Below are 144,179 nucleotides of genomic sequence, written 5' to 3'. Positions count from 1 at the left end.
TTGGAATGAAATCATAAAATACATCAAGAAAAATTACTTCTGATGATTTTTAGTTAATGCGGAGCTTAATATATTTCTGACAATTACCTGTATCAATAATGTGGCAATCCAAAATTTCCTTATACATTTTCAGTTCTTTACTTTTTTATATTCTTATATTCATGCATGATATTAGACTGTTGTGCAATAGAGAAAAGCTATGAGATACTTTACGATGCTAATTGGTTTGCAGTCAGATAAGCTTTAATAATGTGTATGGGCGGTTGTCAGTACGGCTTACGATGAACGTCATACACAGTCGCATGGTTGGTCTCGCGTTAACCGTTCATCATTTTACCGTAAAATATACCGTTCGTACATGCATATAACATGTGTATTATGTATATGTATTTTTATGCAAGAAACTGTAAAATTATCTACAATGGCATATTGAGAAAGAACTATTCAAAAGTAATGCATAATGTCAGAAAGGATATTTCTGATAATTGCTAGATTTCATATATTCAATTATTTGTGAGTTTTGGTCAATATCATATCGATCACTATTTCATATACATATGATGATAATTTATATAACCAATAAATGTACTGTAACACTCTATAGATTGCTTAAAAGAGATATTTAGAACAGTATAATATATTATTTAGAACCTTTAAAGCACGTCATAAGGGCATTTTTTAATAACCAGACCCATAGTTTTTCGTCTCGTCGAGATCTAGGACGTGGTCCTTCAATATTCGACTCGGTCACTAAAAATTAGACCGTCTCTATAATATTAAACTGATGTCACATCATTGAACCCGGTTGCTGAAAATTAGACCGCCGCTACAATATTAGACAGCGGTGACCAAAATTAGACCTGTCACTGAAAATTAGACCGCTAGTACATCATATTAGACCGGGGCCTATTTAGTACCATGGTGTTTATTTTAAGACCATTTTGCTCAGAATTAGACTTATTCTGATATTATGCCCGTTCTGAAAATTAGGGCAATTTAATACTTTATGGTCGTCCAGTGTTGGGAGGTGAGTGTATAGGATGGTTTCATTATGTATTCCAACTGTATGGAGGATATAAAAATGTGACTTCTGTAATTATCTCTTTATTCACTAGGTCATGCAAAGATGCTAATAAATATCTATATCATTTCTGCAATATGTCCTTGAATCATTTATTAATATTTATGCCAATTTCATGGCAATAGGGAAATAGACGGAAACGACATTGTATAATCAGAAATATGAATAACCATTGCTCACATGTGTCACAATTTTACATCTTTATTGTATACTATCCGAGTCAAATTCATTCACCCATTTCCGGTTATACTACACCTACTATTGTGGAAAGGTGGCTCTTTATCTGAAATGCAGATTGTGATTATTAGAAAAATCGGGGACCGATTAAGTAAATAGCTATCGACTACATAACAATTTTGCTGGTTATAGTGCATGGACTTAACAATCACTGGTTGCAGATGCCGTTTCGCAATTGTGTTACACAGTCACAGTTCAAATTTCACAAATCAAGTTGTAAAGAGTCAAGTTGAAAAATGATTAAAAAAACCCGGTAATAAAACACGTGAGAATTGTAAAATGACAGATGTTCAAATAAGATACAGGCGTGATCTTTTGGTGAAGACCGCAAATTATAAAATAAAAAAGTTCAGTGATTCCATGCAAACATTTAATTAACAACACCTGAAACTTGGCAAGATTTACGTTATCTATATCTGAACAAGCGGTACTAAATATATTGTTGAATATCTGTTTATAAGAATGTGTAAATTTTAAATTCCGCTTTAAACCTCTCTGATTTCTTCTCCAAGAAGCCAATATGTCGTCATCGCACCTTTGCCCTGAAACGGATAAAGAATATATTACAGCACACTGACGAAGAACAAGCAGTACTGTATTATATAATTTCTAATTAGAACAGTCATATAATCAATTAAATGCAATTATTGCTAGGCTTGAAATCCCCATTAAAAAATGGGTTAATGATATCAACTTAGCGAAGTGATTCCATTGCTTCTATCAGATCAATTATGCATTATATCAAATTCTTTTATTATGAAAGATTTGCATAATGTAATGAAATGTTCTCATTTGCCAATATTACACAATCCCGTAGTTGTTGTCTGATAAGCCAGCAGCATTACCAGATGCAACTTAAATTTCCAAAGGGTTGCTGTACTGTTGTAATATCTAACCCTCTCTCGCGAAACTGAAGGCCGTGGGCGATAATAAATGAAGCAGGTAGGCTGGTCATTTGATACAAATCGGTAGGCCTGTGATAGGTCGTTTTTTTGACCTACCATCATCAGATGGTGGGCTATTGATATCGCTTTTTTTCCGTGTTCCGTGGTACGTCCGTCTGTTCTTCCTCTTGTTTTCTCATGAAATGTCTTCAGTTTTGCTTTGACAGTGATAGTTATATGTACCCCTGGACTATCGAGGATGTACAAATGTATCGGTTGTTGATTACTATTAAAGTGTATACATTTACCTTAACGGTAATTTCACCTCTTGTTTCTATCAAAAAGTTGCCGAATGCGTCCAACATGCCTTTTGTGTCTTCACTCATGTGGATTTTCATTGCTGAAGCGAAATATAACAAACGTTACTGAACACTTACAAATTTAAGTGGTTATTTTATTTTAGAACTTTTCGTGAGCTAAACTAATATTAATTGTTTTTATGTATAGTGCTTAAAAGCACAGTGACGATTTCGCAAATTTATTTTTGTGCTAACATATTATAGTCATTACTTGAACTAGTGAACGTCTATAATGCTCTACTCGGTTGCTATCCTACCTTCACCGTTGGACTCCATTCTAGACGCGGTGTTGACGGTGTCCCCAAATAAACAGTATCGTGGCATCTTCCTACCCACAACACCAGCGCAAACAGAACCTAAGGTAATGCAAATATGAAATAAAGTCATAAAGTAATTATTTGAAATAGACTTTAGTTATTGCAAATATAAAATAGACATTAGTTAACGCATATAGACTTTAGTTATTGCAAATATAAAATAGACATTAGTTAACGCATATATGAAATAAAGTCATAGGTAATTATTTGAAATAGACTTTAGTTATTGCAAATATAAAATAGATATTAGGTAATGCAAATATGAAATAAAGTCATAAGTAATTATTGGAAATAGACTTTAGTTATTCCAAACATAAAATAGACATAATGGTATGCAAATATGAAAAAGACATAAGGATCAATCAAATTTGATTTGAAATAACAACTGTACTTGGCGAATTATCTGTCATAATATTTCCTAAAAAGGATGATGACGAGCAGGAAAACAAGATTCTTCAATATTTTGTTTCTTGGTGCAAAATACTCAAGTAGTTGTTGATAGTTACTATTTTTTTACCTGAATGAATGCCAATCCTTGCTCTTAGTATGGCGTCCGGCTTGTGACGTATTTTAAACTTGACTACGTTTTCCAGAATACTCAAGGACATCCGGGCAATCTGACGGACGTGTTCGGTGCCATTCCGTACCGGAAGTCCTGATACCACCATGTAAGCATCTCCGATAGTCTCAACCTAATCAAAATTTAAAACTTGGCAAAATGGTTCCAAACGGAATATAATTTACAACTTGTGGACTATTCACCTCCATTCAAAAATTTCGGCTACATATGACATTTGTCAAGAAAACACTCAGCATATTACTCTTCAAATCAAATGATATACCTTTCTCTGGGACTGTTGCCGGTAGATGTCTGATCTATTGAATGATACTGTAAAACTAAGGTTCATCTTCATCAATGGAGCAAAGTATTCGTTTCGATAATATTTTTTTTATTGAAATTAGTATTTTGATGCGAGATATTTAAATTGCGATAAAAAAGCCAACATTTGAATGAACGCATTGAATAAAAACAATAAAATGACGATAAAGCTTGTCTTTCAATCCAAAGTAGAAGATGAAAGAGGAACCGAAAATTTCTGTATTGAGTATATATACACTGTATCTTTATTTAAATCCATATTTTTGTTAATAGCTACAAAATATGAGGAATTGGTTGTTGTGATTACTTACCTTATACACGTCATAGCTTTCCAGTATGCTATCAAAACACGTGTAGAGGTCGTTGAGGAAGTCAACAACCTTAGATATAAAAGGAAAAAAAGATACTTTAAGTACTAAGATTAATAAATTGTACACAGTAAACACAGTTTGTAATTTATATTGTAAACAATATTGCAGTTTACAAGTGTAAACGCAGATAAATTCTCGAGGGTTGTATTTCACATTTTTGCAAGTGTAAATAGTTATTCGGCTCTCCATTATATTGCAGTTGAAAAAAATAAGCCCATGCATTCAATTACATATTGTTGTATACTATTAATAATAAGGCACAGACTTACAGCCAGACGCCGTTTTACATTTACGTGCATCCTCGATACTCCAGGGGTTCCGATCACTTACGATCTCTACACCCCTGGACTATCTCATAGTGGAATTGAAGGCAGCGCAGCGGAAAACATTTGACCAATCACAGGCTAGCAAAGATTTCCTTTGAAGACTGCAGAGAGAGCGACGCCTAACATCAGAGCCACAGTGTACCGTTATACGGCTCTTTTGATGCACATCAAATGACTAAATTACCTGTTCTATGATGTTGCCTCCTGTGTTACTATGAGATAGTGATAGTCCAGGGTGTAGAAATCGTAAGTGATCGGAACCCCTGGAATATCGAGTGTGATTTACGTGTTACTTCCGTTGTACCTGCATCGGAAGACTTGAGGCGGAAAGGTTAGTGAATCCCACGATGTCACTGAAGTAAATAGTCACTGTCTCAAATGCCTCCGGTGCTACATTATGTCCGTTCTTCAACTGGTCCGCGACACTCCTGTTGATAGTAAACAAATCGACTGTCAATATTGTAAACAAATACGAAAATTGTTTAGCATCTATTATGCGACTGTGACAGCAGTATTCTATTCTGGGGCTGAAATTAGAATTTGGAATCTCAATAAAATCTAAAAAAATGGTTGGTATACTTATACACATGGTAACATGATATTTTTTTTTTTTTATTTTAACTAACTTATTAAGTTTTGAACAGTATAAATGTACTGTTTAAAGTTTATATATATACACTCCCTCTAGAGGACTAGTAATTATAACTAAATTATTAAGATGGATGATTTTTAAAAATGGTATATACGTACCTTGGAAGGACTTCATACAGTAGCTCCTCTGACTTTCGCTTTTCGTCCAGGAAAGCACGGGTTCTTTCCTCTACAAGATCCTCCAGGTTGTTCGCATACTGTTCCATCCTCTTGAGTAATGAATCTAGTATATTATGCCCAGCGGATATTCTATTGAAATAAAGAGTGCCCTTAAATACACGACAGAACAAACATTATGTACATCATCAAGTATATTTGTATCTAACGTGGTATATTCATTTCAATCTATGGATTTCTTAGATCATATAAATCCCATATACATTTTATGTAAAATTAACATACATGTGTTTGATGTAAACAGAACAGTTGCTACCTAACACTATTTACGATTAAGGCAAGTATTGAATTTTAATTGCAATGAACATTTACATGACCTCATTCCTTTACCCGGAAAGTTTTCGAATTGTCCTCGTCAGAGATTGAAAACTAGGTCTCAGTTTTGGATCTTCATTCCAGCAATCTTTCATAACTTTTATAAGTTCGTTCTTTTCGGTTGTCTGAGGGATCATGGGACGGAATGGAGGGTTAAGTCCAACTTGTATTTTGCTAAGTACATCTGTAAAGGGAAAAATGCATTTAGATATCGCATATACACATACCAGTCGGACGGGTTATTCACTGTTATAAATTTGTGTTGCGACTTGAAGATAACTATTACATATATGCTCTGATGTTTTCACTATTCCTATTGGTTAATATATGATCATGTGGAGTTATATATATAGTATATACGACTCGCGGTTCTATTTTAGAAACACAGAGTCAATATTCCTTTTGTTATGTCACAACTGCGTGACATTGCGCTTGTGGATTTCTGTATTCAGAGATTGAGTTCTTCAGGGTGTTGTTCTATGGCTATTGTTATTCTAATTAACATACTCATAGTTGATCTTTTAACGTTTGTCAAAGAAACTTCATAAATGGTGTAAAAATCAAGAACATTTGATTCGGTCAATATATCACCATGGTTGAATAAAAGCAAAGATGTATTTTGATAGGACGGCACACACCATATGGACTTCAGAAAGGTTCATAATTGATCGATATTTACCTGATATGTTGGCATGTTCTAATTCGTCTTCGTAAGGCTCATGTCTTGTCAATATTTCAAACAACATTATACCAAAGCTGTAGACATCGCCACTGTGTGACACGGTCTTGTTGGGTAGGTTTCGGACGTGTTCAGGAGCCACCCACAACTGCGCTGAAATAAAATTAACAGAAAATACTGTATGCATCAAACATGATAATCACGTTTAAACACAAGACGAGTGCCGTTATATGAAGTTTAAATATTGTCTTATTTTTATGTCCTCGATATTGTTACACACGCCCGTCCGAATCCCTCCCAGAGTTTATTGTGGTTCCATCATTCAAGGCACCGCAATGAACTGTGGGAGTTGTTGCGTCCGTTTTTCCCCGTCCTGCAATGATATAGGGAAGCGAGAACAAAAATGTCTGAAAGACATTGCTACTTTATTTCTATTTAGTAAACGATTCCTCTATATTACCCACCAGGCTCATCAGTCAGTATTATTAAATAAGTTGACTTATTGCATATTTGTTCTGAATATTTTTTTCCATGATAGCGTTTTATAAGGCTATACCTCTGCTGTTTTGAAAATCGACAGACTTGTGTTCTAGACGTCGTATCCGTGTCAATCCAAAGTCCGTTATCTTCAGAACAAACCGTCCATCTATCACGCAGTTGGAGCTGTTCAGGTTACCATGCACTTCTATGGGAGATCCATGCAGATAGGTCATACCCTTGTTAACACAGTTAAACGTTACGGTGTGACTACATTGTATTGATGTTGGCATTTTTCAGAACAACACCAACTAATGAGACATTATAACTATATCTACTCATCAATGACTAGTTCTTGAAGGTCTAAAAAGCTTTGTTTATTAATGACCACAGTTATCTGCCTTACGGGTAGGTATCCAATGGGACGTAATTACAGTATTTTGTGAGCTGAATTCACGTCATTTATGTATGGGGTAACGTTAGCAAAAAGATGCCTTCACAATCAATACCTACCCGCAAGGGCATATAACTGTAATATACAAATACATAATAACACAATAATTTACGTATGTTCTTTTGATATGAGTACGGGAGTAATTACTGATGTTTGTTTAACGTCATGATATCTGTATTCCTTGTACTTTGATATAAATTTGCGGCACTATTCGGACATATGGTAGCCACTAAAATTTGTGCGGGACTACACTGTAGTCTCTCCACTTGTGATGGAACGTAATTACTCTTTGTAATTTTCCCACTGAAATGATATAAGCGCGAGATGACATTATCATTCTTATCGTCATTACGTCACCAATAGAAACAATAGTCCCGCAGAAACAGTATTAAGATATCACGTGGTACTGGCATTAAAACCATTAGTATCGTTAATTGTCTTCATTGATTTGTAAAACTTACTTGTACGAGGTCGGTGAGGAGTGCGTTCTTAAAATCCATATCAAGTTGTATTGATTCATTCTCTAAAATATCCTAAAAAATCAGAAGAAATAACTTATTTTGACTTCGTAAATATTCAATTAGACACGTGACTTTGTACAATACATAATAAATCAAAACTATTCATTATAATTCTCAAAGTTTTGGTATATTATTGTGTTGAAAAAGAAATTTAAAGTTCATATGGCTATATTAGTATGACCATTTTGACACACCTTACCTGCAGACTACCACGAGGACAGTACTCTGTGACGAGGACAAGATGAGAAGGTTCCACCACTAGGCCCACCAGTCTAGTAAGGTTCGGACAGGCAATATCCCTCATCTGTAATATACGCAGACAACAACAAAACAAGGATATTATTACATACAATTTAGAAATGTTTCTAGTATTTTGTAGAGAGTACCAGGCATTCAATATTGACTGTCAGATAAAACCGTTACACGGCTTAGAACACAACAAAATGAAGATTTATTAAAAAAAAAAAAAAAAAAAAAGCAACAACAAACAAAACAAACAAACAAGCAAGTTTTTAATTTCACAAGATTGATTTTTATGATTTTAAATATGTATGTATACAATGATAAAGATGAAATACTAGTGCTTGCTTGGAGCAGAAAATCGTAATTATAATTGCGGTATATTGTTTTTGCTTTGATTTATATTCATGATTATTACTGAAAACAGTATGAAAATCACTTACCTGTTTCAGTTCCATAAGACTAACTCGATCAGCGTGGAACTGTTTTATCTTTAACTTTTTGGTGGCTACAGTATTACCCTGACATAAAATGAAAAATACTTTTACTTTTACGAACTTATTGGTACGTGATGGTATCGTTTGTGAATCGTCGTATAGCAGGTATCGGATATGATATTTTCGCAATTTCGTGAGACAATGTTGCGATCGCTAACATTTAATCCAACAAATATTAAGTAATGCGTAAATTATAATCAAAATCTCATATATATCTAGAGTTAATATTTTAAAGCGAACTTGATCAATGCTGGTGGACTTAAGATTTACTTTATAAAAGGCTGTCGTCGTAAACATTTGTGCTCCATCGTCTTTCGACTTGCTGTCACCGCCAAGGGACTGCAAAGATAAAATTGAAAATATACTTAAGCATTAAATTATCTTCTTATGGCATCTATGGTTTACAAGTGTATTTTCATAATTCGTTAGCGCGCATTATGAGATGAATGTCTTCAAATCTCTGGCGTCTATATGGATATAGACCATAGATGCCATAGGAAGATAGTTTAACACTTACATTTACATTATTAATTCATTTTTGGGTCTCTGCATTAACATTGTTTAAGCTAGACCAGGAAAAAACCGTTAATCAATGACGATTTAATCCACGAGATGGAACAGCCGTTTTGAGGTGACGTCATAATGGTCACGTTTTGGATGTCAGTTATACCCTCATAAACTTTACTTTGCCTTGAGTAGTTTATATAGTAGAAGTGACAAGTAAATGTAAATATACATTTGTAGTATATAATTCGTTGCATAAACACTGTTACAATGCATAGGTTGATGAGCTCTTTCAATCAGTACAATGTCTGATCAAAGTGGAGCTCGGGTAGTGTAATGATGTACACAAAGAGAGTAAGAATCAAATCCTCAAAAGACAGAAGACTCTATAGAGCGGAAATGTCTCACACAAGATAAAATCTTTATAAACTTGAATTAATACATCAGTCCTGATTTAAGGTGTTATAACTGGTACCCAGGGAGATCTTGGAATTGATGATAGGCGCTATGAATAGGAGCCAGAGAGATTTGGGAATTGATATTGTCACATGGACTGAAACGTGGATTTTTGATAATCAAAATTGCGATATTTGGCTTGAACTGTTAATATAATTCCATTTATTCACAAAAGATATTTTTCTCAATAGATTCTGTCTTTCAGCTTAGCAAATCAGCAATCAGCATCTATCATTAGTTAGCGTAGGATGTAAGCGGAATATTAACAGACAAAAACGACCGGAAGTTGATTGACCAGCTTTGCTGCAAAGGACATTTGTTATGTGTGAAAGACACGCTAGTCGTTAGTGTACCTGAGCAAGCGATAGCCTGCTAATGATTCGACTTCCAGTAGTCGTTGCCAGTAAGTCAGTAGATTTGATCTTCCACCATAAACTGTGCAAGTCAGACTCAAGCTTCATTTTCCTAAAAGTGAATTGTTAACGAGATTCATCATCAAGCATATGTACATAAAATAATCCTCACTTTATTGTTTATTATCGTAGGAAATCATAAACAAAAACTGACGTATTTTCGAATACATGCAGGTTATTTTATTAGATATTCGACCATCTAACTTAAAAACACACCATTTCATATTTTTTCTTGGTTTTTTTTCTTCAAAAGAGCATTTTAAGTTATCTTTTTTTCTGGGTTAAGAGCGAATGCACATCACCTTCCAGAATAAATATGTTTACGGAATATTGTCTGTGAGCATTGTGGGTTTACCTGTACACTAGCGCTGCGATAATAGTAAGGACCACTATAACACAGGCAAAAGCGATCCCCGCTATTGTAACGGCAGGCAGCTCTACAAATCAGACAAGGTAGATATATTGTAATTCTGGCATTTTAATAGGTGGGTTCCGCATAGCAATGTGGCGTGGGAATAGTACGACTAACCGTCGATTGTTCCATCATCCAGTTTCTGTTACGTCCCAAAATCTCGTCGGAAGTTGGATTAATCGACGGTAAATAGTGCTTTTCTCACGTCATTTTGGTATCTCGACATCAACAAAATATTACATTTAATATTTTTACTGCATTGGTATTGCCGAATATTGATAATGTATTTGATTAATAATTCTTTTTGACAATTTCAGCAACGCAGTATTAACGGTTGAAATAACTACACACGTTGAAGCTGTAATAGGGATCGAACCACTGCTAGAAACACCTCATTTACTGAAACGAGCGGGCTGAAGAATCAATAGCATTCGGCTGTTGTATTCGATTTAATTATCCAATGTATAATGATCAAATTATTACTTCTTCCATAAATACTGTGATGTTTTTGAGAAAAAGATGCGTTGCTGGTAGCATATCAATATACACATAAATCAATTTTGAATTGAAAAAGTGTTAATTACATTTGTGTTTCATTCGAGTAAAATAGTTATGTTGTAGTTAATAACCAGAAAGATAACAAATTTTTCAAGTTGTATTGTTCATGTGCGCTACAGTGGAATGATACGTTTCATCCATATAATTAAACTGTTAATTAAGATATTCTGGCGCATCACTTTATACTTTATGCAATGTTATAAAGGAGTGCTTACCAAATGTTTGACATTCTGGTGCATCCCCAGTGAAACCACATCGAGGCTCGTTGACTGGCGGACCTTTTCCCTGGTACCAGTAAATGGAGATTCCATCGACGAACTTAAATTGCTGAAGTTCTCCAAAGTAATTACCTACAACCTGTTTAAATATCACCAGTTATTCTTTTGTACAAAATGAAGCAGCAAGACGTTTAATTACCGCGTTTGAAAGTATGGCATGAGATATTATTCTTCTTTACGATAACAGGAAAGATTAATCTACATTAAAAGGAGGCAATCAAAAGGTAAGCATAATTTCCAAAGTAAACCTCAAATTCGCCAGTAGAGGTATCCATGTCTAGCAGAGAAAAGTCGGTATCTCGGTCTCCATTGGTGTCTATTGCTATAGTTCCACCGATACCTGCAACAATTGAAAAATAATTTTATATAAAATATACATACATATAAGAAGATATATTCCAGCATATAATTCTCTATGGAATATATGGTCTATATATATAATTGTATTTCTGTATATTGTTTATGTTGTGCATTATTCTGCGCGAATTCATCAATACACCAACCTATTCAAAATTAATTTTGCGCTGAAATTTATTTCGCCAAAACAATACGTACACAGTAGCGCGTTTACCTTGAAAGGTTCGCCCCCATATCCGCCTCGTCAGGTTAAATCCGTCTCTGATACTGCCACCGCTGGTAAGAGTTTCGTTAAGGATTTGGGCATAAATCAGGAAGGAATCGTAAAACGCGGTAATGAAGATATTAACCTGTGGTAGAAAAACCGTTCGTGTTAGTTGATTCCGTAATCAAGAAATAAACAATAATTTATGAGGTGATATGAAATGTATTCAAAACAGAAAACGTGAGCCATTCATTAACGAAATGGCAACATTTTTTCTGAGGATGTTTTTGTTTTTTTGGTTAAAATATATTAGAACTAATTGACAGACTGTAGGCTGTTATGTTTGTTTATGCCCATTAGAGAAAATAATCAGCGTCCAATATCAATGTGAGGATAACCTTCTGTCCGAAATATAGAATTGCATTTCAGGGTTGGAACATTCTCTGTGAAATGAAATGACCGTCATATTCCATATAGTGATACAAAAACTTTCAATTTAAAATCTCCGTTGGTATATGAGGTTTCTTGAATACCCAGAATATCATGTCGTAAATTTGAAGAGCTCTAAAAATCATTGCTGGATAAGATAATTGGAGGTTTGACGTTTCTAGCAGTGGAAACCGTGACGTGTTTCCAGGCTATCATTCTGGTAATGTTTTGTTTTAACATATGAATAACGGTTATAATGTAGGATGCCATTAAATAAAATACGGCTACATCATTTGGCAATGATACTCAAACACGGAACCGGAAGTCTATCAAAACAGCAATAGAGGTGTGTCCACTTAAAAGGTTTACGCAAGCTTCGACACAAATATTCGTGTCATCCGAGCATTACGGACAGTGAACTGTATAATGCTTTATCTTGGACAAGGGTCACAGTAACCAGAAATCTAAACCACTTTTATTTATAAATATTTCGCTACAAAGATCATTCGACAGTCTTTTGCCATATACATTAATTAGGTCCGTTGGGCTAGCTTCCTGCTGAATGTTGATTATGAATTAAGGAAAGTAGCTAAATCAGATTAAGATAAATTATATCTTTAGACGAAATGACCACGAGAAGAGCGTCGATGTCAATGACCGAGGAATTTGAACATCAGCCACTTTCCAACAGGAAAACCATAAATGTACTCGGCCGATATGTGACCTAGGAAATCCCTGTCATCATGCTTGGAGAGGAAATATTAGGCCTTGGCGAGATAATTGACGATAAAGCCAAACAGCACGATCCATTGAACTCTTTATTGGTAATTAAGATAAACATATCCATCCATTTAAAACGTTCTAAACCTTACTTCAATATCGCCGTAAACAAAGTTGTAATCTTGTAAGGATCTATTTTTAACATCTTGTTCAAATTGCAGAAACTCGGAACTTTCTGGTCGGCGTGGTTGGACGAGCAGCACACTATCATAGGCAATTCTGGCTTTCTGTAAATGATTAAAGGGAGATAATTTAAAGAGAGACAATCAAAGTTATCGAAACAAAGATGCTTATCAATGATTGATTTGACCTCTTTTTGGTTTTCATCAATTTCGACTGTCCTTTGCTCCTTCCATTTTTTATTTGATATAAATTTGTCAATAATAACAAATTTTACATCAATCTATAATTTATCTACATGTAGGCCATCTGAGGAACTCTTTGTTCTTGTTACGGAGAGCTACATCAACATTTGTACTGCAAGATGTCTATCATTTGCCCGACACGCAGTATGGACACAGACACCAACCATGACTACAAACATCGGGGGTGATCTCAAAAGGCAAATTTCAGCCAACAATATTCATCTTATTCTATGTGTCTCCTATCGGACCCTCAAACGGTCACAGCAACACAACTATCCTCAATATCCAAATATATCCAATCTCGAATACATTCTGTACAATCTGTTTGAAGATCAACATTTATTTCTTTTTGCTTTATGATTGATAAAGAGATATGATCAGGAAAATCATCATACACCATATGAATAAATTCTAAAGGTTCCTTGTCCCAGAATGTTTTACGGAGCAAATACTGGAGTCGAATCCTTACTAAAACTGCGTATTTAAACATTTGAGTTCATGGAAACATAAGATAATATTTTGCTAGGTTCTGTACTAAAATTAGTTATTTCTATACGACTATACTTACTGCATCTTTTGCATCATTTCTCATCCAAGACATGTTACCAACATCATCGCCCACAAACAGACGGATGAAGATGACAGCGTAATCACCAAAGGCCATGCCAAGGTCATAGAAGGTCAACATAATGTCACGGAACGTATCGCCATGGCAACTGATGACGAATACTGTAACATATTTATGGAGTTAACATTTAAAGATGCTCCACCGCCGACAGAGCATAAATGATATTCTTCATTCGAACAATAATTTGTGTTTAAACGTGTATATATATGCCTAATTAACACAAAAAATAATATAAAATAATTTATTTCGCCTTTGGTGCATGTTCAATCAGTACTTCATTTCATATAGAATATAGTGCCACGGAATTTTTTCGGGATGCAATTAATTGTTTTTCTTATTTTTAACTTGAAGTAAAATTAGAAGCTCAAACTTTTCAATGGTGGTAATCGTGTAAAGCAAGTAAATTTTGTAACAGAAGAAAAATACTAAATCGACTGCTCCTGTTTTTGATAGTGAAAAAATACCATTTGTCAGCGGTGGAGCATCTTTAAAGTTATTATCACATGAGTGCTTCGGGATTATGTACATGTAAGACCTATTTTAAAATATGAATTAACGGAAAATAGCTTAATCAAATTAAAGGCACTATCAAGTGATAACGTGAGCAGATGTTTTCATGAGAATAAATAATAGCCTTGATTCAAAGTAGTCGATGTGATAAACGAAAATGCACGATCAATTTATTTTTGAACATAATGTGGTGTTTGTTTTTTTGTTTTTTTTTTTATTATTTTTTTTTATTTTGTTGTTGTTGCTGTTGTGCTTTTCTTGAACATTTACTAGTCATCTGTTTGATTATTTTTACAAAATTACAGAGTTGTATTTTCTTGATTTTAAGCTGTTTTTTCCGGGTACTCCGACATTTCCCCTCCCCTCCTGACCTTCACCTTTGATTAATCTCACTACTGCTGGGACGTTAGACCAACAAAACCAAACTTATTGCAGTTTTCCCACTAAGCGGATATGATACAAGTTATAGTGTAATTGTACAATTATATAAAAACTCCTGGTAGCCAGTCCTATGATATAATTATGTACTCACCTCGTGATCGCGCGCTGGCTGTCAACAACATTGCTCTGTGGTCGTATACACCGTTGGTATCAAACTCGATCATCTTACTGGATATCCCAGCCGAAGGGAACACGGCACCAAGACTAGTGCCAACTATTCGGTAAAACACGTGTACGCTGTCATACATGATGGTGATATCAGTCCAGTTGAACTGACGGAAAACCTCAAGGTAGAATTTCGCAAATTTGTTCATATTGTAGGCTAGTCTTGTTAGGGTGGGGAAATTTGACTTGTCTCCAAGGATACCACTTGTTCCAACTGGTGTTATTATAGGGATATTCCACGACGACGCCATCCGTCCGATCACGTTCACTGCCAGACTGCATGCTAAAAATAATTAACTTACATTATATATGATAATAATAATAAAAGTACTGCCAGAGGTTTCCTCATAATTCCAATTGTTCTGAAATCAGAACGATTTTTTAAGTGTTCCAGCAAAATTAATGTAGTGTAACTTTCTTACTTTTGGAGAAAATCGACTTTTTGTGTCCGTATTTCCCTGATGCAGATATTCACTTTTGCCATACTTGGAAGGTCTTTATCACTACGGTGCTTCTTCCCGTTGAAAACAAGCGTTTTGACGCCCTTCGCGGGTTAAGTTCATTTTACGAATTTAAAGTCAACAAAAGAAGCGGAACAATATCAAGAAACAATGCATTTTCAGCACTAATATCGACATTAGTCGGGCACAGAACTCGATACCAGATTTTAAGAATTTCCTGTAATAGTTGCAATAGAAAAATATTACGATGTCAGTAAAAAAATGTTTAATTTCTTTCGTTTGATTCAATTTCTAAATTTGATGACTTGATCCCGAACATTCCAGTGACGAGTGAATGAAACGGCAGTCAGTCCCGCCAAACAGTGACGTCACAATCACCGGAATGACGTCAAAAGTCAAAAGGAGTACACACTCATTCGGTTTAGTGAATGAATCTTTTCTTGATCATCAAAGAAGCGTTTCGCTTTGAGCGAAATCGTGTTAATAACAGGCAATTTGCTTTCGTTTTGAATACCATCTTCTGTATATATAATGAAAAATTTACAGGATAAACAGAATACACAGTCAATATCTTACAATACAAGTTTTATTTTGGTGTCGACAGGGAAAACCGAGATTCTCCTCGCATAAACGATAGCAGCATCGATATTAATTATAGCAAAACAAAAATGTCCAACGTTGGAAATATTGCAAGAACATTCATTATTTACATAAACCAGTAATTAGAATAAACATTTATTTCATCTAGACTAAATAATTTGCAAATCCCATACACTACCTGCAAGGAGGTGTCCTTGGCCTATCGCTACCCACGATGCTCTCGATCGTGGTTTTATATTATGTAACTTTTAATGGGATATCAAATCTAGATATATCTGTTTTCAACAGTTAAATTTCTATGAACACGTGTAAAACAAGCAGTCTGAACTGCTATTCCGAGACCGTAAAATGCAATCTTGGTCACCTCAGCCAAAACACAGGGGCACGCAAATTATAAAACTCTTTTAGCTTTTTAATTGTCATTATTGTTATATACACTGTATGTTATATTTAAACGAAAACATATTTTTACCTAAGAAGCCATGTTATATGCGTAGATCGTAAGAAAAAGGGCTTGGATACAATGAAATTCTCTTTGTAATTGATTTAGTCAGTTTTAAATATTGTCAAAATGCAATCCAATTATCAAGATTTCAAGACAAAAGATACACGTACATTATTAGAAAATGTATGTTGCACGAACATTGAAAGAAGATATGTATGATACAAAATGTATCTTTAACTAGATAAGCTTATATTTGTTGAAAAGGTTGGCAATCAGTCCCTCCCTCGGTGTGGTAAGCCTTTTAGTGGTTTAGATTAGAAATCGTAAAGGTATGATATAAAACACCGATGTCTATAACACATTTACATAGTCTAACATTTTATGACTTCTTTCATTCCTACTTCCATTTAGCATACTACGCAAGTAAGATGCTACCATATAGGTTGAATATCAACATTATCTACAAGTATTCATTACAAGAAGTTCACAGCGGACATTTAATGATTCTTAGAAATGGTGTTACTATTGGATTTCACTACCTTCAATGCATTCATTTTTGGATTATGTTCTTATTTCTTAACTCATGTTAAAGATACATACATAGTTCATTATCACGTTTAATGTTTCATTATCCAAATCTAGATATATCTGTTTTCAACAGTTAAATTTCTATGAACACGTGTAAAACAAGTAGTCTGAACTGCTATTCCGAGACCGTAAAATGCAATCTTGGTCACCTCAGCCAAAACACAGGGGCACGCAAATTATAAAATTAGGTTAGCTTTTTAATTGTCATTATTGTTATATACACTGTATGTTATATTTAAACGAAAACATATATTTTACCTAAGAAGCCAATGACATATATAATGTAAGTATCGGTTAGCTTGTAAAATGATAATAATAATAATAATCTGCATTTACATATTAAGAGGTTGTCTGTCTTTACGGGTTAAGGTATTGATTGTGACGTCATGTGTGTGCGAGCGTAACGTCATACATTTCACAGACAACAACGTCAATTTCGCTCACAAAATAATGACGTCACAATGAATACCTACCCGAAAGAGCACGGGAGGTAATTCTGTAATATGCAAAAACGAAATATGTGCGCAGGGAGAAGGAATGAAATAATAGAGACTGCAATAGAATAGTTATATCTGGTAAAATGGAGTCATTACTGATGTTAGCTTGCGCGTAGATCAGGATACGGAAAAGGGCTTGAATACAATGAAATTCTCTTTGTCATTGATTTAGTCAATTTTAAATATTTCAAAATGCAATCCAATTATCAAGATTTCAAGACAAAAGATATACGTACATTATTAGAAAATGTATGTTGCACGAACATTGAAAGAAGATATGTATGATACAAAATGTATCTTTAACTAGATAAGCTTATATTTGTTGAAAAGGTTGGCAATAAGTCCCTCCCTCGGTGTGGTAAGCCTTTTAGTGGTTTAGATTAGAAATCGTGAAGGTATGATATACAACACCAATGTCTATAACACATTTACATAGTCTAACATTTTATGACTTCTTTTATTCCTACTTCCATTTAGCATACTACGCAAGTAAGATGCTACCATATAGGTTGAATATCAACATTATCTACAAGTATTCATTACAAGAAGTTCACAGCGGACATGTAATGATTCTTAGAAATGGTGTTACTATTGGATTTCACTACCTTCAATGCATTCATTTTTGGATTATGTTCTTATTTCTTAACACATGTTAAAGATACAATGCATAGTTCATTATCACGTTTGAATGGTGGTACTGTCGCCTTCTAGCTTAGTGCTATTGGAATTTCACTTTAGTTCAGTTAGTATAGCCAGTTTCAGAGTTAGTCTGAGGTTCAATTCTAGCTTACAACATAGTGCTCTTTCTTTCCCGTTTCTTCTACTGCTGTTGTCTATTCCAAGTACAAGTAATACGGGGCTTCATATATATATAATAGAACACGTGACTCTGTCTTCGAGGAGTAACGCATGTGAAGGAATTAATCTGTAACGTACACGTTTGATGCTGTTAGATTCTGCGTTTTGTTGCCAGACTCTTTTGTTGTCCAGACATCGGTAAGCTGACTCTCTATACATACAGTCTATCAAATGATTGACAATCAAGTATGATCTAATCAATAAGGTTCATCAGAGACAATTCAACTTGATTGTTTGACGATTTACGTTATATAAAAGGACATCAATGGCTTTTCGGTTTGATTTTGAAAACTGTTTCATTGCGTGACGCCTTTTAGGCAAACATTTCCAGTATGTTATCTATTAGTAAGTATAAATCATACATTTGCATGTACATGTATTGATCACAGGACCAGCAATTGGAACATATTGAATGTTTTCCTTTTTGTATTCTCCATACATCCGTAGTTAAATTTATTAAATAACAACAATTAGTAAGCACAATAAAAACAAGCCTTGACATGCACAATGAATCATTTAAACTTAAAAATACAAAATACAATACTACTAGAAAAGTATTGAGTGTCTCGTAAGGTCTCCCATTTCCCCAGCTTAGTTCCCAACGATTCTCCTTTCAACCCGTTTAACCATTACATCTAGTATATTGGTTGACAGGTTGTTTTGTAAAGGTCATCATATATGTCAAAGAATGTTCCTGTGTTCTATACTACGTCGCGATTAAAATATGTTTATGAGCAATATATGTGTGTGTATATGTACACAGAATGAATACAAATGTTGGTTGGGCGATGTACAAGTGACACAATTATACACTTTTTATCATTTGAAAATTATTCTTCTACATTACTTCTAAGCGTTTTCAATCCCTCCTGTATTCCAATATATTAAGTCATGCAAAACAAATTACAAACGAACGTCTGGTTCAGAGAATTTGAACAAGATCTATCTATCATGACTTTAAATTATGCAATTCAATCTAGGTTTTTTTTTCTTACGTCTGAAGGTATGATATTTTATTCTTTGGGTTGAGTTGTTTTGCAATTCATAGTCATCTCAGTATTCGATGTACTGGGAATTTTTACCCATGTTTAATGCTTAAGCGAAACATACTTTATTATACTGGTTTCGATGTGATGAATGTAAGTAGTTGCCGTAAATACGATATTTTGGCAACAAAGATCTGTAGAAGATGTTTACAATTAAAGAAAAAATCCTATATATTCGTTGAAATGAAACTTTCTGATACTCTGATAAGGCTGATACTGTTTATATCCGTACTAACGATCCTACAGCAGATCAACATTGATATTCCGTATCTGTTGACAAGAAGCGCATTGTTCCAAGAACATTCATATTATTTTCTAGAGGTCTAGAACCCCCACTTAGTTATGCCAGTAATTAATGTTTAAATTACATATGAAGACATTTTTTTATTAGTTACAGTTCATTTGTAAAACACGTAAAATGATTACGAAAGCACAATATCATCATATTGTTGTGAAGAAATAAGATTAGTGCATTGCTTTAATATTAGATGTAATGTTATTTCTGTCCGAAAAAAACCCAGATAATAAAGACCTACTCTATTTTATTTACTTATTTTGAGCTGAAACAAGAAACACATCTATACACTTATTTGCCATTAGAAAATATAAGAACCTTATATATAAACTTATATTATTCTCTCTTTGTTCATTTATTACGTGCTCCTCACAAATGAATGCCAAATAGTTAACAATCATTTCAAATCAATTTCAAATTTCAAGGAAGTAGCATTGATATCACTAAGTTTATCAACAGGTTATGGTCATAAGAATTGATTTATACCAGCATGACCGACTTTAAATCCGCTTGATTACTTCATCTTTTCATTGAAGGAAATGCCTTGAACTGACATTGGACCTTGGTAACTTTATAGCACAAGAAAGACAATAGTCATAACGTCTACCTTACAGTATAAGTATAGTTTAAAGCAAATTACATTGAAATTATCTATCAACTTAGCGTACATTAGTTATATTAAAGCACACGCCGACAATAACCCCGAGCTATTGTGGCCAAATGGTTAGCATGTCCCGATATGTTACGATATACCATGAACCTTTCCACCTCTGGAGGGCGAGATCTAAATCAATGTGGGGTAGTTGTCAGTTATATATAGACTACTGGTTTTGTTCCGAGTATTCCGGCCTTCCTTCACGTCCTAAACATGGCAAGTCCTTAAATGACCCGGCTGTTTATAACACATTAAACCTAATAAGCCATATAATTGCATTAAGACATATCAAACAAATCATAAGTAATTGCATGATTTTGATATTCACTCATTTTCCCTATTATTAAAAATGCGAAATGCAATTTAATGAAATGAAGAATAATGGGTGCATTTCATAGCCATACTAGCCTTGGGAAAACGTTATTTTACTTTCTCGCATGTAAACGTTTATGTTTGGTATATTAGGTGATTTGTTCTGTTTGTTGTATTTCATTATTTCTTTACACGTTGTTTTCCTCCGTTATTCAACATTTATTGAACTATATATTTCATTATACTCTTAATGTTATTGATAGAAAAAGACTATACAGAACATAAAAGTATGGTAATATCTGAAACATAAAACCATTAAAAACTAAACAATGCCCTGTCTATTCGTAATTTGTGACGTGCGAGTGATTGTTTCGAGAATTACATTTAATCCCTAGAAAATTCACCAGACAACACAAGCTTTAATTGGTTCTAACAATTAGACACCTGTACTATGTAATCGATGAAGTTGGTCTAGGTTAACTACAGGTTGTCAAACGTACGCAACACAACGAATCCTTTAAATGAAATTTATTTTGATTTTGTATTATGAGCCATTATAAGGCTGTTGACCTTTTATGTCATTGCATCATCTACAACAGAACTTCAATGGGTCAAATTTCTCGATATGTCGGACAAACCGTTCAGAGCAGAATTTCTCCTCTATACATTATATGTATTATTACAACTAATACAAAATACGTATCTCGGAAACGTCATAGTTTGTGTTCATTTCTGATTCATGGATAAAGACATTCTTATACTTTTTGATAAGCAAAATACGAAAGCAATCATATGTCCTTATTTGAAAAACATTCAGTGGGAAAATAGTACATCTATATCACATGCATGTAATTACTCATAACAACTTTTCTCGGTACTAAGAACAAACCGACTACTACTGTAAACTCTGTCTTTGATGACAACTTGTTTTCATTTTGATTTCTTAAAGTCTTGATATTTGAAAATAAGTATAGCAGTTGATAATATTTCCATCTCTTTTTATTGACAATGAGAAAATTCACAAACTCACCTGGACCGATGAACCCCGTGACGTTGTGTTGGTGGTATAAATCACAAGCGATCGCCCCGACGTCGTTTTCTGAACAGTCTGGGCCAGGATCCCTGTAGAGGTACGTAAAATTCAGAATTCCACTATATCGCGAGTTTATCTCCTGTATTGCGAGGTCAGCAGCTGGGGCCGCCCGTCTGTAGTCATAAGGCAGATTTCCTCCATTTGATATCACAGATGCGACAATAATATCTTCTACAGCCGAAACATAAACTATAATTGAACATAAAGTTACCAATGACAAATTAATCCCGGGAAGCATTTTGACATACTGTCTATCTGAACATCTTTACGTAGTGTTATTGGGATAGTGCTTGTGAAATCAAGACTCCAATTAATTGATCGATATTATTGAATGTGAAGGCGACTGGATGACCAATTACGGTTCGCGACGGAGAGGAGACTCTCTGGATGACATCTTAATTATGATTGAAATATAATAGATAATTAAGTCTTGATGATGGTGTCCCGACATGCATCAAGGAGTGATGATTAACACAGCTCTAATTTTATTGGATGTTATCTGACATTATTATCATATTAATTATGAGAGTCACCAAACATGAAGACCGTTCGCACTTAAACATCCATACTGTTTTCTATACTATGTATTATGCAAGAAATATTATATTTCCAAAATATAGAAGAAACGTGAGAAGCCCCGCCTTTCTACAGTGTCATCTGTAGGTTATGGAGATAATAAACGACTCTAAACATCGTGTTGTTCTTTTAATGTTACATATGTTATAGTTAAAGATATGGTGGATATGATTACTTTTCCCTGAAAATTGCAAAATTGCATGTGTCTTATGTTCATATAATAAGTATTCTTTGTTATCAGAGCAAGTATTGAGAGCTCATTTCCTAGCATCCACCTCAAATGTCGATTAACATGTAAGATTTAGTGACCATAAAAAGTTACAACTTCGCTTCATCATTCAGAGTATTCTCTAGTGGATATTTTACACACTTTGTCATTTTATTCTTGCTTAGATGATGCTGCATGTTTTGATAATTACAAAACCAACCAAACAGGCTTTTCCTTGCTGTTAACAAGTAGTTTCGAAACCAATTTTTGAAAAAATAAAAAATGATTTTGATTTGATTATCGATTTTACACCCTATCCTTAAATTACCTGTTATTGCTATTGTTGATATTCTATTCTTTTATGCAATAAATCAAAAGGAAACATTTAAAAGCTATTGTCGTTAGAATTATGTCTTTTCAGTGAAACACGATGTTACTTTAAGGATTACATTAATTGCATTAAGGTAAGATGGTTATAGGATTGTTTTATGTTAATTGACCTAGGTGATAAGATTGAGATTAAAGGTAAGGCCGACAAAGACCGCGGTACATTAAGTCCTTGTGCTCTAGATAATTTGCGTATAGTCACTCTCTAAAGAAACACTTTAAAACAACACATCTTTGCATTTACTGGATCAAAAAATGAGGCGGTTTTCTTGTTATAGTTCCGTTAGCGATGTATATGGACCATTAGGTAAAACAAATCTGGGTCGTACACGAGTACTAAATGCTCTCCATAGTCCAATCCTACGAACTATATGCATATATAGTATCTTCAAACTTGATTTTGAAGTCATAGGGTGAAATGTCCGAAGTCATATTGACAATGTTGTTCCTCGCTTACATTTGACCTTATAAGGGACCGCGGAATCAAACCAAAAATAGATTCCTGGAAATCCCCTTTTGGGCACAAGATTTCATAGAGAGGTGAATGTTTCGGAGCCTGCTGATTGGGTATCCAGGGTGCATCAGTTTCAAATGTTTAATGTGTGGGTTGGGCAATACATGTAGATGTAAAATATATAAAGAAATTTTAAAATTCTGTCAAGTGTGTGTCTGACAGGGGGAGGTAATCAATATTAGAATTTCATGAATATTTTGGTCAATTTTTGGTGCGGAATTCAACATAAGATGGCACTCCCCACATAAAAGTTTAGCAAGATGGTAGATCTTTATTTCTTTTTATTCACAGGTATGCGAGATGCCATTCTTCAAAATTAGTGACAGGTGACCAGACTTGAAAACTCCATTTAACCTTGACAGCGGCAAACGTTAATATATCGTATATAGCGAAATCATTTGGTTCTGCGGTCTCTATAAGCTTATGATGATTAAATTTAACTGTGATTGATACGGATTAACACAAATAATAGCCTGAATATGCAATGCCAGCACCATAATGTCATTTTTAATAAGATGATTAGCATAGCGAAATTAATTTGCAGGGTTGGAGTAGATTACAATTGAGGTGGTACGGCGTTCCATTTCACCAGTAATTATTTCTATCATCGATGCCTGATATGTATATTAAGTTGTAAATTACAATAAAATAACCGTTCCGGTTGGATGATCACATTGACTTTGTAGCGGTACTAGTTCTATAATGTTTTCATGTAAACAAATCTGATACCAATGTCCCATCTTCTGCTGGCTAATTGGCTAATTCTAGACATGCCTTGCACATATGAGACACAATAGCTTTATAATGAATATATTACGATCATCTGATAATCTCTCTCAGCAATGACACACTGACCTCTTTCAGTGGATAAGGTCAATAGCGATTTACCAAATGACTCGAAAATGGACTAAAAAACTATGTAATTATCTTTAATATAAAACTGTAGGTGCAGCCAGTGCGATGTACTCCCATTTGAAAACGCAAAATGTAAAAATGAATCTACTGATGAATAAACATCCATCGTTTGATTTAATCAATGTCTGAAATAAGTCTCATTTTCACCTATACACAGACCACCAAACATTAAAATTCAAGTTGAAAACACATGCATAACGAGTAAATATCCAATCTAATATTAAATTACTCAAATATCTATATTTGAACAAAGGAAGCTATGGAATGGATGAACATCTATGTAACTATGAAATTAAGATTCCAAATTTAGTCGCCTCTCACGATAATACTAAAATCTTACCTCAGTGAGGGCGTTGCTTGAAATTAAGCTCATAAAACAAGTCTAAATAATTTAAAATCCTACTTTAAACATGGGAAAAAACAGCATATGCTTAGTGGACAGATGATACTATTCATTGAATATGACCTAATTTCTGCACGTGACCTAGCCAATGTGACCCTAGGATGTAATCATTTAAGTAGGTCAGGTCAAGATCCTTATAATATAAACTTTATTTATTTTACATCGATTGAGAAACAAGTTATACAACTTATGTAAATCACTCTCGATGGCCCGGATGTAAGCGCGCGAGGGGTCTTAGTGTGGGAGGAAACCGGAGTGCCCGGAGAAAACCCACGTGATCTGGCAGGTGACCCCTGACCTTTTCACGTCCGTGTCGGGGATCGAACCCCGGCCGGCTAGGTGAAAGGCGAGCGGCTTAACCACTACGCCACCCGATCACCTATACAAGATCCTTATACAGTACTAAACATGAATTGCAGGCTATCAAAAATTTGAATAATCCTAGTTTTCAGCAAAAATATTAAATTTTTTAATGCTAAAATAGAATAAATGCTTAACTAGGTCGCTGTGACCTACTTTTTGAACTTTTCATCAATTTTCTTAACTAAACTTCACAAACCCAATATTAACAGGCAAAATCTGCAAAAAACAATGAAAATTTGAATTTTCACCTTTCGACCTTTGACCTCTGAAATTACCATGAGGGCAGAAAAAATCGGATATTCTCAATAGCATACAATATGCAGCTGACCCTAATGTATCTTCATGCAAAATATTTTGCTTATCACTGAGTGGGCGTAAAACGGCCCAAAGTGATAACCCTATTTGAAGATGACATCATTTTCACCCAATACTTTTTTTTTTCTTTCTTGGTATTTTACTCCAATCAACAGTTACGACCATTCAGATTTCAAGTTTACGAACAGAAGTGAGCCAAATAGTGTCTTCTCATTTAGCCAACATTCTGAATTTTGAGGTACAGTATACAGGTAAGGTATTTTGTTGGCCAAGTGAGACCAGGTGTGAACGATAGAACAATAGGAGATATTTACAGATAAGGCTATAGGCTGTTTCATAAAACTTCTAACTTTTATGGGTATTCCAGTATATTGGTTAAGTGGGAATGAATCTTGTTATTGATATGTATTTGCTAGTTCACCTAGAACCTCAGATCTAGAAATTCATAGGTTTTTGACCACCAAAGCTAGTTGGTGACGTCGATGCAAATAATCCCAGGAATTAGACGTACATCACGTAATAATATATTGTTCATTTTCTAACAATACATATCAGCTTTGGCGTATATTTCAGATTAATTGAATTTATGAAAATATATAATACCTGGTAATACGTTTTTACGTCGTTAGTTACTACACTACACCAATATTTGAGATAATGAAAATGTGCACAATCTATATAAACATTGTCTTTGTACAAAGTTAAATACGTTTCATTTGCCGATCTTAAAATCTCACTAGCTTCTCGGCTAACAATCGAGGTTTACATAGTTGAACAGAGGTGTGATGGAAAGCAAGCTAAAACGTATATCCCTAACATGTATATATTCCGTTTTTGCTTTTCTTGTAAGTATCGATTTCATTTCATTTTAATTTTTTTATTAGTTACAAAGGATGAGACAACATGTTAAGGCAAAGCATATAAAATCTTCTCTCGAAGTATCGATTGTGTCGTCATTTCAGTATGAGTACAAATGGCGTCATTCTATGTCAAATTTATGACGTTGCACTCATAAAAGCATGACGTAACAATCAGAGACACAGACAAATCTATAATATGCAAATACAGAATAAGGCATTTTGAAGGTGCTTTGGAAAATCTCTTAAAGTTATATGTGCCGTAACCTTACGAACATTTTGGCATGTTGATTTGTTTCACTAATCTATTGAAAACCATACCGTTTGATAAACGTTATTTACAAGACAGAAATTATGTATTCAAAAATTATTTTTATACCTAATGTTTGATTAGATGGAAACTTTCCTGCATAAATCACTTTACAGTTACTAATAACTGTGTAAAAATGTGAAATGAAATTGTAGACCACAATTTGGTTTCATGATCTGACCGTACGTACTCATTTCGCTTCATTAAATATGGTACATAAAATTATAATGATTTTTGGCAGTACTGCTAAAAACAATTTTCTACTTTTATTTGTATTGTAAAATTAAAACTAATGCATTGAAAGTACTGTTATTTTCAAAATATTAGTAACTTTTGGTGGTGATTAACATATTAAAAGCTTGTTTTGTTTCGTGAGTACATGTATGTGAAAATACGGCACAAATAACTTTAATATTTTCACATGATTTTTATGTGTCTTTAAAGAAGCTTTTGCTGGCTAAACATATTACAAGGTCCATTACGTGTATGCCACATCTTTGGTACATGTAACCACAGATCTAGTGATATAGACCTATTCCTTTCTGTCATCTCAATGAAAATTAAACTACTTGAATCTTTTCCTATGTCAGTTGCTTTGTAATAAAGGTACGTAAACGTAAAATTCGAAAGATAATGAAATGTGTAAGTTGTTTAACAGTACCAGTTTCTTGATGGTATATTTCCCCATGTATAATCTGCACTGACTAATATTACAAAGCAAAGAACTGAAGAAGGGTTTAATGAGATTACTGCCTTTAGTAATGGACCGTTATAAGCATACATCATATGTACGTTTAAAGATCAATATTGTAAATTTTTATTCGTTGTACAATTGTTAAATTATGTTTGTAGATCAATTTAAACCTTGCTAATTGAACAAACCATTTTTTCATCCACACACAATTATAAATCATTCTCGAACTAAATAATGTATGTATTTATAGATTTAAAGCGTGCAGGACATACGTGTTCAAGATATGACACCCGCACCGGTACGTCCAACTTGTAATATAAGAAACTTAAAACTCTAATTTTATGGAAATTATGAATAGACTAATTGTCTATATCGGGTTTAAATGTACCTTACACATGCACGCAGACAGTAATGAAATGTATGTTTTGTATAATACTTGACGAATCATTCATTGAATGGTATGTGTAAGTTGATAGGGGGCTGAAGAACATCAAAGGTTATATAAACATCTAATATGACATAGCCTCCTGTTGTGTACGGGTGTTATTTATGTTAATGATATAACTATTGTAGACTATTAATGTCTTGTCGCGTAGGAATCCTTATATAGATTGTGTTAGATATTACACGAGTGGATATGTGCAAAATGTTATATGAAATTCATTAAGAGTTCGCTAATTTGTTATGTCATGAAACTTTAGGCGAGTGGCGCATAAAAATGAGCGAGCGTAAGATTCTATTTATCACCTTATACGTATTCATGGAAATATTGACAAAAAATGTGACGGATCTGTCTATATATTGTTTTATATAAAAAGGATCTTACATGAGTGTTCATTGCATATGAGATTTTATGAAACGAGTCTTAGAAATTTTTATTGTTGCGAGCCTTTGCGAGAAAAAATTACAAATTCGAGTTTCATAAAATCTCATATGAAATTAATAAAAATTTAAGATACATTTTTCACATAACTACAAATACCTACATAACAAAAAAATTCGAATTTCTATTTTTACATAACAAAGAATTTAACGTCAACTGACGTCACGTCTTTTTTTCTGGAGTCATTTTAATATTTCTGTCTGACGTCATAATGAATTTCTAGCCAATGAAAATCGCTTCAGGTCATATTACACTAGTAACATATGCAAAAATATTACACGGGCGAAATCACTGGATATCAGGCGGATAATGTGATATGCTGTATGACATGGCCATCTGACATGGCTGAATGGGTCCGTAATGTGATCAATGATAATCCATCTGTGATAATCCTGAAATTACATTTTACCTAAATACCAACCTACATGTATTTATCAACAAATAACATATAATAAAGGAATTCGTCTTTCATAGATTTTTTACTCTTTAAAACTTCCCGTTTTGTAAGCAGTTATAACACAAACATGTCAAAGAGAAATAATATTAATTTGCTATTAGAGCCCTAATGCGGAGAGCACACACTATCAGACGAGCGGAACTTAGCCTTTATCGCACACAAACACAATCCATTGTAATCTCTATGGATTAATGCCTCTGATCAGAAAACTCTTTACTAATAAACCGGCGGTAAATATAACCTATTGTACAACCACTTCTCTCGCATCGATTTCCATAACTTTCTTGAAGAATAAAATGTAGGCCGACAAACCTTTGATATATTCAAATCATCAATAATTTACTTGGTTTAAACAGGTCAGTCATAGAAGCTTTATTCGGGTCTTCATTATGTGTACAGGTTGTTATGGGGTTGTTTAGTATATAAGGTGTTGAAATACCTTCAATCAATTGTATGCGTGGTTTTTATGATAAGCTAGCCTAAGAAATATATATGTCGTGTACAAATCAAATTAACAACAATCTTAATTTAGATTAATACACGGTTAATTACATTTGCAACAAAAGAGCTATCATACGTACAATATGAATCTACTTTATTTCAATTTAATCATTAATAGTGTCATGAAGTCAGTAAAAATCTACTGACAATGACATGATATTCGTATTATGACACTTTTTAAATTAGGCGTTATCGGGATGTATCACACTGTACTTGTGTTAGCACTAAGAAAAAACATGCTGAAAAGAAGAAAAGATACATATTTAAAATAAATAAAAACGAACGAAAAATAGTTGAATTATAAGATAATCGAATCAAACTATATAAAATTATATTTGCTACAGATTACTTATTTACATATGCCCTTGATACTGGACATAAAAACTATATCCTATCATAAAACATAGGTAAAAGCATAATGTTAATATAACATATAATTATGTATTTAATCATTATAACTAAACATCATGACTAGAATAAAACAGAAAACCTACAAATGGCTTCACTGATCTGCTCAATAAATAAACACGTTTAATGAATGTTTTCTGATATCAATTTCAGTAAACAATTAATTAATAATAAAGGATTTCTACTCTCAGAAATAGTCTACCAAAATGATGCATACCAAAAGTATGAACCCAATAGCTGGCTATATAAAGCCTGTCATCATTGAAGAAAATCGTCTAGAATCGTGCATACGTAGATACTTACTCAAATGTTCAACATGTACTTTATTCTTATTTCATTGTTATATATTTAAGGTTCAATTTGGATTTATTATTTTGTTAAAAAAGCTACACCAGAAAAATCAAAGTGTATCATCAGGTTAAACTACTCCACAATTAATTAATGTGTACGTGTTAAACTCTCTAAACTCTACTTATGTACTTATCTTTTAATTCCATCTAATTCATCAGATTTCTAAATTTCTTGGGGTACATTTTTCTCTGTGATATCTCGACAAGTTTACGTTATGAAATAAAATATTTTTAAGTCACTGAAAAAGCTTGTTACACGCGTATTGAATTACATTTTATGTATATTATTATTTTTACAACTATTATAATGCATTAAAAAGAAAAGAAGAGCAGAAAACAGAATAATGGCATATGTTTACACAATTATAAGTTCCTGAAGAATATTTCCCAAATAATAGCATGCATAGCATTTGTAAAAAAATATGATATCTTGATTTTTAACGAAAATAACATCAGTTATCAACATACAGCACCAGAGTCTATAGGGCCAAAAAAGTGTGTATTTAAAAAATCCATCGGTTGCTATGACATTCGATTCGGTAACGCCAGGACATCATAAGTGACATTTACATGCATTTACCCTTAAACTACATATATCGTTTATGATATACCACACTGTATAATACCAAAAATATGTTTCCAATTCATATGTTGATTATTCAATAAAATATTGACATGTAAATCTAGTTTTAGATGTAGAATATTTCATGTTTTTTGTACCAAACATATCTTCGTCTTTTACTGCCGATGTTGAATCCAGTTGTTGAAATATAATAAGCTACAGGTTCTTATTTAATGCCATTAATCTGTTGACCTGTTAACACTGGTCGTTCTTGTGTACTCCTGTATACCGCCATTCCACCACCATTCTTACGATGTCTGATATCCTGCCCAAACAGTATTAAATGTCTACGCTTTATTGTTGATTCTGTTTAGCACGTTGGCATTGACTTTAAAGTTCCTATGTGGTATGTTTTTTTTAATTCAGGTATTGCTTAGATTTGTTCCACAGACACGAGTAAGTAGATTAAACAAAACAGGTTTATAAATAAAACTACCTATATTTTGTCGTTGCTGAATTCTTTATCTGTCGTTGTAATGAGATGCCCTTTGGTAGAAAGGTAAACATAATTTTCCACTGCGACGAGTATTAATTATTGATTTCAAAATGAGATTTATTCCGCTTGTTAAGAATGAATTTCAACAAGCTTATTCGACGGTGAGCTTCCAAATAAAGGTACTGAGATCACAATTCGCTTCCTGGTGCACATGCATCTACGATGAGACACTTTTGCATCATAGAATTGTACAGCAATTTCCATTGTCTTTATAACGATGTGCAGCCGTTTTTAGTCTTTCTAGCCTAGCATTGAAATGACACATGGGTATATAATAGTACTCCTCTATGAATGTCACTGTGAAGTACATTGCACGAGTTACCTTATACTCCACACCACCGATAGTCATTGCCTCCACTACAGGATAATCCATGTGAGCATCTGCCAGGTCAACGTACCTGTTTTCGAACCGACCACATTTGTCATCATTCAATATGATACATTTGTCTAAAAGAATTGCCGGGTAAAATTGCACAGAGATAATAAGAAGATCATCAATTTCATCGTCGGTGAGTAGATGAAAGTTTTCATAATCTCTTAATTTCTTAATGTCCGCAGAATGTTCACTTAAATCCAAAACGTTACTTATGCAATGTAGATAGAACATCAGACTTGCACGTGGATTACGGGTAACCTGCACAACATCGCCCTGAGGACTGGAGCACAGATCCAAGTCTATCAGTTCGGCCATACTGATAAAATGACAGACGAGTCATGAACATGCTAGAGCCGACCTATATGTGCAGATCCATGCATTGTCAGTCTGTCTCTGTTGGCATGTCACGGAGAATGACTATATCTAAATGTATACCCGTATAAATAAATCATATTTCGTAAACGAAGACCGTGAACTTACCGCGTCTGTGAATAGTTTCAATATATTGAACCTTAGACACACATTACTGTGACGTCAATCATTTAATCCATTATAATTCAATCATACCTCGGTTGGTTACCCGCCTCGGAGATAGTTCTACCCCTATCTGTCAAATTTGTAAAACTATATAAATCCAGTGCCTGTCAGTAGACGCACTCGCCGATAGTGTTGAGATGGTAATTATTCAGATGAATTGTTTTCTTTAGTAACAAACTCCTCCCCCGCGGTCCATGTTTTGTATGATCACATCCGATAAGGTTAAACTCTACACGGCCGTAATAATTTAAATGTTTGCAGTTTGTCTTTTTGAAAGAACCCCTAACAGAAGTTTAAATACACATTCTATTTATGTACCTATATATACCTACGGCCCTAGTTACGTTAGAGCAGTGTGTTAAGCACTGGTATAGGTGGAAGTGTACTTCATGGTTAACCAAAAACAAATCACTTAACACCCTCTTTATTATATCATTTTAATAACTAAATACGCCGAAATATCTTAGATACGTTTGTTGTGAAAATTTTGAACAGTTGGGCATTTAAACCAAACAAAATCTTTAATCATTAATTCCAAAACGTTACAACTTCAAATCGATTGATTGATTTTAGAAAGAGGAAGTTTGTTTAATTAAACAAATGTATTTTGCTGAAAAAAATGCTGGTATTTTTTCTGTGAAAACGCTTGTATTTTTGAAAAGTTATTCTTACAAAATGGCCAGAATTTACTCCGAATAAACCACAGTCAAAGCACTAAAACTTATATCCCCTCTGTCCAGATATTAAACAAAACATTATGTTTGTTTGGCCTTTGCCGTAAGTGGCCCGTGTTAAGCTGGTGTCTCGCCTAGCCATACGACAATCTTATAATGTACGGTACAATCTAGCTAATACCTTAATGGTATTATATACAATGGAATTATATGATTGATGTCCTTGAAGACCTATAAAAAATATAGACCTCTGCCATTCATTATACTATTTATGGTATGGTACTTTGGGGTTAGAATATGTAATACTAAAACATGATCATGACCATATACTGTAATTATATATAAAAATAACCCGATATTACGCAATGAACGGTCAAACAACAAAAGAGGAGAAAATTCACCAAGTACGTGTACACGTACACCACTGCTTTCAAAGTATGTTATTCGACATTACACAATGTTCAATTATAGTTTTACTTTTAATAGTTGAATAGTTTTTGTATGACAATAAAGGTGCTGACAGAAAGGACATTTAATTTACAACGAAGAACAGTTTTGAAAACTGAAAGTGGCGATTTGGTAACATGGATTGGAAGCTGTAAAAGATCAAAATTAGTTTATACAATAGGGAGATAAAAACTGCAAATACCTCCGATTACCATAATCATTCATATTTTAATCGCTTTATAAATTAACACGAGTCAGGTTCCTGAAAATTCAGGAACGCTCCAGCAGTATATATATCTAGCTTTTAGGAGTTAAAATTAGTAATATCAACAGGATTTTCTAGATGACACGGGATCCTATCAAACGTAAGTCTGTATGATACGAATTACATCAAAAGGTAAATATGGGATAAAGAAGTAAGTCCAACCGTGTGGACAAAAAAAATTGTAAAATTTTCGAGGCGATCTGCCCCTATATCAAGACACACAAAACGAACACGATTACATAATATGTATCTATCTGTTAGAAATACTTTCGGTATGTAAATAAAAGGAACGAAATGAAACAAAACATTTCAAAAAAATTTAATTGTAAAACTACTGTAACCAGATTCTATATTTATTTTACTTTATTACTTTATGAGCTTTATGAACTTATCCCTAGACGCTGTGTAGTTTAGGGCAGTGTGGATATCACTATTGTGTATTGCTATGGTATTAAATACAATGTCATTGTAGTGTATTTGATTAGTGTCCTTGAGGGACTATACACAAATTAAAGACCCATGCCATTCATTTTAGTATTTATGGTATGGAACTTTTTGGTATTAGTATATGAATTACTAAAACAGTATCTTAATCATATACCTATTTGTAAAAATAGTTCGATATTACGCAATACAACAAAAGATAATAAAATTCATCAAGTACACCACTGCCCTTTAAAGTATTCAACATTTCACAATCTTAAATAGCTTTACTTTAATAATTGATCAGTGTTGGTATGATGATAAAAGGTGCCGACAGAAAGATTGATACAGTAAAGAGGATACTTCCATTGAATTACAGCAAAGTTTTGAAAACTGAAAGTGGCTTTTGGGTGATACGGATTGTAAGGAGTAAAAAATCTAAATTTGAAACAACAGTGAAATGCGCCTGACTGATACCTCCAAAAACCAGACGAATTACTTCAGAAATCTGCATATTTTAATCGCTTATTAAATAAACTTAAGTCAGGTTCTTGTGAATTCATGACCTGACTTTAGTTTACTAGCAGTATCTGATCTAGCTGTTAGAACAATGGTATGTGGATAAAAGGAATGAAATGTAAAACAAAATATCAGAACTTCATTTGTAAATTGTCAATTTCACCTTTTCAATACTTCAATCAAATATACATGTCAATTTCCATCCTTTGGTTTATTCGACCTTTATATACTATCAGACATGCATTTTCTGTAATCACCGAAACACAAAACATTTTTTGTTGAAATCCCATATAAATGTATGCACTTTCATCCTAAACATTCTCAAGATCATGTGTTTTTTTAGTGTAATGAGTCTAGCTACTATCGATACAATGAATTTGGAATGTGTCTGGCCAAAACTTTGTAAAAGATAAACGGAAAACTTAAACGTTGTTAAAATGGCAGGCGACTTTATATCTTTTCAATAAATTGTTAAACGTTTGCCACTGTCAAGCTATTAAAATGTACCCAAACTCCTGTGTGTCATATCATTCATTGCCTTAGGAATGTAAACATATCAAATGAAGACTTGGTAAACTGTCAATAATTCTGGTGCCATTTATGCAGGAGGATAAGACCTGAAGAAAAGATAATTGTTCTTCGCCGCTAATAGCACCACTCTTTGTCGATATTTTTATATAAGGAATGGGTTTAATAGTTCAACATAGATATCAAGTGCAGATGCATGATCACATAAAAATGAAAATCCCTCTGAAGTAGTACGTATACGAAATTATAAAGTGTACTTAAAGCGGGCAATGTTTGCTTCAAATGACATCTAGGCTAATGAGCGACACTTGGCAGTAGTGCATATAGTCGTAAAAGGAAATCTTACACACGGTTGTCAGGTGCGAACAAATCGATCCATGTTCAAAAATTAATAATTCCCTTGTTACATATTCAATTAAAATGTCTAAATCAATCGAATTGCTATTATATTATAAGCATTATTTCTAGGAGATAATTCTGCATTTGGTAAAGAGTACGACGTATTTTTTCAAAATACTTGTCTTGTCCATTATCAACTGTTATTAAGGATACATTTATAACAATGGATTGTTACATTTGTATTCACACAACAAATCGGGCTAACCCGAATCTTTTTTTCGATTCAGTTATGACTCATTTAGTATCCATTACGCTATAAATTGGTTCATTCTATAGTGTTCCGTAATGTTACAGAAAACAAGGTCAACAATTCGTTAATTTAGTGTAAACTTTTATTACAAATCAAACAAACCAGCCATACTAACCTCTCACCGTCAAAATGGGGAGTTGGTTTACAATTTCATTGCATACATATTGTATATATCTTGTAGACTAACATTGGACGTCATTGTATATTGAAAGTATTATAGAAAACAAACATTGTAACTCTGTCTGCCCTACTTTTCATTAGTATTACAATTTGTTTAATCATTATTAATTTAAATTAATTATATACGTATAATTGCACAATTACACAATTCGGTGAAATAAATTTTCATATATTTCCAAGAAGCAGTTTACATATTTTACATAAAAAATATTGTTTTATTGTCCTAATGAAAGCAAACAAATATTAACGATTTCTACTTTGGGCAGGAATGATGCGCTATACCCATATAACAATCGGACTTCGGTATAGTTCGTAGATATACCGAAGTGCTACATCTAAGCTTTTATTTGCCTCTTTTACAAAAGAAAAACTATTTTAACAGATGATTATGCAAATAAAAACAGACTAACTTTATGTTCGATTGGTGTAGTTGTATTTACTTCATCCCGCTAGTGTAAATATATGTAGGTTGGGGTTCGACCCCACCAATGCGTCATGGCGAAGAACCTACTGTAATCTACGCAGAGCACACACTGATCACACCGTGACCACGTGCACTTAAGGAAAGGTAACAGTGATACCAACTACTCCAATTTCCATTAAACTCTGACTAAATTGTCCCTTTAAGGTTCTTCATGGTAACATTATGATAACTAACAAAAAACAGTTTCCTTATTTTCGAAAAAAAAAATCGGATACCTAACAGACATAAACACAAGCATTCTTCAGTATCAATTTAAATCGAAATCACATCATACACAACCAAAACACATTCTCTCATTATAATTAATTATTATCAATTCCGGTAAACATCACGTTAAATTAGTCCATTGCGAAAAATATGTTTCTAGGGTTTATATTTTTTTTTCGGTATCAAGCACAGAAAGAAGAACAACTGCTTATTTGTTTATACAAACTTCTCTATGCTACATTTACAGGGTACACTCGATTTACGAATATCTGAAATGTTAAAGTTACATTGAGAAGAAAACATCCAATTAAACATCTCGATTTTTATTAATCGTTTTGAAGTTTTGAAAAAATTTTATTCTATAAATATAACCCGTAATAATGTGATAAATACAACAAAGATTTTCTTGTTACCAAGCAAATTAATAAAAAATTATTAACAATTAAGTATGAAATCAGTCTCCGTTTATACTACTTTTATATAAAATAATATTAAACACTTACACTTAGCATAGACTAATTTGATACAGCTTAACTTCTGTTATCATTCCGTTTATAACGCTTACAAAACTGGAAGAAAGTTTGCATCAATTTGAATGGCAAGGACAACAGATACAAACGAACATCTCAGACAACTGTAAAATGCTCATCTGGTATGTACCTTTTTGTAAAATAGGTCGGCAGTAAGTACAGCTGTTTACATGCTTCTCCTATTCATACAACATCAAACTTCAATTTTGGAATATTGAAATACACATTCATGGGTACACGTAGAAAAACATATCCATCTACATGTTGTCTTCTACGTTCAAGGTTTTTAATTCTAAGATTTTTACATCCGCCTATTCCTGATTCTTCAGTGGTGTAATTAACATACATGAAAAAATACTTATTACTACCAATTATCACTAGCTTACGATAAAGAAGATATAACACCTGTACATACAATAGGATACTATTGTGTCTACATAGAACCTATGTCGTACAGCTGTAACTAATACATATACATGTTCGTAAAACTTAATCTATATTTAGTGTCATCATAATCAGCACCATAACATTTCACAAACAATTATTATCAACGTGTATCCCCTAAACGTGAATTACTAAAAGCAGCCAAATTTTAGCGCAAATGCAAAAAAAAAGTAAATTATGATTCATTAGCCAGGATATAAATGTCCACAATTCACTGGTTCAATACCGGAAATACTGTCAATACAATTTAACGCTGTACATAAATTAGCTCTTCAAAGACGAAAAACGCTAAAATAAAACTACCCCCGACAAATGTGCGTTTACAGTATAATAAAATATACAGGAGAAATAAAACATTCACATGTCACAGGTGATGTTAAATTAAGGGTAAGCAAAATTCACAATTATGTATTGCTCAGTGTAATGACAAGTTAATTTAATAATAATAATTTTAAAAAAAGATCAAAAGCTACGAGGAAAAAATTGATTATAATTTTTTTTCATCACATCATAATTATAGGAACTCAATCTTTTCCTAACCGCTTTTCCATTAGAAGTTTTATATTTTATGCGAGTTTGTCATTTACTGAATCTTGTAATAAATAAAAGACTGAACACAAAAGTGTTTTTATTAGTATATACATGTACCTACAAATGCATCCTAAAGAAAGGCTTGGCAAGAGACACTAATTTAGAGACTGCAACGTTATTTGAGGTAATGAAACGGAACATTTACCTATTTTAAGCATAGAAGTACCAATTGTCTCAATTGGAGGTACACATACACCCATACCTGTGATCAATATAACATTTTATATTTATACACATCAATCAATAAAACATCAACTGTTTGAGTGTACTGGTATGACGGTAGATGGGGATCATCCAATCTAACGAATGTTCATGTCCAACAAGATATCGCAAGTATATCAAAGTACTGAAAGTACTGGACACATTGCAGGTAATAATACTAAATATTCACATAAAGACTCTCTACAATCACAAGCATGTAGGAACAGGAATTCACATCACATCACCAAGCAACAAAATGGTGAAGTATCTGTAAGTCTTTTATGATCGAATAAGTCATTTATATGAAAGTACTTGTAAAACGTATAATAGCAAGAGATTCCATATGGTGTATAAGAGATATAGATTCTCAAAGCAAAAGTAGTTGTCTCGTATTCCATTGTGTTGTATTCCATGTTATAGGATAAAATGATAATTTTATGGTAGGAATTGTAATGTATTGATTATTTCTAGCAAGAAATTTATCGGAAAGATGACATAATTTGGGTTGAATTAACATTCTCTTCAAGTTGTTACCATTTCCCAAGTACTGCCATGATCACATGGTACAACTTACATAATTAAGCGCAGGCAACTCTTATAATCATATCAACTCACGTGTAAAAATCACATGTTTATTAAAATATTAAATTCCATACTGATATTCTGAAAAACATTCAGAGTAAATGTGTTTATAGATTATGTTTTGATTTGAGATCACACTTGACAAATCACATGAACCAAGGTTTTTTTATATGGGACATGGCACCAAAACCCACGGAAACATAAGGTTAACAATTTCTTTTGGGCTAAATTCCACCAAGCTAGCAAAATCACACTGGCTTGGATAACTCAAACTTGGTGGAATGGTGGGTTTTATATATAAATTGCACAAAAATATTCAGTTAGAATCAGCAGAAAATCTAAGAGTCCACATACATTAGAGCTTGGAGTTCAGAGAACCCTCGAACAAATCTCTCATCTCCAGAAGTGTCTTCCGTAACATGTCAATATAGTTCTTAGAGTTTGTTTCTGGGGTTATGTTGAAGGCAGATACTCCAAAGTGTACCTACAAAATAATAATACTTAGTCCATTAAAAACATCATCAACAAATAAGCTTAACTAACTTCATTGATGAAGTGTAAGAAGACACAATAACAAGAGGCCCAGAGGGCCTGTATCGCTCACCTGGTTTGTAATGCCAAGTGAAGTCCTGAATACAGGTTCATTATTTCTTTTCTGAAGAAATTTTAATATTTACCCCTGATTCCCCTATTGGGCCCCGCCCCTCCTCCCCCAAGCGGGTCAGAGGCAAAATTTATACAAGTTCTGTTCCCCTTATCCGAAGGATGTTTGTGGCCACATTTTGTTACAATCAATGCAAAACTCTAGGACAAGTAGCGATTTATAAGAATTACTTCTGTTTCCCTTATTGGGCCCCGCCACTCTTGTCCCCGGGGGGGTTAGAGCCACAATTTATACAAGTTCTACTCACCTTACCCCAAGGATGTTTTTGACCAAATTTGGTTACTATCCATGCAGAACTCTAGGACAAGTAGCAATTTATAGAATTACCTCTATTTCCCCAATTGGGCCCCGCCCCTCTTGTCCCTGGGGGGTCAGAGCCAAAATTTATACAAGTTCTGTTCACCTTCCCCCAAGGATGTTTTTGACCAAATTTGGTTACAATCCATGCAGAACTCTTTGACAAGTAGCGATTTATAGAATTACCTCTATTTCCCCTATTGGGCCCCGCTCCTCCTGCCCCGGGGGGTCAGAGCCAAAATTTATACAAGTTCTGTTCACCTTCCCCAAGGATATTTTTGGCCAAATTTGGTTACAATCTATGCAGAACTCTAGGACGAGTAGCGATTTATAGGATTTACCTCTATTTCCCCTATTGGGCCCCGCCCCTCCTGCCCATGGAGGGTCAGAGCCAAAATTTATACAAGTTCTGATCCCCTTCCCCCATGGATGTTTGTGGCCAAATTTGGTTACAATCCATGCAGAACTCTAGGACTAGTAGCGATTTATAGGATTTACCTCTATTTCCCCTATTGGGCCCCGCCCCTCCTGCCCCGGAGAGTCAGAGCCAAAATTTATACAAGTTCTGTTCCCCTTCCCCCAAGGATCATTTGTGGCCAAATTTGGTTACAATCCATGCAGAACTCTATGACTAGTAGCGATTTAAAGGAAATGTTGACGGACGGACGACGGACGGACGGACGCCGCGCCATGACATAAGCTCACCGGCCCTTTGGGCCAGGTGAGCTAAAAATTCATTTCTGCCAGGTGAGCTAAAAATTCATTTCTGCCCAAGACATGGGGATGTACAGATACCCTTGGAATATTTGTATAACAACCACAAACGTGACTAGCTAATTATATTTAAAAAGGGGAATTTTGTTCAGGGACTGGATGCTGTATTGCCGTTGATGATCAAGACAGCGCTAAAGATGGTAGTAATCAATACCTGCTTTGGATTGGTTTGATTTAACATCGTTTAACATCATGAAGATGTATGGTAATTTAAAGATGCTCCATCGCCGACAGAGGATAAATGATATTCATTCTTTGAACAATAATTTATGTTTAATCGTGTATATATATGTCTAATCAACACAAAAAATAATATAAAATAGTTTATTTTGCTTTTGGTGCATGCGCAATAAGTACTTCATTCAATATAGGATATAATGCCACCGAATTTTTTCGGGATGCAATTAATTATTTCTCATATTTTTATCCTGAAGTAAAATTAGAAGCTAAAACTTTTCAATTGTGGTAATGGTGTAAAGTAAGTAACTTTTGTAACTGAAGAAAAATACTAAATCGTCTGCTCCTATTTTTGTAAAAATACCATTTGTCAGCAGTGGAGCATGTTTAAGAAGCACTGTGCATGTTTTAAAAGACTATCAGGTATGTTTGATTTGTACTATGTCTCTTTGTGATTGTGGAAACTTCTGTTGTCATTTTATAGTGCTACCTCTATAACTGCTGCCAACTGACCTACTAGCTAGCATACTATACAATACATTGTGTATTAAGAAAGTCTCAAAGGCAATCAATAGCATGTGCTATTAAGATAGGTTGGCTATGTTTTTTTTTATTTTGATGTAAAATCCTCCCTGACATTCTTACCTGTGATTCCTGTGGATTATAACACACACCATAACCATCGGGGACAACAGGCCCAAACACTAGTACAGAGTCCGAGTGGGCTGGTACCTTCAAACAAATAGTTTATTGAACAATCATAGACATATACAGAAAGATACAGTTATAACGAACATCTTGGGAACAACCAAATTGATTTGTTGTAAACATATTCGTTCTAAACTCGCGTTACTGTAAACTACATATCGTAAACACTTGCTATACTTATATTTGACTACAATATATAGTGTATCTAATATATTAAATTAATCACATCAGTAGGTCTGTATGGTGCTTATATATTACCTGTATACTGCTGATTTAACTCATTGTAAAGTTATTTGTTTTCGTATCGCAAGTCTTAACAGTGGAGTTAACAAGAAAGTGAGAAATATCATTCTTTGGGCAATACGTTAAATTGAAGAAAATCATGAAGCATGCAACTATACATTATATTCTAGTATAATAATTCAAACTAATGAATGCTACAAATTATACCACTATTATCGCCCCCAAACATTATGTACCTGGCTGGTAGACATCCTAAAGTGGGTACTGAGGGTATAAGCCATGTCCATATGGAGGTCTGGTACATTCATTCCATTCTTTATTGCTGCCAACTTAAGTCCTAACAGATGACGGTCAATCCCCTTGCCTTGTATGACCTGTAAACAGAATTATAATTCTGAGAGATGCTCATTGTTATCCTAAGTAGTCTTAGATAACATCTGGATGGTTCATTGCTGTATTTCAACGTTTTAAAATATCAACATATTAGTACAATAAAAGTTTACAAGTCAATGTGAAAAAAAAATATTTCTTAAGTAAGGCTTATTTAAAACATTGCTTACAGTTTCAAAAGTATTAGAAATAACAGTTTCAAAAGTGTTAGAAATAAGAATAGTGACTTTATATATGTGCATGGCTATTTGAAAAGATCAAATTTAATCTTATTCTCAATACATGAATCAACATGCAATTTGCTAATTATAAACTAGAACACTGACACGTCAGAAAGGGGCCCCGCTATGTGTCTGACGTGCTTAAGTGGAAAAGTAGTATTTTGACAACGAATTCTTCCGTGTTAGCTATATGTTGCTAATAAATAATTAATGTCAACATTAATTGGGAAACCGATGATGGTACATTATTATAATTCTTTGGAAAAAGTCTTCCAAGTATTTAACTTGAATCCTGATTCCAAGCTAACATTACATTAAGAGCATACAATTAACTCAAATAAATTTGACCTTGACCTTTGACTTAGTAACCTTGGCCCATGACCTTACCTTTGGACAGTCAACTCCTTGTTTAATTCTGAACAACTTTGCATCATAATGTTATAACAAAATGTTTATCAGTTAAGAGCAACAACATTGTGATTTTTTTAAATGTTAAAATCCAAGATGGCCGATTTTTTAATTTAATTTCAGCCTGAAAAATTACCAAGCAGATCTAGGATGGATGGGGAATCATCATGTAAAATATGGGGAAAATACTCCACTCCCTTCCATCATTAATGTGCAAAAGAAAAAAAACGGACAGACGGACGGACGGACAGACAGACGGACAACCTGATTACTATAGGGCACCCGCATCTCGATGCGGGGCCCTAATAACTATAAAATCAGTATGTTCTTGTCAAGTGAAATGTACCTCATTGGTATAGCCTTTGTGTGCCTGCACAGCTTTCCTCAGTAGTTCTACTTTACGCTCCTTGGGAATGTTGCCATCATCAAAAGCTTTACAGAATTCTAAGGAGGCTTCAGAGCATGTACGGATAGTGTCAGTCCTCCCCAGGTGAAACATCCGAAGGGTGCCAGTCTCGTAGTGGGGCGCTGGCTCCTTGTGTATTCTATAGTCAAACATATTTACATTCATCATAATTCACTATTCCAAAAATATTTCTAAATAGTTTGACCATGGTTTGTATTGCTTTACTCATAGCATCAAAAGTTAAGATCATTGAAGGAAAATATCTTACATGTGCTTTATGCAAATACAAAGTGTATTGTCTTGACAGGCAACTGTACATTTGTACGTCATGTATCTAAGGATGGCTGGAGCACATGTCATTTGTACATGTTGTACAATAAATGCCAAGCAAGAGCAGTAAACAACTTTATTTACTCTTATGTGTGCCAAAGCTAGTAGACGAGTAGCTAAGCATAAAATTTTTCAAAGGCTGTAGTTTTGTATGGGATTTCCTTATGTCTTGATGTTTAAGATGTTCAGATGTCTAGGAATCTGATAACTTCTATGATTAAGTGCCAAATGTTAGATATTTACTTACCTGTAATATGCAAGTTGAATGGCATTCTGGAGAAAACTATCAGGGCTCATCTTCTGTGACTTTGGGAAATTTTTACCGTAATCTTGGAATACAAACACGTTGAGATCAACATCGTCCACCAGTCTATATTAAACAAAATTCATGACATGGTTAGGATCAAATCAAATCTCAATATTATGTTTATAATTCAAGTAAAAATGGATAAAGACAATCAATTGTTAAAGTAAATAGTCTTTCCGTAATTAGCGACCCTCCCCCAATACAATTGAGGGGGCCGCGGTGGCCAAGTGGTTAAGATGTCCCGACATATTACCACAAGCCCTCCACCTCTGGGATGCGGGTTTCGAATCTCATGTGGGGCAGTTGCCAGGTACTGACCGCTGGTAGGTGGTTTTTCTCCGGGTACTCTGGCTTTCCTCCACCAACAAACCTGGCACGTCCTTACATGACCCTGGCTGTTAATAGGACGTAAAAATAAATAAACCAAACTAAACCTCCCCCAATATAAGCATCCCTCCCCTTTTCTGGAGAAGGAGTTTAAGTTCTATAAACGCCTTCATCCCATAGATTTAACAATGTTTAACATGTCATGCCACTATTCACAACGGCATCGCATCCCCTATCATATCCCCTGGTCGCTAATTACAGCGAATATGGTACTATGTTTTGATGTAAGAGTGTGGATCATTGGTGACCAGGAAATGTTATGGGTAAAGCATTCAACTACTGTTTGGAGGTCCTTATTTTGGATTCTAGTCTGGCAGCTGCATTTTCTCCAATCCCATTACAGAATTAGCATTCCACTAATACCTAATGTGATAGCATTATGGTAAAAAGTTCTCATGTATCTTTGTTGGCGAAGACATTTTGGAAAGGAGGGGGAAGTTAGAACTGGACTGGGTTGACCTTTGGTAACCATGTAGCTCAAACAATAGAATATCATTTACGCTAGCCATTAAAGGTCCAAGTTCAAATCCTGATCTGGTGCCTACATTTCCTCTACAATATTCTTAGTGTGATATGTATATACCTAAACTTTACTATATTTAACTGTCAAACAAAGTATCAAGGGGAATAACTACAGCTAACACTAAATATTACATACACATCTAGCTGAGTGCCAGCTGTAGCGATCATATCTTGGATGTTTGGACTCAGGTTAAATCGGAGTTTTGTAGGAGATACAGGGGACGGAGAATCGGATCCTGATGACTTGTTTTCAGAACTGAAATGACAAAATGTACAATGTATTTGGTTCATATAAAAAATCTTCCCAATAGGATGGTCATGATAGGCCTTAATTAGAGTAGCTCATTTAGAATGCTTAGTAAACAAAAACAAATTAGGCTGTCTGATAATATGTTGTGAGATTACTTTATTATATTGGTTTTGATTCCCTGCATTACTTTCTCTGAAAATGTTAGCAATTTTCAAAAAAACACTGAAAAATGATTAATTAATGGGTCACTCCATCCCGAAAAAACTTCTGTGTCACTATATCCTCATATGAAATGCAGTACTAATTGCACAATGCACCAAATGGCGGAAATAAATATTTTTATTTATTTTTTGTGTTAAAGGGACATGAACCTCAAAAAATAAGTTGTTCATAATTCTTAGTTATGGTTTACCAGTAACTTTATGAATATTTTATTACAATGATTGGTTATCTAAAACTACAGGAAAAAACGTGGGAATACCTACCCCAAAGAATGATAAAAAATAGACCGTCACATTCTATTTTTGGAACACACAAAACGAAAGCTGGCCGAAAGCAAGGTTAAAAATGAACAACTAACTTGCTGTACATGACAAGGAATAATTGAGTTACGTACATTTATAAGATTAATTTTCTAATTTACGATGGTTGACAAAATGAAGTTTAAGTCCATATTTGTTATAAAAACAAGTTGTATTTAGCGTAAGAATGATGAGCCAAAAGTCAAACGAGCTACTTTTCATTCGACGGGGCACCGCGAATGGAGGTTGTTGACTTAATTGCACATATGTATACATCACGCAAGTATAAAGTTGGGGAGTATGACGTCCCCCAAAGTGGGGAGTGTTTCTCCCGTTCTCTTGCATTTCAATGATCCTTTCTATTGACCTACCTTTCCAATCGCGCACATTACTGACTCTTGACATAGTCTGTTTTTGGGGGTTCTATCAGAATTATATTGTGTTTCACTTCACTCACGTTTTTGACCCGACATGTATTTTGTTTTGTTAACATTCATTTAATTTGTGCAGTGCATTGTGGAGAGGTCAAACGAAGTTCAACACTATATTTTTATTTACACTTAGTCTACAGAATTCGACCGGGCTGGTTCAAAATACCCTAGAAAGATGGAGAAAATTCCATTTATAATTATTTTATTTGCACTCATCTTTTTCGCACAATAAAATTATCATACATTACTTTATAGATGCTCCCACTTTTTTTTTCTTGACAAGTTATTTTTTTTTTTATTGTATTTTTCCTTTTTTTTTTTCTTCCTTTTTCTTTTTTTTTTTTCCTTTTACAACAGGACAAGGAGCATACTTATTCCATGTGGTTTAAAAACAGCAGCAAAAAGAAAATAACAGCATTCAAATTTCCGTGGCACTATATCCTATATGGAATGAAGATAATGAATTGCGCATGCACCTAAGGCAAAATAAACATATTTATATTACTTTAATCTGTTTAATTGAGCCATATATATACACTTTTAAACACCAATTATTGTTCAAGTGATGAATTATCATTTATGCTCTGTCGGCGGTGGTGCATCTTTATAGTAAGGTATCATGACACATCTTAAATATGTATTTTTTACTCAAATGATTTAACATGGTTTTATTATAGTTCATTGACCATTTAGTTAAGACATATAAATACATGATGTAAACACCCAATTATTGTTCAAATGATGAATATAATTTTATGCATCTGTCGGCGGGTGGAGCTCTTTAACAAGAGTGCGGAAGTTATTGATCAACTAATTTACTGATTGTAGTGAAAGTTCAAGGGATGAAAATAACAGGCCAATTTAGCAGGATTTGAGGTCAAAACTCACCAGTATTTTACAACATGGTCAAGTAACATTACAACCGGAGGTCCTTCTGCTGAAGTATGTTCATATGTCAGCCCGCAGATACCATCCCTCCCAACAACGAACTAAAAGGGAAAAAAAATCAAAGTACTGAAAGTACTGTCACTCAAGGGAGGAAAAAAGAATCAAAGTACTGAAAGTACTGTCACTCAAGGGAGGAAAAAAGAATCAAAGTACTGAAAGTAATGCCACTCAAGGAAGAAAAGGAATCAAAGTACTGAAAGTACTGTCATTCAAGGCAGAAAAAAGAATCAAAGTACTGAAAGTACTGTCACTCAAGGGAGAAAAAGAATCAAAGTACTGAGAGCATTGAAATGGACGCATGTTATGGAATTTTAGTGGATAAGTCAATAAGTCAATCTGCTCATAGGATTTATTTTAAGAGTCAAATATGTCTGCATATCCCTTCCACTCCAACACAAACTAAAATGGTAGAAAAATATAATTAATTAAGATGATAAATTCTGTTTTTCATATCAAATGCATCAAGAATGAATTTCTTAAATAATGGCAATAATCATGATTTTTTTATGTTCTGTATCTTACCTGTAATGTCTTATCAAACCACCTGTTGCCCGAGTTTAGTCGAGAACCTCCCCCATGTAACATTTGACGTGCTGCCACACTTCGTTCATCACTCATATCTTGGGGTAATTTGTTATCCAGGCAAATTAAACAGATACTGTGTTTTATCTTGTCTAAGCTGATGCTATTCTCTTTATCTGGCAACAGATGAAAATCACATTGTATAGAAAACGTATTAGTACAATGGAAATTAAAATACCTCTTCATTTCATATATTTAATATTGATATGTTTTAAAGAAAATTACTGTAAGTGATCATCAGCTTATTTTAGCATAAAATCTATGATCAAATGTGATGACAAATAGCAAATTAATTCTTAGGATTTATTTTTTAAGTGATCTGATATCATAAAGATTAATTATCACAAACGATTGTCAGATTTTCTATGAGATGTTAAATCAATGATAACATATACTTTCAGAAAATACATTAATGTTTGTTTATGCTAGGTTTACACTATGTTCCCGGCGGCCACGGCAGCCCCGTTTCAGGCCACCTTGGACAAAACGTGGTGACCACGAGACAACGCAGAAGGACGTGATAGATAAACGTGAGCGATCGTGATTACCGTGGATGCCGTGCCAGATTTTTACCGTGGATGCCGTGCCAGATTTTTAAACTGTCAAAAAATTTGCCACGGCAGTCACGGTACAGATGGTGAACGCCACAGGACGTAATAAAACGGGATTGACGTAACAAAACGTAACAGTGCGTACGAGGCCGTAACAGAACTTCAAGACGGTCCGTGGTGGAACGGGCAGCAAGCACGTTCCCCAGAATCTCACGGTGATTTCAAGTTTTGTGACGTTCTGTAGCGTTTTTTTCCACGTTTGACCACGGTTGCTGCAGATTGGCTGCACATTTCGTGCCGTTTTGTCCAGTTTTGTCAAGGTTTTTTACGGCAAGCCAAAGTGGATGAAAAACCGTTTTGATGCATTCTGACAAGGCTTCTTACGACTTGTTGCGGTTGAAAGTCTGACGTCATACGGCTTGTTACGTCTTATTACGGTCTTACGTTGCAAGCAAAATATGATAAGGTTATCATTGCCTGGCCTGGTACATATTTGCTACTTCATTAAATTATTTGTATTAATAAATAGGAATAGTCATTGTCAAACACATTTAAACCCTCGAATTATACCTAAGCTATTATTGCAAAAGGCAGATTAAATGAGTACAGAAAAAAATATATGCGTAGAAACACTTGGCTATAATAATTATATATTTATACCAAATATGTTTTTAACAAATTTTGAAATTAAAACGTGTTTGAAATGACGTTTTCGGCAATAAATATTGTTTCATTTGCTCCAAAAAGCCCGGCATCAGACTTTCATCCTAGTAAGCCTTGGCGGACCGTGAAAAACGTATTGGAGTCCGATCAAAACGTGTAAAACGTAGCAGACCTCATCAGATCGTAACAGGCCTAGAGAGAACGTAGTGGTATCCTTGATAGACCGTGCTAAAGCCGTAGTGTTCCTTTAACCTCCGGGAACAGCACTTTCCCCTATATCCACGGTCCACCACGTAATCCGTAAAAGACCGTGGCAAAACTTCACAAGACCTAGCTCAACTTGAATACAGTTGCAAAAATAGCCAAAATTCCACGGCGCACCACGTTTCGGACAAACGGGGCTACCGTGGTCGCCGGGAACATAGTGTAAACCTAGCATTAGGTTGTACAGAATATGTACTCAAGTAATTAAATACATTTATATTACCTTTGGCTAGTTCTGTGTAGGCTTTGGCCCATGTGGATCTGTTTTCAGTAGTGAGAATACCAACAGGTGGTGATACTTGCTCTGAATCCTGGACCAGATTTTTAAGTTGACGGTAGATTTGAGCTTCAGACAAAGGCTGGCCATCCGAACCATATACATCAAAGGCAAAAAACTGCAATACAGAGTAAACGATCTTTAACAAATGAATTTGTCTAAATGGATAGATCTACTTACCTATAGTTTTTTCATCATTTTATCAATCCAAATGCATTTTAGAATTATAGGAGATTTTGTGGAAATATTTCCTCATCAAAACAATTTCAAACAATTATTCCTGTTATTGATACTTACAAATTTTCAATTTTTAAAAGATTGCATTGATATTATATTCATCAAATGGATTGGACTTCAGGCTATGTCTATTTAAATCCTCAAATTTAGTTTTTAACATACATGCTTTCTGTATTGGTTAAACTTAAAAAAAAATAAAAAAAAAAACTTTAAACCAAAACAATTCACTTGCAATTTTGACCACAACAGAAAAATACATATTTATACAATACAGCCATACATGAGGATTTTGAAGATTTTGATCAGAAAGGACACTGTAGGGTTGATGTCCATGTTTGGCTCCTAAATCTGTCAAATTCTTAAACCTGCAATTTCATTAAGTTTATATGAAGGTTGCTAGAGCCATATTGTTGAGACAAACTAGATTATATTTTGAGGAGGTAATTTATTTTAATGAAGGTGAATGGAATTTTAACTGATGTCTATGGGCCACTAACGATGTTTTGGAGCAAAAGGCTGATCTGTAAGGTTGCTATTAGAGTCAAATTACAGTAACTTATTGATGAGAGCAATTCAATATTTGTTTTGGGACGTTAGGTTGATCAGGAAAGTGTCTATAGTCATACCTTTTGATGTTTGTGCTACTACGTATCTTTGAAACCGTTACATGTAGGTTGATCAGGGAGTTGTCCATAGTCGTTCCTGGATTTTGGTGGCTACGATAATATATGTTTGCCGCTTATCAGGGAAGCCTGCCTAGTGTCGATAGTTTTACCTGTTTAGGGGCTAACACAATATGTATTGGGAGTCCATGATTACTATGAAAGTGTTTAGCCATAGATTGTTGGAGCTACCAAAATATGTTTTGGCATGCTAGGTTGATCAGGGATTGTCTTTTCTCTTACCTGGTTGTTGTGTGCTACTACAATATGCTTGGGGGCGTTTGGTTCATTAGGAGGGTAACAGGTCCAGCTATCACATTTTTTGCCAGGTGTGCGACAGGCTGACAGGATCTTATAGTACTGTGTCATACATAGGGGATTTTTACCCATGTGATCGACAGGCAGTGTCTGGCTGTAAAACAAATATGATAGACTAATTACTATTACATATAGTCAGATATTATTCATTGAAAATTGCTAGTACCACAGCAAAACGTTCTAGCTTTTACTATTAAACATAAATTCATTTGTGACAAAAAAAATAAACAGTGCCATCAAGTTATATTTTATCAAGTTCCTATGATAACCAATTTTTGTATACCTGGTAACTTATTATTCAGCATGAATTTTGCATAACATTACAAATTTATTACAGCAATAGATACTCTTATTGGTTATTTAGCTGTAATAAGTCTAATATTCTCACAAATGACATCAGTTGAACCTACCCAATCCACCACATTTTGACCAATGTAATCACTAATCTAAAATTAAGTTTATATTACATGAAATGTATCCATCAAAGCAATGATATCTTACTTGTCTGTCATAAGCTTGAAGTCCAGGATACCAGCAATAAGCATAGATGCAAATCTAAAAAATATAACATATTCCAATTATGTTTGACATTGTTTTGCTATTTCCATAATTAAAAAATTATGTACAATTAGCCGCAAAATGAGGCATTATCCCCCGGGCCCTGCAGTTGGTATAAAAACCCATATACATCAAGGTCAAAGTAACAATTATTCAAGTATACCCCTAAATGTATGCGAGTACTGTAAAACTGAGAAAAAAAAATACCAGCAGGTAACAAAACATTTTTGACTAAGTTTCCATGGTAAAGGAAAATATTTAAAAAAAATGGAAGGTCCGCAATAGCAAAAGGCCCAACTAGGGCACTTGTCTGATGTATACAGAAAGTTTCAAGGATCTGCCTTCAATGGTTTTGGAGCTATAGCCCTGAAAAAAATCTCGGATGGACGGGCGGAGCCCATGCAATCTAATAACCCCTGCAAATGCATTTCGGAGGTATATTTGCACATATATGCTTAACATACAGTTGAATATGGCATAAAAAGATTTGATATCAGAAATCTTTACATAACTGATTGCATTATTGTTAGCAAAGGGAAAAGGCATACCATATTTTAAAAGCTTAGTAATACCTGATTTGCCCTTCCTTATCTCTGTAGCTCTGACGTGGGAACACTATTCCTGGACTGACATTCACAGTTACAGGTGAGCGAAACTCAAGGTATGCAATCTTCATCCACCATTCTGACAGCTAAATAAAATTTAAATGAACACTGCTGACAAATTCTAACCTTTGATTCAGTACAATTTGATTATAATTCAGTCTGAAATCAGCTTGATAATACCGATAAAACAATTCAGTAGTTGAATTGTATATATTGTTTCATAAAGAGAAAAAAACCCAGAGTACCATGAGAAAAACCTTTAGCCAGTTTTTGGGTAGCCTAAATTTTGTAACTGCATGGGAGTTGTTGAGATATGTAATAAATTAAAAAGATAAATGAATTCATGTAGTATCTTTTATTATTCAGTAATGTCAGTCCTATTAGATGAAGCAGCTGTAGGTTTTGCTAGTTTTAAAAGTGATAAAACATCACATTTGATAATTGACAAACACTTTATGCTTCAATCAGAATGCAATGATAATTACATATGTATTTCAACATGTACATTATCTTATTTCTCTTTTTAATTGAATGAAATATATAATTATTTTAAAACAAAGCAAGTTTTGAAATTACTCTTACCCAGTTTTCCTCTTGGCTTGCCCTCTGCTCCAAAAGAGTCTGAAGTTTTGGGCCTGGATTTTTACTGAATTCCTGTACTATCTAAAATATGAAAATATAAATATTTGCAGTAGTGCTGAAACAACCAAAGAGAGGTAACTCTAGCAGCTCTTATATTTTACAATGACATCTAATATCAAAATATATATATATAAAGTGCATGTATGTATACATGTATAATGAATCTTCATTTCTGTGTTTTCAAGTTTCTTTTTAATATTTTTACTAGTTACAATATAAAATAGTTTTACATGTCACTATAATGAAGTTTGGATTCTACAAATAAAGAAGAAATCTAAATAGAGTTATTATATCAATTGTTTCAATGCAGATCACTGACAAACTATTTTTTACAAATTTATACATTTAACTGTAGTGCATCTTCAATATTGGGGTAGTATCTTTCTCGTTATATCCATCCCTGAACTATGTCATAGCAAAACTGAAGGCTCTATGTGCAACAACTAATGTGAAAGTTGCAGGTAGTTTGGTCCTTTGATGTACATCCAAAAAGACTTGAATAGTTGTGCACTTTATGGTTTTGAAATTGGGCATTGCTCTTTGTAAATCTTCAAAGGAATTAGTCTTCACCTGAAATGCTTAATTCAGGTTCACTATGACATAAGCCAGGGGTGGATATATACCACATTAACCCATTCACCCCTGTAATTTCATTATGGACTGTTCTAAGTCATTGAAGCAGAAAAGTCCAAATATGTCTTCAGGGGTGATTGAGTAACACCAGGGGTATCAAGGATGACTGCAATGTTAAGAGTACTAACCTGTTTAGTGTTGTTGAATTCCTCATCAGTTAATAGTGGTCGTACAGACTTTAGGTACTTGTCCAGGGTCTGATCTAGGGCTGGGACTGGTAGGCGCGGCAGTAAGGCCTGCCGAGAGAACATCTTCCCCGGAGGTGGGCGTGTCATGGTGGTCGGTGTACACTGGCTCACTCTCACTATACCTCGTGTCTGTTGGTGCATGGAATATAGACAGTGAGACCTTAATATAGAGTATACATACTAAAAATTGTCTTACATGTATTGGTGTAAAGAACATAAAAAATTGAATATAAATACTACAGACACAGGAAAAATTTCTTCACCTGAATTTCATGTGAAATTTGTGTGAATTTCACGTGAACCAGGGCAAAAAAGTGAATTTCACATTAATTTTTTTTTATTTCATGTGAAATTTTTTCACATGAATTTCATGCAAATTTTGTTCATGTGAATTTCATACGAAATTTTTCCATGTGAATTTCACATGACAAATTCATGTGAATTTCATGTGACAAATTCACTCAAAATTCGTGTGAAGAAATATTGCCTGTGTATGTCTGTAAGACGTTTATGCCCCCTAACATATACCTCATCGTACAATTGTATTTATAACCAAGCAGGTCAGGATGAAATTCCAATTTGGGTGATACTTACTATATGCTCCCTCTTGACCCCTACTTCTATTATTGAGACGGTCGATTCAAACGTATTCTTGATCAACAGGTCACAAGTTAAAAGTGTTATATATACATATATATTGTATAAAAAATAAAACTCAATGACCTTCCTCTTGTACATTCACCGTTTCATGATGGCTCTTCAGGAATATATATTCTTGGTTCATATATAGTGTATATAGCTTTAGATAACATTTAATTCAAGTTGGCTATATAAAGCAGTAGACTTGAATTAAAGGTCACATATACTTGTAATAATCACATATGTAGTTAAAACAAACAGTTTCTCGCCTACAAAAATTACACTGATTTGAATTTCAGTGATAATATTGATGACGATATAATCTGAAAAGTCTTAAAAAATTGCACTATTGATGACGATATAATCTGAAAGTCTTAAAACTATGTGTGTCGTAACTGGCCGAAAATTTGGACATGTTAATTTTTCTCCAATTATCTATTTAAAACCATAAGTTTTAATGAATAAAGCTGTGAAAATCATTCAAATGGACAGACACACACATATAATGCCTAATAAATGTTAGTTAGAACACATTGGTTATGCACTGGGAAATTCTTGTTTTTTATGCCTTATACATGTTTAGATGGAAATATACCTTCAGAAATCACTTTACAATTACTAATAATACTGTAAAAAATGTGCAATGAAATTGTGGACAACAAGATGGCTTCATGGTCTGACCGTATGTACTCATTTCATTACACTGAAGATGTTAATATAATGAGTTTTGGCAGTACTGCCAAAAAACATTTTCAGTCCTTTTTGTACTTGTAAAATTAAAACCTATACACTAAAAGTATTGTAATTCTCAAAATGTTGGTAACTTTTAGAGTTGAATAACATATTAAAAGCTCTTCTTGATTCGTGACTATGAAAAATACGGCACATATAACTTTAAGCTAAAATTCACAATGTTGGATGATAATCAATTTAATGAATACCTTATATATTAACACAGCTAGCTTAAAATATAATTTTAAAGATCAGCTTTAACATGTTAAGATTCAAGTTCATGTATTGTATAAAGAGCATTTTGACAAACAGTATAGGATCTTCAGATGGAAAACAATCATTATCAATCTGCACAATGAAGAGCAAATCAACTTTAAAATGTATAGTTCACAATCAAGTACGAACTACAAAGATTACTCAATTTTTAAATGCTCTTTCCAGACTTTTAAATACATGAAATTGCTAAAAGAAAAATAATGAGACGCAATTGATCAAGAATACATAGCAATTGATATATATAATACACATACCTGTATATAAACAATAATTACTGATTGTATTTTAGCAGACTTAGGAATTAGTGAAACTTATACAGCCCACCTCTTCACTAGTGTCACCTATGACTGTCTAATCTATAGACTTTTGACAGACATACCAGACAGATATCATTCGTTCTGTGACTGAGATTTCATTAACTAGAGCGTCCTAGATTTTAACCCCTGAGTGTTATCACATTACACATGACACAGGAATACAAACATATCAAGTATGGATGAATATTTGAATATTACATATGTATACGATAATGATGCCCAATTAATCAATCAAAAGTCAATATCTTACAAAATAGTATGTAAATATTGTCAGTACACATGCAGATATAATGCAGACTGAAGGATGTATGTATGGGGTTTGTTAACATTTAAAATGCAATGTGAATATAAATTGGCTCCAATATCTGATCACCACCTGTCTGGTAATCATGATGCATATATATATATATATATATTAAGACATAAGAGAGTCCATAGGAACGTTTTTTGTATACCAATTAAGGTATTATCAGGTCTCTAGACCTCTTGGGTATTGATAATAAGTCATTCATAACTTTAGACTATTTGACCCTTGCGACCTTGAATGAAGGTCAAGGTCATTCATTTGAAGCCCTTCATCGCAGCATGTCACAAGCCAAAATCAGGTCTATAGGCCTCTTTGGTATATTGAAAAGAAGTTTAGATATTTTGACCTCTTTAAAATCCTTGTAACCTTGAATGAAGTCGAGGTCAAGGTCATTTGAACAAAGGTGGTAGCCTTTCATCCTGACTAGCATGCATGCTATAGGCCCAATATCTGGTCTCTACACTTTTCGATTCTTACCAAAAAGTGGTTTAAAGATTTTAGACTATTTAACCCCTGTGACCTTGAATGAAGATTAAGGTCATAGATTTGAACAAAGAAGTTAACCCTTCATCCCAGAATGCTAAAGCGCCAATATGCTGTCTTTATGCTTTTTGTTAATTGACAAAAAGTTGTTTTAAGATTTTAGTGTATTTGACCTCTGTGTCCTAGAACATTTATTCATTTGAACAAACTTGATAGCCTTTCTATACTATACTATTCTGTTACCTTAAATGAAGGTCAAGGTCTTTCCTTTGAACAAACTTAGTATACAGTATCCAATATCAGATCAAGACCTCTAAAGGCCTTTTAATTAATGACAAGAAGTTGTTCTAGGAATTTTAGTTTATTTGGCCTCTTTGACCTTCATTGAATGCCATAGTCACTCATTTTAACAAACCAAGTATAATGGGTAGGCATTCACCCCAAGCAGGGAATGATATAAACTCTCTAGGTTAATTTGGTATTTTAAAAGAATACTTTGTTGTAAAAGGGCAAAGTTGATGCTGAATGAACGCTGCAAGATGATGTAAGCTCTAATGCTTTTTGAAGTTGACATGTGAGCTAGCTTATAAACATATAATGTATGATCTTGGTTATAAGTCATCTATTTTGGAGCCGGTGGAACTGAGAAATATTTTATAATACAAGAGATTCAAAGGGATCTTGTTGCTCATCTTGATATTTTCTACTCCACTGAAAGATCTTGAATGCATTATTGATATTCCATGATTTTCTATGCTTTACTTTCCCATTAAAACCTTTATACCATGAAGATTTTACACTTAAAATCATACTTAACAAATTTGTGAAAACTTGAAGATGGACATACTACATTGTGTGTATGTGATAATAAAAAATCTCTTTAGCACTTTCTGAGAAGTAACTTGGTTATGGAAACACACTTAAATTGTAAAAAAAATTTATACACAGAGAAATAGTGGCAATTTGACTATCAATATCCAAGATGGCTAATTGTTGGCCATTGTTGACATGCAAATCATTTCCAAAATTTTCAGGGAAAACAAAGGTCACCAGAACGGGACCCCTAATGGTATATGTTGTCAGATCCTGTGCGAGTGATATAGTTGTGATGAGTATGATCTGTGTTTAAATCAGCTTGACAACCCATGAACGAAATATAGGCAAGATGGACTTAAAAATATAGCTATCAAATGTTGGCAGCCATCTTGGAGTTTGGAACAATTACATGTAGATTAAAAACAAATTATGGCTTTACCATCTTCTAATTATAGTCAAATGTATCTTGAAAACATGCCACTTTTGAAAGTAAGCCTTGGATTCCTTCCATTGAAATTATCTTAAACATCTAAAACCTTTATTTATTAAATGCCTAAATACATGCACATGTACAAATAAATGAACATTTGTATTAATTGTCATAAATGATGGATGTACTTTTTAATATATTTTTTTTGTTTTAGTTTTAATATTCAATATAAACATCGATAAAAAGTCCATCTCGTAAGTCAAGATTATCATATCTTATGGGATAAATTACTTTGAAAATAAGACAGGCTTTAAAATAGGCTTGTCCTGAAAATAAGCCTTACATTTCCTTCCAAAAATGAATATAAGCTGCTTATTATCAAGATTTTAAGGTATAATGATAACATACAAAATGTATGTTTGATTTTGCTTGATTTCTTTTGTTTGTCTGCACAAAAACGATATACATTATTAAAATATGTATTTATTAAACATTCAGTAAGTTGGTTTACAACTGAAAATAATTTTCCTATATGATCACTGCATTGAAAATTTAATAGAACAAGAGCTGTTGGAGAACAGCAAAGCTCGCCTATTCAGAAGAAGTTGATGTTCAAGTATTTACTATTTAAACATGGAAATATGACAAATTAACTGACTCAAAAACACCCTAAAGGGCCCCAAATTGGTTGTATTATCAAATTCAGCATCCATACACATTAGGAAAATAAAATCATAAACATTTATGATGACTTAGGCTTAAACAATTGACAAAATAGAAACTTGCTCAAAAACTTTAACATGGAAATATGACAAATTAACATACTCAAAAACCCCCTAAAGAGCCCCAAATTGGTTGTATTATCACGTTCAGCATCCATACACATTAGGAAAATAAAATCATAAACATTTATGATGACTTAAGCTTAAACAATAGACAAAATAGAAACTTGCTCAAAAACTTTAACGTGAAATGGGACGCCAACGCTGACGCTGACACCGACGCCGGGATGACAACATTTAAGCTCCCCCTATTCTTCGAATAGGCGAGCTAAAAATTATTGTGAAGATATATATTAATAATGTCAACTATAGTCGACAACGGGGAAGACGGAGGGTAAAATCCTGTAGACTATAAGATGAATTTATATTATACAATTGGGAAAATTACACACGATCCTCTCAAGTGCTCAACCAGGAATTGAACCCTTGTACCGCGGTCTCCTCTGTGAAAAAATATGCTCTTTTGACTGAATCAAAGAAGCATGCTCTGTCAAGTGAGTGGCACAGACCATACTTAACACTTTCTTATCTGTACAAATTAAAACACTGATCTGTTCCTTTCATAAATTCAAATGTTTATGTTTATACACTATGTAGATGTGCAGGTAATTTATACATACATTAGGCCTACATGTACATGTACATTCTACAATGCATATATATAAATACTCATGTGAAGCCCATGGTGTTTGCATGAAATATTATTTCTATATACTGGCCATGGTTCTTAATTATAATTTAACATTTCATTTTGTACATGGATATGTACATTATCTATAACTTACAAGTTACATATACATGTACACTGTACATGTACAAAATGTATATACATGTATGTGCAATAGAATATAAAATGTCATTAATAATATTTATTTTTATTAGGCCTATTTGCATTGTTTGGCTACCATTTCTGATTAAAATTTTCGAAAATAATCTTTACTTTGAACATATGACTTAAAACACATGTTTACTAATGGCTAAAGGTGAAACAAGTTCCAGTCTAGTGTTGCAATAATAATGATTAATAACAAGTCTAGATAAATCAATCTCATTCTTTTCAAATCATCATGTAAATGTTCCGGAATCGTATGCAAATCATTAAGAAGATAAACATATACTCACTGTCGATCGACTTAGTAAGCGCAACATGACACTGTTTATATGGATGACGATCTAGGTACAAAGTTCACTGCAGGTGTAGATAATGTTGACAATATTTTGCAACTGCTGTACTACGCATGCGTAAATTGGATCTTCCTGTTACTTTCGGTTTGTGACAAATCCTTCCGGATCCCGGATTCGGAGTTGTTGACCACGTGCACAGAGATAGCTACAGCCTATATATAAATAAATATTGGTCTGGTTCCCTGCTGCGAATGATCCGATAGCTCTGCGCTATTCTTAATAATAGCGCAGAGCTATCGGAGCATTCGCTTAAGAATAGCGCAAAGCTATCGGAGCATTCGCAGTAGGGAACGAGACTAAATAAATATATGAATTTGGAACAATCATATTTTCCAAAGTAGACAATTAAAAAATAAGCGTTTTAACGGTCTAATCCAAAATAGGAAAAATCGTATTTTGCATAATATTATAATTACCGATTTTTGATCTAGACTCATAAAACTAAAATGGTCTGGACACATTTGTGGGTCCAAACATAGGTGTTTGAGTCAAAGACTCACTATAGACTAATAGATCTATATTAGTCTATAGGCCTAGTGGGCCTTTGCCTTACCAGCGTGCTAAACACCTATGGTCCAAATTAAACATGTGTAAACTACATGTATAATATTCAGATCACTGACACTAACTACGTACAAAATGCATAGTTTCACATACACTCCAACTATCCAGTTTGTATATCTTTTCAACTACTATGCCTAGTATGCGAAATTTGTCTACATATATTAGGATTTTTTTTCCGTCTGCCAAGCAGCTGTTTTCATCAGATTGGTACAAATTAAAAACCTCAATATAAAACAAAATTGTATACAAAAATGTAATGTAACGTACGTACAATGTACCTCCATGTTTAAATGACTATCCAACCACAGGTGCATATAATTAATGTACATATTTAAATTTTAAAAATATTTACACATGTATATCATCCATTACTACGAATGCGTGTAAAAGAGGGTATTATATGATATGTTCTATCATATCAATATTTATACGGGGAAGACGGAGGGTAAAATCCTGTAGACTATAAGATGAATTTATATTATACAATTGGGAAAATTACACACGATCCTCTCAAGTGCTCAACCAGGAATTGAACCCTTGTACCGCGGTCTCCTCTGTGAAAAAATATGCTCTTTTGACTGAATCAAAGAAGCATGCTCTGTCAAGTGAGTGGCACAGACCATACTTAACACTTTCTTATCTGTACAAATTAAAACACTGATCTGTTCCTTTCATAAATTCAAATGTTTATGTTTATACCCTATGTAGATGTGCAGGTAATTTATACATACATTAGGCCTACATGTACATGTACATTCTACAATGCATATATATAAAATACTCATGTGAAGCCCATGGTGTTTGCATGAAATATTATTTCTATATACTGGCCATGGTTCTTAATTATAATTTAACATTTCATTTTGTACATGGATATGTACATTATCTATAACTTACAAGTTACATATACATGTACACTGTACATGTACAAAATGTATATACATGTATGTGCAATAGAATATAAAATGTCATTAATAATATTTATTTTTATTAGGCCTATTTGCATTGTTTGGCTACCATTTCTGATTAAAATTTTCGAAAATAATCTTTACTTTGAACATATGACTTAAAACACATGTTTACTAATGGCTAAAGGTGAAAAAAGTTCCAGTTAGTGTTTCAATATGATTAATAACAAGTCTAGATAAATCAATCTCATTCTTTTCAAATCATCATGTAAATGTTCCGGAATCGTATGCAAATCATTAAGAAGATAAACATATACTCACTGTCGATCGACTTAGTAAGCGCAACATGACACTGTTTATATGGATGACGATCTAGGTACAAAGTTCACTGCAGGTGTAGATAATGTTGACAATATTTTGCAACTGCTGTACTACGCATGCGTAAATTGGATCTTCCTGTTACTTTCGGTTTGTGACAAATCCTTCCGGATCCCGGATTCGGAGTTGTTGACCACGTGCACAGAGATAGCTACAGCCTATATATAAATAAATATTGGTCTGGTTCCCTGCTGCGAATGATCCGATAGCTCTGCGCTATTCTTAATAATAGCGCAGAGCTATCGGAGCATTCGCTTAAGAATAGCGCAAAGCTATCGGAGCATTCGCAGTAGGGAACGAGACTAAATAAATATATGAATTTGGAACAATCATATTTTCCAAAGTAGACAATTAAAAAATAAGCGTTTTAACGGTCTAATCCAAAATAGGAAAAATCGTATTTTGCATAATATTATAATTACCGATTTTTGATCTAGACTCATAAAACTAAAATGGTCTGGACACATTTGTGGGTCCAAACATAGGTGTTTGAGTCAAAGACTCACTATAGACTAATAGATCTATATTAGTCTATAGGCCTAGTGGGCCTTTGCCTTACCAGCGTGCTAAACACCTATGGTCCAAATTAAACATGTGTAAACTACATGTATAATATTCAGATCACTGACACTAACTACGTACAAAATGCATAAGTTTCACATACACTCCAACTATCCAGTTTGTATATCTTTTCAACTACTATGCCTAGTATGCGAAATTTGTCTACATATATTAGGCTTTTTTTTCCGTCTGCCAAGCAGCTGTTTTCATCAGATTGGTACAAATTAAAAACCTCAATATAAAACAAAATTGTATACAAAAATGTAATGTAACGTACGTACAATGTACCTCCATGTTTAAATGACTATCCAACCACAGGTGCATATAATTAATGTACATATTTAAATTTTAAAAATATTTACACATGTATATCATATTACTACGAATGCGTGTAAAAGAGGGTATTATATGATATGTTCTATCATATCAATATTTATACATGTATTACTAGAGGTAGAACTCATAGCAGCTGGCGTGTGATTCATCTTGGAAACTTTTTTCCCCTCTCTAAAATTTACATGTACTATACAGTAAATTTCATAGTAAGTCCATGATGTACCAACCATATATGTACACGTAGCTACATATACACATATATATATATATACTTGTATGCACATTTCAGAGGCTCAATATTCATGTTACATGTAGCCCGAGATGTACTCTGGCCCTAAACCAGACATCTCTCTGTCAAAATGTCTAAGTCTGGTGTTAGAGCCAGAGTATCCCGGACTATATTCATGTATGCAAACTTTACAGTATTGAATTGTACAAAATTAAGCTACATATATATGCCAGTATTGTGTACGTATAATATATGAAAAAAAAATCCACAATTAAGAATAAAATTACTCAAGCTGCAGGGATCCAAATTCCACGAGGTTCGTTCGGAAAGATTATATCCATGTCGGTGAAAGAATAGATTTTTTATGTTATGGCCCGGAGATATAAAAATCTGAATGTACTCTCATCTATGACTGTCTAATCTATAGACTTTAAACAGACATTCCAGACAAATATCTGTGACTGAGATTTCATTAACTAGATCGTCCTAGATTTTAATCCCTGAGTGTCAACATTACATGACACAGCGGTTTATTTAGAGTACACTCAGATTTTTGTGTTATATCCCATAACATAAAGAAATCTATTCAAGTTAATCCTTAAATATTTATTTACGTAATGTTTTATTGTCTATAGATACTAATTCGTATCCTGTAGAATACATTTTTTTCGCGAGACTTTTTTTTTCTAACCCATCTTTTTGTAGGGGACGGACAATGATTACAGGGATGACCAGTACTGTCCAAAAAGGTATCAGTAATTACTATAGATGGTTTTCCATCAGAATTTAAAGGTCTTTCGGGATTTCTGCGTTCTGGACATTACCAACCACATTCAACATCCCTGTTGTTGTTGGATATGGGGATCTTTAATTTGGTGTACGGGATTGGACTGGTGACCGACGTTGATACGACCGACGACGCATGACGTCGGAAAAAGACTATAACTGCATGGGAAGTGGTGCTGGTCGAAACAGAATCGTGCATCTTGTTGCAATATATTTTAAATAGTCTGTTCATGGTTTCGTTTGAACAAGCCAGGTGAGTGTTTTAAGATAGCACTCAAAGATGAGACATCAGACATGTCAGACGTTTTCAGTGTCAGCATCGTATTTGTCCAAACCCTAAGTACCAATACATTCACTCTCGTCCGTCATTCGCGCCCTTTTTGTATATGATTAAGACTCCTCTCTCGACACTTTCAGATCTAATAAACTATTTAACTCAAACTTTTTATTGGTATCAGCAATTACGTAAATCAAATATTCTTCTTTCACTACAACTTTTTTTTCTTCACTTCAAACCTTTCATCTGCTTTTACGTCATAAAACTATTCTTTTCAATATTCTCTTTTTTTTCCCACTTTCACTCATGTTTTCTTTCTCGCGTTTATATGCAAAGTCCATGCAACGTACGTATAATTGGTAACACATATTCCTCCATACCTGCTCATACATAAACACATATTTCCATACTTAAAACCAACTAAGTTACGCTATACATAAATATGTACCTTACATACAATATTTCGACTATCTATTATCATATTCCAACATTTTTTTCACAATTTTTTTCCCTTTTGTATTGCTAAATGTTTCGATGTGTTGACATTGAAAATTTGCTTTTCTGTCATTAATCTCTTGTCATCATAGTACTTTTATTCGTTCTTTTATTTCATTTCTATGTCACATTTTTTAATGTGGCCAATGATAGATCTTGCCATATTTGGCTAATAAGGTATTAAAGATATGATTACGGTGTTAAGAAAATAATCCAGTAAAAATGATGGGCGCAGTGCAGGAGTGATTGGACGATCCCCTACCGACAGATTGCACTACCCTCAACATTCTACTCATGGCATATTAATTTGTGTTACATATAAATATAACATTACATTGTATGTACATACACAGTATATATCAAGGCCTGATGCAGGTAGAAGTTAGAGGGTCACATATCCCCCATCATAGGTATATATAGTTACAATGTTCTCTAATAAATAAATTTAACAAATCCCTACTCTTAATCTAAAGATAAAATATTTTAGCAGTCCGTTCCGTGCGAATTTTGTAGTATGACTTAAGAATCTAAATTCGTTTTCAAATATTGTTTTTACATTAACATTTTTACGTTTTTGATCACTGGTATGAAATGCCTTATAAATTGAGTATCCATATATTGGTTTCGTATTGTGTTGATTGGTTAATTTTATATCCAGTTATGATGTATTTTAAGTTCTTCAAATTTACTGTGTATCCAAATGAATTAATTGATTCTTCTATATTACTCCATAATTCGTCAAAGTATTTGCATTCAATGAAATAGTGAAGATAGTTTTCCTCGACGTGACATACATTACAAAGATTATTTTCCTCAATTTTCCATTGTTTTAAGTGTGTTTTAGATGGTATTATATTATGATATAGTTTCCATCTAAACGTTTTATGTTGAATATCTTTTAATTGACTGAAAATAAATTTCATAAGATCTAAACATGGTTGTGTATATTCAATATTAAAGTCCCTTTTCCATAATTCATTAGTTATAGGGAGAATTAATTTGTTTGAAATGCCTATTTCATATATTTCTTTATTTTTAGACATGGAATTTCGATGAGGCATTGGTATTTTTTTTTTTTTTTTTTTTTTTTTTTGAAACGGAATATTTTGCTTGATGATTTACCGTTGTTTTTACAGAGTTTTCACTGATTAATTTTCTTTTCCATTCCTTTGGAATTGCTGTTTTTGTTTGGGTTATTTCACTAATCCAGTTTCGTGTATCTAATAATTTAGTGTAAATAATAACTTCATCTATCCTCATTTCTTCATTAATGACATCGTCCACTGTTATAAGTTCACTATCTGCCCAATTTTTGTTAATTAGTACTTTATTATTTAATTTGATATTTTTTGTTTCCCCAGATAATCTCTCTTCGAATAACTGCATAGTTTACGCACTGTTTTTTACTACCTCCTCCTAATTTCAACCACGAATTCAAAGTTGATTGATAGAAGTCAGGAATATTATTTATGTTGCCCATATTCATCTTAAATATGAGTAAGTTTTGTCCGAATGTGTTATAAATTGCTTTGGGAATAAGTTTTCAGTTCTCGTTAGAATCACTTGTTAATCGTTTAACCCGGCAGATGAGTTTTAATTAGTAGCATTGTGTAAGTAATAAGAGTTTCTTACATTTAATCCGTACAACCATTTTAAACGTTAAAAGTCTTTACATTATCATCTACCAGAGTACTGACGGAGTGAAACGAAGGGATTCGAAGTAACTTATCTCTAGATCTGCGTTTCGTGGAATTAAATTTTCTCTTGGTGAAAGTTTGTAAGTGCATTCCAAAAGTTTATTTCTCAGCCATTGCAAGGACGAATTCGATAGATCAAGCATCCAAAGAAAATAATTAATACAATAAAATGTATTCATGAATTCAAGAAGTTCAATGAAACATATATGTCGAACCACAGGCGTTTGACTCTATAATACAAATGTAGACATTTTTTTCTCTCTCTGTACATTTCTATAGAGCCAAACGCCGATAGTCGATCTGCTATTCCAGTGTTAGTGACAAATGTCGCAACTCATGAGGAATTGTGATCCCCATGGGTTCGAAAGCTGCAGGTCTATGAAGACAATGAGAAAGTTTTACTTTCGACAATTGATGAACATTTAAATGTTTAGATATGGCAGTTCCTTTTATATAATCAAGCAAAAATTAATTAATGATATATTTTAAACAATATTGTCTGGAACAGATAAGAACATCTTAAAAGGATTCTTTAGCCATGTCGTGGTCAGAAATTTGGTATTAAGTGTTGTTAATAATTTAAGAAAACCATTTCTGGAAGTTCGCCGCCCAAAAAATCGAAAATGCGAATCTACATGTCATATAATCTGAATAAAACGAGCGCATGCTTACTCTTAATTATATTATATTGTACAACATACATGTATATATAAACCGGTGGTGCAACATCACAGGGGCCAGGCAACATGTGCTTAGTATATTTTGACAGGCCCTTATGTTAATGGGAATATCTATAGGCTTGTTAAATAAAACAACAGTAAAAATCATACAGATTTATTACAAAATAGACATGAAAGAAAAGTAACTTGCAAAGTTCTTCGTACAGGCAATTCATCTTATTCACAAGGGTCCGTGTTATAACACAGATCTATGAGCTCAACGACGTTAAAATAGGGAATACTGGGTCCGTCAAATAGTTTGATTGCCATTTTTTCGGACAATTTTTTTTTTTTTTTTTTTTTTTTTTTTTTTTTAATATTTAGTCTACAAAATGTTATTAAAATTGCAAGAATATCATTTTGAATTGTACATATGTACTAGCTTACTTTAAATAATGAACTAAAACGTGTCATAAAATTGCTATTTCCACTTTTTGTCTCTAAATAACTGCCCGATTTAATCCGTCTAACCCGTCTTAGCTAGCCCTATGAAGATCGGCTACTCCCGGCTAAATTCGTAGAATTTGCATTTACCTACTTTCGGTTTCAGAATTACAGCCTTTTGAGGTCGACAGGCTCGGAAACCCAGCTAAATCACAATGAACAATCACAATCTTTCAAAATCCAGCAATTCTTATTTCACGTGTAGTTTATAATTGGAACACAAATACATGTATATCTAATATATAGTAAACTAAGCTCAAATGATATCCAAACTTATTCTTGCTAGAGTTGATGACGGTAAGAGAAAATAGAATTGACAGGGATTTCTCTGATTGTGGCAGATCTAGCTGGTACTAGACATACAGTAAGTTTGCCCAATGTTTCTACTAGAGTTTGGCGTTATCGGCAGTATGATGCTACATGTATATAATTTTTTATGACAGTATAAACACACGTACTTTGTTTTATAGCATGCATGTGTTGTTTAACCATAATGTAAATGCATGTTCTTGTATAGTAACGAAATTATGCTTATCGAAAACGGCTGTGCTGCACGTACAATGTATACCTTGTTGCAAATCTCGAAAAATAAAATAGTGAAATCGTCCAGTTTTCAAGCTGTAGATTATTTTTTAATTTTTAATTAGTGATATGAAGTCTCAAGTTGAAGTGATGTGTTATAAAGCTTGACTATATATGATCGTAGTAAATACCGAGCAGAACGCATTGTGCACTATCTAACGAATAATCACATATACCCTGCCCCTAATTCGTCCCCGGAAGGGTTAATTCTGATAGTGATGCAAGTCATGATGTGGGCATCAGGCACTTTCAGGCTGAAAAACAAACATTGTGAAACGGAGCGAATGTAAGTATCATTTGAAATTTACCGAAGAATGTTTTCAAGAGTTAAAATTCTGTGACATTATATTTGTGTCGTAGTAAAAATAAATGGTACATTTTGTAAGTCATTCCATATATTATGGTAAAGTTGTCATAGATGCGAGCCATTGAAATTTGCTTACAAACATAATTTACATATGAACATAATCACTTTATGTAATAACTTTTAAGAATCTTAAGTCGTGCGCAATGAGTTGCGATGACTTAGCTCTGAACGCCTGACGTAATATTTCTTACGGTAGAGCTACGCTGCTTCCTATATTACAAAGCATTCACCGGTGAGCGAAATAATACAATTTACGCGTGTCAATATCCAACATTTTTCTCAATATTGCGCACGACTTCAAGATTCCTAAATAAAAATTCAAATTAAGTTTTGATGCGATGTAAAAATATCAACTGACTCATTTGCATATCCCTATAAGGCGAGGCGTTTCTCGGTTGGGATAATGTTACAAAGTCTCATCCTCGATTCTGGAGTTACTATTGCTGACGTTATATTTACCCCTGCACTATCTCAAAGTAAAACTAAAAAGCAACGCAGCAGGAAAAATCTGAACCAACCACAGGCCTGCAAAGATTTCCTTTGAAGCGGCACTTACTTCAAAGCCACATTTTCAACCACAATATACCGTTATACGGCTCTTTTGATGTACATTTGGAATGTGCATCAAAGGACTAAATTCTACCTGTTTTGTTGTCTCCAGTATTGCTATATTGTATGGGATACTTCAGGGGTGGATATAATGTCAGTTATCGAGGATGACAAATCTTAGCACTTGCTGAGATAATCCCATCTCGATCACTTATTAATAGATTTTATTAATCCTTATTTGGCAGTTTCTTGTGGTAATTTACAGCTGATGGCATTTATTATCAGTTTTCTGACATATTAACAGATATGGCATTACATGAAATGAACAGACCAATTGGTTAACAGCCGTTGGCCAAATTGAATATAAAACTGCCCTCATTGTACCAAGCTGCATCACTCCTTACAATTCCTTTTTAGTGTAGATGTTATGAACAGAGTTGACCAGTGTTTTCTATCTTGTTTTCGGGGTGTTGCATTTTAAGACTTGCATAACGAGTCTTTCGGTGATAGAGTAACACTGGTTTGATTTTCATGGTAGACATGTTTTGGTAATGTGTTTACACTCCGATAGATCGAGGTTCTCCCGTTAGAGGAGGGATGACAAACATGACGTATGACTGGCAGACGACAACTGTTTTACATATCCGACACACAATGGCATATCATTTGTAGAAATTTAAGAGATTATTTCGAGCAGAAAAGTGTGAATTAGTTATATATAACAGACAGCGCTATAAGATCAGCTTCGGACAAGGACAAAGGATTTACTTAAATCATATTGATTCAAGAAGTTTTCTCTGAATATTATGGACAGATATCGATATTATTTTCAAATAGTATTTCTTTACAATGGTGGTTGATTTGTGCCATTTTCATTTATTTTTCATTTTTTTGCATTTTCGCTTTTTCCTTTTTTTGTTTTTGTTTTTGGTTTTGTGTTTTGTGTTTGTTTATTTTTTAGGAGTCTTTCGCTTTGCATTTGTTTGGTTTTTTGGTTTTTCGATTTTTGAAAAAGTGCGAAAAAGCTGGATTATAGCTTTTTCGCGAAAATAGTACAAATCAGCCACCATATAAAAACATGTGGAGTTGTATATTTGCTGATACATCCAGTTGAGCTATACAAGTCATAATGTGGTGGTTTATCTTATTTTAACTCCCAATATTTTTTTTCAAACTAAATCTGGCTTTCTTATTGACCAATTATTTTTTGCATAACACTAAAAACAATCGAGACCCGACGTAATCGTGACCTTACAATAGAGACATTGACGATGCGTATTGATTTGAAAAAAGAATCCCTTTAAAAACCAATGGAATTGTACATTAAAGCGTATGCTATTTTTTTCCAAATACACTGTAGCGTAAAATGATAATAAGCATTTTTATGTTAATATTTTTAATATCAACGGGTTATGAAAACAAATTGTTGGCCAACTTTTGTGAAATTCCGCTACGCGGATTCACACAGTTTGCAAATGAAATTGTTTACATACCCCGAAGAAATTAAAAAGAATTTGTGACAACAATGCTTAACTTAACTACTTGGTTCTTTTTTATCGTGTGTGTTGTCTATTTACGATATATCAATACTAAATAAAAAGCAAAACGAGGCCTCTTCTAGATCAATAATTTCCCTTTAAAAATAAGAAAATGGCGCCTGAGTGTTGCAAGTGTTGCAACAATATTCGAGATTGGTCGTATGTAAATACTTATACTGCATATATATATATATGATAATTGTGGTGACATTATGTCAAAGCCCCAGCATAAGTGTTACGGTAACATTATCTAAACCAACAGCAATATACAAATACTTTTATAGGCTATTTCCGGAATATTCGGTAATATATTTTTCTTGGTGGTCACGTGGCATATTTTGACCAATGAGAAGTGATAAAAATCCAAAAAATCTCATGGGATTTATTTTTCTTTTAACGTGCGATTTTTAAATCATGGAAAGGGCAATAATGGATGTGTATATACTTAAAATAAAACCATGTCTTTGCGTTATTGCACATGCATACATTGTATGTATGCAAAACGCATTTTTAAACGTGATTGTTTTGCTAGATTCACCTTTCTCCTGATTCACGTGATCAACATTAAGGTGTTTTAAAATGTCAGCCTTACTTGATAATAGGCCAAGGTCAAATGTTGACGGCAGCCGACTGATAAGGCAGAGATATTTTACTATCTGCCTACGGCAGTGTATTTTTCTTTAATAGGACACAATTTCAAAGGCATCAGAAATGAAAACAGTTGCCGTTATCGGGGCGGGTGCTAGTGGCATTGCAGCCATCAAGTGTTCTTTGGATGAAGGCTTAGAACCTACGTGTTTCGAAAGGACGGACGATATAGGTATGTCAGGGATAGACCATATGTAGCTAGCCACAGAGAAAAGTAAGTTATGACGTAGTACTAAATGTCTGCATAAATTCGTTCGTAAATAAACGTCCTTGGGAGTACTATTTTTTGTCTCATAGCTAATTAATTATGTTGATTACAAGTAGGTAATACCGTGTATAACACACTACAGTTTATGTGTTAGCTGCAATATTGTAGCTCAAAAGACTTTTAGACAGAAAATGATGTCGTCTTTAGATCTACAATTGATGCCTATTATTGCTAATGGAGCAAAGTAATGATTATGCAAACCATTATAAAACGTCTGTTTGCATTATATCGTACTTGTTTGATATCGCTTACCTACTAGGCAATAAAACTGAACCACATAAAATATCAAATTTTCATACATATGAAGGTCTTTCTGAAGGGAATTTATACGCCAAGTCCACAAATTGTGAATTTGACGTCTTGTGAGCGGTACGGTAGATATAAAGAATGGTAGTTATGTTTTGTTTTGGACAAAAATAATACGTAAATGCTTGTATACGCATAAAATAATAGGAAACCTACAAAAAAGTATATACAACTGTGCCTGAATGATTTTCGGAGGCAGTGCTCCACTACGACACATAGGGACCAATTTGTGTTCCCGGCCGAAAGGTATAGTAGGCCGGGTACGTATATTAGTTCTAGTTACCTTATCAACACAACACTTCAAAATTATTTATTATATGACGTCTTATAGTTTTTTTCTTAAATAGGTGCTCACCAAAGAAAAACACCTTATGAATAAACATTAACACGTATACTGTATTTGTTTACCTTAAAAGCCACTTGCATGAATATAACACGCTTACAGACGTGGTTAAAATATTGTAAACAACTGAAATTTGCGTGAATTTAAATTTCACGTATATTGTGGGTAAAGAAAAATTGCGTAAATAATTAACTGCGAAAATCTTTCAAAATCGGGTAAAGTAGAACCAAAAAGGTCTTCATCGCGAAAATAAATCATCGTGAAAAGGTTGTTATCCGGGAAAAAAGCGAAATTAAGCTGTGCGAATATAAGTTGGTTTAAAGTGCATTGTGTTGTTTTTTGCGGAACAGGAGGGCTATGGAATTACACGGAGTCTGTGAGAGCCGGCCAGGCATGCGTGATGAAGTCGACAGTCATCAATACCAGCAAGGAGATGATGTCATACAGCGACTTCCCAATCCCCAACGAGTACCCCATGTTCCTCCATAACACTCACGTTAAACGCTACTTCGATACCTACGTGGATCACTTCAACCTAAAGAAGCGTATAAGGTTCCAAACAGAGGTATGGTTATGATTAAAGAAGGAGACGTTGTGATATAATATTGTTATATGTACATTGTATAATTCAATTTGGGTTGTGACGAGCATTTTCATTAGCTTAAGCATTGCTTTATCATCCCATAAACGGAAACAATTGGCGTAAGCGTTTGTAACGTCGCTTCTGATAAGCTGAGATAACGACGTAATGATTTCATAAAAGAGTCCGATAATGAATTTGGAAGTTTGAAGAGATTATCTTTAGTAAATTAAATCGTAAGAATTAGTTTGTATTTTGCTTTTTATGTTATGAAGATATAACACAAAAAATCTGCACGTACTCTTAGGTTTTTGCGTTATCTCCATAACATAAAATTCAATGGAAAAAATCCTGAAATATTGACAATTTTGTATGTTTTTATGTGATGAGGTACATATAGGTTGGTATTGATCTCGAAATAAGGTACCAGTCTTGTCATATCCTTGTAAGAGTAATTGCTCTGTTTTACTGTTCAGCTATCCAATAAGCGAAATTGCTCATTCATCACGTAACCACTTTTGATATTTGTTAATATTTCCAGGTGTTGAAGATCAAACCCACAGCTGACTTTTATAAGACAGGACAATGGGATATAAAGATAAAAGACAGTAAAACCGGTAAGGAAGAAGATTTCATATTCGACGCGGTTCTTGTCTGTACTGGTCACCATGCCCATGAGAACATGCCGGATTTCCCCGGCCTAAAAGAATTCCAAGGCAAAGTCATTCACTCTCACACCTACAAGAACACCCATGGCTATGAAGGCAAATCCGTGGTAGTCATTGGTATTGGGAACTCTGGAGGCGACGCCGCTGTGGAGCTCAGCCGGGTGGCTTCCCAGGTACACTATATATTGACTAACATTTCATACTCTGATCTTGTATTTGACATTCACACTTTTACATTACATTTATGTATTCACAGACGTCTTCAATAATGAAAATAAATAGCAGTAAAATGTATTGATAATTGAAGGCCACCAAATTTGACGAAGAGCGACATTTCACAATTTCTTTCATCGTCGGAGACCCACGGATGACTGTGCTAATATAAGTGTACCATAGTGTTGTGCGATCACTCGTGGGTCTCCAGCAATGGATTTCTCTTTTCTTTTCTCAATGTTTTCTGATTGATCACAGGTGTACTTGTCGACAAGAAGAGGAAGCTGGGTATTTTCCCGTACGGGCGGATCTGGACTCCCTGTCGATATGATTGTCGTGCGGAGATGGCTCGACTCACTCCTCAACGCACTTCCGGTCAATCTGGTGAACTGGATGGCGAAGAAGTGGTTAAACGGGCGCATTGACCACAAGGCATACGCTCTTGAGCCCGAACACGGCCCGTTACAACAACATCCAACAGCAAATGACGAACTCCCTAACCGGATATCCTGCGGATCCATCGTTATCAAGCCGAATATCAAGCGGTTCACGCGGACTGGCGTCATTTTTGATGACGACAGTAAAATAGAGAACCTTGACCACGTCATACTGGCCACAGGGTATGTGTTTGGTTTTCCTTTCATCGACAAATCTGTGTTGGATGTGAAAGATAATAAGATCGAGATGTACAAGTACATTTTCCCTCCCGAGCAGTCCAGACATACCCTGGCGGTGATTGGCTGCTTCCAACCAATCGGAGCTCTTATGCCAGTCTCAGAGATGCAGTGTCGACTAGCTACACGTGTTTTCAAGGTAGGACATTAACTTTTTCTACCGATATACAATTGTTAATTTGAACTACAATTGGAAAATGAAAAGCATTTTTGTCTGTATCAGACTGTAGTAGCGTTGGAGGGTTGATTCCATTAAACGTTCAACATTCAAAAGATGAATATATAAATTATTGACATGGTTAAGTGGTAACTAAGATAGATGCAATGCCCTGATGAAATTTAGATTAATCTTTATATTATTATAAGATATTTGTACACTAAATAACGGTTTTATGATCTGTTTTCGCTTCATTGACTGTACCTTAAAATTCACACTTTATTAACCTTACTTTCATAACCAAGCTTCATTGACCTTACAAATCAATCAATCAATCAATCAATCAATCAATACAATCAATACATTCATAATCACGCGTTACTAATTTTACCGTAATAACCATGATTCATTGACCTTACCTTAATAACCATGCTTCATGGTCTTTACTTTAATAACCACGAAACATTACCTAACCTTATCTTTATAACCACGCTTCATTGCCTTCACCACGCTTCTTTGACCTTACTTACAGGGTGACGTCACCTTGCCCAGTAAGGAGGATATGTGGGAGGATATCAAAATGAAGCGAGAACAGATGGCAGCCCGCTTCGTTACGTCAAAACGACACACTATCCAGGTAGACTTCATCAACTACATGGACCAATTGGCCACTCTTAACGGCAACAGACCCAACTTCCGTAAGTATAGTCATCTGGTTGGTAAGATGTTCGGATGGTATTATGTATATGGCAAAATTACGATGTAATAACTAGTCTTATGTGCACTCACACAACACTAATGTAAATTGTAAAATATCCGAAAGTTTTTACGCATGTATGTCTATACAAGTAAAAGTGATGTCCAGAAACTGCCGCCAGTGTTACATAAAATATCACATTATACATGTGTAATTCGTAAGAGGCAGCATTGTCATCTTCGTGTAAGTTGTCGAGCAATATGAATCCAGTAAAGCATGGAAGCTAATGCTTATACATTTTGAACTCGTAAGTATTTGATGCACCGACATTTATTTAACTTTAGAGATTTTGATGTTGTAGTGAAGTTGATGGTGACTGATCCCGTCCTGGCGTTCACGTGTTTCTTTGGTCCGTGCTCCCCTTATCAGTTCCGACTTCACGGATCCCAGACCTGGCCCGGCGCTCGCAAGGCAATCATGACGCAGTGGGACAACGCCACATACGCCTTAAGGACACGCGCAACTGGGGGCATGCAAGAAAGTTCTTGGGCCATGATGTATATTTTAATGTTTGTAATGCTGATCGTTGCATATATGTTTCGATCGTGCTGCGTGCACGATTAGTAGCAAATTTGCTTCAGTGTAGCAATTTTTAGCTGACTATATGATTGGTCATGCAATTTGTGTAGTGTTTCTGTAAATAGGAATGTTCTCTTCATATGAGAATTGAAGTCTTTCTTTTGGTACATTTAAACTTTAAATGTGAATGGACTTTCAATATTTTTTACTTATAAGTAGATAATATAATAATGCAGCTTGCAGATTTCTTTTAGTTTTGCTAACCTTGGAGAGCAAAACAAATATATATGTATATATATAAATAAAATAAAATAAACCATTTTTTTTTAGATAGACTTTTCTTAAAACTAGATGACTTACATATACAAGTCTTGTGGCTTTCTATTATTTTTGCTTACCGTGGCGAGCAAAAACAAGATATGATAATAAATGCATGTGCTCGGATTTAGGATGTGCCTTTCTTATGTATCTACACGATTTAACAATAGTCTTACAGATTTCTTTCTTTTGCCAAATTTGCAAATGTAAGAAAACGAATAAGAAAATGAAATGAAATTTGCACGGATTTACAATACGCTTAACGTTATAAGTACATATGAATATTTTTTCTTTGTTTTCATACTAATTCTGGCTTTCAGATTGGCCAATACTTTTTTTGCATACCACTATGAAAAAAAGTCCAAGAATGGCGTGAAAATCCGACGTCATCGTGACGTCACAACAGAAACACTGACGTTGCGTATTGATGCGGAAAAATAATCCCTTGAAAAATTACTAGAATGGGATATTTAGATATTCTTTATTTTATCAAATAGATTATAAAATTAATCATATGCATTAATGTCACTATTTTTTTAATTTCATCGGGTTATGAAAAGAATTCACAGAAATTTAAACAAAATAAGTGACATCAAAGCTTAAATAATAAAATTTGTGGGTTTTTTTCCAGCAGCAATTTCGTTTTATTTTCCATTTCTGAAGTCACACATTAATTTGGAGATTATTCCATTTTACCAGACATAATTATCACAAAAAATTATGACGTACTACTTAAACACAATACTACAGGAAAATAGTTATAAGTCGTCGTTATGAAAACCATACAACATCATTATTTTCTGCTCAACATTCACAAATACCTAAAACATTGTTTGTTTTTTCTTCAAATTATGATCAATGTATTTGAACTATTTTTGTATATATATATTAGGCCTACAAATCGGAATTTGAAATATTCTCTAGTTCGTGCTTTTGTATGATACATGTAAAATATGACTTTTTAAATAAACAGCCAAAGACGATTTGATTTTATTATAATATTTTTAAAACAGAATTCATATAATGTACCTGATCTCATATCATCATTCTTGTATATAAAGAGGTTGTGCAATGCTTCCTATGCTATTACTAGATTCAACACCAGTATTCATGTATGTTTATTTGTTACGCAAACATTAACTTCTCTACATCTTTTCACATACAAAACTCAGCATTAAAATATCGTTCAACAAATACACGATTGGCAATATCCATCATAATTAAAAATCCAATATAAGTTATGCTACATCACTCTGCATTGTCTAGTACAATCATGGAGCTGTGTCACAAAGTTCCTGTGAATTGCCTTGTAATTGTTTATCTAGTAATCATTGTTATATAATCGTGCAACGAAACACCGCCGTCACCAATGCAACCTGTACTTTAAAATATCGATTTTTGTAAAAAAAAAAAAAAAAAAAAAGAAGGAAAACCCAAATAACGAAAATAAAAAACAGTAAAAAGCAAACTAATCTAGTCCTTTTTTACCTTGACATGTATATTGGGATTGTAAATTGTATGACTTTAAACTAGCAAATACAGTAGGAAGGCATTTCAATCATAAAAAATGTTCTTATTATATAACTTTCGAAACGCTGAACATGAAGGTCGAATTATATAACACAAAAGCCTCAGGTATATAATATACCTGCTAGAGACATTAGTCTAGCAATGTAATTTGTTATTTGGTGACAGAAATATGTGTCGAATCATGAAGATTTTTTTAGTATTTTTGTCTGAATTTACTAGACACACAACAGTAATCTCTAAGATTAGCCATTAATCAAACACATAGTTTTGTTCTTAAGAACCTTTGTACAAAAGAGGTGATTGAGTGGCCTGAAACATATCACTAGTATAAATGGATAATAATACCTACACTACAATATAAGTACTGAGCAAACACATTTTAATCTCACCTGTTTACCACGTAAGGCATGCATTACATAACATGGATAGACTGCCATTGATCATCGATATTTTAAAACTTCAATAGATAAGATATGTTTATGTTGATGCTATTTGATTTTTTCCATTTCTGTCCAAAGATAGTTGTTACTGTGGGATGGTTCAGTGTAACGTATTGAATAATAGTCTCGTATGAAAACACGCACCAATGGCTGTACCTGTATCATGGACCGATTTTTGTTCCCTACTGGTAAATGTTTTTTAATTATATTATATTAACTGCATCATATCAAATTTACTCATTATCAACGGAGTACAATTAATGAATTCCGACAGGACAATCAAAGCTAGACATTCTAGATATCACATACTGTATATAATACATTTTGATTTAGTAATTAAATGATATCTCCGCAGCAGAAGTGACAAAAAATGACAATTTTATGACTCGTTCCCTATCCAGGCCTCGAACTCACGATCTACAGGTACTCAATCGCCTATATATATAGCTTGCCAATATATACCAGTGGCTTACATAGCTGATTATACTTATTATTCCGTGAACATAATGCGGTCGTTCTTAAAGTGGTTTATTGAATTTTTTAGTTTTCCTAATCAGCTATTACCTAAAAAACAATTAAGATATAAGTTCGCGTTTATTTATTTCAAATGAGAAAAAGGAGAAAAATACAACATCCTACAAAACATTATAATTATAATATGTGCATTATAAGCATGTATTGTCATATTGTTTTACCAGTGTGGGACCGCAACGGCCGATCGCGCGTGAGTCAGATGGTTACATGTATACACAGGCATAATATTTCAGGTCAGTTCAGGCCAATGCCAGGTGACATTTCTCAGTACAAAGTCCTGTCCTGAAATTTACCTAGAATTGACCTAAATTTTACATGAATTTTTTTAGATCAATTTCATGTGAATTCAAGTCAATTTCAGGTTGAATTGACCTTAATTTCAGGTCCAGTTCATGTCAAGATTTTTTTCACGTCAAAATGACCTGAAGATATATTGTCTGTACAATCCGACCTCCACATCGAACTCCGAATCCTACTGCAATTTGCCAATGCAACTATATGCAATAATTATATATATGTCACGTATTTTACAACAATTGTTCTACATTATATTTGAGTTGCTTCCCTTGGAACATATGACAAGATTTGAAACAGAGAGTGATGACATTCTATGTGTGTAATACATTTATAGTGTTAGAATAATTCAAATGCATTATATTTGTCTAAACCATTATATCAAGGTCCTTGATTTTGTTTGTATACAATTGTTACACTTAATTATCTTTCGTAACAAATATACATGCGGAATACTACACATCACAAGCTTTTTCTATAATCTATTCTGTAGTATCGTAAGGTAACTAACAGCATCACCATCATTATCTTATAAATAATAAGTCTGACATATTTTTTATCTTCTATTTTCCAAACAATGTTTTAACAAAAACTACATTTGCCACATATACATGCACATTACTCTAATTTACTTTCATTCTGGCATTTTCCTCTCATACACTAGAAGAAATAACGAAGCATAATTGTGCCTTGCGGGTTTTGTTTAAGCCAGGTGAATAGAAAAGAATTTAATTGCTATTTTGAAAACGTGGATGAAAAGGAAAGAAAAAGAGACAGAAATGGATGTTAGTTCACAGATCTATACAAATGTATACACAGAAAATAGATATCAGTTCACAGATAGATCAATACAAATGTATACATAGTGCAAGCATGACATGGAAAAACATGTATAAAATAGCTATTTCATTTCAATTTTAAATGTGGACAAACTGTCAGGGGTTTGCAAGTTCCACTAGTTTTAACCATTTTTGCCAATCTTTATTGAATCTATTTTTTTCCTTCTTTACCAAAAGGTATATACTTTGAAACATAGTAATACTCTTCTATAGAGTTTTAAAAAAAGCTGTCACATTTAATGACATATAAAATGTTTGTGTATTCAAATTAACAAAAAACACCATCATAGAATATGACAAAGCATAATTGCATCTTGGCGGGTTTTGGTGAAGCCAGGAGGATAGAATTAAATAGTTATTTTGGAAACATGGAATCACGTATGCGTTTCATTATCTTCATTTTTGACGGAAACGTGAATCAAAGATCTCTAAATCTTTTGTCATGTGGATCAAATTCAAAATATGCTTTAAAAAGAAAATCATAATTCCGACAAAAATCGTTCAGTATATTGAAACAATGCAATGTTAATATGATATCTTATTCATGATATATATTATATGAAAACCTGGTACTCCTGAACTAAAAAAGGTCTATGTCTCTGCTTCACCACTTGCTCGTCATATATAGGAAATGTAGATACTTATTTCTATAAAAGATACACTATGTAACAAGTATATCAAATATTGTGAAAACAATCCAAACAAAACGTACATTTAACCCTAACATGTTTATCATTTGGATAATACCACATTGCAGTAAACATGGAGAAAGACAGTACAATAATAGGTAAAAGCACTGCCTTCCTCCATATTAAATACATTAAATATTTCTTGTCTCCAGATCACCTTTCACATTTTAATCGTTTCACCGTAGGATGTTATTATTGTATGTCGTAAAGTTTATCCTCCTGACCATCCAGTGTTAGTTACTGTGAGTTCTTGCCATTCTACATGTTTAATAAGAGTGAATTTCCCTGCCGAATGCTTATGGCGTGCTTCTACATGGGTCTGTCGTCTATTGCTCAATGACCGTTAAAATTGTAAAATATTTATGGATTGATCTTTATACTGACTGAATATACGGCAGTATAAACGCAGTTAGAAACGAATATATTCTATATAACGCTGTTCATACAACCGTATACGCAGTCATAATGATGATCAATCCATACATTTACATTCTTGCTTTATTTTAGACAGAATAAAACTGTTATTACAGTCACCGTGGTTGCTAGGGACATTATACTGCCTATATGGTAATGTATAGGCAATCAGGCTTTATAAAGCCAAAAAAGAGAAAACTCTTGATAGTCCTTCTTAATTTGTCAATAATAACCGGTTGTCCGCAAATGACCAGTGGATATCAGGTTTGGCTGGAACTGTAAGATTCTCAGAGCCTTTTCCTTTCGTGAATTCCAACATCCTATTTAACGGCGATTTAATCATATTATCACATCCATGAAGGTCTAGGTGGTTGATCGGAGACTGACACAAGAAATTGTCAAAGACTGAATTCTCCCTTTTCATAAATTTTGATATAGATTTCTAAATCATCCAGCGTAATTTAGATAAAGATAGATGAATATTAGGTGACTTGTAACAGTTTGTTTAGAGATAATGCCCATACGATCCCTCTCTCTCTCCATCTCTCTGGATCGGTTGAGAGACGGATAATCTCTCCTTGTCTGCCATGTGTTTCTCCAACTACATGCTTTACGGCGGCTCTGACCCTAATGCCAAAGGAACTACGAAACAATGATGATTGGAATAGACAATGGAGAATTATTTTGCGGGCGCCGAATTAAATATTTATGCTTATCCTCAGCAACACGAATGCAAAGCACGCAGGACAGCGCGTAAAATCATCGTGCCCAACACGCAACAAGTATCGAACAGACCAAGATACCCGGGGGCTGCTGAATGCGATGTTATATACGATGCAAGTTGGTCATATGCACGCAACCCCGGACAGGCAACTATCACATTTATAACATGAAGAAACACACTTGCGGACAGCCAACAGTCAACTGTACATAGTCAAATGCACCGCTAGTCGTCAACAATCGCCCCTTCACACGCAACAGCTAGATGGTGTCTGGGAATTAGGGAGACAACAAGTTATCAAACCACAAAACAATGAGAGAAATATTTGTCATTTGTCTGTTTCCACTGGTTAATATAATTAGTTTTTACACTTCACTGCAGAGAATATAGACAATACCATGACTGCGTTGGTAATATTGACTAAGTCGATGGTATTACCCAATTTTTACCCATCATTCACTGATTTGTCACCGGTGTAAGCCGCGAGAGATTTCTCCATAAACCCCTAGGGTATGACAGATTGCGCGCTTACAATGTACCTGTTTCTGTAAAATAATTATTGGCCTACGTGACGTCATGACTTCATGCGGTGTAACGCATGTTGACGGAACCACATCTATGTCGCGGTGAAAACGTTTGTTTTTTGGCTATCTAATTTTTGTAATGGAAAAAAAATCATTTTCTACCTGTGACAACGAAATCACAAGCATCGCGTTGGACGTTCATGAATTACCCCATTGAGTTGTGATTTCGTTGTCACACCCTCTAGGTAGAAAATCTATTGGGCAATACGCTATGCAGTGTCTATGATTATAAGCCTCCTTCCTATAGAATAACAGAATGGTACACGATTGAAAAACAAACATCTTTTGAACTAAACACACAAACAAAATGTCTAGTGATGAAAGTGAAATGAAAGCAATTAATTCTATTTTAAGCATTACAAAAATTATTTGAATGGATGTAAGAATAAAAATTTGAATCTTTTGTTAAATGACAATCACAAAGAATAAGTTTTCAAAATTACCTTATTGCATATATCTAAAATTACAAGTATTTACAACAATTGTGTCCCATCCACATATAGATAACACCTAGATATTGCCCATTAATTTTCATAATGATTTAGGCAATCAACTCACTCAGTTTCAAGACACACTTTTTCTGTTTTGAAATAAAGGTTGGTGCCTTCAAAATAATAAAATAAAATGATTTCAAGAAACGTTCTGATCTTAAGCTCCCTAGATGGCAGTACATATATGGTATCGATTATAGCAGATTGCATATCATATGTATATTTATTCAAAATGGTTAGTGCAAATATCGACTGCTCAAAACTATATGATCCTTTTGAAGTTTATGCCAGTGTTCATATATGTATATCTTTGTTAGAAAATACTTATTACTGAAATTTCGCTAAAATTAATCGGCGTGAAATTCGGTCACCAACGTTCCGAATAGATCCTTCATATTGAGATATACATTGTGACTAGTTTCATTAAGACAGAGTGAAGAAAAAAATGTAAATATGAAGTTATATTTATTCTATGATAAGAAACGGTTGATTTCTGGATACCAGATGACATCAATACAATATCTGATGACGACACACACACACATCATACTCCACCGGCCATGTTAACGATCCGGGCTATGTCTCCTCGAACCGACCGTGGCCGCCATGACAGATATCCGATTGACGCCAACTGAAGAGAACATTCTGTATTCATCAGACTAATACATTAGTTCATGCAGAAACCAGTCATCCTCAATGAGTACACAAGATTATATTGCCCAATTCAATCCACTTGGAGACCAAAAATATAAAATCCTGACAGCAAACCAAGTGTTAAATTAAATTTCTTTCCGTCTGAGTTGATCGATTCATATTTTGGACAAACACTTTACGAAGGAAATGGACGATGAACATAGGTGGTCGATTGAAGAGTATTCTCCCCTGAAGACTTTCTTGCAAGCTCAATCTACAAGATAAGTAAGATCTTAAATATCACGTGATATCGAAAATAGAAGCGCATTTATTTAGGCATGTTCCTATTGAATGGTGTTTTTTAGTCCTCATTTTAATCATAAACATATACAATATTGAGGGTCAGTCTTTGTGATACAGATTCCATATTTAGCATTAACAAAGTAGCAGTTCAATGTTAAAAAAATATAAAAAAAACACACAAAAATACTATGCAATGTATTTTCCAGTAGTGCCACTTTTGAATGGTTTGTAAACCAATTATCAACTCAACATGCTATTCAATGTACATGCTTCTATTGTTTTATAAATGCTCTATTGAATATCACTGTCAAATGTTTGGATGGCTAGTTTACTAAACGCACATAAATTACGGAATTGTCTATCGAAGCGTATGGATATTTCGGTAACATTTTTCCCTCCGTTACCCATACGACGTCTGTGATCTGGGCTAACGAGACGTGAAATGGGGTTGGTATCCATGACTGAATGTTCCAATATAGCGTCTCTGATTTGGCACCATTGCTGGGACATTGTCTGAGAAAAGTCACTGTTCAATACTAGGGAGATTGGTGTAGGCAGAAGGCAGTGTAGTGGGTGAAGCCGACATCATATTTTTTAACATTGAAAATAGAACTTTCACCTCAAAATAATTCACAATATACGAAATTGGTATATGATATACATGTGTTATTAAAGTAAGAAAGCATTGAACAAGTAAAAATACACATTTTTTTGTGATATGTATTTCATGTTAGTTTTTTTTAATTAAATCATGGTATAATACTGACATCTAGTATTATCTTTGTTTATCTTGAAAGTTTTTTTTTTTTTGTATTTTGTTTTTTATTTTTGAAGAGATTTTACATGGGTACAAAAAACATTTTTATATGATATTCAATATTCATTATTTGAATCTTGATATTCATCTATAAACTTTGAATTTCTCTAATACTGTAAACCACGTTATTTACACGGGTTTATCTTGAAAGTTGCAATTCATTCATAGAGGTTCGACTTACCTCCGGAATTTATCGGGTTCGGTAGTATAATTGTTAATAGCAAATAAAGCCAGCATGCTGTTAAATCGAATGTATAACAGAAGGCATCATTAAGAAATATAATCATAAGAATTAAACAATTGTATGAAGATATACGGCTTCCATTCCATTCGGTTAGATACTTTTTGAAGTTCACTATAAGTTTGATATAAAGACGATCCTAGATTCATTCAAGTTAATGTAGTCTTCCTATAGTCTTTGCATCAATAAAGAAGTGTAGCTTAATTACAAGTTTTCTAACGACGTATTTTATAACTATTATCATTTAATAAAAGCGCAATGGCACGGGCATGTGTGTGTTCATAAAATAAGTTATATATGTATATTTGAAACAACCAGACAATCTACATTTCTCCTGACTGAGAGATTCATGTGTTCAACATTTTTATTTGATATATTTTCACAAAAAGGAAATAGTTTGAACATAATACGTATGAAATTTTATCGTAGCTTCATTACTACACTCATCCTCGATACTCCAGGGGTTCCGATCACTTACGATCTCTACACCCCTGGACTATCTCATAGTGAAATGGAAGGCAGCTCAGCGGAAAACTTTTGACCAATCACAGGCTAGCAAAGATTTTCTTTGAAGACAACAGAGAGAGCGACGCCTAACATCAAAGCCACACAGTCAACCAAAGTGTACCATTATACCGCTCTTTTGATGTACATCAAATTATTAAGTTACATGTTCTATTCTGTTGACTCCAGTTTTACTCTGAGATAGTCTAGGGGTGTAGAGATCGTAACCCCTGGAATATAGAGGATGTACTACACTATTCATAATGCATATCAATTTCTTTCCATATATTTATTTCATTTGATATACATTTGCAATTCATATTTACACATACATATGACCCCCTTATAATATCATTTAGTTCATGATAGGCTCTCCATTGGTTTGGTTTGTTTATATTCTCCATCTGACAAGAATTCATTCGAACGATTTCCATGTAAAAACAACATTGATATTGAAAAATTAGTGCCGCTATCGCATTCACCACGCTATCCATTTATTTACCACGCGTTAAATATAAACGTGGACATTCTAATATAAAATGAACAAAATATCGCTACTTGTTTTACCACAATGTTTACACTATGAGACTTCATTTACAAATGATATTATCAGGCAGAAATATCATTTAAGTACTAGAAGTATTGCCACACAAAAATTGACAAAGCTAAGTTACGAAAAGTAAAAATTAAAAGCGAAAAAAAAGACTAGGTCATATTTCGTATTATTGTGAAACGTTTCTCCTCGAAACTAATTTTAGCTGATAATCTACGCCTCGGTTCACCAAAACTATGGCCCAAATCCTCTTTTGACTCTAGCATTAAAGTATCCGAACTACACATGGCAACTAAGTGAAATGATCAAGCTCAGCTATCGTCATTAAAAAGAAAATTATGTAACAAATTAACCGATAATATAACTGTTCATTTTCTTATACAGTGCTACTGTCTATTCGAAAAACGAGATAAAATGCTAGAATTTCTGGTAAACTACTTGGATGTTTATGAATACGTCAAATTTGACAATAGAAATGTTTCTTTCTACTCGGCAGTAAACAAGACATTTTACTTGACGATGAACGATGGCAAGTTGTAATGATAACTGTCTCAGATTTTATACATAGAATGATTCAAGATATGAAATGTTTAATTAATTTGTAAATAACTTCTGACATGAAATGACCATGTAAATCTCTTTAAGAGGAAATAAAGATTGTCTGTCTGTCTGTCAGATTTAATTTACAAATGATATTATCAGGCAGAAATATCATTTAAGTACTAGAAGTATTGCCACACAAAAATTGACAAAGCTAAGTTACGAAAAGTAAAAATTAAAAGCGAAAAAAAAGACTAGGTCATATTTCGTATTATTGTGAAACGTTTCTCCTCGAAACTAATTTTAGCTTAATCATGTCTTAACAAATTGCAATTCCTCCGTCAATGGATTTTTTTTTTCATTTGGACATCGATATAACATCGTAAAGGATTTATTAGAAAAGTAGCATGCCTTTTACAATCTATATTATTTGATGAAGTCATAATAGTGGTATTTCCCTGTGAGAAAAATATTCCATTATAAACAATAATGTAAGTGATTCACATTGCTTCACTGTTTCCAATTCACTTGAAGTAGAACAGTTTAATTCCATCCTGGATCCTCCAGAACTTACAATTACTGATGTTATATGCACCCTGAAAAACTGAAGGCTCTGTGGGCGACACTAGATGAAACAGGTAGTTTGGTCTTTAGATGTACATCCAAATAACGATACACGGTAGTTGACTGTGTGGCTTTGAAGTTGGGCGTCGCTGTCTCAAATATCTTCAAAGAGAGTCTCTTCAGGTCTGTAATTTGTCAGTTGTTTTCTGCAATTTTTTTTCGGTTTTGTTATGAAATATTCCGAGGGTGGACATAACGACAGTGGTAGCAACTCCTGGAGTATCGAGTATGTTAATTCCTGTAGTTATATTTCTCTGCCTTTCACATTCAAAACCTAAACGTTTTGTGTTATTCGAAATCGGTATCACAACGCCTACCAGTCAAGGTAGATATTTTCCATCGCACTGACGCCTTCGCTTTGCTGGCCAACTGTTGTTAGGTTTTGATGATATTGTAAACGTTATACCAGGCAGGTACAATATATGCATGGCTTTGTAACTTTCCATAGTTGAATTGTTCAGCATACTTAGATATGACCCTATGAAGTAATACCCTAAAGTTGATAATTCCATCCATTTAGGTGAGAACGAACATTCCGTTTGAATTGCTTGTCCGTGTAAGTAAAACGAACGTCCTGTTTAAATTGCTTGCCCGTGAATGTGAAAAAGAATCCCCCCTTTTATTTCGAACCCTCTTTTAATTACTATAATAGTCTGTTTTATGGTGACGTTGCATTGGCACAGATTTGTAAATGTGTATTTATAAATGTATTCAAATGCTATACTCTTTATTTTAGGATTTGTTCCTCTCAGAAATAATAACGCTAATTATATCTTCCAATGACAGGAGATATATACCACAAACAACAGACCTATTGCTCGTGTAAGCTCGTGCATCTTTTTTTCTTACAACTTAACATTGATGGTCATGACATAGTAACCAAGAATAAATGTCATTAGAAGTTACCCGCTCATAGTTTTAAATAACATAAAATGTTACGCTGGTGAAAGATATCTTAACTGTCAGCGCTTAAAACATTTATATATGCTTTGTGAATGATTTATTACATGTCACAATGGTAGCATGAAACATTTTCGTTAAATATGTAAACTCATCCAAAATCTTATGCGCTTGAAAAACGACTGCCTGGCGGGATTTGCAGGAAAACAGATGCATTTATTGTCGACGGTCGTCTGCTCCCGCAATTCTATTTTTCGGCACACTATCATAGGGAAGGGAGAAAACGTGGTGCCTGAGAATGTTTGTATCGATTGAAAGCACGGACGACAGGGGCCACTATCTATCTCGCGCTTTTCAATTGTCACATTCGACAGGACTCATCACCTTATCTGCTATTTCGGTAGACCTGTCCCGAAACTTTTAACACTTTCGCTTGGATTTTCTTACAAAGCAAACCCATTTTATAGACCCTTTATTTTACGACGGTTGGCGACAAATATACCCACGTCTGTACATTGATTTAAGGTTTCAAAGACAATCTGTAGAATGATTGGTCTCTGAAGAATTGATTTCCAAAATAAAATTTATCACTGTACAAGCAAACGCGCCAAAGCTTCATCTTTGAATCAGTTTGCGCATCACGTGACGTAATCAGATGAATATGTTTTTCACGGTCAGCTGACCATAGTACAAGTGTAACGTGTAGTAAAACAAGCGACGCCGTTGAAAGGCTCTTATCATTTACGGAGGTCCCATGGGACAAACATATTTCAATGTTTCAAGTTTAAATGCAAGAGCAAACTAGAGTAGGATTTAATAGTGATGTACATTGAAGTGTATCACAGCGACTTTTAGTGTTTTCATGGAAAACGGATCTATGTCCTTTATTTGTTGAGTAAATATTTTGTTTGAGATGAATCTATGTATCTACTCCATGAAGGAATATGGACTCCATTGGGAAGAGCAGTGATTTCTTTGTTAATGACATGTTAACATACATGTACTTGATGCATGTATTTGAAATTATAGATGTTTGCTGAATAGCTAACACATACTAAAAAATAGAAATATCCTTTTCAATTTAATTACTACATGCAGATAATTTCTCATCAAATTTGCAGAGGTGTTATCCCGAGGAGAAAGACAATCGGCAGCGGCCAATACCTGTCCTTCTAATGTACTTCCGCATGCTGCATACGAGTTGCCTTCAGGAGGACGAACCCGTAAAACTGTAACGGCTTATGAAACAAAACAATAAAACCGTTTTATCGATTTTAATAAATATCGTTAACAGTGTGCAAAATAAATAAACAATTTCGTACACTGTTTGATAAACAAATAAATAATACCGTCTACAGTGTGATAAACAAATAAACAATACCGTCAACAGTGTGATAAATAAGTAAACAATACCGTACACTGTTTGATAAACAAATAAACAATACCGTACACTGTTTGATAAACAAATAAACAATACCGTCTACAGTGTGATAAACAAATAAACAATACCGTACACTGTTTGATAAATAAATAAACAATACCGTACACTGTTTGATAAACAAATAAACAATACCGTACACTGTTTGATAAACAAATAAACAATACCGTCTACAGTGTGATAAACAAATAAACAATACCGTACACTGTTTGATAAATAAATAAACAATACCGTACACTGTTTGATAAACAAATAAACAATACCGTACACTGTTTGATAAACAAATAAACAATACCGTACACTGTTTGATAAATAAATAAACAATACCGTACACAATGTGATAAACAAATAAACAATACCGTACACAGCGTGCTAATCAAATACACAGTACCGTACACTGTTTGATAAACAAATAAACAATACCGTACACAATGTGATAAACAAATAAACAATATCGTCAACAGTGTATTAAATTAATAAACAATACCGTACACTGTTTGATAATCAAATAAACAATACCGTACACAATGTGATAAACAAATAAACAATACCGTCAACAGTGTGATAAACAAATAAACAATACCGTACACAGTGTGATAAACAAATAAACAATACCGTCAACAGTGTGATAAACAAATAAACAATATCGTCAACAGTGTGATAAACAGATAAACAATACCGTACACAGCGTGCTATAATCAAATACACAGTACCGTACACTGTTTGATAAACAAATAAACAATACCGTACACTGTTTGATAAACAAATAAACAATACCGTCAACAGTGTGATAAACAAATAAACAATATCGTCAACAGTGTGATAAACAAATAAACAATATCGTCAACAGTGTGATAAACAAATAAACAATACCGTACACAGCGTGCTATAATCAAATACACAGTACCGTACACTGTTTGATAAACAAATAAACAATACCGTACACAATGTGATAAACAAATAAACAATATCGTCAACAGTATGAACAGTATAAACAGAAAAACAATACCGTACACAGCGTGCTAATCAAATACACAGTACCGTACACAATGTGATAAACAAATACACAATACCGTACACAGCGTGCTAATCAAAAACACAATACCGTACACAGCGTGCTAATCAAATACACAACACCGTACACAGTGTGATAAACAAATACACAATACCGTACACAGCGTGCTAATCAAATACACAATACCGTACACAGTGTGATAAACAAATACACAATACCGTACACAGCGTGCTAATCAAATACACAATACCATACACAGCGTGCTAATCAAATACACATTACCGCACACAGTGTGATAAACAAATAAATAATACCGTGCACAGCGTGCTAATCAAATACACAATACTATATATTGTGTGATAAACAAATACACAGTACCGTACACAGCATGCTAATCAAATAAACAATCCATACACAGCGTGCTAATCAAATACACAATTCCGTACACAGTGTGATAAAGAAATACACAATACCGTACACAGTGTGCTAATCAAATACATAATACCGTACACAGTGTGATAAACAAATACACAATACCGTGGACAGCATGCTAATCAAATACACAATACCATACACAGCGTGCTAATCAAATACACAATACCGTACACAGCTACTTATCAAATACACAATACCGTACACAGTGTGATAAACAAATACACAATTCCGTACACAGTGTGCTAATTAAATACACAATACTGTACACAGCGTGCTAATCAAATACACAATACCGTACACAGCATGCTTATCAAATACACAATACCGTACACAATGTGATAAACAAATAAACAATATCGTCAACAGTGTGATAAACAGAAAAACAATACCGTACACTGTTTGATAAACAAATAAACAATACCGTCTACAGTGTGATAAACAGAAAAACAATATCGTCAACAGTGTGATAAACAGATAAACAATACCGTACACAGCGTGCTATAATCAAATACACAGTACCGTACACTGTTTGATAAACAAATAAACAATACCGTACACTGTTTGATAAAAAAAATAAACAATACCGTCTACAGTGTGATAAACAAATAAACAATATCGTCAACAGTGTGATAAACAGAAAAACAATACCGTACCGGCGTACTAATCAAATACACAATACCGTACACAGCGTGCTATAATCAAATACACAGTACCGTACACTGTTTGATAAACAAATAAACAATACCGTACACAATGTGATAAACAAATAAACAATATCGTCAACAGTATGAACAGTATAAACAGAAAAACAATACCGTACACAGCGTGCTAATCAAATACACAGTACCGTACACAATGTGATAAACAAATACACAATACCGTACACAGCGTGCTAATCAAAAACACAATACCGTACACTGTTTGATAATCAAATACACAACACCGTACACAGTGTGATAAACAAATACACAATACCGTACACAGCGTGCTAATCAAATGCACAATACCGTACACAGCGTGCTAATCAAATACACAATACCGTACACAGCGTGCTAATCAAATACACAATACCATACACAGCGTGCTAATCAAATACACATTACCGCACACAGTGTGATAAACAAATAAATAATACCGTGCACAGCGTGCTAATCAAATACACAATACTATACATTGTGTGATAAACAAATACAAAGTACCGTACACAGCATGCTAATCAAATAAACAATACCATACACAGCGTGCTAATCAAATACACAATTCCGTACACAGTGTGATAAAGAAATACACAATACCGTACACAGTGTGCTAATCAAATACACAATACCGTACACAGTGTGATAAACAAATACACAATACCGTGGACAGCATGCTAATCAAATACACAATACCATACACAGCGTGCTAATCAAATACACAATACCGTACACAGCATGCTTATCAAATACACAATACCGTACACAGTGTGATAAACAAATTCACAATACCGTACACAGTGTGCTAATCAAATACACAATACTGTACACTGTGTGATAAACAAATACACAATACTGTGGACAGCATGCTAATCAAATACAAAATACCATACACAGCGTGCTAATCAAATACACAATACCGTACACAGTGCGATAAACAAATACACAATACCGTACACAGTGTGCTTATCAAATACACAATACCGTACACAGTGTGATAAACAAATACACAATACCGTGGACAGCATGCTAATCAGATACACAGTATCGTACACAGCGTGCTAATCAAATACACAATACCGTTCATAGTGTGCTAATCAAATACCAATACCGTACACAGTGTGATAAACAAATAAGCAATAGCGTACACAGTGTGATAAATTGATAAACAATACAGCACACATTGTAATAAACAAATACACCGTACACTGTATGATACACAAATAAACAATACCGTACACAGTTTGATAAACAAATAAACAATATCGTATACGAGTTGCCTTCAGGAGGACGAACCCGTAAAACTGTAACGGCTTATGCAAACAAAACAATAAAACCGTTTTATCGACATAAAATAAATATCGTTAACAGTGTGCAAAATAAATAAACAATTTCGTACATAGTGTGATAAACAAATAAACAATACCGTCTACAGTGTGATAAACAAATAAACAATACCGTCAACAGTGTGATAAATAAATAAACAATACCGTACACTGTTTGATAAACAAATAAACAATACCGTACACTGTTTGATAAACAAATAAACAATACCGTCTACAGTGTGATAAACAAATAAACAATACCGTACACTGTTTGATAAATAAATAAACAATACCGTACACTGTTTGATAAACAAATAAACAATACCGTACACTGTTTGATAAACAAATAAACAATACCGTACACAGTGTGATAATCAAATACACAATACCGTACACAGTGTGATAAACAAATAAGCAATACCGTACACAGTGTGATAAACAAATAAGCAATACCGTACACAGTGTGATAAACAAATAAGCAATAGCGTACACAGTGTGATAAATTGATAAACAATACAGCACACATTGTAATAAACAAATACACCGTACACTGTATGATACACAAATAAACAATACCGTACACAGTTTGATAAACAAATAAACAATATCGTACACAGTTTGATAAACAAATAAACAAGACTGTACACAGTGTCATAAACAAATACATAATACCGTACACAGTTTGATAAATTGAAAAACAATACCGTTCACAATAATTTATAATTTTGTAAGAACTAAGTGTAATTTAACACGAGTGGTGATAAACCATAACTTTATCATATTTTACAACTAGAAATACTGTGATAGTGCTGTAGCAAATGAATTTGTTCATGTCGTTTTACGGTAACTAAAATAATCGGAGACTTCATGTTGCAACAATACTTTTTGGTCGTAGCTTGACAGGACAGCGTATTTCTTAATCACATTTTCATACATATTTCATAACTTCAATATTGAAGCCTGCTCAAAGCACATGTCTTGTGACGCATACGTCTTGAATGTTACGGACGAAGGCCAGTTTAACACATTCTAAAGGCGGCGATTTCAGTTCATAGTGTCATTTCCCGCCGCTATGATCTTTATCTAGTGGTCTGATGCACACCCATAGCCATTCATATTTAAACACTAATTGTTCTCCGTTAAACCATGCTGATATATATGTACGAGAGAAATGTCAAGAATTCGAATGACCCGTATCAAAACAGGAAATATATGATATTGTGCATACCGTTAGCCAGTTATTTTCGCGGGGATGATATTTTCGCGATTTCTTTGGACAATGATACTTATGTATGATCGTTAAAATTTGATCCCCGAAATATTGAGGAATGGTTGGATGATATCTACCTTTAAAATCCATATCGCGACAATTGAAAATCTCTAACATACGATTTTCTCTTTTTAAGACCAAATCGCGAAAATTTTGGTCTGCAAAAATAACCGTTTACCCAGTACTTTATATTTCGTTATTTTATCTATGAGTTTTGTAAGATGATATTTTATGTTATATGGATCAGCACAATATTTACCTCCACAGAAATTACAAAATCTTAAAGGCCCACTACCTTTCCGAAACGGCTTTAAATTTTTAAGATGGGAATGCAAAACGTGATTGATAATTTTGTAGAGTCTCAAAAATCATTAACTTAAAGTTAATACCACAAGTATCATCACCTTCTGAACAATTTAATTAAAATAAATAAACTGTTATTTTTATAACACGGGTCGTCCTATGTTTCCCGCCGTCGTCCAAATTACCGCGCGGTAGTTGACTATCACTGCGCCAGACGGCAAAACTGCGAAAGGACTCTATACTGTAATCATGAATTACGCAAGAAATCGTTTGTGCATATATTTGATGTTTTAACCTCATCTTAGGCAATCGGTATATATTTTCTGATGTTATTTATGTTTTAAAGGAACCTTTATGGTTTCTTCCGGAAAGGTAGTGGGCATTTAAACAAAGTACACGGTGTGATGATCTTACAACATTACTTTGTTAGTTACTGGTTTACCACCTACACGACTCCGTCTATTACCAGATTATATAGGATTACATAATGTGGTATTTAAGTCAGTGCTCCATCTACAGTAGGATGCAAATGATGCAAATCTCAGTTATAATAATCTTTTATTGTTATCTAAATGATTTCGACCAATTACCATAGAAACGGAAACTTTCGAAAATCATATCATTGTGTCTATCATCCCTAAAAATCCCTACATACAAATTTCAACGAAATCGAACAATATCTAAATTTTGACCAATCAGAAACCAGGGAATGGTGACCATATTGATTGACAGATCTGTGAATTAAGATTTGCGGGCATTTTCTGGACCACCCCACTATATCCACCATTTTGCATACAATGTATTTTTGTTTTTGAACAAAGAGCTAGAAGTTAGTGTTAAAGGGTCTCTAACAATCGTTTTGCATAAACATTTTTATCGCATACACTGTACTTGGCCCGTCCAGCAAAGTCACATCCGGCTATGTCATTAATATCGTAAGACACATGTATAATGGCACTATTGTGACACGGTATATCATAATGAGGCTGTAATCAAAATATGACGTCACACATTTGTTTCGGTAGACAACACACAAAAACTTATCATGATTTCTTTACCCTCATAAAGAAACGAAATTGAAAGTTTTGTCTATAATTCCATATATACTAGTAATGTGATAAATATATTCTTACACTCGTAGATACGTCTTAAGACTATTGGCATATTAAATTATTAGACTGTTATCGTTAATTATATTAATATTATATGCCATTCATCTGAGATCATTTTTCTGCATATCATTGGTATGGATATACACGTCAAAATCGTTCACTATTAGTAATAGATCCTGTGCTAGTATATGCATACATCATCGATTTATTTTCTCATGACCATACTTGTATAATTAATTTTTCTCTGTTTTCATACCAAATCTGGCTTTCTGATTGGCCAATATTTTTTTTGCATACCACTATGAAAAAAAAAATTCAGAATGGCGCGAAACCCGACGTTATCGTGACGTCACAATAGAGACATTGACGTTGCGTATTGATTCGGAAAAAGAGTCCCTTGAAAAACCACTGTAATGTTACATTTAAACATACTTCATTTTATCAAATAAAGTATAAAATTAATTATAAGTATTGATGTCACTATTTTTTAATTTTATCGGGTTATGAAAAGAAAAATTGTTTGCAAACTTTTGTGAGAATCCGCTACGCGGATTCACTCAGTTTGCAAACAATTTTTTTTTCATACCCGAAAAATTAAAAAATAGTGACATCAATGCTTAAATGTGAAAAAACCAAACCACTTAAAGTGAATAGTCGGGCAAAGAAAACCAGTCTAAATGCGTTCATTGGCCTTCCAAAAGTTCTCACATATTAATGCGACGGTCAAGTTCTGCTTAGTTTCCCAGTTCTGACCATTAAAGTAAAGAAAAGTTGAAAGCATTGAAAGCGAGGCTGCGTGGAAATGTAACCACGGACATAGTGAGCCGGGAGGACGTTTTAGAATGTCCATACTTTAAATTAATTTCTTCGTACGCAGACAGATTTTGACGAGAGATTTTATTTTTCCATTTCATAAGAAATTATACTGGATACATTCACACCATTTTTTACCGATTTTAGCCATCCTTGCCCGACTGTTCACTTAATGAATGAATAGTAGTTAACGACTTTGTCTAACATTGTGATTAATGTAACGCTTCAGTTGTTCATTTAAATATAAGTTTTCTATATTGTTGTTGTTGTCGTGAAGTTATCATACAAGGAATGTAGGTATAATATATTTGTATGTTCACTAAGGCAGTTAATATGTACTTGTTATAAGTCATGTACAGAATGTCACTCTGGTTGTCTTGACTAGCAATCACATCTTTATTTCAGGATATCTTAAGGATCTTAATTGAGTGTTCATTTCATATGGGATTTTATAATACCACTAAGAAGTTTTTATTCTCGCGAGCCATTTGGCTATTGATCAAACAAAAAAGTTGTCCTTTCTAGGTTACTCGAACTTGTAAAACTCACCACGCAATTATCTGTGTCTTCTGATGTTATGAGGCACGTCGCATACTACCCCTCAAGGGGAGCATCAGTACAGAATTGTGAAGTTTCATAAAATATCATATGAATTGACATTTCTAAAATACATTTTATATCATTATTTCAACAACGGATTTCAAGGTAATAAAAATCGTCCAATTTATATATTACACTAGTGACATATATATATGCAAAATGATATTTAAAATGGGCGAAGATACTGAATATCAGACGGATTATGTGATAAATATTAATCTCTAAAGAAATCACAACTAATTCTTGTGTGAAAGAAAACGTTGCCCGATTTATATTAGATAGAGATACAATCACATGTTTTTGTAGTGTTGATAACGATGTTTAACGTCTGGTGGAATTCGACTAGACTCCAATAACAGACAGGTGGTTGGTCTACTACGGAGACAAGATTTAATCTATCTCAATTTAATGTTATGTTTAATTACGATTCATAATTAGCCAGACAAGATACCATGTCGATAGCATCACTGGCAGAGTCAAATGTATTTTCATTCATTATTTTGTGATTCTTTTTTGTAAATTTTTGATACATGACTTGATAAAGCTGAATTTGATTATAGATTAATGTCTTTATGAAATCGGATAAATCATTGATTACCTAAGGGTAGTTTTTCTTTCATATTATTTAGCCATACGGAAAGGGGCCTCGGAAAATGTGTAAACATAACCTGAAAACGATTATTTAACGTCATTAACTTCTCTCATGTACGAAACACGGACATACTTTTGTTTTATTTTCATTTTTAATAGTCATCAAAAAATAAATCATATTTTTAAAGGAATTACAAAAAACACCTTTTGGTTTTTCGAATAGTTGTATTGCAGAATATAATTGCCTGTAGATAGTCAATGCAATCTGATATATTATTAGATGAGCAAATAAAAGAAGTGATTTACTTTCATCATATTATCCGCCTGATATTCAGTGACCACGACCATGTTACATATTTGCAAATGTCACAAGTGTAATATAGCCCGAATGAATTTTCATTGACTGGAAACAATGAAGTGATATCAAGATTCGAGATTCGCGGTGCAAGATTGGCGCTTACGAAGGAATTTACAGCACATTTTGACATTGAAATTCGACGAAATGTAGGTTATTAGTTATGTGATGATAAAAGTATATTAAATTTGTGAGATTTTATGAAATTCGTTTTGAAGTTATTATTTCAAAGCTCACGTAAATATAAAGTTTAAACTCGTTTTATAAAATCTCACATGAAATGAACAGTCATTGAAGATCTTATACATGTATTTATCAACCTGTTTCTCTGCCACATATTTAAAAGCTACATATGTATTTAAACGGTTTTCCCCGTTTGTTAACGCTCTTCATGCATCCCATACACTGAATCACTGGATGGAAAACGTATCAGAAACAGCATATCATGTGAAACACTCCATAGTATGAAACAAGTCATCATTTGGAACACAAATGCTTGTATGCTCATAAATGCTCCATTATCTTCAGGTTTAATTGGATCTCCGGCATAACAGCGTGAAATAAATAGCAAACACCATATTTTATATAATCTGAAGAATATTTATTTCATTTTACAAAAGGCAAATCAAATGAAGGTTTAAAATGACCTACATACATTAATATCATGTAAGAAATATTAAACATAAAACGATTGAAAATGAGACAATGTATCACAAAGTATTTCAGGTAAATCTTCCGTTACCGGAATACATTTAGTTTAACCACAGATCATCAACAAAGAAAATAAATTTAAAGAATTAATATTTTTATGAATAATTTTAATGAAGGAGAGGTTTTGTAACTGTCTTTAATATCAATGTTATATTATTTACTTGAGTTCACTTATAGTAAGATTATGAAATGCGACGGATAATACATTTCACGATTGATACACTGTAAAATAGTACTGATTGCAAGCATTATTACCAATAAATATAGTACAGTAAATAATCTTTTTCTCGCTGCAACTTAATGTCACATGTCCACGCATAAAGATTTTTCACAGCGATCTAAGTTCACCATTGAGACTTTACCTTACCTAAATTGTTTTAAACCCTGTAATATAAAACAATGTGACTTTTCAATTTAATTATGGAAGTGGATATGGCGAATGGATCCTTCTTCTGTGTGAGGGCAACTCAATGTATCATTTCCTTCTGAAAAGAAATAAAATTCTTTCTAAAAAAAAAAAAAAAAAAAAAAAAAACATTTTTGCGAAAATTGATATCCGCGATTTCACATAACCCGCAAAATACGCAATTTTTAGTTGCACACCAAAATAACTGAAGTTTCAGCAGGAACTTATTCTTTACAGTTTAGTATTAAAAAGAAGTATCAAGATATTTCCTTCACTACAAATAATTTTATATGTTGTATTAGAAAATGTATCATATCCTATTATTTATGCGGTTGTCTTTGCGACAATCAAAAATCTAGTACGTGGTCTGTCAATAAATGTGGTCAAAGTTGGACAACAGGTTACAAAATGTAACATATAGATATTAAATCAATAAAATATTGAGCAGGTAAAATAAATAAACAATGGTTTGACTCACACTGTGAATCATGACTAGATAAATACACACCAATACCAGTGTTTTGTTTGATAATAAAAATCCATTGCACATATGTCCGCATCATTGCCTGTTTATAAATTGAAATACCATATAATATATAAATATAAATATCATTTTTGATTGGGTAGATCCATCACTTGATAAAATGAAAAAAATACAATAAATAGTTAATTACTATTGTGTCACTATAATGAATAAATAAATTAATTAAATTACATTTTAAGTGCAATCGAATAAACGCACATTTATAGTTTTATCTATATCCATTAACAGCAATCCATTAGTTTAATACATGATTATAATATTTATAACATAAATTTGTTGATGTTTTAATCCGATTACAATATATTTTGAGTATTTACCTTCTGTAATTTTTTCGAGTATTTATTCAGGTAGGATCTAGCTTTTTCGAGTATCAAATCAGGATTAACTGAGAGACATAAAAATAAATGTTTTCTTCATCATCGTTTGAATTGCTGATTAATTCTGAAATAAGATTAATTCTGAAGTAAGCATGCGTTTGTGCATTTAAGGACAATATTGCAATGCACATGCAAGATGATAATTATATGATGAGGAAATAAAACAGGTAATTGAGCAGAGGGAGAAAAACGAATATGTGAAAACAGCATATTTCTGGATTACCTTATACGAAAATATGTTTCCATCTAACATACACTACATATGTACTTCAATAATATATATTTAAATAGCTTTATCCATACAGATACATATGTATATATATAATATAGACTCTGGTGTCCTGAACTGTTGAGGAAAACCCTCAAAGCACAAACGTTTACGCTAGCGATTCAGACGTGGGTGCGATATCAGAAGATTATCGACTCTTTCCAACAAACAACGGTCTTTTACCACCAATCCACTGCTTTTGTCGTCCGATTCCGGAATCATTTGAAACAAACTAACATTTTTTTTACCTTTCCCTGAAGTACACAATGGATCTTGTTGAAGACAATTACACATGTAGGTTAGTCATAGCTCGATTATAGGAGGCAGATTTGCGAAAAGACTTTTCTAAACACGTCCTTGACGGGTGAACAGATCCGATTTCAAACAATTGTTTTCATTAATTGTGAAAATTCCTTTTTTTTTCTTAACAATCAACGAAATCGGAAATGGTAAAATTTCGTAAGATACTAAGACCGCTCCATAAATGATCTGCTTTCATGGGCAGTTGTTTAGATATTTAGTAAATTTATTTATATCAAAAGATTATGAAAATAGTTGGAAATATCAATAGGAATACCGTTTAAAGGTATATTTATGAATTGAGCAATATCATCATATTGACCCGCTAGATTTTGTTTACCCTAGCTCTTTATTCTAATTTTGATGCCATATAACCTTATTCGGATTTATGTTCTGAAACACCCTTTTATACATATAAGAAGATGTCCAGTGGTTACAGCTTATTCACCACAGTGTCACCATTTCATTTGCATTGTCATTGGATTCGGAGTTCCTTTAGATATGCACGTGTCCATGTACCGCATGCCCTTGGACTTTGCTGACCTTTATGGCATAAAATAATATATTCACCCCGTGAAAATTTATATCAGTAACCTCATTTCCGTTTCTTTCGTTTATTTGTCTTTTTCCGACACTTTCCGTCACTTTCCGTTCCTTTCCGTTCCACATTTGTTACGTTTTTATATATCACTGAGAATAACACTGGTCCCGCTTATATATGATATTGTGTCTGTTTTGATATCAGGAATGTCCGTCAGTACACCTCCACATGACTATGACTCGTTACCACGGGGTAATCGGTGTATCCTTGTGAGTTCTCATTTATATCCGGGGAAATCATCCTCAGTACGTTTGGTCCGCCGTGCATTGGAATCGGTTCCATCGGCATCATATGTGAGTTTGACAGTGGTATATTAGGTGAATGACGACCGAGGTAGCTAGCGTTGGGCGGAATATTGGTACTGAACTGGGACCAGGACTCCATGGGCGGTGTCCCTGGTGGTCCAACAGGTACCTGGCCGATACTTGGCTCACGGTCGAGAGGCTGGCCAGTACTGAACATGTCTCCTGAAAGCCGCCCAGACGATACAGGACCATCTAAGTCGTCTAGGTCATCTGTAAATATAAAGTACAAATTGCAATAAATATTGATACAGCCAAATGAAAAGTATCATATTATGGTGTTGTTCATCTCAAACACCCGTTGACAACGGATTCATAAGTCGACGAAGAGTTACATGGTAGACTTTCCTGTTTATTTTGTAGAGGAACATGGTACTGAAATACACCCATTACTATTTTGATTACCGAGTTCAATCACACAAATTATCATAACAATGTACTGTAAACCGTTTATCTTTTATCCCTGGAAATAATCTTTGCGCATTTCGTAAAATCGCGGAAGTCACGTAAACGTTTCAAGCATTATGTAAAGTGGGATAATATAGACAAAATTATTAATTATGAGTTTGTTAGGGATGGAATCGCAAAATAAAGTCACAACGATAATAAGTTGGGTAACAGTATTTTATAGTACAAAGACCAATATATAAAAGAGTATAAGATAAAAAATGAGACTGACACTCACTGTATCCATCGAGCTGGCCATCGTCTGACATATTGTCTGCACTCTGTGAACTGTCTGCGTCTCCTGAACGCTTTAACTGTCGGAAGTACGGGCTCCATCTGTTGCGTCCCGCGTCCTTTTTAAGACGTTTTTCTTTGGCTCGCCTGTTCTGAAACCACACCTGTACCACACGCATATCTAGGCCAGTTTCGGCGCTAAGTTGTTCTCGTACATGTCTTGCAGGTTTCGGACTCTCGTTATATGCTGTCTTCAGAGCCTCCAGTTGTTTCGCCGTGATGGTGGTTCGTGGCCGTTTGTTGGCTGCATCTAGGTCGATTTCTGAAACATTTGTGGAATTAAACGAATTGTTAATCTGATATAGATAAAGTGAAGATGATGATAAACGTGATCAAAAGAATTTCATATACAAGTATCATGTATAATATTTTACTGTGTCCTTATTTCCACTGTTACATTATTCTTCATTGATTCAAACATAAAGGCCATCATAATACTGATATAGATAATTAGTGTGAATACCAATTTGTTATTCTATACGTGGCAGGAAACCAAAGTTTACAATGCTAGAGTTTCGTTTACACGGAGACCTTTTCTACCTCCACACAGGAGATTCAACTATCCAGGAACAGAGCAATTGGATCTAATACTAATATATTGCCAACAAATTTTCCAAAAAGATACCCAATACTAAACATTATTAACCCATGGCTGTTCCCTTGAGGTAAACAAATTTATAAAGGTGAAGTTGAACTATTGCAAACAACTGCGACCAGTATATTTCTATAGACGGGTAATTAACATATCATCACACAGATCAGCTCCGTATACAGAAGGAAGTTGTATATCATCACATGCACGTTGTTGGTTAAGATTAAATCAAGATATTGTTGGTATTAAAACTGTGAAAGGTTTGAAATTGAATTTATTACTCAACATTAAGAAAAAAAACAATGGTGTAAATAAACTATATAGGATTCAAATGTTGAAATGGCGGTTAGGTCAGGACTGTTAACACGATACATAGCACCAGCGTAGCAATTATCTCACACATTTTGCCTTAAAGTTTACAGTTAGTATTTCTGACGTGATACTATAGAAGCAGAAATATGGGCTGCGACCTAAAATGACATTTTGGAATGTATCATATTTATACGTGTAGTGTTCAATATACAGAACACACTTTAATGTCTTTTGCTGTCATATATATTAATGTCGAGGAGAAATTATGACCACAGCAAGAACATTATGGTACGTTTACGTAGCCGAAGCTGAGATATAACTAGAGCCATTAATCCTAGGCATAAACCTTATACATCATTTGATAATCTCTTTATATGATTCCGTCGACGGTTGAACTATGGATGTGACAGAAAAGCTCTGAAATAATAGCTCGTTTATTTTACCTATAAGACTACTCTATGTGTAACCCAGCTGCGCTGAACGTCTATGGCGAGGCATTGCTACTCTTGCACCGACTGAACACCTGCGGAGAAATACGACTGTACGGGTATGCTTAGTGCTATACCTTTTCACATCATATATCTCATCTTGTCGACCCATTACAATGCCGACAAATGTGGAGGGAAAAGCAGATTTTCAGAATACGTAAGCGCATTACACTAAGAACATTAAATTGGCGGTTGAGAGCTGCTGGAATCGCAGATAGATATTTTATTGTTAGGGTAGGGTAATATCATGACGATTCGACATCAATAACTACGCTCTCTCTCGGTGAAATATGAAACTTGCTTGTGCAGCTGAACGTTATCTCTTCAGTTCTAGCTCCTTATCGCCAACAGAGCACGCGCGCAGTTCCACAGCCTCGTCGCGTGCTCCCAGGTAAAATAACGAGATAATTCATTTCACCTGATGTCGCATAGATCGTCCTTAAAGAACGCCTTTATCAAAACATATCAGGAGCGAGATAGTAGAATACCGAACTCGGTATCAGTTAGTTCCACGGGGTCTCGCAAATCATTGGTCTAATCGGACCACATCATGACGTCATTGAACACGGGAGAGGGATGACGGACCAGAGTCTGAGGGACTTGATAAAAAGATCAAACGTTTCCCATACTCAATACACTGCTACGCAGGAGAAATAGTCCCTTTTCGAGTTCATGGTCTTGCAAATAATTTATATCAAATTTTGCTCATTAACTTACCCATACAGACTATCTTAAATTTTGTTAAAATGTTATACGAAAATTTTACTTTCTGTATTCAAATACATGTATATGGGCTTGCGTTATAACGTCTTTAATGTTACAAGTACGTGTCAATAGTTTGTCCGATACATTTCTTTTAAACATCAGAAACCAGCATCTCCATGTATCAATGTACAGTAAACATCATCGTTATTGTTCTATGTAACATGAACTTCTGATCAAACAAAGAGAATAACGTATCACATGTATAAACTGGAATGGCAGATGTGGACGGACTAGAAGTCGTACACAAACCGGCGACCCGAGGTCAACACGTTCACTTGTGTATTAACAGCCGACTAAATTGTGGGATGGGGGAAGCCATATTTTCAATGTTGCGTCTACTGATTAATTAATAAGCTTAGAGGTTTAGCGTGAAGAAGGCCAGAGCTTAGGTAGGGATTCTGTCGGATGGCTGTAACTCTGTAATGAGATCAATGTTGGCTGGCAGCAAGGGCTCTTAGAAATGAATGTCGAGTAATTATTGGACACTCGTCACTAGTCCAGAGTTAGTTTGGACGGAGCACAAAACCTTCCTGACAGACGTTACTGGTCAATGTCCACCATAAGGGCTCAATATACCTTAGGATTCAAGTATGGGTTCTAGTTTCACTGGTATGCATCATCTCGGAGATGAAGAAAGTCTCCAGGAAATTTTATGCAATTGGACCCAAACTAGTCGAGGAGCGTAACGAAGAGCGCCTTCTTTCATGATAGATACATTGTTCTCCCATACTTCACAGGGATATCCCGCGGTTGCTAGAGAAAAGATATATCCATCTTACACAGGGGGGCGTAAGACATCTCACACGCGCTAGATAATAACGTGACGTTATCAATACATGCGGCGTAACTGCGGCGCGCATTGAAGGTGACGTCATCAATTTTGACGCATTACGACGTTACTGCGATAATGCCGCGATGAAAAAGCTGGAAACCAATGGAATTTCTTCATTTTTTTCTACTAAGTATGGAAGAAAAATAATCAAACATGGGTCTGTGAAGTGGACAGCGATATCTCAACCCTCGTGAAAGATTTGGGCCGTTAACCCTCGGCAAGCTTCGGGTTGACCGGCCAAAATCTTTCACTAGGGTTAAGATATCTTTGTCCACTTCACAGACCCATGTAAGATTCTATTATATTCCAAGTTTAAGACCAAGATTAAATATTGCTAAGGTCAAAGTCTCTAATACTGTATACCACAGGTCCAAGTCTTAGTTCATCGAATAGTTTACTGTTTACTTGTTTGATTTTGATGAATTGTTTCGACGATTCATTAACTTGTGAGTAAAATAATTGTTGTTTACCTCTAGCTTTGGCCGCCTCGTAGTCGGGTTTACAGACAAGTTTGCGGTCTTCCATCAAGTAGAATTCGTCACCAGTGTTGAGTTGTCGACTACACATGAGGCAGGCAAAGCACTCCAGATGATACACGTTGTCCTGTGCACGTCGGACTACTTCTGTTGGGGGTATGCCCTTCTCACATCCTGCGCATTTCGTACCGAACCGCCTGAAAAGAAACAAAACATATCTTAAAGAATGATGCTTACATGTTTGAATCGGAAATATCGCAATTAAAAACATAGTGTAATAATGTGAATTAATTGTGGATTGTATAAAACGCGGTTGATTAAGTTGACTTTTAATCTCAAAAGGTATTCCGAAATGTAAATGACATAAGTCTTTTGCCAAAAATGAAAAAACAAAAACAAAAACAAAAAATAAAAAAAAAATGCCAAAGATAAATAATTAAACATATTTCATTAAATTCAACATGTAAAATAATTCATATTGAACACGTGAATAATTAATACTCCCGATATCTATAAAAGTAGATTAGGTAGACAAATCTAGACATTGTGTAATATATATGTAGTTATTGCTCTGTCTATGTCTGTAACTTCGATACACCGTTAACTCAACAGCAATACTGGTACGTTTTCAATGACGATAAAAAAAGAACGTAAATAAAATTTAGGATATAAACAGGTCGTTGGAGACACAGTATTAAATGTTAAATGTGCCTGTATGTTGTGGCTTTAATTTCACAGACCGTCTAGTGACCATACTTTGTAAGAGTTACGCGTCTAATCTTGCTCACGATTTATTAACTGCTAGGCTTTAATCTGCAGTAACTTGTGTCTTGCGTCAGTTTATGACCGCTTCGGTTAATGAAACCCATGGAATCAAGACCATTTATACTGCAAAAAGTAGTCCCCGCGGAGGAATAAAACACCGATGACTCTCCGTTATCAGACCGAACAATTCCAATCGATGGCAGAAGGATCTCTTCCACAACATAGCCTCCGACAGCTATCGAGGGTATGCCGTTAGTTTACTCGGAATTCGGCGATAGGTGCAGATAATATTTGTAACTTTAACATTTTTGCGATATTCTTTTTTAAACATCAAATGGTGTTGCTTGAGTCACATTTTCGAGTAAAGATTATTATGGACTTGAAGAAATTATAACAATAGTACACCTATCGGGTAAATACATTTTCATTAAGTTTCAATTGTACAACTAATAAAAGTACGAAAGACTGGTAATTATTATATTCGTTGCATAATTAAAACAATAGCGACGTTTGATTAAATATCTTTGTGATTGAAGATCAATCATTTATTATCTACATTGTATACTCGTTTCAACACAAAATAATAACGTTCGAGGGTATTAGCACACATATAGTCCCTCGTAAACCTAATTATGTCAGACAAAATACCTATATAATAAAACTACATGTATTTTTCAACTATGTTTTGATCGCGTCATTGCACTTGCATCTTCTCGATGCCAGTGCAATGCGTATGTTTATTGTTATTTTGTTATAGCCGTATTTGTCATTATAGTGTTATCAAGTTGAAGAACCCAGTATCAAGCATGATATTCCTCATGATATTTACAACAGTCGAACTTGTCTGCGAGTTAAAACTTGATCTTTTTATTGGTTATAGTTTTATTAGATAACTGCACTATTTCCCGTTCATATTGGTCATACCTGTAACGTTTTAGTAATTTGGGTAAGTCACCAACATCCGAAAAACGAAGCAATGATTTGTAAGGGGTACTGCATAATTGATACAGGTGGTAAGACTATCATCGGCAGGGGATGTCGGCAACATCAAACGCCAACCCGCTAAAGTACGCCTCACCAAGCCGGTAGATCGATGGGCTTAGTTGCCGTCCAAACAAAACACTCGATTTATTTGTGAAGTACCTAATCCTCTATAGAATTTTTGTTTATATTAAGTTTATATTACCGATTTTTGGTGATATCAATAAAAGTCTTTTGCTGCTTACTACAAGACTCTATTTTTATCGTTATCTCAATTGAACATTTTTCGATGTATAAAGAAATATTGGTTTTAATATTGGTACATCTGTCTATAGATGTCTATTAAATCGAGCGAGGCTAGTTTTGTCGAATGTAACCGCAGAATCAATTCTAATACAGCATCATGATGTGAAGATATATTGTAGAGGAATAAAGGGACACTACACATGCTGCATCCTTTTCGCTCAAAATTTGTTAAATGTAAGACAATGTATATATGAGTTCTTCACTTTCACAATAGGCCTACTGCTAAACTTTTTTTGTATTTATCTATACTTTTTGTAGCGATTATTTTTATCAAACGTATGTCGAGTTCATATTCATACAAAACTTTTGGTCAAAACCATGCAAACCTTTAACTGTAGGCCTATCTATGAAAAATTTGAAGGAATCTTATTCATATGAAAGAAAAATGGATATAAAACTGAAACAATAAAATACCCACAAAAAAATACACAACTTCATTAAATGTTATAAAATGTCATTTTGTCTTAGATAGAAGTGTCCAGCATCAAAATGCTGTATATTATATTACGTTTTGGGAAAACCTGAACCCTTTTTCACATGAAAGAAGGAACCAGATATTTCTAATGAAAACCAAAACATGTAAAACCATTCACCGATGTTATCAGTTATCAATGTAAAATATTTACAACAAATTCTAAATTTTCATAAAGAAGAAGAGGAGATATTTGAGCGAGTTAAACACAAAAATGCCTCTCTTCTCCAAACTGTACGAATAAATGAATCACGTTGATATCGGTGTTGTCTGGTGTTTGATGCGATGTAAATATTGAACCCTAAACGGTTTGTTAAATTGGAAAAATGGAATATCAGTTATAGCATGTAGTTAAAAGAAGTTGTGATTCTGGGACTATTTTAACATGCTTTTACAAACTCATACAAGTGGAAAGTTGTTGTCTGATTTAAATGATATGATGAAGGGGAATGTCGCCCGTACATATCTCGCATATCTATTCCATCTACATAATCAATACGGGGTATTCAATGGAACGAAAAATCAAACATGCGATCTTTGATTGGCGGAGCCGTTAATGTCAAGAAGCTTATCTCGCCGAGATATTGGCTTGGTGTCTGTATCCACAGATCGCCACCATCATTTTGCTTTACAGTTTGTGTTCGTCGCGAAAGGTCAGAAATGAGTAACATTTTATGACGTGTAACCTGTTGATTTATGACCGGTGATGTTGGCGTTATTGGCCAGCTCCAGTTTTCTTTTTTCAATATTAACTGGTTTTCATGTTAGCATGTGTATTTAGTCTGTGAAATTAAAACGAAAATAACATGAGAAAAAGACATACCTGCACTTGATGCATTACATAAATAAATAAACGAAGTAAACATTTAACAATGAAAATGACAAATTAAAATAATTAGTATTTGTGTTAATACATTTTAAAACGGGTACGCATGTCTTCGATGCAAAATGATAGATAGAAAGCTAGACTCACTGCTATATAATGTGCTAATGGGTTGTAATGTCTCTAAATTCGCGGATATACCGGTATATCCGGTGAATTAGTGAATTCTACAAGACTTGACTACAAGAAAGGAAAGCAACTATGCGAAACACGTGAACCAACTTTTGAATGATTTTTGATGTGGTTTATGCAGGTCAAGGACTAGCCGAATACCGAATTAAGAAGTATATTTGTGTGCGCATGTGTCTATTTTAAAATGCTCAGACTTCGTCTGTATTTATATATCTGTATTATAGTGCCTTTACGTTCTGGTATAATCCCTTTAGGTCACAAGACATTTGCTGACATTTCATACTGAGAATTTATGGTAACTTAGCAAAGACATTAATGTCGATGGTATTTAGAATATACCCATTACAATTTTACTTCTGCAAGACTATGTCTTGTTTTGGGTTCTGGGAAACAAGATGTACGGCTTTGTTGTGTGTAAAAATCACAGTTAGGGTCATTCAAGGATATCCAAGGACGTGAGTACACGGAGGTAATACAACGACCTACAGTACATCTACATCTCGATGCGAGAACGACAGTAGTGGGTCAGACTATCTTTACCTGTCGGCCATCGAGACCCATACCTAGCTCATACAATGCACAATGAAAATAACAGGATTGCTAGGTCGTCTACGTTTATTTATATACTTAATTGGTTTTTGACGGCAATCATGATTAATCCCCCTTTTGAAATTGTATATTTTCATTTATAGATGTTTGTCAAAAACAACTTCAGAACCACTTTAGATTGGTCCCGTTAGTAAACATATAACAAAATGAAACCTTTCATTGTTCTTGAACTCGATGCAGCATTACCTCAACCATGCAGATTTTTTTCTTAAAGATTTATTTGATATGATCATATTGCATCTGTGCAATCGAGAAACATTTAGAAACACACTATTATATCTGACGAGAAATGACATTCTTTTGTAAGATGATAATATTCATAATTCTTTTATCCTTCGCAAAAGTAGGCTCGAGTGTTCGTCTCAATCGTCTTTATACCAGAAAGTGTATTTAGGATTCGTTCGGTGATTAACTTCTCTTGACCTCTGACCTTGCAATAAGTGCACGTGACAGATGGGGAGGGGTATTAAACAAATCTTTATAGTCTTCCGATGAACAGTCAACAGTGCTCGCTGTAAAGATTCTATGGCAGGCTGAACATCCCAGGCTTCATCAAGGGCCACACAATAATCTTGTAGTCTCCATTTAAAGAAAATCTCAACGACCTTATGAATACATGAAGTTACATTAAAACAACAAATTTAGTTTGATCTTTTTTTAACTTTAAAAATCTTGTGCTGAGATATTACTAAGCAATTGTATTAAGGGGAATCTATTTTACTGGAAATTTTCTTTTTATTGAGCATATCATTAGTTTGTAATTAATCTACATCTTGTGACTAGCTTATTTTCAGCCCATCCTGTCACGATAGAATGTTCTGAAGTGTCCCGTCGACGATATCACGAAATACTCCGACATTTGGTGAGGTACTGAGCACGGTGATTGTAACAATGGACCATTGACAAGCTCATAGAACCAACAACGTTATGAATATTGAAATCTCTTCAAGCGCAACCGCTGTATGAGAGACGGCTTCTTAGCAGGTTGTGCAGCATATTCCGTCCATATTTATCAATTTTCCTAAACAATGAGCCGACAATAAAAGGCCTCCTATTGACAGAGGACGCCGAGTTATGTACAAGATTGATGTCCTTCCTCGCTTGCACGATTTGTTTACGTACGTGTGGTCGCGTGCATGAGCTCGATTTCCTACGAGATTAATGCCATAGAAATTCGTCAAAGGCATTGACCAGAATGAATTCTTGTGTTTTTGTAGCATTTACGCATCTGTCAGACCCAAATCCGTCTATTCATAAAGTCTGGTTAAACTAGACGTGCGATACCAGAGATATTATAACGATGATTGATTACCTTATATTATAGTTTTACCTACACTTTTATATCTATTTCTTTCATTCTTTTCTTTTTTGTGTGTAAAGTATTGTAACGGAAGGGTAATCAGCTTTTCTGTGTAGTCCGTTTGATACTAATCTAAAAGATAAACTTAAAAAAACAGTCTAAGTCTTAGTAGGACGTTTTAATTGAGATTACCAATGTTAGGATATATATAAAATACAAATTATTAGGCAAACAATCAGGAAGGGTATCAAAATGATGTGTACATAAAATGTATTTAACAGCAACAAACAGTAGGCTTTTTAAAGATGAGTTCTTGAGCATTTGCGCTCAAGAATCGTTCTCCGCAAACATAATTCTTCCATTTATCATTTGTGTGTTTTTCGGTGTTGTGTATAAGTTATGAACATCTTGATGCTATTATATATGCAGAGTAACTTGTAAAATATGTATTAAGTCAATGCATACCTACTTTATATGTGTCATTTAGTGGGAAACTATGAAATTGAGATAAAGGTGTGTTTAACATAATGCTAATAGCTTGAACAATGTTTGTGTAAAATTCAAATTAAGTGTAAATACGCTAGAATCTACCTATAAGTCATTTGCTTTCTTGGCTCATAATAATTTTTAAAAATGAATTATCAAAAGATGAAAGCTCTCATGTTCAATCTGAGAAGCGTTTAGGTTTGTTTTTTATCTTAATTTAAAAAATAAGTTGAAGATAATAAGATATAGATCATAGTGACCTATTTAGTCTTTATATCTATTTTAAATCCAAGTGCTCATTTGGAATTGATGTTTATCACCACAAACGACAGTATTCCTGAAAATGAAATGCAACATATTAGCCTCTGACCCTAGAATTATTCTGAGCTCATAAACTGCAACTATCACATGAACCACAATTCTTGTTAAATGCGTGGCCTAATTTTAGCTGTAAAATACCAAAGGGTCATTATTGCTATTGTTTTTCTAGCCAGGTAACACTTGATATATAATAAAATCTGTTTCTGTCAATTTATACATAAGTTTGATTGCCTGTTAATGGGGGCGTTACCTTGTATATTATTACATTATTATCCTTTATTACGATGTAACAAAGAACCCAATACGTTTATCGTAGTATATACGCTAGCATATAAGTAGTTGATGATATATTCGTTGCAATATATATTCCGACAATGACAGAAAGTGGCTTAGGTGTCAGTCTACTTATTTTATACAAGGAAGCGAAACTGAAGAATAATGTGCTTTATGTTTGTTCCTTTAAGCTTTTAAAAACTTTTTAAAAACAATTGTTTCAAGCCGTTGTTGACAACGAGCCGTTATACTTATTAAGTTACGCTGATTTGAAGCTCAAATTGTGTAACCGTAACGAGTGATCCAAAGTTACGATGTTATATTCAAATGTGGAAACTTTGTCACAAAAACATCAAAGTGCATCACGCTGATTTCTGACCGATAGTTTAGTTATACCCATTTCTGATGATGATAGAACGTAAACTAAGGAACAATTTTTCCCATAGATTACGATACTATTTTTTAACAAATTATTCATTGTATCACTAGATCAAGCAATAGGTTTCATTTGAACACATCTTAAAAGACGCAATATTATGGAATGCGTTCCAATTTCACACCCATTACAAATATGGGTTGCACGTGGCGATTGCTTTTGAAATGTACCGATTAGAATAATAGGTTTATATGATTTTTAAGTATTGTGCTAAATAAACAGTGTCGCTTTCTTATTATAAATTAGCGGTTGATTTGGCTATAGGACCATATAGAGTAAAACAAAATACATTTACTTTGGACGATTTATCAATAGATGCCTGCTTCGAAGGCTAAGTGAAACTAGAAATAGTGTCCACCAGAGCTAACACGTAGGCAGGTTCTGATAAATATCACTGAAGGTCATGCCAATTGGTATATTTTTTATTTGATCTTGGCCCTAATGAATATATGCGCCCGTTAAGCTATTAACTTGATATGAGTTAATGATAAGACTCAGGCCTGTTACATCCGATGATAGGGTACGCATCAACACCTGCATCCACAACTGTTACAAAGAGTTAACTTTTCGTAAAAATTAAAAAAAAATGGTTTTTTTTTATAACAATAGATATTCAATATTTGATGCACTGCATGTGCAGTTATAACCGGTGATGCAGCATTGCCTAGGGGCCCAATAATACGAAATAAATGCTTTTCGAATGATATTTGTTTGCGATAAAAAGCACCTGTATGTTCGAATGTTACACTCGCTAATTATTTATGTTGATTTGTACATATCGTGCTGTAAATATCTTAATTATATCTGGAAAAAAACATATTAGTACTTGTATGATCAAATATTATCCAAGAGTTCTTTGACAGCAAATGACATTTATTTACTTAGATACTGTTGTGAGATCAATGTTCAACTGTCACAACTGCTACAAAGTAATTATAAACGGTGATTATTCATATCGCAATAAACTTATCTGAAATGACATTTAAATAGGATATTAAAAATATCTTCAATGTATAAAAACTAATAAATCAATCCCTAGGTTAAAGGTCACTTCAGGGAATTGAAATTATTAGTAAGCGTTTATCACAGAAATTATTGATATAATGTTGAACTTGTATGCTGATAAATTGAATTATGGTTCAACAGCTGTGAAACTTCACAAATAAGCCAGCTATGATAAGAGAAATATAGGATACCAATTAATATATATTCATAGTTTTGAAAATATCATTTGTCATTAAAAACCTATCTTTAACCACCCCAGACTGTTGACAGAGTCAGAATGTGTTATCAGACTGTCCAGTGTTTGTAGTTTGTATCTATGTACATATTTATACTCCAATTTGTACTTTGTACATGTTTTGAAATTATGACGTCACTCAAACGACTACGACATACTTATTTGCACTCACTGAAATGTTAACCCACCAAAAATATCACACTTATTGTTTATTTAAGCGCGTATTTTTTGTCTTTCACTTCATAAACCCGAAAGATATCAAGAATAATGCCTATAATTTAATTTGATTAACTTAATAAGATACTAAATAATTAAGGTAATAATTTCAATGCTCTTACTTACTTTCACAATAAAACAAATTAAGTTGTGTCGCGTTGATATCTTTGCTTATCTTACCATAGTTGAGTTTGGCCAAGACTGCCGCTTTTGAAATTTTCCCGCGGAAACATTCTTCAATTATGACGTTATAATACTTGACGTACACATCTTTCTATGCAGAAATAGCCTCAAACTTCTAACGAATAGAAATAAGTATAACATCCATAACTAAATTATATACATTTGAAACCTGAACCCACCTGAAAAAATCATCCTTACAGTAGACTTTATCCCCTTTGGAGAAACACTTATCACTCAGCTGACTGTGACAGTCTGAACATTGTAAACATTTTGAGTGCCATGATCGGTCGAGAACCTTAAGGATGAATCGGTCGAGGATTGGTTCACCGCATCCCGCACATTTAGGTATGGCCGCTGAAATATGAAAAAAACATAATTAAATATACATTCTGGTACGGTTTGATATTATTTAATTTAAAAGTGTATATAGACAATGATATAGATATTTTCATAGTGATGAAATCATTTTAACTAAAAACAAGCGATATCGATCCAGACGTTCCGATATAGAGTTTGATAAAAAAATGAAAGTGTTCTTTAGATTGGAAATTAATGTATCTACATTCTGTATTTAGTTTATGAACTGTGTATATTTATATAAGTACTTTTGTGTAACATTGTTAGAACTATAGCCCTTCACTTTTTAGTTTTATTGTCGGTATCAACTGATGTACGTACGTGTGTTAGAAACATAGCCTTCGATATCTTAATATTACAGTGTACTGTTATTATGAAATGGTGTTCTCATGTGCAAAATGTTTTATGAAGAATATCAGTGTATCATTCAATGTTTTATTTTAAGAAAACATAACCTAATGCCCGGAAGTGAACAATGATGACATTTCAACTAAAAAAAAAATGTCAAGTTCGAATTCAAAAAAATATTTTCAAAAATCTAATGTCTCCTCATATGACAGTGAAAGACATTTTTGAAATTAGAAAAGTAATGATTTAATTTCACCAATCGTCCTTCACCTCCTATGGTACCATTTGATTGATTTATTAATTTATCGACAGACCAATCTCCATTTTAACACAATTAAGTGATTTACAACTCAAATTTTAAACTTAAGATGGATACTAATGCCTTTTATTATCTTAGTGCCCGCATGACCCACCGAAGTTTGTCAACTGATTTTCCCTTTAAAGGAGGGACAAATAATTTTGCTGTACACCAATTACAAGAAAATGCTATACTGATGTAATATGTTCCTGTACATCAAACTATATACATCTACTTTAATTTTATCTTACTCAGCGTTCCTAGAACCAAGGTCACAGTGACGTAATATTTCGCAAATAAAATTTTCTACATGACCTTGGCATAGAAGGATAAAGAAGAAATGTTTGAAAGTCCCATAAGGTATGTGGTCACATTTCTTTATTTTTTTTGATTTTTTATTTTATTTTACTTTTCTTTTGTAAATTTCCCCCATGGACATTTTAATCTATGAATAACCGTCGCGTTACATGTTGAGTTATACATCTCTTCCACAAACATAGGTTAGCTAAAAAATGCGTATGGATATATTAACGAAACAGTGCATGCACATAACTTATCCCATGAAACTTTTTTCAAGGATGTAGCACTGTTCTTATTTCGTCACAAATTGACACTCGTGGTGTCTTAATCTATGCCTCTCCAACTAGTGCTGTAGTGAGGTAGAGGATAGTTTAAACCTATGTATTTTCAAGTTTCATTTTCTGCCGACAGGCAGCCTGTCACGATCTACAATGTTCGACTTTAAGACTCTGCCGTAATGAGACTGAAATTATTTATCTCCTCCTAACGTTTCCAGGGGGATGTGGATGACAGTACCAAACACCTCCTTGCGACTAATCTAATTAAACCGACAGGGCGAAGACAGAGATGCAAAATTTCGAACTCATTTTGACGAAAATGTTAATGTAACTCAAACACTACATAGTAAGGAAAGGAAGAAATGACGGGCCCAAATCAGATAAATATGTCGAGTGGGGAAGCTGATTTGATTAAGAGCTGCAGGCCTATGCGAGGGAGCTGACGATGCTGAAACGTCCATCAGGCTGATTCAATTAAAGCCGCTCTCCTTTCTCACCAATCATACCGAGATGCCAGTGTTGCCGAAACTTCCGACCGTAATCTGACAAATTTAACGCGCAGTCTCACTCTTAAAGGTTCTTTAATTCAATTTTATATCACTTCGACTTTGAAACATTACAATAAGATGGCCGACGGTATTCGCAAACTCCGATATGAAAGCGGGTGTTTTGAAAAACTGTATATGTAATCGGGACGGACGCTTGCCATGTTTATTTGCATGTGGCTTATTCACTTTATTCCGAATTCAGACATGCAAATGTTATTACATGTTCACGTAATTGTTACCTCCCTTCTTCTATACCGGCATCATTGATGTTACTGCTTGTATTGTTAGCTTACCGCAGATTTTCTTTATAACTTTTCCCATTTTTTATTTTACTCTGTTCTTCTGATTTTTGTTATATTTAAACCCCTGTAAATACAATATACCAAACAGTACGAAATGCAATTTCTGAAACAGTTTTTAAGATACCGAATAATACTTAAGTGTTGTTAAGTTGCTTGCAAGCTGACAGAGATTTGAACACAAACGTTAGCTTGCATATGGGTTGACGGACATATATGTCCAGCGCGCCTGATGGCGATGCCAGTTTCTCATAAACATGTCTACTAATGTTAGTTATTTAAATTGATATTTGGTTGTATAATACTTGTTATAGCCGTTCGTTACGTTATAAATGTCATAATTACCAACTCGAGTTATTTTTATCTGAAGCACAAGAAGGAGAAAGAAACAACACAACACCATACATTTTATCGAGCAAGTTGTTCTCGACAGGGTATTGTTTTCAAAATTGAAGAGACCTGAAGCTAGAACACCGCCAAGAAAATAAGTCTATGTAAGTGAATATAGTGATGCAAATGTATTGCATCCAACTGTTATTTGTCTTTCATTATTGTATTTCATGTAGTTTTTCTCGGAATTGTAATGTATTAAAGTCGAAGGAACAAACGGCTAGAAAAAACTGTCAACAAATACATACATGTTCATCTATACAAGTGCATAAAGAATGTTTGGCCTTCCATTGTTTTGTTTTATGTTGGCAATAAGGTGTGAGGTGTAAGAATCTCTATAAACTGATTCACTTTACTTTTATTCACGTGTAACTATATATCAGGGGTTGATATGCAGTATTATTATTTTTAAAAGTAAATAACGTTAGAACTCTGTAAATGGATTTCAGCTAGTATTGCGCAGCATTGTTCAAAACTTTATTCTGTCCAAATAAATAACTTTTTGTTATTGCACACATAATATGAAATCAGATTGCTTGTTTGTTTCATGCATTTGGCTTTTAATATCGACCTATTGTTTGTTGCTATGACGATAAAATCACAAACGGAAAATATGAAATGGATACCTTTCCAAAACTAACTTTCACTAGTTCTAAAACGAAATAGCAAATGTGTTTCTATAATAGTAATGTTAATAGTCTTAGTTTTATTTATATGTGTTTTTCATAAGTGGGAATCGATCATGCTTAAATATTTTGATCTGGTTATATGTTACAAGACTTGTTTTTTTTGTAAACTTACTTTAATTTGCAAATCATCGACCATGTTCATTGTACATACTATGTAATTCACATGTAAACATTCATATTGTTGTCATGAACATGTGATTAAAATACCATATCACTTAATATATGTAGAGATAAAAGATTGAAAACGTGGGAGATGTTACATGAGTCGCGCCAAGATTAAGTGAAATATAATTAATAAATTCAAATTTGATTTTAAGCTTCAATGTAAAGTAGAGATATTGAATTAAATTGCTGGTAATGTTAGCTTATAATTATTTCTTATTTTTTTAAAAATATTTATGTTTTATATATAAGCATTGCATCATGAACCTCATCCTAAATGTGTTAACCTGTGAATAGTTGTCAGGAATGATCTGTTAACATGACTAGGGTATCGAATCTCAAACAACATGCAAATACAGCCATGCCATAAACAGAGGACTATAGGCTGTTATCTCGCCAAGATCTCGCAAGATAACGACTTGAGGGAGAAGTCATTGTATGTCAATTTAGGGAGCATATGCTATCTCCATGCATGAGTGCTCTCATGGACGACTCGGGCAAAATCCATACTGCAACCACATCATATCTTATATAACATCTCCTATAAAATTCTCCATTAAATATTCAACTTTAGCAGGAACTGCAGTTAGAGCATTGCATTGTGGCGAGCTAGGGTAGAAAAAGGGAAGAAAGCACAGTACGATAACGGTCCCTATTCGCGCCGATCGGGACAAAAACGTTGTCTTCAACCATGGTTCTTATCGCTTCTGATGTTAAATGTGAAGCCAAACTACATCCCCACTATTGTGAATTGTTCTGGGAAACATTGTAAACCGGTATTGCGTAATTGTTCACGATTTTCTGGGAACAATTTGATAATACATTTGCCTACCGAACGGACAGAGACTTCCGCGTAGACAGGTTTAAGGCATACTTAATTGTTTGTTTGCTTCTGTTAAAAGTCAAGGGTCGTTGGATCTATGAATTCAAAGTATACTGCATTAATAAAAACTGTGTTAAACTTTTAGGTTCTTGTTTTATTCCATTACTTTTACAACCATACATGACCAAGTTTGAAAAAATATATCGGTTTAATGGAAATCAGCCTTACATCAATTTGATGTCTGCTATAAGAATCACGGTTTATATGATGGCAATAATATTTTATCTTCTTTGGAGCAAATATTCAGAGTAGAACGTTAAAAGTTAACATCTATACTTTCTATAAAATCATCCATTTCGCGTTTTGTTTTGCACATAGTACCTAGACATCATGGTTAACGGTGGATTTTCTGAAAATGAAGGAAATTGTATTTGTATGTACTGTAGATCTATATAAATGCTTCGGTGTTGCCATTATTAAATATCGAAATATGAAATAGTTTCATTATTGAAGTGGACCTTTTAACAAAATTTGGTATCACGTTGAATAAATCGATAATTTTTGGAGTCTTTATTAATTTGTAAAGGATAACGTAACGATTGAATCCCTTTCTCGACATTTGATCATCTTTTTGTTCTTGTCTCATCTTAGAGATTAGAATGCTGTGCGAATATCATGTGATGCACAATACCAACTCTTGGTAACCTTTAATATAGAATACCTATAGATCAAAGGCGAACGTTGCTTGAAAAATAAAATAATATACGTTATTATTTTAACAATACCTACCTTCAAACAAAACACTCATTGGCTGTTTAATTCGGTTCTAATTCGTATTTGGTGTTGGTAACCAATGTATAGATAAATGTCGAAACGCTGGGCATCATTTAAAGGGAGTGTATTACGTTAATGCAAATATATATATATATGAAGTCTTATGTCGTATTTGAAGTTTATTTATCGTTAAAATATTATATATGCACGATATGGGGAGAGAAGCATAGAAAGGTATCCTTTAAAGTCCATTTAAAATGATAAATAATATATGTTTGAACCTCTGTAACATATATAACCTCACGTAATTTTAAGCAAAATTAATTTTCCCTTCCTAGCCATTGTCTGCAGATCTCATTTTCTTCTAAACGTCATCAATTTAAAGTATAAAGCCAGTGTTTTCCACCAAATACAAAAGCTAACTCATGGTCCATTTCCGCAGTATCAGCATAATGTAAATAGAATCACGTAGAAATTAGTGCGATTTTCAAGGTTAGACATTGCTGATTCACATTGTGTTATCTGAATACCGTTGCGTAGAATATGCGGGTACTCGGCAATGTCTTTATTTATTCTTCCTATACACTGTATCATACCAGTGAATTCATCAGAATTACAACCCACTAGAACAGAGGAATTGTTTAACACGGAGGAGCGCACTCACACAATGCATATGATCAGTTTACATAAAAAATATGTAAGGAACCCCGATTGACAAGTATGAACTAAAAACTTATTTAAAAGGTTTAATATTGTGATTCATGTTTATTTTTGTGAAAAAAAAGTTTTATAACTCCAATGAGAATTTTTCGACAAAAGATGCATATTCTTTTCAAAAATTTTGCATAACATAAAATGCAAATTCCGATTTCGAAATTATATTGTTCCATTACATTGACCTCATACTTGTCATAAAACTTAAGATGGATATGGTGCAACTACAATTCTTAATAACTATAATTTTGATTTTTTATTTTCCGAAATATCAGGCATGTGTTCCAACGGTAGTGTGCATCGGGAAATAACAAAGAGGACTCTCGGAACCGGATATTTATTGCTTTGCTACATATGTCGTGAGTGCTGAGTTAAACAGTTACTTTTATTCATAACGTCACAGAAACACGGAACGGAGACACAAAAAGACATAGGAGTTGGGCCCAGAGAATAGCGTTGAGCTCCGCCTTGTGTAACTGATACCCGTTGTCGATATCACTCCTCAACAGATGGCTCGGCCACGCCGCTCGCTCGCCAGTGTAAGTTTCATCGAAACCAACCTTCCGGCTATCCGCTCTATGAAAAGGACACAGAATCACAGCATATCAAGTCTTCATGATTTTTTATGTGAATGATTAATCGAAAATCGATAAAGAGATATGACGGACATATGTGTGTTAAAAAGGAAAAGAAAGGGGAGAGGGTGGAATAGTGACTAAATATGAAAGAAATTTATGTGTGTGTGTTTTTTTCCAATCCTTGTTTTATCAATGAATATTATTTTCAAATATGCTTAACTTAATTTCCATTTTATAAATAAAACCACAGCAACAAGAACATTTTATTATATTGCTTAGAAATACCATACATCTATACAATCATACCGATGAACGAATCCCCTTGTTGTAAGCGGGTATAGTTTATGAAAGAAAAGAGTGAATGGAAAGAAGTATCGTTTCGTAAAAGCATTCTCGAACGCGTGTCCATTGTTGTGTTTGGCTATCATTCTTAGGGTAATCATAGCACTGTCAATCAATTTCAATGCACAAATACTAAACATTAGTTATATTATAAGCTTAAGTCAATATAACACTTCCAGACGCTGAAAGAGTCAAATTATATCTCTAAGTGGTATTTTACATCGAAATAGGCTATATGGAACAAATACATGAATGCTTTTACCGATTTTAATATGGACCTTACAATACTGAAAATGATTGATAGACAATAGAAAAAGGGAAATGATATAACTAATTTCCCAGTCCTCACGTCCGAACGAGGACTTCCAGCAATTTGTTTTACGGCTGCTGCAAAGTCATCATAAAACAATAGCTTATGCTATTGTCATTGTTTACACTCGCTGATTGGCTGAAACCCGTCGTATAGCTTAAACACAATGTAACAATGTATTTGTTATAGACTAAATAGGGTATCATTACCAACGGTGCCCTCATATCTAATCCAATTTGGCCAACCATTAGTTCTCGTTAAACGAACGTGTTTATAGAATTACTTGATCTAACACTTTTCAAGTGTTCGGATGTCACTAGATAGCGGTTCGGACGCGTTTCCAAGATGGTATGGCATTTAATTGACAAGGACATGTAATTGCCAGCACATTTTCCTGGCAAAATATTTTGATTAAGTGTAGTGTGACATTATTAGATACTTAATAGGAGTAACATAATGAATTGATAACATTCTGAAAATCATAGTAGTATAGGTAGCAAAAATAGGGCATTTAAGTTTGCGTAACAAAACCTAACGCACTATCCCTTTGAACGTTAGCATGCGCTTCTGTATCTTTGTCTTTCGTTAGTATGCATTTATCTTACTTATCTCGGGAAGGTCCATGCAATACTGTATTGATATTTAAGATATGATAAATATTAAATATTCATTCATTTACCTAGTAAATCTAACATCAGCACTATCATTATGCATTAAATTTCATAGTAAACGATTGCATTTGTATCTTTTTAACAGTAAAGAGTATACGCAATATTATATTTTTGATATAATATACACTAAATAATGATTTACATAAAACTTGTGATTTGCCTTGTGTGGACCCGTAATTAAATTAATACAGAGCCTATCAGGCACTGATAATCTCTAACCGTTATAATAAAACTAGTTCAACACAACATCGACAGGGGTCACGCTGGATCGAAGAGATACGTGATATCCATATATGACAGTGGTCAGTTTTAACGATTGACGAGACATACCCGGCCAGGTGCGGTCTTTATGTCCGACAAAGCCGACCCGTCAAGGTGAGAGATCATGTATTGTTGACCAGTGCAGCCACTGGTCGGCGGTCGCGGATCCCTAGGGGCCAAACAGGTCACACGGGGCCGCCCTTATATTAGGGGTAACATTACAGTGCCCACTGAGGCGCTGATGACCAATTGTAGGGTTGAATGGCAGGGGGAGGGATGGCGTGCGCCTAAGGTCATTAACACCCTGTCAAAATTTCGCCATATGGTTGTCCGTCAGTAGTGGACACACGACTGTGACCACCAGCCCATGAACACAGATCAACGATTGTGGTCTAACGGAATATATACTCCCTGTCTTAAGACTTAACCAAATATCTCAGTTGATGTTTTTAATCCAATTATTTTATATTTCGCTTAACACTTTTCTTTGCTTGTTTACTATAAAATGTCGGCATTTGGTAACTTTCTAAGGTTATTGTTGAAACACTTGAAATGCATTTCCAATTCTACCTCATAAAAAGGAAACGAATAGTCCGAAAGTCATCATGCTTTTATCTTAAAATAGCAACTTAAGTGTGATACGTGTTGATAACATATACAAGACGTATTGTCGTGTTAATTCTGTGTTTCGTGATATCGAGCGAGAAAATAACGGGCGATGTAACATAGTCTCCAGCGAAAATCACTCGTAACCTTTCTACTATTGCTGATAAACAGTCACTTCCTTCCGTAATTACTCGTTTTATCGTCACTTTTAATTATTTATTTGTTGCACAACGTTTGATGCCTCTAGGTATCTAATATATCACAAAGGTATTGGACCTTAGACACGTTCATACAACTAACCAAAATTTGCACGATGAATCCTTTTCCTGAAAGGAACACGTGCGTGTTATGTCGGACCGCCTTCGTGCACGAGGAAGTAGAAAGATGAAAGCTACAACAACGAATCGGATATTATAGCCAACTAATTTCAAATAAACTTAGCGAAATCAAATCCGTTTGACCTGCCATTCGGAACTAAGTGCTTTGCCGTCACCCGTCTAGAAATTTTGTGACAGGTCTTTCCATTCCCCGTCGGAATTCCAACCAACGTTTGGCAAATGTAAGCGTAAGTGATTCAGACGGATGCAACGTAGCGCACGTGCTAGACACGCGCATCCTACTTCCAGACGATCAAATACACAAAACAACGATACAATAAATTACAACCTGAGTACAAATGTTATGCAAATTAGTTTGAGCACGTGCCCGACATCTGGACTTAACTTTTACAGTAGGTGTTTGGGGACAAGTTAAGCGCGTGCAGACAGGAGATGCGTTTCGTCGGTAAACAGAAGTAAAGCTAATTCAAATTTCTGCCGTCATTATTCAAATGCATGTCCGTCATTGTTTAAATCATTCTAAAAATATGCCAATTTACGCATTAGGAGATTCAGAATTCGGTCACGTGCTATATGATTTTATTTCACAAACTGTATTATGTCCATTATCGATGCTCAAAACAGAACAAATTATATTATAAAAGCTTGATATTTTGAAAAGCAAAAACTTTTTGTCTGAATTAACATTTCTTTTAGTTATTTTCTAATGGAGATTTAGACGGTGCATATAAAAGTCAATACTTTCTGTAAAAATCTGTAGAACATACACTGTATGTTAGTGTGTTTTGTTTTTTATTTTAAAACAGGAAATATATTATTATGTTAATTAATTAGTTTATTTAAGAGGATATTTTTCGGTTACCAGATCATCCCTATAGCCAATCAGGTTAACGAAATCTCTACAAATGGTGTTTTTGAAGTTGTAATAAACCCTCAAACAGTGCTAATGATTTCTCGATTGTCATCAGCTCAAACCGGAAGTGTTCAGTTGTGCTTGCAATCACCATGATGTTCTACATGCCGGAAACTGTTTATCGGAATTGTTTTCTTTGCTGTAATCACGAAACGCTACCGGTTGTCGGAAATCGACCGGATACATGTGGTTGTTGACGGGAAATATAGTGTTTTTAATGGCGGATGAGTACAATGTGAGCAAGCATGAGTTTTCTGTGTCAGGCAAGCTATGCTCCTCCCATTATCCCGAACTGACGGCGCGGTACCGATCATTCTTCCATTAATTTGACTTTCAGATACAAGTGCCGCTAACTTAATAAAATCAAACAACAGAACTATGTGATGGCGCATTCATCTCAATGCTGATGGCGGTCCCTCGTGCATTATAATGTGTTTTTCACCTGTCTAGCGCCCGATCTGTGTGCATTTGTTTGTTCTTAATATCAGCGCTCGGATGAATAACTGTCATTATAGCTATCCAAACGTACATTAGCCTGCGACAGGTAGCTGGAGCAGGGATCACGGTCGATATTACGAAGCATTAAGTCCATAAATCCAACGTAATACAAAGGCTCTGATTTCATGTCATATTCTTACTTCTTCAAAATGATTCTCGCTTAATAAATATCGATTTTAATCATCAAATTGAGCTTGTTTGAACCAAGATGCAAACAAATAATTCGAGTTTTGCCAAAAAGGAAAATCGAATGAATCATAATTAGAATCAAAATAAATAAAATTAAATATTTATGAATGTCAATAAAATAAATAGAATGTGATGTGATTGTGTCGTATGTTACTCATAATTCTTTTTCTGATGTTACGTGATTTAGTTGTTTACATATCACGGCCATGTGCATATATTTTATGCATATGGCTTTGCTGATGTCATATTATTGTACCACGTGGGTTACTATTTACACATACTTATAATGCTTTTTTTGTTATTTGGTGTATTATATTGTTCATTCAGCTAGTAGCCTTGTAATACGACCGTTGTCGATAATATCACGATTTTGGTTCTGATAACTCCTTGCTGGCTTTATTCTCTGATTCAGATGTTTATTCTATGATCATGCTGTTGTAATATATTCTATTAAATAAGCCATTAAAATGATCTTTTAATAAAACTTTGAATTATGCATAATATATTAATTTTATATAAATGCTAAATTGACATTATAATGTAATTTACTAAAGTTGTCTTTTTTTCTATTGTTTTGATAGAATTTTTATGAATGCAAGTTTGCTTGAAAACTATAAAAGTTTTAATTTAAGATACATATTTTATAATGTGTATATTTGTGAATAAAGTACAAGCATATCTCTTGTATTCTTCTTAATTATAATTTATTTCTATTACTCTATATTATTAATCTCTGATTGATATAGATAATCACTGCCCAATACTGACGTTTATCTATATTGTATATTTATTTCAAAATTGCGTATGCATTGCATATCAAAATAGGTTCGCATTGTAATTCATCTCCGAATACAACACAAGTCAATCCATGTAAATTGCAAATCTAAGACAAAAAATTGAGTTAATCAAAAACGGATATTAAGCATTACATAGTACATATGTACCTCTGTACCTTAGTGCAAATATCGTTGAATATTAATATCTAACATTTAGCAAAAGTATAACTGTTACCTTTTCCAATCATGCAAAACCCTCCCGTGTTCTTGTCGATGAATTATATTTCACACAATTTATGATAAATCAACACTTTGTCTCAAAGTGAACAAAATATTATATACTGTGTTTTGAATTTAAACACAGCATAAATGCAGAAAGATGTCAGGAAGTTTTGTATTGAATATTGTTTCCATTCATAAGTTTTAAAGACATTTCATAATAATATCGTTCAGTCATCAATTTAACTCTGTATAAGTACACCCGATAGTTTATATTGACTTCATTTTGCCATATTGTGAAAAATATAAAAGAAACATAGCCCATTGTTAGATTGTATATGAAATTCGTTGTTTTTGACCCACCAATACATGGAATTCCATTCTATGTGTTAACAAGGATAAGTAAAGTTTGTGTATTTTGAAGTTTTCTGTTCAAATGTACCTATGAGTGTATTTTTTGTTTTCGATCACAGACTTGTAGGAATATAGTTATATTATAATATTGCATTTTCTTCGATGATAACTCCTTTCATCGAAATTGTTTTATGAATAATAATAATAGATCTCCTAGGTTGATAACACGTTCACTCTGTTGCAGAGAAATAATACAACTCTTAAGTTTATGATCATGTCATAGATTTGTTTCAAGATAAAATTAAAATTATACATTAATATTGAGTAAACATGTGATTTTCTCCTCAATAACGCGGCTTATCTCTGATCAAGATATAACAACAGTTTACATTTTAGGATTAGATCAGTGTTGTCGAAATATCTGATATGATGCTACATTATATAGGAGAACAATTAATTTAAAACAAGGAAATATTGATTCTAAAACTCAATTCATCATTATTATGTCAGAGTTAGTAATAAATGGGTATTATATATGTCAACACCTGGCTCCGATTTATATATACTTATCCAAGACTTAGAAGTTTAAATTTTTGTTTTTCTTTATCATAGACACTTATAAAGTATTATCATAACGGCTATGTGAGGTGATTTATACAATACAAGTCTTGGAATATATGACATTACTGCATCTTATCGTTTCGATATCCTGTAACATATATTTCCTCGGTCATTTAGGTCAATTACGGGTATTTACTCATATTTGGTAAGTCTTCTTATTTCCTTAGTCATATTAGGTCAGTTAACGGTTCAGTTATCTATACATTCATATCTGGTCAGACCTGTTATTTTTAACCATATTGGGTCAGTTAACGGACCTGTTGTGTTTTGAGTCATATCCGATCAGTCATGTTATCTCCTTAGTAATATTAGGTCAATGACATGTCCTGCTACAGTATCTCCTCAGTCATCTCTTCAATCATATCAGGTCAGTAAAGAGTCCGCTATCTCTTAAGTCATATCGGGACCTCGCCGTCTAGGGAGAACCTTTTATATCATTAACGTTGACTAACGCCATTCTCTATTCGAAAAACAGTTAACTATCTATCGCAACGACATCGCTTGAAAGTCGACAGCGAGCAACAGTCGAGTACGATTGCTCAAAGTAAAATATTCCCTATATGATAATTATTTTAATGAAATTTATATTTTAAATTTTCAGGTAAAATTATTGGCTGACGTGCTTAGGGTAAGATTTTCTCTGAAAAGAACGGAGAGAATTTCAAATTGTAAATCATATCCGAACGATATGTAGTATTAATTTAATTTCACTTGCCATATGAATTATAAAAAAATATTAAAATATATCTTTAGACTGTCATAAATAAATATGGAATTTCAAAGAAAAAAAAAAAACGTATTCAAAGGAAATGATATGCATTTGTTAGAATTTAACACGAAAAACTTTATAATTATCTTAAACATTACAACTAGAACATATTTTTATTTTCCAAATGACCAGAATTAATGAAAATTATCTTTGACCAAACCAAATACATGGACTGAACCTTTCTGGTAAACAATGAATTTTACATTTGCTTGTTTACAGATCATATGTTCAGAGGACAGACAAATCGCATTTATGTTATTCGAAATATTAATATTTGACGGAAGAATTTTAGGAGAACTTAATGAATCTATTTCCAACACAATCTATATAGAATTATTAATCATAGATACCGTTGAAGATATCATTTTAATGAAAATATGTTTGTTTATGTGTATTATAGATATATTGATATCATTATACATTTAATTGAAACATTTTAATCCATACAGTATTAAAATGATTTGTAGATATTCATGATCAACATTTAACTGCAATGAATAATTCAAAAGGAAACTTGCATAGTATCGTTCTATGATAATATATTCATGCTATATTAACACTCAATGCATTGACTAGCAAATAGTGTTTAATGAATTTTATCTTTTCAGAACAAAGGTCATTATCAAAATTCCCATGAAAAAAATTGTATGATATAATTATCAATTACCCGGACATAACATATATGAATGCACATTTATGTGTTTCATTACTAAGCGAAATCTTTCATAAAATAAATATGTATTCATTTTTATATTGTTACCTTCATTTCTCCTTGAATATAACCACATTATATACATAATATTATTCAATACCACAACTGTCTAAAACATATTTTAAGTTTTAGACATAGAATATAAATTGCATTAGAATAAGTATACATAGAAAACATTTGTAGATTTTTTTTTCATTGTGTGCAGTGCTCCATATACAAATATAAATGTTTGGTAAACGTAAATGTACCTACAAATATATATTGGTAATCATTTCGCAAAACTCAAAATGTCTACAAAGGCAAATTACTTGAATGGTATTTGTGATTCTATATATATTACAATAGATTTAATAAGCATCATTGTTTTTCAAACCTATTTTAATATCAAATGAATTATGTAATTTTTTTTCATTTCTTAGCCATGTTAAGCACAGTATAAATAATTTGGTTGATATCGGTCTTCATTAATTTCTAAATTTGTGAATGACTGAATAACTTCAAAAAATCTTATCTATGAATTTATGAATGAGCTTTCGATGGTCTTAAGATGAAAGAAACCCAACATGTGTGACTGTAGTTAAGCATGTATGATTTTGAGTCGGGTTTTTTTCTGGAGCAGGTGTAGCTTTCGTCACGGTTGACAGATACCGTGGTAGCCACGTGCCTACTAGTGATGTGTCGTCACGGAACACTGGTCAAAGTCAGAGACACAATATGCGTGCCCTACTCGATCTGAATTCGATTTTTCTCTGAAATGTCGGATTACGCGACATACCTGTCAAATGAGATAAAAGTGGAATCCCCTCAGATTTTAAGCAGATTACAAAAACATAGTTCTGTGTGAGGAAAATGTCCAGATGACTGAGAAGATAAAGCAGTCCGCTATCAATATGCCTGTGATAAAAGAGGACTATATTTGGAATTCAAATAGTTTTCAGGATAGAAAAAAATCGTTCTTTTTAGTTTGCATCTTTCCCTTTATTAGATGAAAATTCTTAATTCTATGTCACTTTACCTGCCATAAAATTGCTGATAAAGGTTAATTAAAAGTATTCACAAATATGGCTGCTATCATATTATAAGTACAATTTAGTGTCTGTCTAAAAATAATTGAAAAATAAGTAAGCATCGATTTCACAAATATGGTTATTGTAAGTAAACACTGTATCAATTATCAAATCGAAAAAAAACAGGCCATTTTTGGAAAAAATATCAACATGCAGAAAATCAATCAATCGATATTTACCATTACAGAAATATTGAAAAAAAACGTAATTTTGAATTTTTTATTGAAATTAAAACCAAATTAGATAAAAGATACAAAATCAACCTGTTTCTCTTTATTCTAACCAATATCTGTTAGGTAACCCTAAGTAAAATGTGAATGTAAACGGACAATTGTTCCAGTTCTTCTCTTTTGATACGAGACCGTAATGAGTTTATCACCTATCGTGTAGTTCCGGATTTTCGCACCTGTCTTAAGTGGCCTATGTATTTCCCACAAAACCTGATAATGGTCAGCTAAATACCTTTGTATATTTTGTCACATATAGTATACACAGATAAATATACGTATGCCACTAATCAATTATTACGATATATATGTGTTAAATAATATCAAATCATCTTGTATATTACATACTATTTTCGGGAAAGAAAAAGATAGATAGATAGATATACATATTTAGAAGATTTTTTAGCATGGTGGTCATGTTTTTTTTTATCTTTAAATAGACTCTTAAACTCTGTAGATGAAAAATATTATTTAAAGATGATACCATTATGTTTATAGAGAACAATAGAGAAAATATATCATAGTGGCAAATCATCCATCGATATATCTAACAAGATCAGATAGTATCATGTTAAATGTTTAGAATTTTTTAACATCATGGTCATGGCGTATTAAGATTTGAGCATTATTATATATTATTTCAACTTAATCTTTAAACTATGTTTATGTTTAATTAAATATTGTTTTAAAGATATTACCTTTATATTTGTATTTACAAAAGAGAAAATGTATCGTAGTGATAAATCGTCCATCAATATGTCTAAGAAGATCATGTTGTATTTATCCCATTGAGAATAAAGTCAGTATATTTAGTGGTATTATTTGGTTAGTGAACAGGTGTGTCCATATTGTGAACTAGTTAAGGAAGACTGTATCCCGGGGCCAGTAGGATGATGGTAACGACAGATGGAAGTTACCTGGCAAATCATCCTATTCATCTGTCACATTTACCAGTTTCTCCGTTATTATAGAAACGACTGACATTAAAATAAATGTCACAAGCCATATAAAAAACAGGTAAAATTCGCATCATGTAAAGAAGGCGTTTTACAGCATATGTGGAAAGTGTATCTTTTTAGATACATTTAAAACTTCGCAGAACGTCTTATCATGTAAATGCAGAATACTTCTTAAACAGTTAAATGATAAATTAAAAGAAGTCAGAGTAATTAAAATTTTACAATAACTGTTAGTAAATAGATGATACATAAATACAATTTTCAATATATAAATTATTCCGAAAGTAATACAATGTTATTTGGGGCACTCACCTTTTCATTAATGTTATCATCCTTCCGAACCAATCAGATAATTTAGATACCGATACCTTTGGTATATAGTTGTAGAATTTCATAGAACTAACAGGCTAAGTCATATAACCTTCTTCCCATAAAACAATTACCTCTTATCTAAAACTCATGAAAATTTCGCCAATATTGTCACTGTTAATCATATAACTGGTGTTGTCAGAGGAGAAAGTGAAGTGTTTCTGGGGATGTTATAGATGTGTTTATTGTTAAATTAGTTTTGAATTCCTTCGGTAGTTGAGGAAGATTAAATTTGTCCGTCCCAGCACGGGTTAACAGTCCCGGTAATCAAAGTCACTTTATCACATATAATCAACATACAATGTCTCGCATCGCCAAGTTTTAATTCACCGAGATTATCTGGTCGCTTCCCAATAAACTTAATTACCCCCAAATAACCTAAATAATTATATAGAGTTAGGGATGTAATATCAATTTATGCTAAGGAGAAAAATTAATTTGATTTCGCCTGTGATAGCCTGTGCCTATTAAATCAGATACTCGGCCGCTGATTGATATTGAAATATTAAAACGGACAATCAATATGGAGATGCACGTACCTTCCAAAAACTTGTTTCGACTGATCATTTCCGTCAGCATCCGCGGATTTGGACTTCCTGGGCTCTCCGAATGAAAACCAGAATTTTGTGGAGAAATTTCAGCGAGCGTAGCCATAGTAGAACGAATTATTATATGTAAATAATAATTCTATTTCATCCAGCCGGGATATGGCTAAAATCCCCACTTGTCCGCCAACTTTTCACTGTGAGAGGCCAAATTTGGTTTTTCAGGGGAAACTCAATTCTTAACAGTACTTGTCATACCCAATTGGTCGAACCACTTTGAAAACTACCACTTGGGAAGCACGTGACTCGCCTAATTGAATATTCATGATGATATCGATCAGTCTATTCGGCAGAGAAAACGGCTATTCTCTTCGTCCCCGTGTGCAGTAATTACGGATTTCACCGCCGATCGGCACGGTTGGACATTTTTACACCTGTCGATGTTGTATTCCAGAGAAGTATAATTATCTCTGTTGAACCTTTGTTTACAAACAATTCCGATTTGTTCACGGAGCTACACATCTGAGCTGTGTACACTTCGACTGTTAGTCGCTACTGGTACGGAAGCCCCAGGTAGCTACATTGATTGAAGAACAAATAAAATGATTTTAAGATTTATTGTCTTTAACAAAGAATACATTGTTATGTAGTAAATTAATTATGATTTTTTAAAAAAATTGTACATTCCTAAGGTAAGATGAAAATAATAAGATAGTAATTATATTGATTCATAAAATGAATTGAATTGGAATAAGTAAGCATTTTTGCTCATATTTAATTCAAATTATTGGTACATAGAACATTTCATTATTACTATATTTTGCAAAGTGATTTACACGTAAGTCATACTTTAGATTTAGGACTAAGTTATTTTTTTAGAAAGGGGAAAACAGGCCTCCCTTAGTCTGTTTTTGCAGTTATGAAAATGGATGTCTTTTCTCATCACAGTTACGTATGTTACAAAGATCACGAATAGCCCGCCTTAATATTCTTATGATTATAAAATTGTAATATCTGTAACAATATTTTCATTTTTAAAAATCATTTACATTATTTAAACACTAGGTAAAGACTAATCGGTGCCATAGTATGAGATAGTGTAGGAGATTCATAAACTTCATTATATCATAGGCAATGAGCTATTTCAAAATATGTTTTTTTTAATATTTATATTATTACATAATACAGGATTTTTTCTCAAATTAAAACTACCGAATTAAAGTATAATGTTTACGAATAATTGAAAAAAAAAGTCAAACGGACTTGCCAGTAAAAAGAATATGCATAGCACCATCTTGTATTTACTAATTTACTTTCCTTCAATTCTAAGAAATAATTTAGTGGTATATTGTCCTTAATAAGATACACCCAAAAATCATCATTTTTTAATTAATACATTACTTATAATATATGAACGAGTATAAAGATGGAATCATCTAATTCTTCATATTTGTCGTTTAAAACCTGAACGAGAATAATCATCTTTTTTGTATTTTTCAAGAAAAAATGAAATAAAATGAAACTCAATGAAAAAGAAAGAAGATAATTTTATATGTTCTACACTTAATTAGAAACAAAAGCTTAAGATACAATAAACGGTTATGAGACATTGAAGTTCCAGGGTACCCAGATCAAAACATCACAGTAAACAACGGAGTATGGTGACGAGGACTGTGAAATGATCTCTATACATGTAAGGAGCCTTGTGGTGCCTTCATCTCGACGCTAGCCCAACTAATCAACTTTGCTCCCATAAAGGCATATTGTTACAGGGAGAAGCCCTTTAAACGTATATTCAAAACTATTTACGTGAACATAATACGTAATTGCGAGAAATGGGCTCCAGCTAAACTAATTGATAATAACAGGCCGTCTGTTGGCGGTATTGACGTAGACGTTTTAACCGTAAAAATACTACGAAACTAGAGAAGTTGTAGTTTTGGTCTTGATTAAAAGAAATAAATAAAACGAATTCTCATATAAGTCAACAATTACGTTAGGGCAATCACTAGACATTAGGGGATGATGGCGAATAAAGTTGTTCTCTTAAATTCTAAAGACAAATGTCAATAATATCGAGTTAGTGATAAGTGATACAAGATGATAAAACGATAGAATATATAATTCAAATTATAGTTCATTTTTTTCTTCTGGATTGCCAGAAGAAAAATAAAGAAGAATAAGCTTTCTTCTTACACCGGACATGGATATCTGCAATTTCACCGATGTTGTATTTGTTTATCTCACCATAGGCTTAAGACAAGCTGCACGAGATCTTTGCACGTGAAACACAAAGTGATGCACTGGGTAGGAGAAAAAATAGTTCACCCTTTGAAGGGTGAGGCAGGGGATCTCAATAGTCGGGATAATATTCTGGATAAGATCCTTAAGCTTCGTGGTTGACAAAGTATGAACTTACCTCGCGCACTGAGATTCTCCTGCATCATCCCAAATGGGGTGAAATATTATGTTAGTAATATTTATGTTTTTCATTTACAACTCTTTTCGTTCAACCAAATAACCATTAGATTCAAAAAACTTATAAATATTTGATATAAATCAACGAATGGATTCATTAGCTAGCTCATATACCACATGAATATGCCGCACGTCGTTCGTATGAATGGGACTTACCCTCAAGTGAGGGGGAAGTACGTTAAACATTTATGAATCAAGTGTCAAGTGTTAAAGAAATCAGCCCGGTTAGGTTAACATTATGTAAAGTTAGCAAAGGCGTAGTATGGAACTACCTTATACATATTAATCATTTTCCTAAGACGGTAACCACTGTTCACCAAGGGCTCCGTCATAAACATAAGATATTTAATAGAGCGATGGGTAATGTAATTAAACCTATGGAATCAAATTATTTGAATGACAGTCGTAGTACCAAGATATCATTATACATATTGGTATTTGTTTAATCTTAACAAGTAAGTTAGAATAAATATGTGTTATCACAATTGTTAATATCTGATATCCCTCCGTTAGATTATAGATTACATAAATACCGAGTTAGATATGATGCACTTTTTGTTAGATATTGCTATCCACAGCAACATACTCGTATATGTATCAAACACAAATGTGATACAATCATTATTATTTCTTTGTAAAATTATTCCAATAAATGTTGCATTCGTATACCAAAAATCAATCAAACGTTATATGGACAAAATTAATGTTCATATTAGTGAATAACTGAAATGTGTACAGGTTTGTTGTGTGGGTTTAAGACAGGAGTCTCACGTAATCCAAATACTATTTCTCTTTATTTTCAATTAATAAGTGATAGAAAATATTACTGTGTTACATGTTGTATGCATATACATCAGGAATTCGTGTAGGAAAATTGTAGAAGAATATAGGAAATATGTCTTTATACTTTAAATCAACCTTGTCTTATCATGCCGGCGAGTTAACATTTCTGTGCTATTTCCTTACATCATTTCGGTTTTTCTGTAAGGGACCATTCGCACATTGTTTGGTTAAAAATAGGAGCTACAGATTATGGTCTGGTAGAAGTTATCTAGTGATCAGAACAATTTAAGATCACAACAATACATTTATAAAGCACTAAACCTTCATTAAGCTAAACGTTAGTCCATGAATGCTACAAGAAACACTTCCTACCTAAGCCCAGGACACACAATGGATTCGAGTAGTCAGAAAGACGAACAACTTCTCCAGCCGTTTTTGGCGTATAGCAGGTCGCAAATCAAATAACATTTTCACTTTAGGGATTCTTAATCAACTTAGTCAGGAAATTTTAAACCGTTGACAGAGCTGGTAGAGACGGCATCATCTGCATGGAAGCTAGCTTTACTGTCATGTTTGTACAGAGAAGACCCTCAGTTCCTATCATCAATAGAGAATTGGACGGTAGGACGTACCGGTCTGTCATCACAGAAGACGGCTAACGTCGGCTTCAGGAAGGTCATGCCTACTAGTCAACCCCATAGGGAAGCATTTCATGTTGACTCCGTTGTTTCCGATGCTTTATCTGTTTATAAATAACTTCTCAATGGTTTTTTTCTTTTGTTAATATAACAAAAGAAAAAATAGATAAAGAATCACTTTAGTTCATTATTTTTACACGTGTCTGTTGATATTAAGTTAACGTAAATTTTAAAATTCACATGCTTTGTGATTTGTCCTATTTGATGGACAGTGAGTTATTTGATTTTAAGCATCTCGAAATGTTATTTCGTCAACCAAATACATTTACTAATAGAAACCAAGTAGAAACAATTGTAATAAAATAGTTTCTGTAATGTTTCTTTCACAGTATACAATGTAAAAGTGTTGTGATGCACTTTGCTCCTCTCATTTTATCGCTATCATTAGTCTCTGAATATATGATGCTTGCTGAACGGATATCACATCGTAGCTAAAGTCACATTTATGTCATAAAAGTTAATGTTTATTTGCAATTTTTAAATGATAATTTTATAAGTTCAACCGAACCATTTGATAACATCATTCATAATGAGTAAGTATTATAGGGGATTGAAGAACAATTTCTAAGAAATACTTCAGGACAAAATTACTTGGAGTAAGGATTATATTCATTCTTGAGAATCATTGAAATGTCATTGAAACGCCATTTATATATCTGCAGGTTTCGTTCAGGGTTTTATTACTAGTACCATCTCTCCTAAACATATATTGACAATTTAGACATTATTGAACTTCTGGTAAAGTTGAATAATGATGACGATTAGGTGAGGATATCACAGATTAATGTAAACAAACTATCCTCGCGTGGAATACAATTGTGCGTATTTCGCAGACGTTTAGAAAATAGATTTAGTAAAAAGGAATCAAACGAGTATATATCGCGGTACGTCAAGGCTATTTTATTGCAAGCAAATCTTCAAAGTCATGACATTTTGGGATTATTTATTGAGGGCCAAGTCCATGTTTTATATGTATTATTGTGTTTCGAGACCATATAAGTAACACAGTTTAGACCTCATAAGGTTTTATTTGCTTAACGTTCTAACGCCAGTTCTGGCAGCCAAGTCAGGACGTGGCAGGGGTGAAGGAAAGCCGAAGTACACTGAGAAAAAATGACCGACCAACGATCAGTATAATACAGGCAGTTGCCCATCATTTATTCGAACTGACGACCCAGGGGTTAATGGCTTGTAGTAATATGTGGGGTCATCTTAATCACTCAGTCATCGCCCTAGCATGTAAATTGAACACTAAGTCAAAAAAATAATGCATGCATCTGTGTTCTCAGTTATGTTGATATATTTCTCTAGTAAAACTACGATACAGTCGAAACACCTGAATATACAGCACACCACTGGCATATCATTCTCGATATTCCAGGGGTTACTATCACTTTCGTAATATCCACCCCGGAATATTTCAAAAACTGAAGGCATCATCAAAGGAGAAAAATCCTGACCAATCACGGGTCTACAGAGTCTTTCTTTGAAGATTATGTATAGAGCGATGTCCAACTTCAAAGCCATACAGTCAAGCACAGAGTACAGATTCCTTTGATGAACATCAAAGAACCAAACTACCTGTCTCATTTGGTGTCGCCTATAGAACTATTCCATGGGCGAATATAACGATTCATGAGAAGTGCATTGCAAAATATATTTACCATATACAATTTTAATTGCTATAATTAATATCCCAGTTACATCTTAAATATTAACTTTATAGATTATGTAACTGACAGGAAATATACATTTGTTAACATTTTACATGTATGCTTAATTGTGCACGCTTCTGAACTCTTATTCACATATAATGTCTCATAATACTTTATAATACATTGTTTAGTATTTACATACAAGTTAGTTGATTTTGGTATTCAAGGAATTAATAACACCATAATTAAAGACAATTATCACACCTTTCATGTTTTAAGTTTATATGCATGTGGACTCCTGCCCACGCGACTTTCACCTCACCTTGTGTACCAATCATCACATGTATATTCAGGCAGGTGCAACTAAATGAATGAAACGGGAGGCACTGATCCGCCGTGTGGCATCAATGGCGGAAAAGTGATATTGCCCCGGGGTAGATTTTGTCAGGCCGAGTTGTCAACACGTGAAACTGTAGAGGGTGTTGGGCGATAAGGTATCCACGAGCGTTTGACAGTTATATAGGGACACGGTACATCACACATCGCCCTAGGCAACAACGGTTTGGTGTGATAACGTCATACTCCTGGTCGGCCATCAATACAGAACAGCAGTGCGCCGACAACACAGTGTATATATATACAGGCCCAAGGCAATAACGCAATATCTGGTATCGAAATTCGGACGCCAGTTCTATTGTTTTTATTGATTAGAATTGAAATGTAATCTGATACTAAAGTTACGACTGTACCTTGCGCTCACCTCATCCTTCCACGACGGTCGTCATGTACTGTAAATGTAATATATTCCTTAACCTGTTAACCTATATGCTAACAAACATTGTGTCCTATGGCAAGTTTCGACAGTTTGCTTTAGGAACTTTACACAATGATAGGCAAAATCTTTTCAATATTATTGATATTTGTCATGATAATTTTCATAATGCTATATGTCTTCGTGATAAAATATGTGATATATTCATAATACATATCTCTTTTTATTTATTCACATGACATATCAAGTTTACAGTGTACTATGATGTACTCGAAGAAAGAATATATATATATTCACAACTGTCATACGAATTTGGTTTTGATTATTTAGAGTAGAGTAAACTGGTCCTCTTTTCACTATTGTGTTCTTTTTTATTATCAAATTACAATTGATAATATGGTTTTATTATTATTTTTTCTTCCATTGTTCTAAGCATGTTTCATTGATATTTAATAAAGTTATTAGACAAGCATCAGATATAATATAATTCCCCATTGTTGATATAGGGAAATGTATTTTTCGTAATGCAATAAATTATTTTTTTAATATCTTAATTTTGAAATGTAATAAAAAGTTCAAATTTTCAGTGGTGGTAAAAGTGATAAAAGTAAGTAACTTATTAATTCGTCTACTCCTGTTTTAATAGATAAATAAGACCATTCGTCGGTTGTGTAGTATCCTAAACGTATTGTGGATCATTTTGATTGTCATATTAGTCATAATCAAGTCTGATTGTATAGGTTTCTAAACAGAAATATACATCATATTGTGTTTTATCTCATAACCCCAGTCGAAAGATAACTTGTTGATACCATATTGTCAAGAAAACAATATATCATCAAGTCCTTAAAAAATGGCATTATAAACAAAATTAGTTTTGCGAATGAATCTGGTGGTTTATCATGTATATATATCAAAAAGATTTCGACAAATTCTTAATGTAATCGTTTAAAAAAGAAATGAAAATTAGGAACTTAAACTAGGAAACCTAATGCACAAAATGAAGTTTTGTCTTTATCACTATATTTAATAAAATTATCTAACGTCAAATAAAACTCTATATATACCTTAATATAACCATCTGTAGTAGAAGAGGACTAATATAGGTTATGTGTATTGCCCATTGTCCAATGTCACTTAATCTGAACTATGATATATTCTAAAATTAAATAAGAATACAGTATTGATTCATGCGTGGCTTAAACGATAGTTTATATACAATAGCTCATTGTTTGTGGGATCATAATTTGTAGTAACAACCTGTGTATAATAGACATCACAGGTACACAACAGATAAAACCGGAACACGGATGATTCTGAAGTGATTCAGATTATAACCTGTTTCTATGCTAACTGTAAATTACCGTCAGTAGATTGTAAAGTCACGGCTCGTGATCATATGTAGTGTGCAATAACCCGTATAAAACCGTACCCTGTCGAGTACGTTTGTTTGTATTGTTCAGAGAGGCATGAACGCTGGACTACAATAGGAAGCCGGTGATGGCGTTATACTGCCTCTGTAGTCACGTCAAGTGTCGAGAGCACCTGATGGAGGAGATAAGACTTTCGGAAAATAAAATAATACAAATATTGACATTACATTAAAGCATTAAATGACATAATACAGACGGTGGTAGGCTTTGTGGAATTACCATTAGGAGTTGAGTCAGTTTGACAGGCTCCGGAAGGGGAAGTATTTTATACGGATAATTCCTTTCCTCTATTTGATTCATATATTGTGACTTGGAAGGAGAGAAGGATGTCACTATTTCATATACAGAAATAATCAAATTGCGATATTTTAACTTTGCGATTGTCCCACTACTAAACGAGAAGGATCGAATGGAAATAATTTGAAATACACTTTAATTCACACGAATATTACATCAGCTATAAAATAGTAATAAAATGCGTTATTATTTCAAAACAGATCTTAATATGTGCGAATTTAACTTGTTTCTTTTTTATCTCTTTTTCAAAAACAATGTTTTTCTAGATGTATTTTGCAATATTCTTTCTAAAAACAGCAAATAAAACATAACAAATAAATGAAAGATAAGAGATGAATTAAATAGTTTTCTCTCAATGGCTGACTCAATAATCACCTCATCTAGAGCCACAGTCGATACGGGGTGGGCCGAGTCATGACGAGGAAGCAAGCGGCCTATACAAATAGCTTAGTAGGAATAAAGCACATTGTATGGTCCCCCTCCTCCGTCCTACCTAATTGGATGTCACTTTACCTTCCCGCAGAATGAAGGTATTAAAAAGCTGTTTGCCCAGGGAAACATAGAAACTAATGCTTTCCGCTATTGTTCCGGAACGTTATCAAGTGCTAACGGTCGAGCCATAGTTGTGGACGCGTGCCGTTCGGGAGAGCTTGTTGATTCATCAAAAGAAAACATTAAAATATCGCACGGGATCTGGCAGCCTTGATACACACTAACGGCCTCCTAATGACGGCAAGACATTAGAATTTCACACTACATAAATTCACAGGTAAATAGACCATGGCATCTATAGGCTAATGGAGGCCTGGTAGGGATTGATGAAAACAGAACGTTTTAATGGATCTTAAAACACAAGTGATGGAGATGTGACCGTAAAATTTCTACAAACTCTTGTGTACTTTGTGAAATGCACTCAAACCATCATAAAACGAGGACTGATATGGTGTTAGATATGATGACAAAAAGTTTACAGAACATTTAGTTTTGATGAGTTTACAAATTAAAAACACGTAAAAATATATGGAGAGTGATTAATGTTTCCGCTGTTTGTCCATATGCCGATTATGGCTGCGTGTTTGTAAAATCTTTAGTTTTGATATCTATCATCACGATGATTGCTTTGAACAGATTACATATACACTTTACACTTGAGAAACAAAAAAAATATACTTTAATAAAAATAATTTGATATGGCATATATATATTTTGAAATTTCATTTATCATTTGTGTTACACATAACAATCGATCCAAAAGGAAACATTTATCTAATAAGAGAAATACATGAATGTTCATCACTATTATACCTTGCTTATTTATCTAGCTCAACTATTGACACAAATTTATGCGAAATAACTTTTTTTTTCAATTTTTGTAACCATATCAAAATCATGACGATTTACCAACAAAAAGGTTTGCAACAAATCGCACAAAGTGAGTCAATATCTTTCACATTTCTAACTTTACCTGAATGATTTTTTGTGTTTTTGGTTTTTTGCTTTTTTTAATATAAGCGAAAAGGAAGACAAAAGTACTATTGAATTGTTTATGATGTTTCAGCTTACATTATGCACCCTAGATCACATCCCGTTTTTAATTTTAACATGCTATGTATTTCTGTACTGTTCACAAGAGGCAGACGTATCAATGTCTCGCTGCATACAGAAGTATGTGTTACTGACGGTCCGACCGGAGCTTTGTCGCGCAGTCACGTAACTATTGAGATCAGCGCTCAACGTAAATAATTAATGGATAGAGAGGGCAGAGATATTATCAACCGTCGAGGGAAATCAATCAAATTATCCACAGAATTTAACAAGATGTTCTAAATTCCCTTTTTTATATTTCACATTAGCTGGAGTATTTACAATTGTTTCTTTGCTCATTTAGACGGAACAGTAGTCGATGCATGAACAACATGTTTAAATGAATAACTGCCTCTGTACAACCAAAGGTCTCTAACTAAGACGATAACGAAGGGTATTTCCTCATACTATCAATAATCGTTATTTACTCATTCTATTACTCGTCTCTTCTAATATATCATTTACTGAAATAGACCAATTGGTACTGTAACAGTTTTTTGTTCTTAAATTCATGCTAAAATTGAAAAACATTTGTCCTACTGCACAAAAACATGAAATTCCACCGATGGCTTATTTCATCCAAATATAGAATCGAATTTCAGCCTTGACAGGAACTAGCGATTGTGTTTCTTACATGTAAGTAAAAAGGTTAAATACGATTTTCCTTCTGAACTTTTACGCGTGGTATAATTATTAAATATGCAAATGTTAAATTGCATAGTGCTTTAATTCTTATATCATTTTTCTAAATGAATTTAGAAAACGCTGATATTGCATATTTTGTTATGTTGATGTTGATATATATGTATGTATATCGAAATTCACGTCACTACCACTTATCTCTTCTCTGCGATACTGTATTTGACATCTTCATGCAATGATCCTGTACACACGAATGTATAGACAACATCGATGATATCGTATCTATTGAGTTGTGTTAAGACACAACTACAATAATTTGTACAGACATTAGAGTATTGTTTCTTCAAATATTTCAATAAATTATTCAAAGACCGGAATAATATTAGGTTTATACTTAATATATATCAACGATATTTCTTAGGAGCTACTTTAAAAGATGTTGGTTGGGATTTGAAACAAAACTACACTTGCATCTATAGCCATGCCTAAAACACGCCCGTATGCATGTCTACCAATGATTTTTCAAAATACGATTATAGAACTTTAATAAGTAAATTAACATATTCATTATGACGATGCATATTGCCAGATAAATGGAAACCTGGATTAAATGACTTTCACTTTTGATTGTTTCTGATCTTTGAATATTTTCCACCTTTAATTAGATTCCGGTAACTTCGTTTTGGTTATGTTTTCCTTCTAATGTTTGCTGACTGCTCGGCCAATATTTACAATATATCACTGTGTACATCTGGTGTTATTCGCCTCGTTACACGAACCAGTTTCACAGTCAAAATACGATACAAAAACTGGCATTTATGGTTATTGTCGGAGCTGACGAGTCTATGTACCAGACAGGCCATTACGTAGATGACGAATTGTCCTCGCTTGGTATCCACTGCAGACAAATAGATCCCAAAGCGGCCACATAGCTTGCAAGTCAAATACATCAAAATGGCTGCCAGGCATACTAAGAAGCTGAACGATTGATATTTGGGCTATAAGTTTGTGTATGATTACTCAAGCATTACCGAAGTACAATCACACATATCCGTAGGACAGAGGCGGTGCCTCTGGTAAATAGCATCCTGGGAAATCATAGAAATGTGACGAGCAGTACGAAGTTAACATCCCGTAGACACTAGGGACCTTCTCTTGAGGTAACACCGGACAGGTGCGTTTCCATGTGGCACGTACGAATCCACCATTTACATATATTTTGCGGACGTCGGAAATTTACTTCCGGTATCGGCGGATGCATCCAAATATCCGGGATTGCCTTTGGACACTTTCGTCGTACATAGAAATTGACGCTTCTTTCATTACTTGTTTTACTTGTCTACCACCAGCAGTATACGTTATATGATGTTTTGAAATTCAAACTGGACTGAACTAAAACTCCAAAACCTGTTGCTATCCAGAAACTTGCATGCTTGAATCGCCATACAAATCTCTTTTAATCATCATTTTGACGTTGATCTCCCTAGTAATCTAGATAAATATTCTAGAGTTCATGTGAGCTTGAGGAAAGCGTCGGCCACCTACAGTTGCTTGGATAAAGAAAAAGTATAGTTATGAGGATACGACCCTTAAGAATTGATTACTAAAGTTAGAATAAAAATACATTTTGAAAGAGTTAAGTTAAATGTCAACTCTGTGAGCAGCAATATATGCTTAAATCTAATGTCAGCATGAAATATTTACAGACAAAGTACCAAAGACTAAAATACCATCGTGGCAGTAGTTATCGACATTTGATATTTTAGCCTTCATTTTTTGTTTCCCGTGTTCATTACCATCTGGGGAACAAACTATGAGCTAGCCGTGCATCAACTTCATCTACGTTAGAAACCCAACAACGTCTGTATGGCCGAATGTCCCTTGAAAACCATATCAAAATATGTAAATATATATCTTTGGTCATTTATAAGATGGTTTTATTTTTTATTTTGTCTTTCGTAATTTTATCAGTGTTCGTCATATTATAAACAGTGCAATTTACGAATAAACACGCATGAAAGGTATACATAAAAGCCTTTATCTGTTGCATGAATGTAACTGTCTCCCGGCAGCTCTCATATGATATTCCACTGTTGACAATGTTTCATGTGACTTTCCTACGAACTTATCAGAATAAATATTTTGTAAAATGAAAGGCTGTTTATATATGTTTAAAATAGTATATTTTTCGTTGATTAAATTCCATATTACCAATTTTGAAATTCTGTTTTGAAATCTCAAACGGATGATATGTAATATTTTAAATGATTTCATCATGATCAACTCTATAAATGTCCCTAAATGTCCATGGCTTTTTTAAATCGTCCTAATATAGTTCTGAATTGACAAATCTTGAAACCAAAAGAAGAGGATATGGGAATGATATCACACGTAGATTTAGCATGCATTTTATATGACAACGTCTGTTAAGTATATGGTGATTCAGTTTCAAATGTGTTTATATGTTATTCAATAGAGTGTAAATATAGATAAATGTAGAGTTTCGCAAGTAAGTTTTTACCTGTAAGTACATATGTAGATGTATATACTTATATCAATTTGTTGTTTATCACTGTCTCCCCATCTTTAGATTAATATCAAAGTCAGATAAACGCCATTTACAATAAGAAAGTCACATAAAAAGTATAAATTGGAAACAAGAACAGACGAATTGTTCCTTAGATAAATTTGTTCTTTTTACTATTACCTCCTACTTAAAGCTTAACCATCATATTTATATCTTAGGTAAGTCATATGAAACTTACGAATTGTGTGACATTTCTTTGTGTTTTAATTATTGAAAGAAGTACTGATGACGTATCGTCATACCCATTTTCATGTGATAATTGGACATTAAGTACAACGGCATAGTTGTTAAACTGCGTGAATTATATATATAGTATTTGAAATCGAGATTCACGCGATATGCTCTGATATGTAAAACATTAGTTTTGATAACTTTTTGCGAGTTGTTTATTTTCGCGAATTTGGATGAATCCATGAATTCAATGAAACTAAAAACCCGCAAATATTAAAGATGATCCACCGCCGACAGAGCATGAATGATATTTATTATTTGAACAATAATTGGTGTTTAATCGTGTATAAATGTGCCTAATTAACACAAAAAATAACATAAAATAATTTATTCCGCATTTGGTGCATGCGCAATCATTACTTCATTCTATATAGGATATAGTGCTACGGATTATTTTCGGGATGCAATTAATTATTTTTCATAATTTTAACTTGAAGTAAAATTAGAAGCTCAAACTTTTCAATGGTAGTAATGGTGTAAAGTAAGTAACTTTTGTAACTGAAGAAATATACTAAATCGTCTGCTCCGGTTTTTGATAGTGAAAAAATACCATTTGTCAGCGGTGGAGCATCTTTAAAGAAAATATACAGTAAAAAATAAACCAAAGATGGCAAATTTGTAATAAGTGTAAAAGTAATTAGTACGACACCTGACCGAAGTGAAGGATCTTCTGTTTGGTGATAAACACGTCTAAAAAGTAATTAATACACTGTATTATTCTTTTAACCAGAAACATATTGTACATATACTATAGTCATTAGAATTATCTTCCGTTCACAAATTATTTTTAATTTAAATGTTTTAGTGGTAGCGAGATGCAAGCATGGATATATATCGTGGCAGTGAGGTGACGAGATATTGCTTTGCATTGATGACGTTAAAATCGACAGAAAGAACGCCGCTAACCTATAACATTTTACGTTATATGCAAATCGCCGTCTTGGCACTTTTAAAAATGTGTTAACTTCTAAAATAAGGAAATAAATCAAATCCATTCGTCCCTGACCAGTTGAAAATTTGTGTCTTTTCTTCCTTTTATGTACATAAGGAGCCCAATAAATCTTTATAT

The 144,179-nt window shown here is 33.7% G+C and overlaps 6 protein-coding genes across 10 annotated transcripts in view; 2 read left to right on the top strand and 4 right to left on the bottom strand.

Moving 5' to 3' along the window:
• The window catches only part of LOC138321877 (cation-dependent mannose-6-phosphate receptor-like), a 5,837-nt gene extending 4,680 nt beyond the window's left edge, over window positions 1-1,157 (top strand). For both annotated transcript variants that reach the window (XM_069265883.1, XM_069265882.1), the window contains exon 4: window positions 1-1,157. This exon is cut by the window's left edge and continues 265 nt beyond it. The gene's annotated coding sequence lies outside the window, so the exon portion shown is untranslated.
• Window positions 770-13,929, bottom strand: LOC138321878 (atrial natriuretic peptide receptor 1-like). Its single transcript, XM_069265884.1, has 22 exons — window positions 13,792-13,929; window positions 12,951-13,085; window positions 11,659-11,794; window positions 11,336-11,427; window positions 11,025-11,166; window positions 10,195-10,276; window positions 9,780-9,891; window positions 8,737-8,805; window positions 8,413-8,490; window positions 7,929-8,033; window positions 7,670-7,741; window positions 6,834-6,993; window positions 6,278-6,430; window positions 5,614-5,782; window positions 5,206-5,355; window positions 4,760-4,883; window positions 4,070-4,138; window positions 3,396-3,570; window positions 2,819-2,917; window positions 2,511-2,602; window positions 1,460-1,860; window positions 770-906 (listed from the first exon to the last, which is right to left on the bottom strand). The coding sequence occupies exons 1-21, from the start codon at window positions 13,909-13,911 to the stop codon at window positions 1,804-1,806; spliced, it is 2,391 nt and encodes a 796-aa protein (XP_069121985.1). The 5' UTR covers window positions 13,912-13,929; the 3' UTR covers window positions 770-906; window positions 1,460-1,803.
• A 15,350-nt stretch (window positions 13,930-29,279) lies between these two features.
• Window positions 29,280-33,222, bottom strand: LOC138321876 (uncharacterized). The gene has a single exon (XM_069265880.1). The coding sequence runs from the start codon at window positions 31,765-31,767 to the stop codon at window positions 31,255-31,257; it is 513 nt and encodes a 170-aa protein (XP_069121981.1). The 5' UTR covers window positions 31,768-33,222; the 3' UTR covers window positions 29,280-31,254.
• Window positions 33,223-35,558: 2,336 nt separating this feature from the next.
• Window positions 35,559-58,980, bottom strand: LOC138321875 (carnitine O-acetyltransferase-like). The gene is made up of 15 exons (XM_069265879.1): window positions 58,782-58,980; window positions 52,818-53,006; window positions 51,997-52,077; window positions 51,382-51,500; window positions 50,753-50,806; window positions 50,177-50,345; window positions 48,981-49,152; window positions 47,220-47,395; window positions 46,638-46,738; window positions 44,684-44,803; window positions 43,579-43,701; window positions 42,942-43,140; window positions 41,813-41,950; window positions 41,271-41,357; window positions 35,559-39,197 (listed from the first exon to the last, which is right to left on the bottom strand). The coding sequence occupies exons 1-15, from the start codon at window positions 58,806-58,808 to the stop codon at window positions 39,069-39,071; spliced, it is 1,884 nt and encodes a 627-aa protein (XP_069121980.1). The 5' UTR covers window positions 58,809-58,980; the 3' UTR covers window positions 35,559-39,068.
• Window positions 58,981-69,705: 10,725 nt separating this feature from the next.
• On the top strand, window positions 69,706-76,151 carry LOC138321872 (flavin-containing monooxygenase 5-like). 3 transcript variants are annotated; one of them, XM_069265878.1, is made up of 6 exons: window positions 69,706-70,094; window positions 71,190-71,404; window positions 71,961-72,260; window positions 72,559-73,113; window positions 73,664-73,846; window positions 74,190-74,313. In XM_069265878.1, exons 1-6 carry the CDS (start codon window positions 69,986-69,988, stop codon window positions 74,190-74,192), a joined length of 1,365 nt encoding a protein of 454 aa, XP_069121979.1. In that variant the 5' UTR covers window positions 69,706-69,985; the 3' UTR covers window positions 74,193-74,313. The 3 variants fall into 3 exon arrangements, with proteins under 3 accessions (XP_069121979.1, XP_069121977.1, XP_069121978.1); XM_069265876.1 differs by having other exon boundaries at window positions 69,718-70,094; window positions 73,664-73,829; window positions 74,190-76,151; XM_069265877.1 differs by having other exon boundaries at window positions 69,998-70,136; window positions 73,664-73,829; window positions 74,190-76,151.
• Window positions 76,152-96,907: 20,756 nt separating this feature from the next.
• On the bottom strand, window positions 96,908-130,148 carry LOC138321871 (LIM/homeobox protein Lhx3-like). Of its 2 annotated transcripts, none has more exons than XM_069265874.1 (5): window positions 129,945-130,148; window positions 112,826-113,000; window positions 104,038-104,240; window positions 100,517-100,840; window positions 96,908-100,050 (listed from the first exon to the last, which is right to left on the bottom strand). In XM_069265874.1, exons 1-5 carry the CDS (start codon window positions 130,057-130,059, stop codon window positions 99,689-99,691), a joined length of 1,179 nt encoding a protein of 392 aa, XP_069121975.1. In that variant the 5' UTR covers window positions 130,060-130,148; the 3' UTR covers window positions 96,908-99,688. The 2 variants fall into 2 exon arrangements, with proteins under 2 accessions (XP_069121975.1, XP_069121976.1); XM_069265875.1 differs by having other exon boundaries at window positions 100,523-100,840.
• Between the last annotated feature and the right edge of the window lie 14,031 nt (window positions 130,149-144,179).

This window comes from Argopecten irradians, chromosome 4 (assembly GCF_041381155.1).
Source record: "Argopecten irradians isolate NY chromosome 4, Ai_NY, whole genome shotgun sequence".
In the NCBI taxonomy this organism is placed as follows: Eukaryota; Metazoa; Mollusca; class Bivalvia; order Pectinida; family Pectinidae; genus Argopecten; species Argopecten irradians.
Note: the sequence above shows the minus strand (reverse complement) of the source record. Positions and strands in the feature narration are given on the sequence as shown.

What these genes read in the sequence shown, in the direction of transcription:
- LOC138321872 (XM_069265876.1), top strand. Translation starts at nt 69,986, where the DNA reads ATGAAAACAGTTGCCGTTATCGGGGCGGGTGCTAGTGGCATTGCAGCC. An exon ending in GTATAAGGTTCCAAACAGAG is followed by an intron (nt 71,405 to 71,960) that starts GTATGGTTATGA and finishes TAATATTTCCAG; the next exon opens with GTGTTGAAGATCAAACCCAC. An exon ending in TAGCTACACGTGTTTTCAAG is followed by an intron (nt 73,114 to 73,663) that starts GTAGGACATTAA and finishes CCTTACTTACAG; the next exon opens with GGTGACGTCACCTTGCCCAG.
- LOC138321876 (XM_069265880.1), bottom strand. Translation starts at nt 31,767, where the DNA reads ATGGCCGAACTGATAGACTTGGATCTGTGCTCCAGTCCTCAGGGCGAT.
- LOC138321871 (XM_069265874.1), bottom strand. Translation starts at nt 130,059, where the DNA reads ATGGCTACGCTCGCTGAAATTTCTCCACAAAATTCTGGTTTTCATTCG. An exon ending in TCGAAACAAGTTTTTGGAAG is followed by an intron (nt 113,001 to 129,944) that starts GTACGTGCATCT and finishes TTCATATTTCAG; the next exon opens with CGGCCATACCTAAATGTGCG. An exon ending in GCTCGATGGATACAGTGAGT is followed by an intron (nt 100,051 to 100,516) that starts GTCAGTCTCATT and finishes TTATATTTACAG; the next exon opens with ATGACCTAGACGACTTAGAT.
- LOC138321878 (XM_069265884.1), bottom strand. Translation starts at nt 13,911, where the DNA reads ATGTTGACCTTCTATGACCTTGGCATGGCCTTTGGTGATTACGCTGTC. An exon ending in ATGGGGGCGAACCTTTCAAG is followed by an intron (nt 11,428 to 11,658) that starts GTAAACGCGCTA and finishes CAATTGTTGCAG; the next exon opens with GTATCGGTGGAACTATAGCA. An exon ending in GTCCTCGTGGTAGTCTGCAG is followed by an intron (nt 7,742 to 7,928) that starts GTAAGGTGTGTC and finishes CTGATTTTTTAG; the next exon opens with GATATTTTAGAGAATGAATC.
- LOC138321875 (XM_069265879.1), bottom strand. Translation starts at nt 58,808, where the DNA reads ATGTTGCGCTTACTAAGTCGATCGACA. An exon ending in TAGTAGCACACAACAACCAG is followed by an intron (nt 49,153 to 50,176) that starts GTAAGAGAAAAG and finishes TCTGTATTGCAG; the next exon opens with TTTTTTGCCTTTGATGTATA. An exon ending in ACAAAGGCTATACCAATGAG is followed by an intron (nt 41,951 to 42,941) that starts GTACATTTCACT and finishes TTCTGTTTACAG; the next exon opens with GTCATACAAGGCAAGGGGAT.